At 39.6% G+C, this 144,179-nt stretch overlaps 3 protein-coding genes across 5 annotated transcripts; 2 read left to right on the forward strand and 1 right to left on the reverse strand.

Annotated features, from left to right (window-relative positions):
- Positions 1-32,527: 32,527 nt before the first annotated feature.
- On the reverse strand, positions 32,528-116,569 carry OXCT1 (3-oxoacid CoA-transferase 1). Of its 3 annotated transcripts, none has more exons than XM_066181094.1 (17): positions 116,365-116,569; positions 112,772-112,880; positions 111,358-111,448; positions 99,986-100,121; positions 95,579-95,728; positions 93,777-93,883; positions 87,216-87,276; positions 71,621-71,728; positions 68,933-69,044; positions 68,373-68,467; positions 67,646-67,694; positions 64,423-64,495; positions 63,602-63,677; positions 49,411-49,500; positions 44,578-44,658; positions 42,499-42,600; positions 32,528-36,129 (listed from the first exon to the last, which is right to left on the reverse strand). In XM_066181094.1, the coding sequence occupies exons 1-17, from the start codon at positions 116,434-116,436 to the stop codon at positions 36,088-36,090; spliced, it is 1,554 nt and encodes a 517-aa protein (XP_066037191.1). In that variant the 5' UTR covers positions 116,437-116,569; the 3' UTR covers positions 32,528-36,087. The 3 variants fall into 3 exon arrangements, with proteins under 3 accessions (XP_066037191.1, XP_066037192.1, XP_066037193.1); XM_066181095.1 differs by lacking the exon at positions 32,528-36,129 and adding an exon at positions 36,140-36,306 and having other exon boundaries at positions 116,365-116,567; XM_066181096.1 differs by lacking the exon at positions 32,528-36,129 and adding an exon at positions 41,843-42,131.
- A 12,862-nt stretch (positions 116,570-129,431) lies between these two features.
- On the forward strand, positions 129,432-133,301 carry RIMOC1 (RAB7A interacting MON1-CCZ1 complex subunit 1). Its single transcript, XM_066182346.1, is given in 7 exon segments — positions 129,432-129,646; positions 129,648-129,730; positions 129,980-130,080; positions 130,478-130,624; positions 131,026-131,157; positions 131,360-131,474; positions 132,881-133,301. Coding segments are annotated over 7 exon segments (1,083 nt in total). The 3' UTR covers positions 133,171-133,301.
- Positions 133,302-133,448: 147 nt separating this feature from the next.
- FBXO4 (F-box protein 4) lies at positions 133,449-141,417 on the forward strand. The gene is made up of 7 exons (XM_066182347.1): positions 133,449-133,634; positions 133,770-134,005; positions 135,617-135,837; positions 136,832-136,907; positions 137,402-137,580; positions 138,499-138,674; positions 139,683-141,417. The coding sequence occupies exons 1-7, from the start codon at positions 133,449-133,451 to the stop codon at positions 139,770-139,772; spliced, it is 1,164 nt and encodes a 387-aa protein (XP_066038444.1). The 3' UTR covers positions 139,773-141,417.
- The last annotated feature ends 2,762 nt before the right edge of the window (positions 141,418-144,179 follow it).

The following is a 144,179-nucleotide window of genomic DNA, read 5'->3' on the forward strand; positions in this document are numbered from 1 at the left end:
GGTCTCTTTGTATTTATGAATACAACATTTGTGAGTATTCTGTTCAATTAATGTACTCTATGGTATGACAAGAAAAACACTGATGTTAATGTGCTTGGAGTTGCAAAACCCTTGGCCTGGCAACTTAGACTTAAATGCCATACAACATATGCATTATATTAAAACAACCCAAGATAATTATTTTTCAGGACTACCTACTTTTCAAAGCAATTATTTCAAAAATATATTTAATAGTAAATAGGAATTTAATAGTACATACTAAATCAAATAGATCTCCATTTCTGGACAACAGAAAATGAAAATATGTTGTTCCAGATATGTGTAATTTTCTCCAAGTCCCACACGCAAATCTCTTACTCTGAAATATCAATTTTCTTCTTCACCTCTACCTTTTTATGCTCAAGCCAAAAAACTTATTTATGGGCACCAGGCCCAATGTAAGTTGCATGTTAAAAATTCGCTTCAGATTAAAATAATTGATAATTTTCACCATCTTTATTTTTGATATGTTGGAAACAACAGAAACATTACAATAGAGATATTACATTCCCAGAATACATCTTCTTAAATGGGAATCAGATTGACCCAGAATGAATAAACCCATGATAGATGCAGTGCACACTGTGCTCAGAGACAGCAGTTCTCTTCCAGTTTGAAAGGGGCCTTAGTAACTAATTACACAGTAATAATCAGAACATGCTGATCCCAGTGACTAATGACCAGAAGGGTGTGATTTTGTCTGTGCACACCTTGACCCAGCAAGGCCTGAGTCATTCATCCTCAGGAAACTGCATTATTCTTATTGGCAAATTAAACTACATATGAGAGCAGAGCCTGCAGGTGTATGGATAGCTTAATTTCATTGGCTACAGTGGAAATAGCTTTGTGTACAGCAAAGGGAATGAACGTCATGTGTGTCAAGTGTTATGTATATCAAAATAATTGAGAATAATCCCCAGACATTCTAGTTGCTTGATAATCACAACAGATTTTCTAGTAGTAACACAATTGATTTCATTTCACACCACTGTGTTTATTACAGTCTCTCTTTTTTTTTTTTTTTTTTTTTTTTTTAGCAACAGTGATCTACGTGAAACCCAAAATCTTTGGTTCTTACTGATTTCAAAATAGTAATTGCAGTCATTCACAAAATTTCAAAAACTTTGAATAGGGAAAGAGCAAAAAAGGAATTAGGTGATTTTTTCCCGCTGCCAGCAGGACTTGCTTTCACAGAGAGGAGCATGTCCCATTAATTAACAGCAATTAAAACCATGATCCCGAAGTTCCTGGAGAGCTGTGGAATGGCAAGTCCTTGCAGTTGACAGACTCTTTTGTGAGGGGAACAACCAATAGGAAAGGGCACAGCTTCTTTCCTGCTGATTATGTTTTTCCTTCAACATGATTTTCCACAACATAAAATATAATAGAACTGCTTTGTTAAATCTCAGATAGACTAAGTAATTTCTTGCAACATGGTTTTCCAAGACAAAGTTAGAGGAGCTGAACATACCCCCAGACTTGAAATACAATGCTAGTGCTATTACATCTAAAACTAGAGCTAATGGCTTGTTTTGTGACAAGTAGCTTTAGCATGTGGTTTCTTCAGCTCTGCATTTTTCAGCAGCAGTTATTCCTGGAGGTCTAACCAAGGCGTGGACTGCTACTGGCAGCAGTGGCTTGGTCACATTTGTCAGCACAGTGTGACACACACCATTGTGGTAACCTTCCAGACAAACAGGTGGAACATATGCTCTGAACTTGTGCCATGTTTTAGAAATGATGGTCCTATCGTTTACAAAAGAAACACTGCCAAAGCATTTAATGTGCCTTCTTGAGAAAGACAGGGTGAATCAGGAAAATGAGAAAGGTTCTACTCCCTAACCTAGTATGGAAATATGAGAATGAACAATTCTATGGTGACATTCAGCCTCCAAGGTGCTCTGAGGGGTTTAATTAAGCATTTCTTGAATTCTTTACTAGTCCAACACTTGTAATTAGAAAATAATCTTTGATATTCATGCATTAAGTTTGATTTTATCTGAGTAGACTATAGATTCAAAAGCTAGTAGTATTTTTCCCATCATGATGTTATCCCAGTCCCTAACAATCATTCATTGACATAATTTAATTTCCTGTGAATAAAAGACAAAAACAATATTTCAAGCCATAATTTTACAAATGAGATAGCAAGGTCTAGAAAGATTTTTAAAACGGACAAGAAAAGCCTGGGGACAGCAACTTGATCACAAGATCTGCTTCCTGTTTGCCTGGCCTGTTTCCTTGCCCTACTGCAGGATATGAACATACATAAAAGGAGATTTGGTGGCTTGTTGTTGTTGTTGTTTTGTTTGGTTTGTTTGTTTTTTATGTGTTATAACCACAGAATGGTTTGGGTTGGAAGCAACCTAAGAGATTATGTAGTTCCAACTGCCCTTACCATGGTATTGGTTTTTATACCAGTCCCTGGTCTTAAAGAAGAATGTGCCATACACTTCACAGTAAGGCTCATGCTCAGCCCACTCCTCCCTCTTCTACAGGGATACTCAACTGAAAATTCCCTGTGCATGTCAAGAACCTGTCCCAGAAGTATTATATTGCCTGGAGCACAGAATTTTCTGGATGATGGAGAAGTCCCTCAAGCAGAAAGCTTATGATTATTCTGGCAGTGACTTTGTCAATGAAAATGAGGATTTTTGAACTCTGATATGAAATTAAATTGCTCACCTTGGATGTCATTGTTTTTGAGACACATTAGCTGCATGCTATACAATCATACTTATAATTCATATTAAGACAGAGGAAAAATGAGTTGTTAGAACCTATACTAGACACGACAATTATAAGGATCAATAAAGCTGTTTCTTTCCTCAAATAACAAAGTAAGAAGAAAGTTTCTGGACTACCTGAAAACTTCCTGATCAAAACATGAACACAATTCTATACTTACTTTGCTAGCCTGTTTTGAGGTGCTCAAAATACTGGTGAGACAAAAAGATTAATTTGGATCCTTAAGTGTTTCCTAACGCTGGTACAAAACTACTAATGCTTATTATGTATGTCTTGTCTAGGTAAAAGCTTCATCAACTGCTCTCTGCCCACAGATTTACAATTTACAAGCTCTGGGGTTTCTGCCAAAAGAAAAGGATGGAAAACTATTTGTAATCTCTACAGAAGTATGGCATAAATGTCTTGCTTCACACCCCTGAGGATGCACGGTGGGAGGAAGGGAATAAAGTGGGAAAAATAGAGCCTGGGTGACTCACTAATATACAGACCTACATAAAAAGAAGTGCCTGTCTAACCAGGACCCAGAAAGTTTTCTCTCTGTGCATGGAGATCCTCAAGTCCTCACTTCTGGTCTATTACACACCTTGATATTGCAGGTTCGCAGGTGGCAGGTCAGGCACAGCTTTCCACAGAGGTGTAGGTACTCTTTATCTCCCATGCTATAGACAGAGATTCAGCAGACCACAAAGAGCCTTCTGCATTTCTGTTGGGCGAAGGCAGGTGTAAGTTTTGATAAGGCCATTTCTTGAGTCTGTTGCATCTAAGTAAAAATCACTATGATTTTTACTTAGGCCTTAGAAACACAAAGAGAACCCTGACAGCATAACTGTCAGGCAGGACTAATCACCTGTGTGCCACACAGAGCTGTTAGTGTAGTTAGGATTTGCCTGATACAGTTGTGCCTGAGAGAGAGATTGTTTATATGCCTGTTGCAATGGCAACACAGAAAGACATCAAGAGTTTTCAGCTGTGCTTATTTTGAATCAGAATGAGTTTTCTTCAGAGATGCTGATCTCCAACGTTTTTTTGCCCCCTACTTTTAATATACTTACGACAAAACAATGAAGAATTGTGGGGCCATTGAAGTGTAGTGGATTAACCTGGGCAGATGCCAGGCCCCCACCAAAACTGTTCACTCACTCCCCACTGCAGCTGGACAGGGGACAGAAAATTTAATGGAGAGTTCATGGGTTGAGTTAAGGACTGGGAGAGATCACTCACCAAATATCATCAGAAGCAAAACAGGCTTAACTTAGAGATATGAAGTAAATTTTCTGTGAACAAAATCAGAGCAAGATAAAGAGAAGTTACACCCTTAAAAACACCTTCCCCCACTCCTCCCCACCCTACCAGCTCTATCTCCTATCCCAGCAGTGCAAGGAGACAGGGAATAGGGGTTGTGGTCAGTTCATCACCCGGGGCTTCTCTTGCTGGTGAGGGAGAGGAGTCATTGCCCTGCTGCACCATAGAGTCCCTCCCATGGGAGACAGTTGTTCATGAACTTCTCCAGCATGGCTCCATCCCAGGGGAAAATTGCTGCAGTGTGAGTCTATCCAATGGGCAACAGCACCCCTCAAACTGCTGCAGAGTGGGTCACTATTGTATGGGTGCAGTCCTTCAAGGACAGGCTGCTCCAAGATGGCAGCTGGGCTTGCATCACTTTATGAGCAACTTCCTCTGGAGTCTTGTGGCCACAGAATGGGGACCCCAGGATCCCTGGAGACCACCATGGACACCCCATCAGCATCAAGCCCCTCCAGTGCCCACAGAATGGTGACCCTGGAGACCCCCTGTAGCCCCACCCTGCTACCAAAACCAGGTGAGGCAAAGCCAATACATTCCACCCCTCACCTCTGTGAGTCATGTATTGAAGAATTATCATTAAAATCCACACTCATCACATAAGCTTCACTTAACAAAAACAATCAAACTAAACAAAAGGAAAAAATCCTGACACCAAAACCAAAATAGCATTACAACACAGAACAAAAATGAACATTTTACACAAAATCCACCCCTTGATCCTTCACCACAATGACAACAAAAATTCCCCACTATTATTCTACTCGATAACTCTATTCAGTACTTGTTCTGTCTCTTGCTTCTCCCAGTTAGTACCCTTATCTTAAAATCCTCATGCTCGCCTGCATTCTCTACCAAAAAGACTGTCATGGATTGTTGGTTTTGCACAGCCTGCTTTTGGCTGTGAGAGGATCACAGGGGTGGCTTCTGCAAGAAGTTGCCTGAAGCTTTCACCATGTCCAGCAGAGCCAGTCTCTGGTGGCTCTGAAGATGTATGTGCCACGGGTCAAGGCTGAGCCAATTAGAGCTGGTAGTTATACCTCTGTGATAACATATTTAAGAAGAAATCAAAACAAAGTTTGTGGCACATTTTTAATTCTAGATGCCAGAGAAGAGGAGGAGGTGAGAACATGTGAGGAGAGCAATACAGAAACACCTAGGTCAGTGGAGAAATAGGGGCAGGAGGTGCTCCAGGTGCCGGAGCTGAGATCTTCTGCAGGCGGAAGTGAGACCATAGTGAAGCAGGTGTGCCCCTGCAGCCATTGGAGGCTCTTGGGAATGCAAAGACCCATCTGCAGCCCGTGGGGGAGGTGCCCACGCCGGAGCAGGTGGATGCCTGGAGGAGGCTGTGAGTGAAAGAAAAGCTTGGGTGACAAACTGACCAAAACCCCCACCCCTGTCCCTCTGAGCTGTTGGTGAGATGGAGGGAGGGGTTGGGGAGAAAAGGGTGGTTTTCAAGAGTTTATTTTAATTCTCATTACTCTGCTCTGATTTTGTTAGTAATAAATTCATGTCATACCTTTTAAATCACACCTGTTTTGCCCTTTAAGTGTTTTCTCCCAGTCCTTATCTCATCTCATGAACTCTTCATTCAACTTCCTTTTCTCTGTGCAGTTGTAACAAGGGAGGGTGAGAGAGCAGCTTTGGTGGGTGCCTGGCCTTTGGCCAGTGTCAAACCATGATACCTGGGCAGATGCCAGGCTGCCACCAAAACCACTCTCTCACTCCCCACTTGCAGCTGGACAGGGGACAGAAAATTTAATGGAGGGCTCATGGGTTAAGGACTGGGAGAGATCACTCACCAAATGCAATCACAAAACAGGCTCAACTTAGAGATATGAAGTGAATTTTCTATGAACAAAATCAGAGCAAGATAATGAGAAGCCAAAAAACCCTAAAAAACACCTTGCCCCACTCCTCCTTCCTTCCCAGCTCTATTTCCTACCCCAGCAGTGCGAGGAGACAGAGAATGGGGGTTGTTGTCAGTTCATCACCCGGGGCTTCTCTCCCTGCCGAGGGAGAGAAGTTGTTGCACTGCAAGGTCCCTCCCATGAACTTCTCCAACATGAGTCCCTCCCACAGGCAACAGCACCCCTCAAATTCTGCAGAGTGGGTCACTCTTCCACAGGTGCAGTCCTTCTAGGACAGGCTGCTCCAGCCTGGGAGCAGGGCCCTCTTCCCACAGGTGTCCCACAGGCTCACAGGCTCCTCTCAGGCACCTACGTGCTCTGAACTGGGGCTTATCCAGGGGCTGCGTGTGGATTTTTGCATCCCTGTGTACCTCCCTGTGCTGCAGGGGCACAGCTGCCTCACCAGGGGCTGCACCAGGGACTGCGGGGGAATCTCTGCTCTGGCACCTGGAGCGCCTCCTGCCCCTCCTTCACTGACCTTGTGTCTGCAAGGCTATTCCTCTCACATATTCCACCCCACTCTGCTCTCGCTGAAATTAAAACTGCAACTTTTTGTTTTGATTTCTTCTTAAATACATTCTTACAGAGGCATGACCACCATTTCTAATTGGACCAGCCTTGGCCAGTGGCACATCCATCTTGGGAGCCACCAGAACTGGCTCTGCTGGACATGGTGGAAACTGCTGGCAACTTCTCACAGAAGGCACTTCTCTGCTTCTCTCTTCCCGCCCCAATCAAAACAAGGCTGTGCAAAACCAATACATGAAGAAATGCAGCTGGGTTTGATCTGACATGGTCAGGTTCTGTGATATTTCATCAGTATATCAAATTGTTAATCTTTCTGGTAGTGAATTTTCTTCTGTGTTGTCTGAAAATTCTGAGATTATGTTTTTCCTGCAAAGTACTGTCTCAAGACTTTCAAATAAAAGGTCAACTATCCGATTTGTCCTTTACTAGGTGATAGATCTTCTTCTGAGGTTTAGTCTTCAGCCAAAAATAAGGGCAAATTTCTGATCCCAGCTAGATTGTCTTAGCATAATATATTAATTACATAAGTTAAAAATTGCTATGTATTTTGGGCTGGATAAAACAGTGTAGGGTTTTGCACGACTCTAGAGTTCAGAAGGTGCATAAGGGCTCCCTTTGCCACCTGCTGAAGTACAACCATTGCTAAAGATGAGCCATCTCTCTCACAGACAAGGGTAAAACAAGAATGGTTGGCAGACATCTCCACCTCAGAGAGAAGAGGACAGCAAGTCTGGCAGGTGAGGATGCTGACAGCTGGAACAAAGCACCACCCAATCAAGACTGGGTATTTTTTTGGAAGATAAATCATACATAGATCAATGAGTCAGAGTGAAGCTTTAATAGTATGTGGCATATGGGTTGGACTAAGTAATTAAAGGTATCTTCCAGTGTTTATACTGATTAATCAGCTGATCAGAGGAGTGAATGACAGATCATGCATTCAGTGAGAACCACAGGCAGGAATCAAGGCAGGCAGGGCATATGAACTCTTGACCTTCCACTGTGTAAATCACTGCCCCTTAATTAAATAAACCTGTAACATATTATATAGGAAGGTACACAGGTACCTCTGTGTGGTAGGGCTTTTTTTCCTTAGGAAACTCTCTGTTCCTCTCCATGCTTTTTGTTTGTTTATTTGTTTTACTATGAGACAAAGGATAGGAGCAGTACACTACTTTCTTTTGTAGCTCATGATTTTATATCCTACATCTGAAAATGAAATGTAGCATGAAATTTACTTTTTGTAGTAATGTGAAATTGGATCAAGTAAAAGCAATTTCTGTACTCTTAGTAGAGAGAGCCCCTTAAAAAAGGCCGAAAAGGCCTCCATTCAGTTTAAAAAAAATAACCATCAGATTTGTACCTTGTCTCACAGTGATTTTATTACCATCTGATATACGACTGATATTGAATTACAGATGGATCACCATATCAAGCCACAAAATTATGAGATTTTCCTTTTTCTCTAATGTATTGTTCAAATTTTTTCTCTCTCTGACTCAATAAAAAGCATCAGGCTCTACACAGCTGCAGCTAAAAGATCTTCCACCATAAAACATTGGCTCTGTTTGCAGCAACTAGGGCAATGGTTTTTTATTTTAATAACAGTGTTCAGTGATTCATGTTAATAAAAAGATCCTCAAGAAGTATAGGCCTTCAATGCTCGGAATTTTTTAAAATTAATTATTCTCCCATCTGATTATGATAGTACAGTTCAGAAATCTCTGGGGAAAGTGTCATATTATGACAATTACTGTTATTCACCCTCAGGCTAGCAGAGCAGATCAGTTGCCTGGGAAGTTGCAGTGAAGTAGGGAGGAAGTATCATGGCCTCTTACCCAGTGGCTTCCCCTTGCACTTGATTCTGCTGTGCAAGCTGGGTGACAAAACAGAAGCTGTCACAGCACTGCTCAACTCCCCCCACATCTGCCTGGCACCACCACACAGCAGCATATGCTCTGCCACAGCCCACAAGGTACAAAACAGCCCCGGGGTACAACAAGAGAAGCCCTTGAAAGAACTTCTGATAAGACGCTATTTACTAACCCCATCAAAAAAATACACAACAAACCAGACCTCATCAAATAAAACAGCTCTGAGACTACACTGATCCCTAGAAGTCCTCCAAAATACCCTCCTCACAGTGAATATTAAATAGCACTAATACACACAAGTTGGCAGAATAAGTGAAGTGTAGGTTCAGCCATGCATCCGTAATGCTGGCAGCCTGTGCATGGGGAAAACAAGCCCACTCAGAGAGGAACGCTCCTCTTTGCATTTTGCATTGCCATGCAGAGTACCTAGCAATACTGCTGAGCCCCTGTGGTTTGAGTAAATAAACAGTTCCAGTTTGTAATTAGTATGAAGCAGAATGATAAAAAATATAATGAAAAATGAGACCTTCACCAGGCCATAAATAATTTTTTCTGACACAGCTCTGAAGAGTGATTTGTCCATGTACAAGAACAATGCAGGGCAAACAGCAAACTGTGAGAGCTTTAATACATGAATAAATTAAAATTATCTGGTTGGAAAATACACACACACTCATAATATACACAGAGATTTCACTGACAAAATTTCTGTTCCTCTGAAGTCATAGTGGTGGAATGACCAAACCCAGACAAGTAGTCAGATGCTTGGTTTCACCTGCTCAGGCAGTCTTACCACAGGAAAGGGATTAGCAATCAGTAACAGCTTAAGCAGGTGCAGAATGAGCTCCCAGACAGCAAAGCTGCTGTTAAATTTGAGAAAGTCTGTTTCCATGGTTTCTACAAAAATATTCCAGGTAACATCAAGCCACTTGCTTATCCTGTTTCAGTGATATTCCCCCTCCTTATGGCAATGGTGCAACAGAAGTCCTTGCCCTAGCATTCATGCCTTTTAACTGGAGATTGTCCATTCCATGTCAGGCAGCTACAGGCTGAACTGCCTGCACTCTGCCATTTTGCAGAAGAGATGGGTGGATGATGGTGCCCAGGTCACTTTGGCTGGTCTGGTGTCCATGAGCCCCAGGAACAGCTCAAAGCATCACTGCATCACTGGAGCCCTAAAACTTTCCAGTCACCACTCCAGGATGTAGTCACCTGTTTAAACCCTGTAATTCCCTCCTCACCTGCCATCCTTGGTCATCAGCATTCTGTCTCTGCTGTCAGCTGCAAAGACCCTGTGGAGCCCAAGGGTATACCCAGACCCCCATAGCAGTAGGAAACCTCACCTAGAAGGGTGTGAGCACACAGCACCTTCCTGAATATCCAAGTCACCAGCTATGGGCTCTCCCAGAACACCGCTTTGTAAAGGATAATGAAATACTCCTGAGGGTCGGGAGAAGGTAAGCATAACCATGCTCAGAAGTGTGGTTGGAGCTCACATCCATTGGGTTATGGTCTTACCTCATCCAGGAGCTAACATCAAATAATATTATTAAAAAATAGAAAAAGCCGTTGCTAACATAATCTGAAATAATTTTTTTAATTTTATTTTTTAATTTTTGTTTGTTTGTTAGGTTACAACAAAAGCAATTTGTCTGCAGTGTGAATATGGATTAGAGTAGGCACACATCAAAATGGGTGGCTGGTCCCTCTGGGGGCATGAAACATCCTGGAGCAGCTAGCCTTTGGAAACTATTGGCAAAGAGCCATGGATTTTTTCTCTTGAAATAGAGTATGAATAAATGAAACAACAGAAAGAAGGATTTTTAAGGCTAAGTGGTGTGTGTTTGGCACTACAGCAAAAGGTGCAAACTGCCAATAATAGTGTCAGGCTGGAAGTGGGAGGACAGTGGTCAGCTAAAAGAGTCTCTGGAGCAGTCCCTCAGCCTGGACAATGGGCAAGATGACATGCAGAAGTGGGCTTGGTAGACATGTGAATAGGAAAACAAGAAGTGACAGACAGAGATAGTGGGAGACTATATTTGATAGCTCAGGAAGGCTTGATTTCTATTTGCGCATCTGCAGGCAGACAAAATTCAGTCTGAACTTTGCTTTGTTTTTCATGGTGCTAATTCTGGGTGGCATCAAAGAATGGTGCTTTTATCCCTGTTGTCTCTGCAAGAGGTTCATTCCCATCATCACATGTGACTCAGACTCAGTTTCACAGCCTTTTATTAAGGCCACCAGAACTGTAGCCATTAATAGAACCCAAAACTCAAAATGGTTCAAGTCTAAACAAAGTAAAATGCTTTTCTGCAACTGCATTTTTCCCTCTGATGACATACTACAGAATGATCCATACCTGGCTGAAGCACCATGGAAACCCTTCAGATAGTACACTGATGGGGGTTCTGTAAAAGCCTGTATAAAATCTGTAAAATTCTGATTAGAAATGCGTACACTGAAGGGAGATGTTAATACTATGTATTAGAGCCTCTGCAGGGGCACACTGTGAATTGCTTTATGTAGTGCCTTCTAAAGTTTATGCTTCGGTGTAAATCTAAATGGGGGGAAAGAAAAAACAATCTCTGTTCAGATCATCTGGGAAAATATTGTTTAATGTCATCATTATTATAAAAGAATGAATTACAAGCCCACTGTTTTTTGCACAAAGCAGTCCAACTCTGTAGACTCAAGGGCTTTTTGAAATATTCTTGCAGCCTGCTGGTGTCTCATAACACTGTCCCCACAGCCTGCTTTGGCCCAGCATTTGGCACTATGTGGATTTTGCTCCATTGGTGTCCAATGAGTCGGGGTGTTCAATGGGACCAGCAAAACCTGGGTCTTCATAAGAAGGCAGAAGGCTGTTGCTCAGCCATGGTCTTGCGGGCTTAAAAGCATCAGCAGCAGAGAGTACATGTGTTCATGCATGACTAGTGTGTGAGAGACTAAACATCCATGAACACTGCATGATTTAAAAGAATAAACAAGTAACATTGGGTGCATTCACTGCCTGGATAGTCCAGAGAAGCCTTTGTTTTTCACTTTGAGTGATGGCACTGATCGTCTTCTTCACCACCAGCATGACTGCTGCACATTCTGAGTAGAAAGACAGAATTACACCTTAGAGGTTACTAGCATATATACCTTAGCTCCTGTGTAATGGAAGGCTGCCCTCAAAGGACAAGGCAATTATTCCTCTTGCGGGGAGTGAATGTGCAGGATTTCCGCAAACTGGAAAGAGTGACAAAAATATTCCTAACAATTCAGAATGATTTGATTTTGCTAATGGACAATGACAAAGCTGTCCTGAAAACCTCACCTAACACAGCAGCTCCTGCTGTTTCAAGACATAAGAGTCCCACGCACACATGGAAGTGTGTGCACCCCCACAGAAGATGCTGACATTAAGATCCACATGCTTCTCATTTAGGGAGATGGCAGGTTGTGAAATGGCCAACTTTTAATAATCATTTGTCATAATTTCTATGCAGACTCTCTGTAAAGGATTCCTAAACAATGTGCCAGACTTCCATGGCTGCCATTAGAGATGGTCCTATGGACATCTATGATTTTAGATAATGATTAGCCACAGTTATGAACAATTTATCGACCTTTTGGATTTCTTTATTCAGTTAACCATGATTATTTTACCCATGGTAAAGTGCCTAAAACCAAAAATGTAATGCAAAGTAAATACATTTATTTTCAAACTGTGTTTTTCAAACAAAAATTCCCCTCTGAAAGATAAAAATGTCAGTAGGATGTATTGTTCTGAGAAAAGGACAACTGCTGCCAGAGACACACCACATCTACCTGCCTGCACGTACACAGACATGTCCATTCAGTTCCATGCTTTGGAATTGCCCAGAGACTTATATCCTTGCCGGGCCATTGCTCTGTTTCTGTCTGACCCTGCTGGCATTTCCAAAAGAAATCTCCCTGACAGATGAACTAGTTTGATCTTTCAAGTTCTATTAGCCAAAACTGGTCACTAGAGGAGGAAAGAGCTAGGCAGTGAGGAGATGAAGACCTATTGACTGACCTGAGATTCAGATACTGAATCAATGCTTTCACAATATTTTTCCTCACAGTTAAGTTTTTCTTTTCATCCTCCTACCATGCACATAAAACAAAACAAAACAAAACAAAACCAACAAAAAACCCCACCACCACCACCACCAACAAAAAACAACAACAAAAAAACCAACCAAAACCCCCCCCCCCCCAAAAACAAAAACAAAAACAAATCAGGAAAAAATCAGGGTGCACACTGCTGATGCCACATGGGAAACTTCACAGCTTTCCTGTGTCTGCTTTCCATGCAGAGCAAGCAGACCATACACAGCAGCAGTGTGAGTAGTAGGAAAATGGACATGCTGCCTCATTTAACCTTTCTTCATAGTCCTAGAAGTTGTAGGTGTTGCACCCCTGTTGAGATTTTACTCTCAGTCTGAAATGGGTTATTAATGAAGTTTTCAGAAGACATGTCCAAATAGTTAGTGCAGAAGCAAACAAGAAGAACATAGTTTTTTAAAACACACCATACTCTTAGACAATGCTACATCACATTCTTCCAGAAACCCTTAATTCTCAAAAAATTCAGCATTATTTCAGTGTGTACACCACCCTGACAAAATTACCAATTTTTTTGGTTTTTGCAAAATTGTTTATTCAGTGGCATTTACCTGCCCTTGAAGAATACAACAGAAGATAGCTAAAACTTGATTTTTTGTTCCCAAGGACTGAGCTTTCACAGTTAATGCTACACACACAGCATCCAGCAGGTCCCATGAATTACTGTGGGAGAAGTCTAAAATCCAGAATTCTGTCCCAGGGAAAGACAATGCTGAATGTCAGAAAGACAGTTAATCAAGAAGCTTTTTTGCAAACAAAAACATTCCCACTTGGTGGATGTTATCTTTTGAGCTGTCACAGGCCTGGTTGATAAGAGTTAGCAGTTTGAAGAGAAAGTTTTAAGCAAAAAACTTCACTTAAATAGAACTTTTTGGTTTCATGAAGGAAAGCTGGAAAAAAGTGCACAGCAGATGGATACAGGAGGGTAATTTTAGTGATGATAATTTTGTGAAGATTCAGCCTGGAATAAAAACTTTACAAAGCAGCATCTCCTGCTCTTCAGGGGTTTTGGCAGGGCAATGGACAGTGGTACTCAATTCAGCCAGAAATGCCAAGCCAGGGGGACTGTTATAATGACCAAGTGCCAGGCAGAAAGTGTCAAATTTAGAGGGTCCCCAAGACATCCACCCATCTGCCAAAACATTCTCAGGCCACAAATTCAGCAATTTAAGAGCTTATGATGATAAAGAAAGATTCACCTGTAGGAAGAGAACAGGAGAGAGTGGGACATCAAGGGCTCTCCAGTAACTGCAAATGGATGTGCTATTGCAGTTGTCAGTGTTTCCTCCTGTTGTTTAAACCACCACAGAGATTTAAGCAGAGCAAGACAAGGAAACATGCACTGAGACTCCTTTGAATGCCCCAGCAGCAGCAGTGCATGTTCACTGCCCTGGTTCACCAATCCCTGTTTTGGGTAAAGCCAAAGAGAAGTGTCCTTCCCCAGAGAGCTCAAACACAAGTAACAACAGGACAAAAATTAAGTCAGTAGAGGCACAAACCTCATCCCTTTTCTCTGAGAGTTCATCCATCCCTTCAGCTGTTCTGCCCCTCACATGGCCATGATGCTCCATCCTAAAACAAGCTCAAGCCCTCCACTTCTGTGACCAAATGAGCTCTTCACAACTTGCCTCTTCAGATACCCAGAAACTGTCTTCTATATGAAAGTATAAATTTACCCGTAACCAACACATAGTCATTTGATCCTGAGCTAATAATATGTTTCAGCTCAAAAACCTTTTTTCCTCTCCTCAGCATTTACCAATCAGCATATTTATTAAGAGATATTATATCTCCTCTGACCTTTGTTTGACCTGGCTAAAGGAGCTAAGCTCATCAGAGGAAATGTTGTAATTATTTTAAAATGCAATTACCAGTTCTGCTAACAAGAGAGAATAGAGAGACTACAAAGTCAGGGGACTTCAGTAGTAACAATTAAAATAGGAAGGTGCCTCAGAGGTTTTAGTTGGAGACAATCATTAATTTCCCAGATACGAGTTTACACATGAGACAGAAATGAACAGGTCTTCTACTAAAGATAAGGATAATTCACTTTACACTCCACGATATGAAACCTGTCCAGCATCCATCCAGCCTCCATCTGGAACAGCTCTTTGCACACCTTCTGGTCTTTGCCAGCATGGATCTCAGGAGATGCCCCCAGCCACAACACAGGTAGTGTGTGCATGAGCTGTGGCAGGAGGCAGAATACTGGCTGTGCCAAGGAGCACTGTTCCACAGGTTATTAGTGAATTTATTTTCCACTGACATAGACCATTAGACCCACTTGGCTTTATGTCCAATCAAATCTCTTTTCAATCTTTTTTGAAAGAAAAAGCAACCTATTTCTTTTCTTTATCCAAGCTATGATTTTAAGACACTCATGTTTTCACTTTGACATGTCAGAAGTTGTATGGCAGCTAAAAATTAACTGGGAAATCTGACTCCTCATTTGGGAAGGGGCCTGTCATTAAATCAGAAGCAGTCCATATATCAAACACTCCATTTCTAAGAAAGAACAGCAGAAGAAAAGTTTCTGATTCAACTGACAGTATCCTCCAAGAAATCAGTGGCTGAACAAACTGGACATGAAACTGTGCCTGGGACATGGCACTGCTCAACAACGTCTGGGAAGAGGCACCCTGGAAGGGCACACGGGAGGCATTTGCCTCCTTGTTCAAATTGGAGCCCTGCAGAGGTGATGGGCACATCACCAACACAAACCTAGTCCAGCAAGAAGGATTAATCAGCTGCTGAACGCTCTACCCTCTCTGTCTCATGGTGCTTAAATCACAGTGAGACTTAGAACATCTCCATGTGTCCAAGAAATGTATTATATGTAGAAAGATAATGTGTCTGTGTGAAACCTTGTCGTGGGTTAAGCCCACCTCACAACTCAGCACCACACAGCCACTCACTTACCCTCCACACCCCAGCCCCTCCCTGGTGGAATGGGAAGGAAAATCAAAAGTAAAACTTGTAAGATGAGATAACTGAAAAGGAGCAAAATATAACAACAACAACAACAACAACAACAACAGCAACAATAATAATATGAGATAAAACTCAAGAAGAAAACAAGTGATGCAACACACATTGCTCACCACCTGCTAACCAATGCCAAACCCTGTCCCCAGCACCTGATTGACTCCTTTTCAGGTAATTCCCAGTGTTTATGTGCTGGCCATGTCAGTCTGTGTATGGAATATCCCTTTGGCCAGGTTGGGTCAGCTCTCCTGGCTATGCTCCCTCGGCCTTTTGGGCACCTGATCACTGCAGAACATGAGACACTGGAATCTCCTTGACACAGGGTAAGCACTAATTAGCAACAATCAAAACACCTTTGTGCCTCCAACATGAGTCTCATACTGAATCCAAAACACAGCACTGTACCAACTACAAAGAAGAAATTATCCTAGTCAAAGCCAGGACAAAGTTTCTTCTATAAATGCTAGAGAAACTGCTTCCATTTGCATAGAGGAAGAAAAATATTTTTGCCCTGCAGTCTGATAAAGCTTCTAAAAGCTGTAGGAGGTTATTTCCCTCCCTCATCTATAGTTCAGTTTTCCCAGACTGCTACATTTTTGTCCATGAGCAAAAACATGTTAATGGAATACCACAGCTCTTTGATGGCAAACCACAGTTTACATCCTGCACACGGCTTATGGGCCTTTGGCCCAGTCCTGGTACATCTCAGGGAGGTTACAAGTGAGGACACAGCTTAAAGCTCCTGGCAGAAGCTGGAGGTGAGTAAATGGCTACAGATGACAATTAGGCTGTCTGCAGGAAGTGCTGGGACACTTGAATCACACAAGAGCCTCGGGCACCACCACAGAGCTGCCTCATTGATTATCTGCCCCACTGCCTGCCCAGGCTGCACTCCAGAAAAGGCAGATAGGGCAAGAAAAAAAAAAAAAAAAAAAGGCTTGTGTACTCATGGATACTGCCTGCATTCATCTCTATGGCAAGTGCTTCTCCCATTGCTCAGGATGATTTAAGCCCAGTCTTTCCTAGCTTTCCAGAAAGCATGATTCTTTTGATTTATTGTAGCTGATCTATGAAAGAGATGTATACATGCTGAGGAATAGTGCCTGTTCCAGTGCTGGAGTTTCTGGGCACAGCCTTGGTGCCAGCCCGAGATGGAGCACTTTGCTGCATGCCATGGCATTGTGCAGGGTTTGAGGCAGACTGCAGGGACATGGTGCCCATCCCCATGGCATCAGCTGCCTCCTTCATTGCAACTGCAACAGAGAAATTCAAGCAAATAGAAATTCAAGCAACTCCATTACTTTCCTACCTACTTCAGCCATGTAGTGACAGCTTTAATTAGTGTAGATAATGCCACAAGAATAAAATCCTGACATAACGTAATGTCTCTTGGTGGTATATAAATGTCAAGACATTCATGGAGGAGAAGTGTTGAAGCAAAACAAATGCAGTATTTTCATTTACTGAGTGATAGATAAAGAAGCAAATGTCACCAGATGGCTGAAGGGTGCTGTGCAGGTAAGTGGAGGTGGCTCACTATAGCATGCAGCCCAAGCTGATGTGAACCATTGCTCCTGGGAAGGCAACACCCAGGCAATTTGTACTGGAGTTGCCCAGGAGGACACGCCAGGACGAGGCTTTGGCCATTCATCATGCACTCATTGAATAGTTTGCTTTGGTAGGGGACCTTAAAGATTGTCTAGTTTCAACCCTCTTGCCATCGGCAGGGAACCTTCCACCTGACCAGGCTCCTCAGAGTCCCATCCAGCATGATTTGGACACTTTGAGGATGGAGCACCCACAGCTTCTCTGGGAAACCCGTTCCAGTGACTCACCAACCTCACAGTGAAGGGTGTCTAATATCCTAATGTATTTCTTCCTAATATCTAATCTAAACTTATCTCCTCTGAGTCTAATGCCATTACCTTGAGTCCTGTCCCTACATGTCCTTGTAAAAAGTCCCTCTCCAGCTTTCTTGTAGACAACCTCCATAGACACTGGAAGGTGTTCTACAGTCTCCCCAGAGCCTTTTCTACTCTGAAAACCCCCAACACTTTCAGCCTCTTTGGCCTATATGTTGTGGGATACACCCTTGCAGCTCTTTCCTCACTGGATTAATCCTGCCTCCAGCTGATTTGATATCTGTCTTGCCCATAAATCATGCATAGGCAAAAGAAAACACAGGTCCTTGAGGAAGAGATAGGGAGAGAGAGTCAAAGAGGACCCTTTTCCCAAAGTCCTTCACACAGTGAGGATTTGGGCTCCAAGGCACCTTGATAGTATAAGCAATGAGTAGTAACAGGATATAACCTGGACAGAGGACTTCTGTTAGAAGATGATATGACTTTAAATTAAATTAGCCTTTATGTTCTGTTCAAATCATAATCTAATTTCACTGACATTTTCAGAAGTCTCCAACAATATACACAGCACAATTAATGCATTAAAAATTCAAATGGCAAGTCAGGGATAAGCTAATAAATGAAGAACAGAAATTGTTTTCTAAAAGGGAACAACCTCTTTCTTCCTTTTGCCTCATTTTCATTGTTGGCATTGAATGATATTTTCCATTTCATGATTTTTAAATGCAGACCCAGGTTTCATAAGCATATATAGCTCCAGCCACTGAACACCAGCAGGTCCCCAGGTCATGATCATAGCTCTGTGCAGCCTCCCAGCACCTCATCACAACAGGAGCAGCCCAAGTCTGCCAGACACAACACAAGGACACATGCAAGAGTTTCCCATGCACCACTTACTGTGTGGCTGAGGATGATTCTCATCCCCTTCACCCCTGCTGGAAAAGAACCCAACAGCAGTAGGAAAGGCCAATCAAGACCCTGCAGTTGGAGGAGCTTGTAATTTTATGCATCTCCTGAATCCCTGAGGAAACATCCTGGAGCAGCAAAAACATTTTCTGCCTCTTATTCAACCACAAAAGGATTTACCTGAGAGAGGTGCTACAACAAGGAATTCCCTCATGTGATGATGCCAAGAAAAATTTTGAGATATAGTTTAGAGAAAACAGGCTAGAACTCCACGTTATACGAAGCGATTTCCTGTTGAAAGTAGGGTTTTCATAAGCAGTCAGCTTAGGCAAAAAATCAATGATTAAAAATTTCAGTTGATGGTCATCATCTAAGAAATTACAGAAATGACCATGTAATGTAGACATGTTAAAACAGGCTCTAGAAAAAATCAATTGAACTGTTTTCTCTCTACACATTAATGAACGTCAGCAAAGAATTTTTCCAGGAGTGCCCCACACTGTGGGGAAATTGCAATGCATGAATTTATTTTCCAAGTAGATGATTTAAAAAAATATTAAAGCAAGAGAGAGTCAAATTGTTACATTTCTTTCCTCTGAAGGACTGAAGGTCAGCCTTCCCTACTGTCAATATTTTAGTCTTTAATGCATCTATTTTCTTAAGATTTTTTTCTCTTTTTAAATCAGATAAGCCCTTAGATAGGGTTGCCTGATCTTTGCAGCTAATGCTGCTCCAGGAGGCAGGTCTCCTTTGCCCCTTTCCCATGTTTTTGTAGGTCTCCTGTCATGAGCACCCTCCTGCAGCACCTGCCCATGAACATACCTGTGAGCTGTGGGTGAGAGACAGAAAAGTGATTAATGGAAGCAGCTTCCCTGTAGTCCATGTGCAAAGGCAGACACCCTGCCAGACAGGAATGCAGCTCCAATTTTGTCCACTTCCAAAAACCTGAGTTTATCTGCAGACACGTCTGTCCTCAGTAGAAAAGTTCTTGTAAAGCTGATCACATCCCTTCAAAGGGAAGGGTAGGCCACATTTGGGGGATGTGGGCATCATTCCAGAGCACAGGAGGTTGTGGAAAACCAGTAAAGCAACATCAGAGTGAGAAGAGCCTTGGAAGGAAAGACCAGCCTTCAGGGTGCAGCACGGTCTAGAGGGATTTTGGTGGAGGTTTTCTTTAGTTGTTTTTTTCTTTTAAACCCTCATTTCTATTCTGTCTCACTTTGAGGTTTTTCATCAATCTTTCAGTTTGCTGCTCAGGCCCTGGGGTTCAAAGCCTTTTGGTGTTCTTGGCAACTGTGGCAAGGGAGTGGTGCTGCAGCTGCCCTCTGAACTGGCACTGTCTGGAAACCCATCAAAAATGGGGGAATCTATCCATAGACCATTCCATTTCCATTCAAAGGCAATATGAGAGACCTTAAGAAATAGAAAGAATGAAAAAGGTTCTAAAAGCTCACGATTTGTAGTATTACAGGCTGTGTGACTTGGAAAGGCATCTTTGGAGTTCAGCTTTTCTAAACCCCCTGCTCAAGCAGGTCACCCAGGGCAGGTTGCACAGAGCAGCATCCACTCAAGTTTTGAACCTACTCAGGGTTGGAGACTGCACACCCTCTCTGGACTGCTCAAGGCATGAGGAAGGAGCTGATAGGCATGATATCACCATCATAAATTTATCAGTTTCAGCTTTTCTAACATGTGGCAATGTAGAAAGTAGTTTCTCTCTCTCAGCTAATGCTTAGGACGACAATAAAAGTAGGTTTCCATCAACTTCAGATTTGTCCAGTCAAATATATTTTCCACTAAACTAGTGAATCAGAGATATGTTTAGCTTGGAAAAGACCTTTAAGATCATCAAGTCCAACCATAAGAGGAATGGATGAGAGACTACACAGAACAAGAAAGTGCCGGTTGCGGTGAGCAATCCACAATTCTATTGGTGTGAAGGTACTTTCTGCAGTGTTTGTTGCCTGTGCCAGGCCCCAGAGCAAGAAGGGAAGGCTGCCTTTGCCTATGCAGGCTCTACAGAGCCTGAGGACGTCATCCTGACCAGTTGAGATTCTGGTTGTGGGTTTATTAGCAGACTATGCATACAACACCTTATCTTTTGCTCAAGCTTGCTCTTCCCAAATATTAATGCCTCTGTGAATTATCTTACAATGAGACTTCAATGCCAGCAAATCAAGCACAGAGAACAGCTAACCAGCTGACCTCTGCTTTAGGTTGTGTTTCCACCCCAGGGGCTAGCAGGAACACTCAAGCACTGTTCCATTCCATTCCCATTGCTGACAGTGTGCTGGATGGCTGCAGCCTCATTGTCCTGACCCATTAATCTGTGCCTGCAGTGGAAAAAAGCCTGTCAGCTTCCCCACAGCACCCTGCTGTCCCCGGTGCCACACAGAGCAACCCCATGGGGAAACACTGGCTGAGATTTCAGAGTTTGCTGCAGCAGCACTTCCCAAGCACTGGGAAAGGCATCTAACACTGTTCCCAACAGGTGCCTGCCATTGTGCCCCATCCCCACCAGTCAGCTCAGCCCTTGGGAGAAGCTGCTTGGATGGTGCAGTCTGGGAAGTTTGCAGCCTGGATGTCAGTGCAGAGTCTGGGCATGGCCCTGGCAGTGTGTGCTGTCCAGTGAAGGTAAGCCCCTCAGATGGTGAGTTTAGGTTAGTCTTTGCTTCCTTTTCCTTGGCTTTTTCACCTGCACAGGAAGGGATGCTTGCAGGAAGTACAGCAGGGCTTGACCCATTCATCTTTCTACTCCTCCCCCTGGGCCCATTCCAAGTCAGCCCTATTGCACCCATTCAGTGTCATCACTACCCTCATGTTATACAGCTGGTCTGCTTGAAATCCTCTTTGGTGTTCATTTATTTCACTAATGACGCTGTCTAACTGCTTGGGTGCACCTGTGAGCCTCTTTAGGGGTTACCCTGTTACACCAGGCAACAGCACCATCTCCTTTTTGTTACCATTCCTGGAAGTGCAGGAGTGTGCAACTTCTGATTTGGAGAATAAAGTTGCTGAGGCTTAGATCTAAGTTTGAAGAAGATCTTTTTTCTGCCTGACAGAAGACAGCAGATGCCTTCTGTGAGGGACCCCTGCAAGACCGGGAAATATCAGTTTCCCTGGGGCAGCTTCTGCTGGTTTGACTTGCCAAGCAGCCTCTTCCAGGGACCGGTGGGTAGAGGCTGGTGGGGAGCAATAAAATCTGGGACAGTTTGCCTCTCTCTTCACAGGCCACGGGGGCAGAGGCAGGCCCAGTACCTCCTTTAGACCCCAGCACAGCTCAGCCTCCAGCTGATGCTTTAACTTTTGCTGTGGTTTTACTTGCTCCCCTCATGTTCCAGGGATGTTTTAATTCCTTACCAGGTGTGGTGGAGAGTGAAAGTGGCAGGGAGAGACACACACAGAGACACAGGAGAGAAAGAATTTTTATCTCTTAATTTGAATATACCAGGACAATGCCTGGTACCTGACCCTCAAGTTACTCATGTACCTGTCGTGTTTCCCTCAGGGATGTTTTACAGCATCCCTTTGAAGAAGATTATTTGGATGTATTAAAATAAAGGAAGCATTTGCCCAGTCCCTCCTGCCCTTACACATTCAGCAATTATGGACTGACATCCAGAGCTGGGCTTGAGTTCCTCTAGGATCTAAAACGTAGGGTTTCAGTTTCCACATTTGCAAAGTTTGTTCCACAAGTTTCTTACTGTGCAGCGACTCACCTTGTGGATCTATATGAGCCCATATTTCTGTGAAGAAAAAAAAATTCTTATTGCTGCACATATGTAACACCACAACATTAGCTTGCTTCTCCTAGAGACATTTCTGAGCACATGAAGGGAGTGAAATCACAGATAACCCTTCCAACTACTGGTTTTTATGAACTGAAAACCAAGTAGTAAAAATCACCCATCACCCCAGAGATAAATGAAAATTGAGGATTTAAAGAAGATGGGCTGAGTCTCCCTTAGCAAGTATTCACTGAGAAGCAGCCAGTTACCTTCACCAGGTGCCTGGGATGTTGTACCCTGGGGCCAGGATCACTGCCCAGCTGTGGAGTCAGTGAAAAGAACGGGTGAAATTCAGCAGTGAGAACAAGAAGGAAGTGAAACCAACACTGCAAAGTTAGCCCAGTGTGTCAGGAGATCACTTCAAGGTAGAAAGGGAGCAGCTAAGAAAGCCATGAATATTCCATAAAACTTTGATTTGCTCACATCAGTCATTGTTACAGTGGATGGCACCGTACAAGTCACCAGATGACATTTTTTGTGCTCTGGAGAAATCAGGAGAACTGTGTTTTGCAGACTTTTACATCCCATGGTGCCCATCAGCAGCTGCATCCCTCCCAAACTCCATCCTTCCTCAAGTCTTAAGCTGTACTACTTTCATCTTGTGAAAGTGCACTAAGCTCCGTCAGGCAATCATGGCCCTGCTCATATTACTTCACTGATCCTGTGGTAAAAAGATTTCCCTTCACTCCAAACACCATCCACAAATGAGGTATTGACAGGCATCATTGCCTGCTCAGCTGTGGGCAGGTCTGCTCTCCATCCTGGTGATGGTTTCCAACAAAACAAATCACTGTTTCTGTAAGCAGAGAGGCTGGCTCCTGAGCCTGGTTAATACGTTAAGAGGTGGAAGAACATGAGTTTGGTGAAGAAACAGCATATCTTGTGCACTCCTGTGGTCTCCTCATGCATTTGGGTTGGCATCTCTGAGTTCTATTCCATTAGTGTCAGGTGCTGACAGTGCTCCCAGGAAGGAAAAACTCGAAAAATGAAGTGTGTAAGAAAAAGGCAAAAAATTGCCTGTGGGGTGTCACCTGGTGTCCAGGCAATGACGTGATGTTGACCCCTTTAGGTGTCTAAACACTATCCAAGGTGTTTAAACCTGTTTCAGAGTGTTCAGCCAAGACCTCAAATCTCTGAACACATCACTTTTGGAAACGTTGTACTGGGTGGGATGCACCCTTTAAAGAGAGTCCAGGCAAATCAGGTAGGAGGGCAAGGGGCCAGCAGGGACCCAACCAGTCTGTCTGTCCTACCACCTCAGCACAGTGTCCAGCACAGGCTGTGCATCTGGAAAGCCACTTTGGCCAAAACTAAGCTTCTCTTAAGGCTTCAAAACCTCAGCTACTGAATAATTACTTTCAAAGACCCAAAAGTCTGGTTCAATGTTGTCAATGTGGAAAGAAATTTTCAAAAAGCACTTGTTCCCCTGCCTTGTAGTTGATCAAAACCTTGCCAACACTGGGGATGGAACACTTCAGCATTTTTTGCTCAGTTATCTACATCTTGAAAGCTGATGTCTGGTTAGCCTTTGAAAACAACCTCCCAGAGAACATCTGGAAGCTGCTTATTTTCTTTTGCAAATACATTGAAAATAAATGCTTCTGTTGCACTAAGGAGGAATATTTTTATCTTTTTCTTTTTAAGTGGATTTTTATACTGAACTGGTTTATTTTGCATTTCATTGAAACAAAATATTCTAAATAGTGGATTTGAAATTAATATTTATATATCTTACATATATCTTTTGTAAAGGAAATTTCATGCATTTGGCTTCCTTTTAATTTTGCTTTGAAAACAAATAGCAACAATCTGTGGCTTTCCCAGGAAACAGAGTATTGAATTTCAACCAGATCTGGTTAAAAAATCTCAATTTTTATAGTCTCAAGGATATGAATTGCGGAGTTTTCTCAGTATCTTTACAAACAGTGATATTTTTTCCCCCATTTTTCCTGAAGTTAACAAAGATTAGTGAGCTAGCAGAAGAGGTTAGGGAAGAGTCTAATTTGTTGCTTCTTAATGGTACAGATGTAAAACATTATCTAGATCCCTATTTACAGCTAATAGCAAGATAACATACCCGAGAGACAAATCATAGGCTCTGTAAAGTGCATGATAGCTCTGAAACACAGCACCCCACAGCATTCAGCAAATAACAAAGGCTTGCAAAGGCATTATTAAGTTTATTGTTAGAGAGTAATGATGATGTGAATGGACACAGGACTATAAATAATATAATTTCATGAAAGGCTGCCAAGATAAAAAATTGAAACTAGCACCATTGCAGCACGATGGTTAAAGTAAACAGGAGTGAAGCCCTGCTGAGGGTGATGTAGGAGGGTCCTGGACCAGCTGCTCTGAAAGCTGGTGGGAGGGTGCTCAGCCACTCCAGTGACCCTTACTTAAAGGGAAAAAAAAGGTCTGAAATCCCATTTGTTTGCCTTCAGTTCTTGTTCCCAGGCTTTTGCCAGTGTTGCACTTTCCCTGAGGGGGAACATTTCTTTTGCTGAAGTGTTGGCTGGAGTGGCGAGAGATGCCAGGGTGGAGGGGCCCCAGGCATGCTGGGGCGGGGGAGGGTGGGTTGGGTTGCCAAAATCAGGCAGCACAGATTCAGCAGCAAAGCTTTCAGCTTTGATAAAAGGAAAAAATCGTGATTTTTTTTTGCATTTCCTGCTGAGAGCAGTCTTGTTTGCCAAACTAAAGCACTTTCCTCTCATGTTATCTGGTGGCAGAGCAGGAAACCTGTCCTGCTGATAATTCAGGAACACGTGCCTCTCCCCGTGCTCCATGCAGCACTTCCCTCTGGCCCCTCAGTACTCTACACAGTATGATAAATCCCAAGATATAGTCATTTAATATCGTCATCTTTTTCTAGGGTTGAGGACTTTCATTGTGAGCAACCTGGGAAAGTGCCTTGAACAACTTACATCCCTTCAGCCACAAACATCAGAGAAATGACCCTGTTGTAGGGGCAAGGGTGAAGGTTGCACTGTCCCTTGTGCCTGCTCTCTTGGAGCAGGTTTACCCTCATCAAAAGAATGTTTGCATTGGAATATACCATTATTTGCCAGACTTACCACCCTGGGAGAGTTACTGTACAATTAACTGTGAAAAGGGCTTTTAATAGGGGGAACGTACAGATGGTCAAACCTGCTTTATACTCTGTAACAGCTCACGTGAAGGTTAAGGGAAAGGATGAGTTTCTAATGATGCTGTCAGGTGGCATGAAAAATAACAGCTTTTCTGGTAAGAGGAAAACTACCACTATTGGCCAAAAGTTTCTGTTTAAAGCAAGTTTCATAAGACTTTTCCCAGCCATGGACATACCAAGGAACAAATTCTTGTCCTGTGCTTGGGAGTACAGGAACTGCTCCTTTCTAAAACTTGTGAATTTTAAAATGAGCTGGTTCTTCTAAGTAATCTTGTATTTTCCTTTGTCTTTCATTGTACCAAGATCCTCTGGGGACTATTCCAGAGCCTGATTAAAAGCCAGAGTCCAAACTGAGCACACATAGAGCACCCTTATCCCAGGCCCTAGCCCCCAGCTGGTCCTCGCCTGGAGGCTTTGCTGCCCCAAGGGCAGCAGTTGCCTCAGGCTCACATCAGTACCCTGGCTCTGGCACTACACACATTCCTCATTTTGTAATCAGAGATATTTATTTCCACCCGTCCAAGAATAACCCAGGGGAAGTACTGAGGTCAGATCCTACTACTGAGGTCAGATCTTGCCCTGTCAGCTCTTCATGTGCTTTGTCAGTTCTAACACTGACAAAATACAAATTCATAAACTTTATGCTCTTCAGTGATCTAAAAAGCTCTCACACTCTGAAATCTGAACTTTGACCTACTTGCTGTCTCACTCTTCCCTCATTTTAAGTGGCCACGGGATTTTAATAAGATGCACAGTGGCTTTTCCAGGACAGGCAACAAGACAGTGACTTGGTCAAATAGATTTTAAATTATCCTTAAATGATCCTGTGGCATTTCTAGTCCCATGCCACTTAATACCACTGTAACATGTTTGCCTACCATCTTCTCCCCCTTTATCTTACACTCATACAGATGTGAACATGCCGAGGATCCTGTTAGGAGAAGAGGTATTTAAAAAAACTGTTGTTATAAGAAAAAAAGCCCTTTTTTTTCATACACAGGGAAAAAGGTGTAAAAATTTACTGTGTTTGTACATGACTGGGGGGAAAGAAAAACCGTGGAAGAACAACGTGGGAGAGCCAATCCTGCCTGTGCTTTCTGGAGATGGTTCTTAGCTGCAGGGATTTTCTGTTTACTAGGATTAGCAAATACCTCTGCAATTGTACTGTGAACACTTAAATAGCAGTAAGAGTCCTCTTCTTTGAATAATATCTCAGCCACAGCTTCATGTCATGCTTAAGGACCTCTACTGTTTTGTGATGCTTTAAAAATCAGTAACAGCAACAAAGCAGGCAGAAGGTGCTAGTGGGAGCTGGCTGGCACTCTGCCACCCAGAACCCCACAGCTGAGGCAGCAACCAAACGCTGGGGCTCACACCACCCCAGCAAATCATGCTTTGGGGAGGAATTAAGCTCATATTAGACCACCAACTTAATTCACCTCTAAGAATATAGCAGCTTTCCTTCTCTGCAGTCCTGGCTTTAGTGACAGGAACCAGTTAAGAATTGACCTTTCCTCCTGTCATTTCAGTGCATTTGGGTATTATCCTTCTGCAGATGAGGATGTGCTGAGTGGACCATTCCCAGCTGCACCCCCACCACTCCCCTGGGTAATTGCACAGAGCCTGTGCGCAGGATGCTGACCTCCTCCTGCTGTGACACATGTAACCACATTCCCCAGCAGGGATGGCAGTGCTGATTTATTCACCAAACTCAGTTATCTTTTTTCATTTCCCAACTTACAGATTCTGTATAACTAGTGGGACTCCAGCTGTATTCATTTTTATTACAGAAGGCTTCATCTGCGAATAGTGGTGGTAAAATTAGAGTTTGCTTCTTCTTCTCTGGCCCTAGTAATTATGAAGATGAATGTCTGCTGCTGGGTTTGATTTGACAAAAGTTCTCTTAAACTGCGAAGCACTGTGTGAATATACAAAATTTGGAGTGGTAAGTGGCAAGAAACTCACAGGAAAGCTGTTCTATTCCTACCCTCTTCATTTACTAGACTTTTACAGAACCTGTTACATTAAATCTAGTTTAATATTATATTGTTATTATTAGATTATTTCAGAATATATTACTATTAGAATATTTCTAGGTTTTAGTGCGACTCTTACTAGTATTTGGAAGTCAAGTACTTAAAACATTTACTGTGCACTCAAAGATGAAAGCCCATATTGGGGAGCAGTAATCCTGGGATCCTTAGGCCACACTCTCACTAAATTAATACACGTTTAGTAGCTACTGCGTAACTAGCTAAAATTGCTCTGCGCAACCTCCACTTCCTCACAGTTTCCCCGTGCATCTGCCCCAGCCAAAGCATAATGCTGTGCATATTCTCTTGTACTAAGAACTGGCCTCCTTTTGGTGTGAAATTGTCAGGTACTGCCAAAATTTGTCATGTTAGAAGCGTTTTTCTGTATACAGAAAGCCTTCAGATGTGCCCACCCAAGCCAGGGTTCAGCTCTCAGCATCTTTGGGAAATGATGCAAAATCTCTGCAAAGCAGGCTGAAGGGCCTGCCCTTGTCACACAGCACTGCACAGCCTTGACAAGACTCAGAGATAGGAACTGGCAGCATGGGGAGGCCTGCATTGCACAGCCCTTCCCAGCTTTCCTGGCCCATTTCTGGAAGAGCAGTGTGCCCATACTGGAGATTCCCCATTTGCTGGTGGGTCCTGCTTGGCTGACAAAAAGCCCTCTCAGGTCACAATGCCTGTTGTCTGACTTCCTCTGACCTTCACGTCTAAGCTCCTGGAGGTCCCCAAGCACACACTTAAATCTGACTAAATTTGAAGATAAGTTTAAATAACACATGCACTTGTTGACATCACCTCAAAGAGGATCCCATCCAAATCAAGAGCCAGGAATCATGACCTTAGTGGGTGGGTTTGCTGCCTCAGGACCAGCAGTGCCATGATGTGATGATGCTGCTCCCTGTTCTCTCTACCCCTTTCAGCTTCACTGTGAAAGTATTTGCTGCCCAGTTAAAATCCCCATGGAAAAAAGGTCTCATGCTGTGGCTTTCTCAGATGGATTGTTTTGCAATAGGTCATCAGCTTGTTTGGTAGAGATATACTCAGGAGTGATTTGGATAGTTAATTACCAGCCATGACCTCTCCACTTTTAAAGTGAAGTTATCAGTGATCATTCCCTTTTCTCAGTTTCTCTATGACAGGTTACCTCCAGGCTTTTGTCATTAAAATGTGGCATTTTTTTCAGATTGGATGAGTTTTGCAACTCCACATCTGAAGTGGTTTGAGGCTTTCTCTGTCACTTTGTCCCACTCATTAAACAGTGATTACTTTCCTGCACAACTGAGAAAAATTGGAAACTTTGGAAATTATAAATTGGCTTTTGTGAAGCTGTGGTTTATTTTATATTGATCTGCAGCTCCTTCTTCTTGCTGCAGCAGTTAACATGTCCTAAAAATGCTGAATTGCTCTTAATGAGAACCTGGATATGCTGTTGCAGAATAATTTCACCATCCTTCAGTTTTACAGCTAGCAGATTTATGCAGTTGGCTTTTTTCCCCCCTCCTTTTCCAGGCCAAAGGTTGCCTGAAAAAGACAAGAATCTGAAAATGCTGGTATTAATCAATACAGCAGAAAAGCAGCAGTACCAATGCCTGTAATCCTGAAGTATTAGCACTACAATGAGAAGCATCCCCTGGTGGAACTAAGAGTTCCAGCAGTGGATCTGCCATGCAGGACAGAAAAATGGGTTTGTACCATTTCAGTCCCAGACCTCAGCTCCTGCCTTTTGTTCCAAAGGAGTCCTGAGTCATCCTCAGCCCTGTCCAGCACCACTGCATAAGCACAGCCCACACACAAGCATCTACGATCTGAGAAGAGCCATGTCCAAGCCTGAGGTCTTCCTTCTTGCCCCAGTGGGCACAGCAGTCAGGAAAATTCCCAGGGCTTTATAATTAAAATAAAATCAAAAACAGAGAGGAGAATGTACCATGAATCTGTTTTGGGTTTTTTTTTGTTTTTTTTTTTTTTTTCTGACAGATGTGTGAGTAGCAGTGCATTAGAAACTGGCCAGAATACCAGAGGTGCTGATGCTCAGCAGTGGCTCTCTAACACCATTCCCCAGCACCATCTCTGCCTGTGGTGTACCCTCTGCTATTCTGGTTTCAATTTCCCTGCTGGCATGGCTCAGCAGAATACGGGCACACACACCTCTACTTCCTTGCCTCCCCTTAAGAACATGCCCAGGCAACCAGGAAAACTGATGAAATTTGAGCAGTCTTCCTTGAGCAGAGGGAGTTACTTGTTTCGGATTGGTAGGGTGTCAGAAAGAGGAAATCATGGGTGATGGGTTTTATTGGAGCAAATACAAGATGGAATTAGACAAAAATGAGTGGTAAGCCAGAGTGTCTGAATAAAGTTTGTATTTTTAGGGATATTATTGGACCAGGCAGACTTGCCTGCTATAGCATCACATAGCTTGCCTTGTTTTCGGACAAATCTGAATGAAAATGTTAATTGCTCATACAGTCAAATTTTCCAAACAGGTGAAGGAAACACGATTTTGCAGGATATAGGCATCAGATCCAATTAATAGTCTTTATTCACTCACTGCTTAAACAGATGAGACTGAGTTTATATTAAATTAATGTATACTTTCTTAAGTGGCATGAATGTGTTACTTCCATGGCCTGCCTTTGTTTTTTGGGTGGTAACATATAAGATTGCTTTTCATGGGTTTTTTTTTGTTCAGTTTCTGCAAATTAATTGTCCTCCCACCTGCAGTTTTTGCTCTTCTTGAAACAGGTTTTCCCCGCATTTAGAGAAGTTTTCAGTTTCCTTTTCTACCTGTGCATTACGTACTTTCCAGCTACAGAACCAAAGAGAATATTTAGGAGTTTATCCAAATAGTAAAAGTAATTGGCATGAACATCTACAAACAAATTTGATTCATTTAGACAATCCAATCGTAAAAGGGAACACCCCTCAGTGTAACTGTGCTGAGGTGCCATAGCAGTACATTGCTTGACTTGCCAGTTCTTTAAGAGACTTCAAAGTTTTGTTGCTTGCCCTGAAACACCTTGCAGTGTTTCACACACAGGGCAGCCAGAAAGGAGGGGAACTGAGTTGCTTACACATTTGAAAGCTCATGTTAATGAAAGAAGAGCCATTCCCTGAAGGATAATTCAAGCCTTGTCACTGCTGAGAGAATGACTTGCACACTACATGAACATCTGCCGCTCCTTCTTGACTTCATTCACAGCCTTGTGGCTTTTGTCATCCTTTCTGCAAAAGAAGACATTATTCCCTGGAGCAGCTCTCTCACCCAGATTCCCAGAAAACATGGCTGGTTAGGTGTTTTCCTGGGACAAGAAAGATGTACTTTGAATCCTACAGGACAGGGTTAGGAGCCGAACCTTTGCAAAAACTCTCCCTGCTGAGTTAATACAAGGAAAGAAACATCATCACAACTTTTTCCAAGGAGCTGGGGCTGTGCCACTTCTATGTTGAAAGCAGCACAAAACTACATACATGGTGAGACCCTTTAGCAGCCAGGTAGGTGGACACTGGCTTGTGAACCTCATACAGGCACAGGTTTGAGGTAAGCATGATGATCTGCACTGCACCAAAGGCAGCATTTCTCACCTGTGCAATAGCAGCAGGGCCAATGCCCTAAAGCACTACAGCAGCTGTAGTCTAATCATCTATCAAAAATTTACACAAATTAAACAGTTTTTCTCTGGATTGCATGCTCAGGGGAGAGTTCTAAGAACATGGAAATAAAAATTCTAGGTTTAGACTCTACTGCTCTCGCAAATAAGTAATGTTCTGCTTGCTTCTGCAAGCAATTACATCAATAAAATACAATCAATAGAAAGTATCATGGGAAGCAGATGGAAAACCCAATCACCTTGAAGGCAAGGATTTCTCCCATGCCCTTACTTCTTCTGAATGTGTACATAAACATGTGAACCAGGCACAGCAACTTTTCATAACCCAAACACAATAGCTACTTTTATCTTTGCTGGAGACCCAGAACCTGATGCTATGTAAATACATTCAGAAAAGGAATTCTTTCCCCATCCTGGTGTTCTCTGAAATTCTTCCATTTAATGCTGCCAAACACATTGTGGTACAGGTATGTTAAGATCCCTGCTCTCCAGGAACAGATGGCTATGTGCAGAAGAGGGGTTCCGCTCTCAGAAGACTACTACTGTGTAGCAAAGAAATTACGTCCCGGCCGAGTGCCCTCCCTACTCCTGTGATCCCCAGCTTCCTCACTGGTGGGGTGGGATGAGGAGCAGAAAAAGCCTTAGCTCTGTGCAAGCACTGTTCAGGATAAGGGAGACATCCCTGCGTTATCAACCCTCTGTTCAGCACAAGCGCAAAACACAGCCCCATACCATCTACTGTGAAGAAAACTAACTCTACCCAAACCCAAACCAGTGCAATACGCAAAATGGAAGACATACAAGGTACCACAAAACTACTCAGATATGCCTGTAATCAACTTTCTCCTCTTGTCACAGGAAAACATAGCCTTCCACATTTTTATGAGTGGATTTCAGAGCTGCAAGATTGCTGTATTATCTCTGGGGGTTTGTCACTTACCTTGTAGCCCCCTTCACAGGGATGTTGGATTTTGACCACACATATAAATTACTGAAGAGTTTCATTTCAGAGAAGAACACCAGGGTTTTTTTAAATTACTCCAAGCATTTTTCTTCACATTTATCAATCTTCTTTCTGATGATACTGAAGAGAAAATGATTCTATGACACATTCATACATGGCCTTATGACAGGTATGGAAGGATGACCCCACTACACACAGACATTTTCATCCCTTTGCAATCATCTACTTTATCATTCAGTAGGTGGTTAATGGAATTTGTCTTCATGTGTCACCTAGTACAATTTTCAGAGGGCAGCCACACGCTAACATCAATGATTAACATCTCAAATGTGATCAGTTCTACAGCAGTTTTAATCAAAAGGTAAAAAATCACTTCTCTAAGGACTACATATGCAGTCCACTATTTAACTTGATTGAAAAACAAGTCATTTTGAAAATGAATGTGTTAATTATGTTTGAGATTGACCCAACAGAGACATCAGTGGGAAGAGAGAACACATAGAATCCAGCTGTTAACTGATTTTTGAGCTTTATTATTTCTGTTTATCAAACCCATCCACATTCAGACAAGACGTTGAGGTTTTGCCATGTGCTGAGGTGTGACATGCTGGTGTGAACACAAGCTAAACTTTTACTTCTCCCAAAAGCAGAACAGAACACCACAAAAAATGGTAACAGACAAATTTATAGACAAAATGTGCAATTTTAAACCTTTACTTTATTGATTGTTTTGCAAATACATAGGAAGGACTTTGATGTTTAGTTTGCAGAGTATACAGCATAGCTATATTTTCTATTTTTTTTCTTTTTTTTCAGGGACAAAAAAATCAACAAAATAAAAAGTGAAGCCAAATGTATTAATAAAGTAGAACAATCATCTTCTTCAGGACAAAGAGTATCAACTGTCCTTGTCTTGTGAAGTGCTTTCAAGCAGGGAATGATTTCAGTTCCAATAAACCTTCATCCCTGCAATAACGACTATTGCAACTACTGCTCAGAGTATACCTTACCTGTGAACCACACTTGTGTCCACAGAGAGGGAAATACTTAGGAGTGCTTTAATTTTTATTTTGCTTAACAAAAGAATTTAAAAGGTGGATTCAAAGCTTGTTGCAATTAGCTTGTGCGGACTCATGACATTTTCATAACAATACCAGTATTTTACCACAATCTTTTGTCCTCAAGATAAAAAAAATCATGTGTGACATACATATCTTGTCTCCTGTTGCTACAGCATCATTGCTGTATGTGGAGAGAGCTTGTTCTCCTTTAATCCCCAATTTTCAGCACCATGTACTTTTGCTCTCTTGCATTAAAACTGACACAAATAAGACACAGAATTGAAATGTACAGCACATACAACAGTTTTCCACACTCTTGATCAAGTGTGATCCCCAAGCTGAAGAGAAGCAAATAACCTCTTGCACAGACCTTAGCTTCTTATTCCTCACAACATCCCTGTGAGGTAGGAAAAAAACCATCCCCTTTTCCAGCAACAGGAGACAAGGCAGAGAACACAGCTGTCATTCCACAAGGCAGTAAGTGGAGAACCAGAAAAGCTGGAAATCAGGAGTTCTTGGGTCCTAATTCTTTAATTCAGAAACCAAGATGCTAAACTCCTAAACATTACCAGGTCATTAGTCTTTATATAGCCATGTATTAATTACAACAATGGCTTCTGTGCGTGTACCAGCAAAGCAAAGTTCTATGCAGAAGCAGTGTATACCAGATCCTGCCCTCAGACACTTCTCCAGCACTTCACAGATGTGTAAATGTTTCTGTAATTAACTAATCAGTCCTACAACTAATGTAGCATAGGTAATTGCAAAAGATCAACATTTTCATTTATAGATTTCTCTAAGACTTGCCCATCTACTTAAATGTTTGTGCTCTTTGGTCTTTTTGGTTTTGTGGGGTTTTTTTTCTCTCTGGATAAGTTAACAATAACTGCCTTCCCCTGTATAATAGTTTTTATAATTCTCCTCTAAAACCACCATCCATTTTGGGTACTCCATACAAGAGCTTTGAGTGAACATGAACAAAACACATTCAGGGACTACACCCATCCCCTCAGAGTAGTTCTTCACCCATCCCTGACCCTGAAGGCAAAGACAGGCACCTTTTCTTGCCTACAGAACTACAAGGGTCAGAATGGTCACCGAAGTGTCTTCATGGATTAGGGAAGAGGCCTCTGGGCTGTTCTACTCAAAAGTGAAACTCTTTACAGTGAGCTAAAACAGTCAGGTTTTATTATATACAGATTTTTAATTTTCAAAACCTCTGTGAGCAGAACTCCACAGCAAAAAAAAGGGTCAAACTTAACTTGCATGGAATGAGTGAGTAACACAGGGAATACATCTAAGCAGCCTAAATAGAGAAAACATATGAAAACTAACATGCAGTGTTAAGATCTCCTGTAGTGTAGTTTCAAGTCTTCAATGCAAACTACCTATCAACCAAATCACTTGTATACGTTAATCATGAAATTAGCACTGGTCTTTGTACAACATACTTCTTTCCCACAGACTCAGCATCAGGTCTTGCCTACAGATGCAGGGTGCACAATGGCCTACCACCCACTAGCAGCTACGAGTTCAAGTCACAGTTTAGCATTATGGGAATACTTTTGTACTGGCATAACAGTGCTTAAAAAGGCATTTTGTTTATTTCTTTCTGGAATGAAGGGTAGCCTGTTATGGTATTGACAAGAGATTATCAAAGAACTGTTTAGGGTAAGTGCAACTATGCAATATAATACCTCCAACTGAAGCAGTTTTACTGCTGTAAAACCCATGTGTGGATCAAGACAGATTTTCTAACTGTTCCATGAAAGAGAAGCATTTAGTATTTTAGAATAGAAAAATGCTGTACAAAGGCTAGAACAAGACCTAAATATTGCATGATTTTTCTGTCTGGTTGCCCAAGCAATGTGTTACATTCCTACCACAATACACATTGACTATGGTGAATCCCTTATTCACTTAGTATTAGAATGCCTTTCTATGTCATGTGCTTAACATGCTTATTAGATGTATGATAGGCATTTTATAAACTTTTTCTTGTGCACCTACATTTTACTTGTTTTTCAGTCACTTAATATGCTGCAGTCTTGATGCTACATCTTATGTCAGGAATTATTTTAACTCAAGTGTTTTATATACTTCTATTTATACAAATGACAGAAATTACAGAAACCATTATATTGGAAAGAACACTGTATTTTAGCAATGTAGATTTCCAGTCAATTCTTGTTCTCTTTAATAAAGACACATTGTACTGATTTGGTATGTGAGATCCAAAGCTGTCATACTATCTGTTTGCAAAAGCAAAAAAATATAAAAACGATTTTGCAATTAACGGGGAAGAGAAGGCCTTCATCAAAATGACTCTGAGATAATATCTTTTCATTTTGATTGTCTCAAGTTATGATGAAATTGGGTTCCAAACCCTTTAAATTTAGCTGGTGCCTTGATTGACAAGTGATGCATATTGATTTTACCCTTAACCATCTGTATTCCCTTCAGAAGAATCTTCAAAGTGTCCACAACCTTCTCTTCCCCTGTTTCTCTATGAGACACTGGAAGGACAAACCTGACTCCAGAAACTCAAATATTAATTTGCCATTGTTTGGGAGCTAGGGAGAAGCATTATATCTGGAGAATAAGAGAAGTCCATGTGGGAAATTGTGCAGCTACCAGTAGCCTGCATGAGGACAGATACTTTTTCATCTTCCTCCTTCACACTAGTCCCATTCTAGTTTGTATGACTGAAATATGAAGGGCCACAGTTGGACTTTGGGAGGCAAAGGCCTCTCAACACCAACAGACACACACTGTGGAAACAGCAGATATATTTAGGTCCCAATTATTTCCACTGGTTTAAACAATTTTGTTACAGACTGATGAAAAGATTCAGAAAAAGGAATGTCCATATTCCCAATCTGTTTCTACAGATACATACAGTTGTTATAGACCACTCCAGAAAAGAAAACCCCACATTTTTACAGGAGAATGGACATGATAAGTACTGTAGTTCCAATGCAACAGATATCAGAGGCATTCATAAGTTTTGCATGTTTTTTTCTAATTCTGTGTAAAAAACCCCTCTTATTTGGCAGACAGACTACAAGGCATTTTTTTTTCATTTTTACAATGATCATTAACATTTTACTATAACATTATTCAAAACTTAGAGAATATATTCACCATTCCATTAAAGTTGGTAATTTTATGAAAGCAGAATACAATTAGGCCTACAGTCACAGCCTGAGTTTAACTCCCTGGAAACTACTTAGAGAGGCCTAAAAAAAAAAAAAAAAAAAAAAAAAAAAAAAAAAAGAAAAGGAAAAAAAAAGAAAAAAGTAAAATTGCAAGACAGTCATCAATTTATTCCATTTGGAAACAAGCCTTCTTGTGAAACAAGCCCAGTTTGTAATTCACATTTAAATCTGCCTCATTGGTATTAGTTTCGGTGAAACCTAGCAAAAAGAAGGGAAAAAAACCACAACTGTTGTCATACAGATAAGATCTAGCAGTACAACCCACTATTCACTTCCACCTGTATCAACTATATACCACTGAAGACTAGAGACACTGTACTTACTTAACCTGTCATATTTGCAGTATGTCAGAGATAAAAACTACCACAACTAAATGTTCTGATGCAAGAATACAAGATATGTATGGTGCTAATATCTAGACTCTGAACTGCATTTATTTTGAGATAGATTATTGGTGTAAGAATGCAAGGTTATTAACTTGGGCAGATGAACCTGTACTTGCCCCCTACATAGTCTTCTGTGCAGAAACAGTCAACCAAGTTTTGGAACATGCATGTTTGCAGCGGAAATGCAGTCAAAGTTATGCATCTACAATAAACATTCTGCAACTATTGTGCATGGATACATTTGATGGGATTATTTGTTAGATGATGATATATTACAATACCAAATTTATATTTCTTATTTTTTTAAATGTCTTTCTTCCAGTCACATTCAATTTTATTTGTTTAATGATTATATAGTTAATAATTTTAATTTTGTTTTTCTTAAAAAAACCTTGTATTTTCCCATTCACACTAATTTTTGTGCAAGGACACTTTTATGTATTCTATTGTTTTAATTCATTCACTCACAAAATTCAGTTAGTGATATTATAAGATGTACAGCAGACCAAAAAGAAATAAGCCTAAATAGGAAGGTTGATGAGGAAAGAAGGCATAAATAGGAACAATACAGAGAAGACTTTGTAGAACAGCAGTGGTTAACATTTGCTTGAACTCTCACTCCAGGTCTACACAAAACACCTGAGGAATAGGTCTCCACAGAAGATCCAAGACTCTTTAATTATCTCCTGCTCCCAGCCCAGTGCCCCAGGATGAAGATCAGAAATAACTCATGTGATCTTACTCTTTCAGGATGAAAAACAGTTACGTGGAAAACCTGGCCCCTAGCTGATTAATGTGTCCCATGGAAGCATCACCTATTGCATCCTCCTGCCTCCTTAACCCATCTTTTTCAGTTAACAGTACTCAAGAAGCTAACTCATGAAAGAATAATATGTAAGTGCCTTTTCAAGCATTAATTTCTCTTTCTTTTAGAGATATGGGGCTATATTTTCTGTATCATTTAGATTTCTTTGTGATCTTTTCTCTAGCCACTATGTATCTTAATTTATAACCTTATGAGGATAGCCACTGTGGAAAAGTTAGTTATTGAAGAATGTATCAAATGCTAGTCAAATGTTTTCAGTGGATGGCAACAATTCATTGATATTTTTCAAAGTTGTGAGTGAACTAGAAGTAATAAGTACAATGTATCAGCACCCCTGGATTAGATCCAGAAATACTTAAACATTTGAGTCCAAGTTACTATGTGCCTCACTTTGTTTGGGCCTAATTGTGCCACGGCCAGGGATGGTTCCATTGAAACAAAGCAAAACACTGGAGGTTGAAGATAGAAGCACGAAAATCTGTATTCTGCAAACAACAACAAAGGCAATTACTGGACAGACTTCTATTTTTTCTGATGATGTAGATTTCAGTACCATCAAAAAATCAAGTGTTTCACATTTGATGAGCACATTACATTAAATGTGGTGTCTGCACATCTGATGCTAACAGCTGTCATTTGTGCATACCACTATCCTCTTCAGATAGGTCTCATGACCATGAGTCTGATGCGCCATAAAGTCTGCTCAACATAATGGAGGTGGTGAGAGCACAGCACCAATCAGAACTGGACCCAAATGCAACTTCTGCTCTAACTAAAATGTGATTAAATAAGCATAAAAAATGCCAGTGTAACAAAACGGATGGTGTGTGCTGGGAAAACAAGGAATAATCTTGTAGAAAGCATTTCAGGACCCCCTGAGTCCGCAGCTTTGACTCACTAGAGACAGTCAATCCAGTATCACCCTGTGCTAAGAGCACAGCATTTATAATGCAGACCGTATTCACAGTGCGTAGCTTCAGAGCTGCTACTTTCTTACGGTACCTCCTAAACAACACATTCTTAATGTTATTTCACTTACAGGAAGAACACCTTATCTTGGAAGCTTCAAATACTTTGCTAATGTTGGACAGGTAGGTGTTCTGGGAGGAGTTTGCCCGTGCAGTCTTGTATGTGGCCTCTCAACTGGTAAGAAGACGCCTGGACTCTGGGGCTTGCTGCAGTTCAAGCCTGTTAAATCTCTGTTAATTCCCAACCCCAAAATAACGCTTTTCAGCTACACAAACAGCCCTGTGTTTATTTCATTGATTTTCTATGTAGTGAACATTTCTTCAGATTCTGATTCTGAATAAGGCTGAATTCTGTTAAATTTCATTGAACTTAACAAGTAAGCAATAGCAAGTTACTGCGCAAAAATTTAAAATGAGCTCAAGAAAAAAAAAAGGCGTGCTTGTTAAATTTATAAAAGTTGCTTATCTCTTATTAACACCTATTTTTTCATTGCAGAGAAATGCAATCCACAATTCTAACATCAAATACATATGTATATACCTGATACAAAAATCTCTTAATAGTTTTTGAAGCAGAAGTGATTGATCAGGGAAAAAAAACAAACCGCAACATCCATTTAAAATCAACTTAACCTTGCAACAGCCTCAAAAGAAAATGTTCCTCAAAGGAAAATGTTCTTCCAGAAAATAAAATCTATATCCTCTATCACTTTGAACTCAGTGGTCGTACTTGGACACACAATTCCTTTTTAAACATACACTAGCCTTTACAGCTGCTTTTTCTATACTCCATGCTATCTTTGAAGAATATTTTGAAAAAACAAGTTTTAAGATTAAGGAAAAAGAAAGGCTGTGGTGGGGATTTGTGACATATCCTGATTATTTTTATAATTAAATACATCTGCAAAAGTATGTTCTGTCACGGTCTCATGAATGGTAAATGGCAGTACAAGCCCAAACAGATTGCCTGCCAAGGTGATCTATATGATAGGCTACAGCAAATCTTCTTTAAGCATGCAAGATAAGCCAACATTTTGTCTTCACAGCACAGTAAAGTTGAGGGCAGATTGTTTATTTTTTAAATGATGCCAGTCTGTAATGAAGATTGTTGACTCTAAATCATGTTTCCTTTGATATTTTGTTTTGTAAATGTTCTTTAGGATATGTTTTTCCAAGTAAGTAAGCAGGCTGTGAAATGGAATTGTATAGTCGAATGTGTCTCAAATATGGCTATACAGACGATGAAGTTCTCTCCAAACAGGATTTGTCTGCACAAGGTGAGGCAGTTACATATAAAGATACAGCCATCTCTTAAAATCTCATTTTTAGTGGACTTAGAGAGACATTTGTTTTAGTTCAGATCATACATTGCATCTACTGAAAAAAAAACCTACTAGAAAAAGGGGCCAGCTCCTCATTTTCTCCTGATTAGTTCTGTTTCAAACTAGGAAAATATATGATCCTGCTTTTACTGCAGCAATACAATATCAGTAAAGCTCCTGTCACTGATATAAATAAACAAACCCAAGATGTCTTATTCAGTGAACATAAATAATCACAAGCACAACTGTTACTCGTGCAAGAAAGCCTGAGGCAGAGTTTTGAAATGTGAAAAAAAAAAGGACCAAGGGATGCTGCAGCCTGAATAACTGCCTATCACTGTGCTCAAATTCCTATTTTCTTAAATTCAAAACTAAGTAAAGAACCTGTAGTTGTTTGCTGTATGTGAAATTCAGGCCATCAGGGGTGCAATATTACACAACAGCAATCCAGTCTTCCTGCCAAAGATTTCAAAATATTTGGTAAGGATTTCAATGACAGCAGGAATAGGACACTACAGCCTGGGAACATTCTTTACAGGACCGGGGAGAAAAAAGAAAGAAAAGGCTAGTGCACTTCCCTGCCACAGGTTTAATAAACAAATAATTGAGGTTCATGTCATGCTTTCAGTCTGCAGTGCTGTAGGGACCGTGGGCACTTTTGTAAGGAGCATCAGCAAATCACGCTGACACATGCATGTGCTCTGGCAGAGGGACACGCTTTGCAAACAAGCATTGCTTTGCAAGCATTTATGCAAGACACTGCTTTCAAGATAAGTACATGTAAATGCATAAACCAAGAAGCATCTGCATTTTTCATGCCCACAGCTCGGGATTTCATGCACGACTACAGCAGCCAAACAAAGCAGATTGTGCTGGAGTTTGCTTTCTGGAGAGCTAGGAAATGGTGCCTGTGAAGGGTCCCTTCCTGACCTTAGAGAGACATACCACAGGGAGCCAGACAGTGCATTGTTCCAATACGTCTCATCAACTCCTAACTTCAGGTAATGCTAAAGATTTGAAGTTTGTATGACTCCTTTGTAACATTTCCAGGAAAGCACCAAGGAACAGTGGGTGGTGTTAATCTTTTCTTTAAACCTAATTGTCTTGCCCTATCATACCTACTGCAAAGCTTAATCTCATAGCCCATTATTTTAACCGTATCACTTCTTTCTCTGAATTTTTTGTCTGCTTCTGCCTTAAGCATAGGCAGGTTGCTTTTACTTTGGGAAACACCACTTAATTGAATAGGTATCTCTTGGTTATCTCAACCAAAAAAAAACCCCAGATCCTTTAAAACCAGCAGGTCTGGAACAAGTAAGAAGTGTTTTCAGGGTCCTCTGAAAACAGAAGTCCTTTCCTATACTTCACATCTATTTAAATGCTTACTTAAACATTGCACCTTCAAATTCATCATGAAGTTACTCCCCAAATTAAATGGAAAAGAACAAAACAAAGTGACTGACTGTGATACATGCAAACCTACAAAGTTAATTTTTATGTTTTACTTCTGGATGCTAGCTGATTGACAGGCAGATCAGCCCAAGAAAAAGAAGTCCTGAAATTATCAAAGTTCTAAAATATTGATAATTTTTTTACTAGATCAAAGTAAGAAGCTGAATGAATAATTTCATTTCCGCACAGAACTGCTGCATATGGAAGGCTGTTTCCACTTTAAATTAAAAAAATAATGACTTCCCTAAAATATTACATGGAAAGTTAGTAACCTAGCATAGTTAGGTTCAGCAAAGTGATTCTGTAGCAGCTTCCTGCACTCTGAAGTTGCAGACCACTAGTCTTTAATCCAACATCTTTTTTTTCAGATAAATAAAGGTACTTTCAGCAGTGAAGAGACCTTTATTTTAAATATCTAAGGAGAAAAATGCACAATCATATTTAGTTATCAGAAATGGTCTCTTATGGAAATAGGAAATAAATGAAATTTCACAGGTTCATTGCTCAGAAAGTTTCCTTACTACCTTACTACTTTCCTTACTACCAAGAATATGCTCAAAGCCTGAATAAAAAAATGTTATATAGCACATACTAAATGCTCTGCAGTCTGTCAATTAGCTGCTATAACCATGCCATGAAACTCTGCAAAAAGGAGTATTTTACTTCATTACTAAATATTCCTGAACTATTTTATAGTACAATTTGTACACTGTCATACTTGCTGCTCTTGCCAAAGAAGGGTTGAACTGCCCCAAAAGACTTCACAACAGAAGAAAAGATTTTGAAATGTTGATGTAGAGACAGGCCAAGAAAAAACTTTATTATCAACCATACATGCATTCAGTTACACCCTAGAGTGCAATGGTTTTCCATTAATAAGGCAGTTTTGGGTTTGCATTAAGAGAAACTTAAGAATGAATGTGAATGCCAAAAGGCAGGGGTTTGCTGGATTAATTCAGAGTGTAAGTTCCATTTGTACAAGGCAGTCTTAGAGCAGTTCATTGATTGGCACTACTAACACAGAGGGGACAACTGTAGTCACTCCTGTCAAGAAGACTCACAACTCCACCTAAAGATAGCATGGAAACTTAGCTATAGAGAGTTAGGTGAACTAACTTATACAGTGAAAAAATACATATTTATCCATCTCTCAGAGATGAATCAGCTCCCATATTCAAAGCATGGAAGTTTCCTTTCCACTTGTCTTTTTACTCTTAGTTATTTCTCCACCTCTCGTGGTTCTCCTAGCTTCTGATGCTTCCGATATCATCACACTATATCAGCCCCAAATTATCTTTCATTGTAAATCCCACAAAAATCTATTCAGTCCTCACCTATAAAGATGAAACTTACTTCAACTGAAGCCTTCATGTGATAAGTATTTGTGAAAGTATTTGTTCTGACTCCAAACTGTACTGATTTGTAAAATTACTTACTTCGAAGTCACAGCCAGTGCTTTTCTTGATATCATCTACTGTCAGTCCTTCCCAGATTTCTATGAGGGTCAATCCCTTCTTCTTGTCCACATCAAATACTGCCTATTCAATTCAACAAGCACATAATTATTTTATTATTAAAAGAGAAAATGAGGATGTAAACGCAGTAACATACAAAATGGTGTGCTGAAGTAGATAGCATTCCTTCAGTAACATAAGATGCCACTTTTCATTTTCATGACGGACCAATAACGATTTCTGCAGCATTTATTTGTGCTGAGAAAGAGAATCTAGAATGTGTTAGAATATCTAGAATCTAGTATGTGTTAATTTTGTGGGGGGAAAGTACAACTGTGCATCACTGCAGGAAATGTGGACTCTCTCTGCTGCTCCAATCTGGTGAGAATGGGAGGTTCAAAGGAAAGGGCTGAGATGTTCTTTGCTGCAAGACAACGTCCACCAAGAGACCACAAAAGAAACAGGGGAAGAGAATGTCTTCCTCATTCCTTTATTTCATTTCATGGCCAGTAGAGAGATCATCTTTGGCTGACTATAAGTTTCTCCAACAGCTCTTGCATACCCAATGCAAACGCTAGAATTTTTAGAAGCTAGCAGTGAAAGACAAGATTCCCAGCAGTATTTTTAAAAGAAACCCTGAGAGGAAGGGGCTGAATGAGCAAAGGCTGTTCTATCTGATGTCTTCATAAGATATGCACTCCACCTCTGAGACTTAAAGTGCATCAAATAAAAATACCTGCAAAACAATGTGCCTACCAGAGGGAGATAGATACAGAGGTTGCAAGCTAGTTGCCAGGGAAGCCATAAGGTCTAAAGTAATTTTCCTCTGAAAATAAAAGTTTTGTAGCAGAAGACCAGTGAAACTTGAACTCAAAATGAAAATGAAGTTGCAAGTTCATCACAGAAGTGTCCTGAAGTCTAGTTGTCCTCTGGGCACGTGAAACTGCTTTTTATGGGACTGGAAAAGGACAACTTCTTTAAGCCTTCAAAAGTGGGCATAAAGAACATTCCAGGATGCTACTGAGGAAACAGAATTTGCAACACTATCTAGATTTTGTTGCACATTTGTATAATTTCCTAATAAAGCCACAAGATATGGTAACTGATGAATATTAGAGACATTTCTACTTGTTTATTTTCTATTAGTTCTTGTTCCCTCTCATTTTCTTTGTACCTTACATTTGTATGTTGCCAGTTGGTAGAAGACTAATTAAAAAAACAGAAAACATCCATATTTTAATACATTTTCCTCTTGTGAATAAAAATCCTTTAGATGTAGCAATATCCCACCATGAGAAAGCAAATTCTTCATCAGCACCCTTGATGCATTTTACTTGGCATGACAGGTAGCTCACAGAGAGACTACATTAAGTCCTTAAAAATGTAAACACCAAAACTAAAAGGAGTATGATTACAGCAAAAAACCTTAAGTCACTTATCCTTTCCTGAAAAGATCCACTAATGTACTTTGAGCAGCAGCAGTGTGAGATGCTCATGTGTACTTCCACTGGAGAATAAATTGCTTCACAAATGGAATCAAGTAAGGACAAAAGATCTAAAGCTCTGCTACAGACACAGGATTATCTGAAACAGTATGTAGCATATATAAAAGATGCCAATTGTCCAAACTATGTGTGTTCTGCTGAAAAAAAAAACTGGAACAAAACAAAAGGATAAAAGCAAACAAACAAACAAAAGAACCTACCAGAAGCAAACAATACCCCTTTGCCTCCCAAGCTGTGATTACAGCCATATTTGAAAATCTGTATGTCACAGAAAATTTTCAGAAATACTTCACAGGAAAACAAGGAGATACACATTTTTTATGCCGGTCATATGTGGCACCTTTGTTCTGAAGGCATCTAAGCATACAGTTCAGTATACCAGATTTAAAAGGAAAAAAAAATGAGTCCCAAGTCTTCTGGATCTAAACTCCAAGGCCATCTTTTCCCTTCAGTGGTAACAGATGCTGAATATAATCTTCATTTTTACTAAACTTTGCTATTGTTATTAGGGATAGACGACAAAATTATTAACAAGGAGTCAAGAAAAATACTTTACCTTTTCTGTAATGATGCGGTCAACACATTGTTTTCCAGTAAGTGGCAAACTGCATTTTTCCAAGATTTTATGGACATTGCCCTGTGTTTAACAATATACAAATATCAGTTTTTAAAAAACTCAAACATGTTCATGAAAATCACAGCTGTAGCCATTCAGTGTTATTTAAACATTCAATGTGCTTAGAACACTCTTTGAATTCACTTCTATGCCTGACTAGTAAGAATCTTACTGTACCACTGAGTGGACTCCTGAGTTTAGAAGTCCTGCATACTGCTGCCTAATAATCTGCCCTTCCTGCTACAATGTGAGGACAAGAGATACACGGAACCTCACTGATGACATGTGACGGACAAAAATTAGGGAACAACATTATGGGCAATGTATTTCCCTCTCTTACCCTTTATCACAAATGGTGTGTGCAGGATCAGCCACACATAGAGGAACTTCAGACCCCCAGAGTTCAAGTGCACAGTCATGCTCTCAAAACAGTAAATCCAGTTTATTTACCCATATTGTCTCTGGGAAAGTCCTTGTCTTTTTTTCCTTTCTTTTTCTTAGTTTTTCAAAAATAATAGTTCAAAAATGGCTTTAGATCATACTAAGTAAATGTAGGCCGCAAGAGCTCTGAAGTGATATAAGGCAGATGGCTCATTACTTTTCTGGTCAGTATTTATAAGTGTTTTAGAGAAGTAGCATTAAGTGCACACTTCTCCCATTACCCCATGCTTTTATTTTTTTGTCTAATTTTCAATTTTCAGTTACACATTTCAAAACTCTTGGAGTATAATGTCTCATTCAACCATCTAGAATCAACAGTTTACCTTAAGGCTTAATCGGGGGCCATCTCACAGCCAGTTTGACCCCTGAGTGATAACACAATGAGCAATCCACGTGCTTTTGAGTTTATCTTTCTCTGTGAGGAACTATTTCTTCATTCTAGTTACTTTCAATTGATCTACTTATACCCTGTCCATCTTGAGAATGTCCTTGTGCAATCTGCCTAAGAGCCAAGATTCATCTGTGCTATTTGTAATATCTCAATAACATATTGGATACACTTTTCAGCCCTGTGAAATGAAGTGTCTCTTTGTGGTACCCAACTGAGACTGAAATGCATGGACACACAGAGGTGACAGCTTGAATGGTTCCTGTGACCCTGAGAACTGATACATTTGAGCTTCTTAACACTTGATCTGAAGATTATTTTATTACTAGCTAGCCTTAAAGATGAAATGCATTTCCTGATCTTTTCAAAGATTGGACTTGATCTCAGAGGCCTTTTTCAACCTAAGTGATTCTGTGACTTTTGGAAGACACCCATCAGGGCACTATAAGAAGAGCAATTTAAATGGAACCGCATGATTTTTACCATCTGAATTTATTCAGATTTATTCAGGATTTGTTCAGATAAAGAAAAAGACTGTTGTGTAGATACATAAAGCCTTAGGTGTTCCAGCCTGCTTTAAATAAAAAATTCTGTTGTTGAAGAACAAAAATGTCCTTAGTCTTCCACAACACATTAAAATCAGAACTTTTCACAGTATGAGAAAGGAGTTTTCAATTCAGTTCTCCATATTTCAACCATGCCCAAATCAAGTGCTTAAAACCAGCCTCCATTCTGTTTTTCTGAACAGTGTAGACAACTCATTTCACAACATGGAACAATTACCAGCCCTTACTTTACTATGTTTTCCAAAACACGTCAATGATGGTACGGGGGTAAGAATTTGACTTCTCTCATGTAATATTTAGCAAATTAGACACAAATGCACAGGGATTGTTTAGACATTAAATATCAAGCTTATATTCTATTATTCTTATATTCATGGCTATGAAAGAAGAGGTAATTTAGCAAAAAATACATTAAGAAAAACTAATTAATTTGACATAAGGTCCATTTGCTAAGTGTCTCTCAGTGGCCTAAGCATATAGAAAAAAAAATTGAAATATTTTTCTGCAGATATGCCCTCTTGGTTCCTGATGTGCTGTAATGTACAGATTTTCTGAGGCAGAGACTGTTTCCAGGCAGCTGTATTTGTCATTGATGAACTCAACCTCATAAAATAGTTTAGTCCCTTCTATATAGACTTAATTCCTTGAGATTTTTGCATCATTCTGCTATCATCCACAACTTCATTAGCTGACTGTGGAAAGTGTTTTTTCTTGTTTCAACTAATTTCAGTCAGTTATCCCTACTTTGTTCATGAGGCAGTGGGAATTCTGCATCCAACTTCTCCAGTCCCCCACCATTTTGTGTACTTGTCTGTTACCCTTCCTCGAGAGCAGTTCATAAGCTGAAGATTCCTCTGCAAAGCTGATTTCATGCTGTCTCATCTATCTTCTGTACCTTTTGGTATTCATTACATGTAGAAACTTAAGTAATTAAATATGTAGTTAACCTGGGGCTGAGCATATTTGTTTGTATTTGTAATATACTGCATATCTGAGTTTTAAAAGAGTAAAGTGCCTTGAGTATTTATTTGAGTGGTAAGACAGTTACTAGTTCCAGCATCATAATTTAGTGTAAATTATATTCTGCCTGTGATGCAAGGACTCAGCCTATTTCTATGTTTAAAAACTGCAACATATGTACTGAAAGGAGAAGGGCTGTTAAACTCTTAGAAAACTTACTTTAATGTTTAACAAGCCATCACTATTATTAAAAGAAAACAAACAACCAAACTTGAAAAGGATTAGAATATCCATCACAAGATCATAACTCAGACAAAACTAGCCCAAGAACTATCTCTTGTAGCACTTCTTGAACGTGTCCATTGAAGGCACTACCCATACCCCATCTCTTCCACTGTACTTCCATTCATCAGATCTTGACTGCTGTTGATTTACAGGAAATTTTCACGTCTGATGGTAGACTTCTTATTTATTTGGAGATTACAATTACAGAAACGTCCCTTTACTAAAGAGTCAGCAGACAAGAGGGACTGTCTCAGTACACAGAGACTGTTCTTTCACACAGTAGCACACTGGGCTTCGAGCAGGGTGAAGGACTGCTCCTTTGGTGAGACATTCAGATGCAGTAAGTTTTCAGTAAAATATTTGGTGTAAAGAATTGAAAAGCCATGAATAGAAAATCAACTGTGGAAGATACAGTCACCCTCAATAAACAGTACCTGACTTTCAGAACTGGCTTCATGTTTAGCCCCCCTGGTTATATTTACTTGACTAATAAAAAAAAAAAAAAGCACCTGAAAACTCTAACAGCAGTTTTGATCTCTAAACATTAAATTTCTATATGACATCATCATTACATCTGAGCAAGCAAGAAGCATCAATATGAAATAAAGACCCCAGAAAGTGGCTAGGTAGGAGGAAAAAAATGCAATTGAAAAATAGGAATAAAATAAAAATACTGCATATTGTTAATCTGGCAGTGCCTTCGCCCAAAAGCAGAAGGAATAATTTATGAAAACTTGTAACTGGCTCTCCAGAAGTGCACACCAGGTGCATCATGCACAAAAGTGCCCAAAGTAGGTATATATATGCCAAAATAAATAATTCTATACCTGACCTGTTCATAACAGTGAACCTATCTGTTTTCATTCTTTTCCTGTTTCAGTACTCCATCAGAAAAAACCAAAACAACACAGCAAACAATTTCCAAATATTGTAGCAATAGTACCTTTAGGAGAAAAAACAGTTTGAATAATTATATTGTGTGTGGAATCTAAGCCTCAACCAAATTCCACAGCAAGTAGACAGCATAAATATTTATTCAGATCACATTCATACCTGAAGTGTGTGTCTGAGCAAATGGATAACTCCCTAAGTTACTACAGTTTTTGGGAGGCTGTGGGATAGTGAACCAAGTCATAAAGATGAACTCATTTATACTTTCATTTATTTATTTATGCATATAAACATGAAAACCATCAGATTAAACTGAGCTCTGTTACTCAAAATGTGCCCCTTGAGATCACAGTTTAGTATAAACTGTGAAACTACTATATTTTTCAATATATATTTGTTTTTATTTTCAAGTGAAAATTAATTCTTCAAATCTCATTAAAAAACACACAACTGTTAATACATTAACTCTCATATTTACATATTCACTATAGTTTGCCATGCAAATTCTGACAAGAGATATTACTTTGAACAAAACAAAATTAATTCTTGTTGCAGACATATAATAAATATGGAATAACAGAAACACAAAAATTAAACAAAAAGTAAATTTTTAAACATTCAAGATAGAAATTTTTCCTCCTTCAGAACATTTTTTCTTCTGTAGAAGTTTCAAATGAAAAGCTTCCTAGGATCTTCTAGGGGGAGACTTCTATCTGTAGCGTATACCTGTATCACTGCCCCCACCAAGAAGTCTCTAGATTAACCATTTACACATAATGATGTGAGGCAGCCTGCATCTCATAATGACAAAACCATATATTCTATTAAGCTGTCAGTACCAATTTGACTGGTAACTTCAAAGGTAAATATCCTTCCATCATAACAAGTTTTAACCATGGGAAACCTCATTTTTCAAATTATTCTGAGGCAAAGAGTAGAGCAGCATTTACTACAGCTTTGGCAATGGCCACCCCCATTAAATTTGCAGGAATTAGCTAAAAAATGTGTGCAGCTTTTAAACATGAAGTTAATATTTCATTTTTTTCCCCATGGTGAATGATTCACTGACAAGAGCAAAGGAACCATATTAACCTAGACTCCAGTTGCATCACCATAATAACTAACAGCAAAACTGTCAAATCCTCACAAAGTAGCAGAATGAATATGTCTTTTTTTTCCTGTTTATTTTTGTCTTTTGTGCAGCATGAAACACTGATTTAGGAAGAAGTGGCAGAGCCTTACCTTGGCTGAGTGCTCCATGGTGACAACCACTTTGGTCTGCGCACTGGATACAAGGTCCATGGCACCCCCCATTCCTTTCACCATCTTACCCTAAAATGAATTTTTAAATGGAAATGTGTTGTTATTATTATTGTTATTATTATTATTATTATTAATAATAATAATAATAGTGGCTGCAAGTGACAGCACAAGATAAGTCAACTTTTCCTGCACTGAAAGCCCACCTATTTCATAGCCACAGTATTCAAACACCAACAGAGTGAAGAGCTGTCTCATTCTCTGCTCTATAGGACGCAAATAGGAGAAGAGTGATGAGTAGAATAAGAAGCCACTGCCATGGCTGTTTCCCTGGCATGTAACCAAAATCTGAGTAGTATCATTGGCTAAGTGGAAGCACTGACACTGAAGAGCAATGAATTTAGTTCCAATGGTTTTGTCCCTTAAAAAGCAAAGTGTGTATCCTCCTGTTGATGAAAATGTCACTGCTTTCCCAAAAGAAATTTCTACTTATGAAATGCAGCAACAAAAACATCTGAACATTGTACATCCACCTGACAGTTTAGAAAGTCTCCTGCCACTTCAGAAAGCCATACCTTGTATCACTATATCAGCACAAATCAATCCTTTTTTCTTCTATTCCAGATGTCTGTAGAGGTCATTTCAGAGTATGGGCAAATATATTAATGTGGCTCAGTATTCACTTCTGTTTGTTCCACAAAACAAGCAATGGTTTCAGCCTCTGGACTCATTCTTCTCTTAAAGTGTGTTACAATTGCAAATGCTATCACAGCAGGTGTCTTATGGCTTGGTGTTCAGCTACCTCTATTTTTACTTTCCGTAACGCTATGGCATTCAATCCTGCCTGCTTCCATTACCTTAAACTAGATGCATCTGATCTTGGAAGATAAAGAGGTCTAGACCTGAAACACTACTGACAGGAAATGATCAAAATACAAAGTTCTATGAGTATGAGCAGAGCAATCACTTTTGAACAAGCACTAGACCCAATAACCAAAGATGGCAACAACTGCACGTACCCGTCCAGAGTTGCCAAGCAGGAAAGAAAGGGGAGTGGAAGAGAGGTTACTAGGAAACATGAGATAAGGAGGGCAATGAGGATGGTGAAGGGCCTTGAGGTGAAACCACATGAGGAGTGGCTGAGATGAGGTCAGCCTGGAGAACAGGAGGGGAGACCTCACTGCAGTTACAACTTCCTTGAAAGGGGAAGAGGAGAGGCAGGCACTGATCTCTTCTTTGCAGTGACCACTGACAGGACCTGAGGGAATGGCCTGGAGTTGTGTCAGGGGAGGGTTAGGTGGGATATAAGAAAAGGGTTTTGCACCCAGAGGGTGCTTTTCACCCAGGGCACTGTAACAGGCTCCCCAGGTCAGTGGTCACAGCACCAGCCTGACAGAGCTCAAAAAGCATTTGGACAATGCTCTCAGGCACATAGTGTGACTCTTGGGGATGGTGCTGTGCAGGGCCAAGAGTTGGACTTAGATGATCCTTGTAGGTCCCTTTGAACTCAGAATATTCTGATTCTGTGGTTCTGTCAATTTTACAGATTAAAATAAATTAATTTCTGCCCCAAATGGTGTGCATTTGCTTTAGAGTGGTTATATGGGTAGTAATACAACATTTACTACTACAGATATAAAACCCAACGTTTATTATTAAATGCCTGAAAAACTTCCTAGTACAAGATTTTATCTTGTGCTTCCTTTTATCAGCTATGTGATCCAATACCTCACAAGTATCAGTAATTATGGTCCATGATAAAAAATACATGGAAGAGACTTGTCTCATTAAACTGCCAGGCCAGGTACTTGTTAGTTTCTAGATCATTTTGGTCTCTTATGTAATGAAGGCAGTTGTACTGGTTTGGTATGGCCTGGTTTTTGGTAGCAGGGGGGCCACAGACGTGTCTCCTGTGAGGAGCTGCTGGGAGCTTCCACCACGTCCAGCAGAGTCAAACCCTGATAGCTCTGGAGATGGACATGCTGCTGGCCATAACTGGGCTTCTGAGAGAGGCTGGTAGTGCCTCTGTGATGACAAAGTTAAGAAGAAAACCAAAGCAAAGTCACAAGGTTTTGCTTCTTGTCAAAAAGAAGGAGGTGAGAACATGTGAGGGAAAACAACATGGAGACACCAAGAGCAGTGGAGAAGGAGGGGGAGGAGGTGCTCCAGGTTCCGAGGCTGAAATTCCTCTGCAGGCTGTGGTGACACTATGGTGAAGCAGCTGTGCCCCTGCAGCCCATGGGAATCCACAGGGGATGCAGAGATCCTCTCACAGCCTGTGGGGATCCACAGGGGATGCAGAGATCCACCCAGAGCCTGTGGGGATCCACAGGGGATGCAGAGATCCATGGACAGACCATGGGGATCCACTGGGGGTGCAGAGATCCACCCACAGTCTGTGGGAGAGGTGCCCATGCTGGAGCCGGTGGATGCCTGGAGGAGGCTGTGATCCCATGGGAGACCCTGTGGAGAGTGGGGGCCCTGCTTCCAGATTGGAGCAGCCTGTCCCTGGAGGACTGCAACCCATGGGAAGACAGCCACGTAGAGCAGTTTTGGGAGGGCTGTGTCTCCATGGGAGGGACTCACGTTTGCAGCAGGTGTGGTTTGTCTGCTGCTTGTGAGAGTGGACCCACACTGCAGAAGTTCATGGAGAGCTGTGTCCCATGGGAGGGACCCCACGGCCTCACAGGGGAAGGACTCCTCTCCTGGAGCAGCAGAAGAAAATCTCAGTGATGAACTGACCAAAACCCCCATGCCCTGTATCCCTGCACTGTCAGCGGGAAGGAGGGAGGGGCTGGGGGGATTAGGTGTTTTAAGGGTCTATTTTATTCTCATTACCCTCCACGGATTCTGTTAGTAATAAATTTCACTTTGCAACTAAAGTTGAGCTTGTTTTGCTCTTGAAATATTTATCCCAGTCCTTGACTCACTCTTTAAGCCTTTGTTAATTTTTTTGCCTTCTCCCTCCTCTGCCCAGCTGTAGCAGGGGAGGGTGAGTGAGCAAATCTCGTGTGTGCCTGGTGTTTGGCCAATGTCAAGCAACAACCGAAGAATTCACACACACACACACACACAAAATATTCCTATTTTCCTACTGCTGGCACAGTGAAGAATAAATTGCATCTTCCTGAATCTATAAACAAGTCCTTTGGCACTGTTCAGTCAGACTAATATTTAAAATTTATCACATAAATTATCACTTCTACTAAATATTTCCTTGCAAATACAAATGTGAAAAGGATTTATCTCAGTCCTTACTTCCTGATACAGCCCAGATCATTCTCCATCCTGCCTGGAAAAACAGCTCTAACAGAGACTGCAGTGACCTGCCTGCCAGAGACTGCAGTGACCTGCCTGCCAGAAACTCCATGACAAGATAATGCAGAGTAGCTGTAGATGACATATTATCTCCACAGTAACTCAGAATATGTTTGCATTGAGGATCAGGTTATCAATACATCTATCCTGATAACGCCATTAACTCATTTTCCAGGCCTTTTTGTTCTATTAACTACAAAAGACCTGCAGAAACAAGTAAATTCCTGAGGAACTAAGTGTTGATGAAGGTCATAAACAAAAGTACTGCTGAAGAAACTGTCATGCATAACTAAGAGAAGAGACATCATCCTTTTGTGCATGAAGAAAGAGGAAAATCCAAGCTGAAGAGAAGGACTTAGGGATTTAAAATTGCTTCATCTGCTCCTCCTCTTTAGGAAAACATATTCATCACTATAGGGTGGTACCTTGTAAAGCAAATCAATTCAGCATTAAATGCAACTAGCCAAGTAATTACATGCTTTTATTTTGAGGAATATCTAAAACATAACAGACTTACATTGCTCTCAGTGCACCTACCAAACTACCACAACTTGCATTTTGCCCTACACCATACTGGAAAAGGGGACAGCTGCATGCTAATTTGAATTAAAATATTCCAGATTAAAAGGTGACACCAAAAAGACATTTTGCTCATTTTTGCCCTACCCTGCTCTCTCCATTTATTTAAGATGATTTTTGTTAGTTCTTAATTGGTGCTGCTAGCTTAAGAAACCTTTCAGAAGGAAAGATTTAGTGTGGTGGTAGAGCACCGGTAATTCGAAGCCCTGTTATAAAACCCATTTCATCAGACAGAGCTTGAAGTAAGAATAAAAGATTTTTGAATTAGCCATGGGAGGTCCAGTGTTGGCAGTTATTTATCAAAGAGCTGGGTAGAGAAAAGACACAAGCTGACAATTTCCTTGCAGCTTCTCAGTTACAGCACAAGGAGGGAATTATCCTTTTCCGATTGTGCTTTCATCAGCAGTTTTTTCTGAGTCTGAGTCCAAATAATACTGGAGTGCAAGACACGGAAATTTTGGACTTGATGCTTTGGGTTTTCCTAATTGAGATCATCAGCTCTCCTACTTCTTTGTGCAGGTCAGAAACCTACACACTACTAGTGGAACTTCTCATAATGCCTACTTATTGCAAAACGAATTATTTTGTTATTGTGGTAATGGGACATCTTTAAGAAAATATGAGAGAAGGGTATGTATTTTCTCATCTAATGCATTTATATCTGAATATTATTTGAGTGGTCAAAATACAACATGAAAGGTGCTATAGCAAGCAGGAAACAATTTAAAAGAAAATCCAAGCAGATAAACAGATAAAGAAGAGACAACTGAGAAAAAAGAGAAAAATTCAGGAGCCTTCTAACACTATTAGGGTCTTGAATCCATGCTGGTGCCTTAAAACCTTCCTCCATATTCCCAGAAGGAAGGACTTTTCTCCTGTAACTGAATTTTATAACTATTCCCAACATTGTACAAAAAAATGCACATTAACTATTTTGCTTCAGTTAAAATCATATGATCTTTTGAGACAAACAGGTATTGCATCAACAGTACAGCAGAGCTGATGCTAATGATGAGTTCAAGAAACAATGAAAACTTGTCAATGGTAAATGCATCTTGAATTATTCCACTGAAAACTGAATATCAAAGCACAGGCAAGATGAAAATGTACACCTGCTTGGAAAGGAATCAAGTCACTTCTCTCCTAAAAGCCCTTGTCCATGTTCCCAGGTGCCCTAAAACAGTATTAAACAAATAGCATTCAGTCTATAATTTCTCTTTCTTTCCACTAGATAAAAGAATACACATGCCTCACACTATGCTTAAAGTTAGTGAAACTGCTGTTCCAAAAAGTCTTACAGAAGATAACAAGTGCTTCTACTTTAAACTGCAAGCTTCCCATTCAATCTCAATTTTCAGGCATCCCCCTGAAGACTGTGAACAAGATGCCAGGATGAGAGCAAAGAATTTGAAGATGTCAGCATTATCTCTCATGACCACAGAAACAGAAGAGGTGTCAGGTATGAAAGGAAAAATGGTATGAAAGATGTCCTTATGAAAGGAAATTATTGCATCATGCAATGAACAGACAGTAAAATTCAGAGCAACTGGAACAGTATGAGCTTCACAAAGAAAAGCAGAAGCTAAGGTAATGCAGTGGATACAAGGTAATGCCATCACAACCACCAATGGTGCTAATGCTGCAGTCAAAAGGATAAACTGAAGGCTACTTCAAAGGTCTCTGCTCTGATCCTCTCTGTATAGCAGTACTGCTAACACACACCAGTCACACAGCTCTCCCTCTCTGTATAGACACTACCAGCACACATGGATCAGCAAAAAACAGCACAGCACAGTGAAGGAGGTCATCAGATCCATACATAACAATCTCATCAGTTGTTGTGGGGTAACACCTGGTTGGTTTGGGAAAGTGCATATTAGCTCAAAACTTTGTTTTAGAAAAAAACCCCACTAAAATAATCAGAAGATAATATTTTAAAAATACAGATGCATAAACCTACTCTAACTTCATAAAAATATAGGTGTCTCCTTTGCCCCTTGCTAACAGTCCTGTCCTGTATTAAAAAGACAGGTATATTTTTAGTTGATTCTAAAATGAAAGTCACAACTCTTCCAGATTTCACTTTCCATTTCCACTTTCCAGTGTAAAAGATTGGATGAAGACTGTATCAAAAAGGATGAAAAAAGATCAAGTATTCTGAACTATACTTCCTTTTTCTATTTCACACTGATATTTTGTCCTTACATATGTCTGTCCCACTTACAGAATTATTGTAATTATACTGTCAACTAGGACAGCTAGATTAGATTTTACTCTGAGAAAAAAAAAAAAAACAAACCAGTGGGACGTCATTAACAGGATTTTTCAATCAGAAGAGTGGGTAATACAACAATACAACAAAAAGCTAATATTGGCAGAATACAACAAAACTAAGAACACTCCACATGCACAACATGGTGATTTACATTTACACAAGGGTAAATGTACTTTTTTAAAGATACAAAAAAACCCTGGTTGTGTGGTTTAGCCATACAAGAAATGGCCTGGTTTTGAAGAATGTTAACCAGGTATCTCCTGAGACACACACAAACACATAGAGAAAAGCAAAATTTAAAAGTAAGTCTAATACCTGAAAAAATGAAGTATAAGTTCTTGAATATAGTTCTAGCTATATTTACATTTTTATTTTCCATAATCAGAAAATTAGGGCTGCATGAAACACGTGCAAAGAAAGTTGGGCAAATTTCATTCCTTTATTCTCCCATGAGCCTACCTTGAAATAACCATTGGCAACAGATTTGAATGACAGAGTAAAATTCAAATGAACACACTGAGAAGCTGCATCTCAAAAGCAATGCAAAACAGTCTGTGACATGCCTCACAAATAGATTTGCTTTACAGTGATGAATGTTATTTCAGTGTAATGGGACAATTAAGCTGTCCATTTACCTTTGCATACCATTTCCAAAACACATAGCATAGCATGCAATAATTAAATTTTACTGCCAACATAATACTAGTTTCACTTGAAAGTGATGGTTCCATACTGTAGTAAAGTTCTCACCACTAACTCACAGATCAGAAGTCCTTTGACATATGCTTGTATTTTTGAGACAGGCAGAATTTCTTCAGCTGCTCTCATTATACAGAAAGCAGAGCTGCTACTTCCCACACTTAAAATTTAAGAGTATGAATAAAATACCAATAGGGAGCTCCTACATTCCTTCCATGCAGTCTGAAGAGAAATAAACATGAAGAAAATGGATAGAAAAGGCCCTCAAAAAGGTGGAAGTAGAGCCAACACAACACACTTAGTTTCTCCTCTTTGACTGGAGGACTTCTGCAATAGTGATAATTTTGTGTTCCAAAGGTTCTGCAGGGCTTTCAGGCACATGTTTCTTGGGAGATAAGCAGTAAGCCAATATATTACTGTACAGGTAATTTAAAGATATGTGTCTGGAAAAACGTAATACATCATAATAAACCAATGTCCCATTGAAAAGTATATTTCCCAGAAGGTTCTGGGTAACTGCAAGTCCCATCCTTCTCCTCTGCTGAACTACTGATGTAGTCCTACTCATGTCCTAGACATCAGACAACTTGATATTATTACTGAGAAAAACCCAGTCATTAAGCATATTTAACCTGCATATTTTCTATTTATACAGATTTTAGCCCATTTGTAGTCCTTCACACATTTCATAGTTAATCGGTAAAATACTTTTCTTGCAATGCTGTACAGCTTGAAACAAAACACTGAGTTTAATGCATTCAGTGCCACAGATATACTAGGAGAACTAGGACAGTAACTAGACAATGTGCTTGGATTTAAAATGAAAATATGCCTTCTGCAAAGACATTCCTACCCAAGCAAAGTAACAAACAGGCTGCAGTACAGCTCCTCAGAGAAGACTTACAGTGCTCTCAGGCATTCAGGGATGCATTCAGGGATACATGTCCTTTCCTCCATCATTAAAAATGATAATTTCCAGTAAGAAAAACTCTTGGTGTGGAGCCCTCCATTTTCAGGTTTGGCACTACAAGTAACTAAAGGCAAAAATAAAACCAAAAGACCTTCATGCAGACACAAAGTAGGCTGGTCTCTGCCAATTTATCTTTATGTTGAGAATGTTTTTAGTAATGACGTCAAAGCGTCCAAAATCGTGCAATATATGTTCTTTGAAGCTCTGTAGAAAAACTGCCAATAATGTATAAAATTATATTCCTAATGCCTTAGGTTATACTAACCCCTACAGACTGCAAATTAAAAGATTTATTTTTGAATTTGAATGGGTTTCCACATTTTCTCTTTTCAGATAATCTTCTTTGATAAAGCTTAGACTTTTTTTTTTGTAATTTTTTAAAAATTCTAAATATTTTAATCCCTGAGGTTTAGCTAGCCGAAGCTAGAGTATTGAAATCTCAGGCTGCTGAATCTAAAATGTAAGGAATTTTTTTTCCCAAGAAATGATACAGATTTATGTATCCAAACTCCAACTCCTGCACAAACTACATCATTCTCTTCTTCTCTTAGTGCTAACTGCACTACCTTAGCAATCTAAACATGAATTTTAGACTCCAGTTGAAGAATATACAAAGCTAAAGTTTATTTTCTAAGTTCGTACTGTTTCTAGAGAATAGGGATGCTAAATAGTGTCAGGTCCTGTATCATCTCTGAGGCTGCTGCTTGTTAACTTCTGGACACTAGGCTTTGAGTCTGTTGTCTTAGGAAATGGCCAGCTTCTTTGGTACCTTTGGATGTATCCTGTCTGCCCTTGTGAACTTAGACAAATCCAGTTTATTACTCAGTCCTCTTGATGGTGGGTACTAAGTGCTATACCTACACATCTTCTAAATACCTCCAGGGATGCTGACTCCACCACTTCCCTGGAGAGTCTGGTCCAATGCTTGACAACTTTTTAGGTGAGGCAAGTATTCCTACTGTCCAATCTAAACCTGCCCTGAAAAAAAATTTGAGGCTGTTTCCTCTTGTACTGTCAGTTGTTGGGAGAAGAGGCTGACCCCACCTGGCTACAACCTCCTTTCAGGGAGTTGTAGAGAGTGGTAAGATGTTTCCTGAGCCTCCTTTTCTCTAGGCTAAACACCCCCAACTCCCTCAGCTGCTTCTCACAGGACTTGTCCTGCAGATCCTTCACCAGTTTTGTTGCTTTTTTGTGGACATGCTCCAGCACTGCAAAGTCCTTCCTGGACAGCTTTCCAGCCACTCTGACCCAGTCTGTAGCACTGCCTGGGGTTGTCGTGACCCAAGGGCAGGACACAGCACTTGGTCTTGTTGAACTTCACACCACGGATCTCAGCCCATCAATCCAGCCAGTCCAGATCCCTCTGGACAGAGAGGGAGAGGCAGAGCCTTCCTCCCTTCCAGCAGATCAACACACCCACCCAGCTCAGTGTCACCAGCAAACTGACTGAGGTACACTCAATGCCCTTGTCCAGACCACCAATGAAGATATTAATCAGGGTTGGCCCCCATACCGAGCCCTGAGGAACTCTAGCAGTGACCGGCCCCAGATGCATGTAACTCCATTCAGCACCCCCCCCCCGGACCCAGACACCCACAGTTCTTTACCCAGCCAACTGGCCCCCCATCCAAGCCATGAGCAGCCAGTTTGTCCAGAACAATGTCATGGGAAATGAAGTCAAAAGCTTTACTGAAGTTCAGGTAGACCACACACAGCCTTTCCCCCATTCATTAAGCCAGACACCCTGTCATGGAAGAACACCAGGTTCTCAAGCAGGAGCTGCCTTTCCTAAACCCGTCTGTCTGATCCCCTGGTTGTCCTGCATGATGGCACTCAGGATGATCTATTCCATGATCTTCCCTAACACTGAGGTCAGGCTGACAGACCTGCAATTCCCTGGATGCTCCTGCTGGTCCTTCTGTAGACAGCTGTCACACCTGCCAATCTCCAGTCACCTGGGACCTCCCAGATTAATCAGGACTGCTGGAAAATGATGGAAAATGTCTCAGTGAGCACATTCACCAGTTCCCTCAGTACCCTGGCGTGGCTCCCATCTGGTCCCATAGACTTGTGCGTGTCTAAGTAGCGTGGCAGTTTGGTGACCAGTTCCCCCAAGTGTGGAGGCTTTATTCTGCTCCCTGTCCCTGTTTTCCAGCTCAGAGTGCTCAGTCCCTGGGGGAACAACTGGTCTTACAATAAAAGACTAAGGCAAAGAAGGTATTAGGTACTTCAGCCTTTTCCATGTCTTTTGTCACTATGTTTCTCCCTGCCTCCAATGAAGGATGGAGAACTTCCCTAGCCCTCATTATTGATGTGTTTACAGGAGCACTTTTTACTATCTTCTACAGCAGTAGCCAAATTAAGCTGGCCTTTGGCTCTTCTGACACTCTCCCAACATAACCTCATGACAACCTTGTAGTCCTCTTGAGTATGTTACCTTCTCACAAACAATTTACTACATAGTAATATTTTGGACATATTACATGTATTTTGATATGTAGCTGATGTCATGGACATTTCATCCATTTTGTGCTTTCAGATTCATCAACTTCCAGCTGCAGAGACCCTCCACTATTGCTTCAATACTTCTTCTGCTGATACAGCGTGTCAGCTGTATCAGTAGTCATATTAGGATTGTTTAATGTTATGGGTTGTTCAGATAGGCATATTAAAAAGACAGAGGCCTTGATGTCACAGGGCAACATGGCAGAAGTTCTGGTGTTTTGTCTGGACCCATGCCCAGCCTCTGATACACGTCACAAAAACCATCATAGCTATGTGCCTTCTCTTAGGAAGGATGGAGAAAATAAAGCACTACTCTGTGCAAGCTGCAGCTGTACTACTTTTTAGTAGACTTGGTCCTTGCAAAAGGGCAGCAGAAACTATTTCATAAAAGCTTCTATTCTTAGGGTTTCAAAAAGACACTAGTTGAAAGGAACTGAAAGCAAGTACATACAGGGATATGTGCAGCTAATCACACAACTTTTAAAAACACATGTGTCACAACTAATGCTGCTGCTCTGTACATGCCAGGAAGCTGCCCTGCTGGCAGCAATTTCTGATACTAACTTGAGACACACAGATAGGTTACAAATGTCCTGAACTTATTAAATGAAATGATGAAGTGTGGCTCCATCCAGTAGCAACCAGCAGCCATGGGTTACCTGTTCTGGCCTATCTGCCCCACTCCATGGTCATGACCTCTGTGCTGCTCTTCAACCTCTCTCGGCCAACTTCTCACAACCACATTCTCTTCCCAGGGGACGCACAGAAATTTGCCTCCTTCTCCTTTCCCTCCTCAGAAACCCTCTTGTTAGTTGGAGAAATACCAAAGTAAGGAAGACAAAAGGCCATTAAGTTGTAGTGCTTAATGGAACAAAATTACCAATAAATGTCAGTATTTAGGAAGTAACTTCTGCCTAAGCAAACAGCATGGTTTACTGCATGTGCTTAAAATATTCACACTCTCTTCTTCCTTTACTCACGGGATTTTTCTCTCCATTAAAAATCAGGAGATAAGAGCGAAGAAAGGGCTGTAATTACTGCAATGAGACCTCCTCAGCTCAGTTCCTAGTAATAAGTGCAAGTAAACACACACATGCATACACTAGGGCTCAAGAGTTATCAGGCTCTTATGGGACAGAAAGGACTGCTTCATAATGGTACTTACTCAAAACATACAGAGTTGCTATTACTTGCCTTTGAAATAATTGCAAATATCATCAATACAAGAAACCAAAAGCTACAGTGTATAAGAAATATTTAACCAAAACTAAATGAAAAGTGAAAAATGTTAGAACAAAATACAGCTTGAAGTTTCCTTACACTGTAAGTTTTCAGCAAAGTCAATCTTTGTATCATCCACACACAAATCTTGTGACTAAAAAAGAAACACATCTTGCTCATAATTAAATTCAATTGACGATAATATATCATCTTATTTACAGGAAAAGCAGGAAGATCTGTACATCTATGGGCTAGTTAATCCCATTTTAAAAATCTGTAGTGTAGAATAGTAGTAACACATCAATAAGGTAGATTAAGAATCATCCATCCAACAGATCTCCATAAGAGTAACAAAAGAGAAATTATTGCTTCTTGGAAAGGCTCCTGGTTGGATTTATGAAGCGTCATTAGCATATTTACCCATGAGTAAATACAAACTCACTGCAGATGAAATTTGCAAACAAAGGTTAGTAAGAGTGGAAAATGACGACAGCAAAAAGTAACAAGGATCCATCTGATGTATACTGTAGTAATGTAGTAACAAGGTAATAAGGTAACAAAAAGTCAAACAGCATTGAAAGATGTATTTTATATTTTCCTGTTTTGAAAACTGTGGAGGCCCAGTGGCCTACCACCGAGGTTATTGTGCCTCAGCCATGGAAGGGCTAAGGCAGATGAGGAGAAACAACCCTCTAGATTCGGGTGAGGAAAACCTTCCTCCCATGGGCCTTTGCAGCCACATGTTAATATCTCTAAGGTTTCATTGTTCTGTTGGTTTGTTAAGTCTATGTCACCCTGTTCAGCCCTCATTCACTATATACGCACGCCTCCTAGAATGTTCTTCCTTCCGTTGAACCCCATTGGTTCTGTCTTGCCACAGTACCCCACTCCTATTACCCTGTTGGGTCCCCCAGTTCCTATTTAACCCCCTTGCACCACTTGCCTTTATCCCTATTGGACCTCGACCCTCAGATCCAACCCATTTGTCTTGTTTATAACCCTGTGCCCTCAGACCCCCTCCTCATTCTCATCCCCGATCCTATTCAAAGCTGTTCTCATCCCTGAACCTCTATTCTGTGTCCCTGGACCCCTCTGCTATTCCTGTCTGTGTTCCTGCATAAACAGTTCAAACAAGAACCCAACTCTTTGCTGCTTTGTCAGCACCATTACAGTAGTGCCCTTACAATCCCACAAACCCGGCCTCAGAGACACGAAGTCTTTAGGACTCTTTAGGACTCTGTGATCACCCACACGCAGTAACAGAAAACATACCTGTTATTCATATATTTCATGTTGAACAGAACTGAGAGGCAACTTCATAGGTAAAATAAGCAATACCAGATATAAAAAATAATCTCAATATATATGAATGCAAAACTAAAATCAATATCTTTTAGAGAACATGAAGCACTGAGAGAAGAACATGTAAATCTGCTCCATTTTGAGAAAGATTACAATCAATCTTAGCTTCAATGTTTCACGAAATGCATGTGTAAATGGATCTTTTTACTAGTACAAAATGCTGTATTCATCTTTTGATAGTTCAGATCTTGAAAGGCGCATTTCAACCTAGCCATAAGCCTTCTTCCTCCCCACAATTATTCACACAGACATCTGGACTAGCCCTTCACACAACCCTTTCTCCCACATCTGCTTGTATGGCTCCAATGTCAGACTCCTTCTACCCTCTCAATAAAAGCACCTCATGCTCTGGCCACAGCTTCATGACTTCTGTGCTCAAAGGTCTGCTGTAGGTCTCTCTACTGGGTTCAACTAATGCTTGTCCAAGAGACAAGGACATTCATTTGGGTTTTTGTCCTCCTCTAATCATCTTTCAGTTTCCCAAGGCCTTTAACACTCCTCAAGCAGACAGAAATATATCTCATTACTTTAAACAAGGCTAATAAGAAAATTTGCTCCTAAACATCTCTGATACAAACCATATCTGAAAGTACCATATTGAAAGCTATTGAAAATATCAAACTTGTCAACAGTATGAAAGTTACTAATGTTGCCTAATGTTAGAACATGAAGTTCAAAGAATGGCTTAATGTTATCAGCTGCTTAAATAATGCTGGCATTAGCCTATACTTCTATCATTGAAACCTGAAGGTCTGTTTGGCTAAATATAGTATTATTACTTTTTTCATATTGTATTTGAAAGGGCAATGCTGCAACCTTTTGATAGAAACAGAGAAAAATAATACAGACTTTTTTTATAATTTTATAATTAACTACATGCTGGTTTACACTTTCCTTCAACTTACTGCTCCAGGTACAACCATACAAGAGTCATCATTGTCAAGAAAAAGCATCAGTCCCCAGCAAAAAAAGAGTGACATTTGAATGGCATGGACATAAAAGACAGGAAAAAGGCTTGTATAAATGATGTTTTGCTTTTCACAATGTGCAATCATAATTTAAGAAGGCTGACTTCTGATAACAGATTGCTTGGTGCCAGCAGTTTGCAGGAAAAATACAGATATCCTCTATTTTAATACTTTTAGCTTCACAGCCCCCATTCTACTTCTGCCCTTTTCTCTTTCCCCTGGTCCTCAGCTACATTTTTGTTATTCCAAACACTGACAGTAGTTCAAAAAACTTACAGGAATCATCCAGTTGGCCAGGTCACCATACTTAGACACCTGCATAGCTCCAAGCATTGTCAAATCAACATGGCCTCTGGTAACAGAAAGTGTATAGTTAGCACATCATGTTCAAGTAACAGCCCACAAATCTTAGCAAGCTTTTGTTCATTCTCATTACATCAAGTTAAAAATGATGGCATATGAAAAAGGTAGCAACCAATTGTCATTTTTCCCCTTAGATGTATCACTGATGCAAATGTCTCTTTATGCCTACTGAGCCTCAAAAATGTTCCTACTTTTGTCTAGTTTGGTTAATTGCATGTGCAGTCAATAATCTCTGAACTCATACTTTTTAGTGCACTCCTTAACATATTTACATGCACCCATTATCTTTTCAGAGCCATTAGGATTTAGTGTTTGTTTGCATCCAACCTGCTTTCTGAAAAACAAACAAAAAGCAGGTGCAGACATTGAATTTCCATTAAGGAGGTGGAATGAGGATCACAGTTGCAAGCTGAGCAAAGAAAATATACTGAGTGCAAGTACAGATTAGATACTTGGAAATGACAAAAAAACAGTTGTTAAAACATCATTATAAATGCGTTTATAGATGGCCAGGTGGTGGTAGGCACAAACATCACCATGGTATCTATTAGTTTATGGTTTTTATTTCCAATAGCTAGATCTACCCTCTGTAAACCATCACTGATTAAGTCCATGATAATTTTACAGGTTGTTAAATGCTAACCACATTTGGAAGAAATAGTAATGAGTTCAGTCACTGAGGCAGTTTATTCTTTTCTGGTTTCAAAACGATCAGAATTTGTGTTGTTACATACCCTCTTATCATGGCAAATGATTCATCGCTAGAGAAATAGGAAGAACCTGGCAGAACAGTGACTGTCTCCTTACCTGTAAAAGAAATAAGCTACAGTATGCATTGTTTTTTTGACAAATGAAGTCACAGCTATTTACCAAGAAATAGGAAGTTTTTATCAAATTCCTTTGGATTCAGTACAACTACTGATCTGATTACACTTGCTACATCACATGTAAAACTAATCAATTCTATTGAATTTTGAAGCAGTTTGTTAGAGTTTATAATGGTAGGACAGCCTGCTATTTGACCGCCAGCAGTTCCAGACAAGCCATCACAAACATCAGAGTGTATGAAATACCTATGGACTTTAGCTTTCTGCTCCATTCACAGAAAAAGTGAGAAGTAACTGTCTTTTTAAACAGAGAAAGATAAACAGAGAGGCTGCAAAGAAAAGCAAGCAGATTAGATTGAACAGTTTATAGTGCTAATGACGAAAAATACAAAAAATAAATGACAGGTGTAGCCTATTCTTGCTTTTTTAAAGGGCACAAGAAAATGTGCTTCTGTGTGCTGTACTGTTCTCTGAACAATGCTTGAGCCAAGCAATGGAGCACACCTGGAAATGTCTTATCTTGACTTTGTTCAGGGCCCTTTACTTCCTCTTCTGCCAGTTCTTTGAATCAGTCTAAGCAATAAACATTTACACAGAGTGCCTTTGAAAAGGCAGAAGAAACACAGATGAAGGTGGAATTATATAAAAAAATGTAAACTTGAGAGAAAAAAAAACCAAACCAAAATATTTTAGCAACGTGTGACATAGTGAAGAAACAGAGTAGCAACAAAGGAGAAGGGGAATGATGCATCACCACACAGTTTCCAGAAAACAGAGGAAAAAAGACAATGAGTTTAACTAAGAGAATGCAGAAAGGGAAAGAAAAAATGCATAAAACTTAAAATAGAGATCTAAGATATGTGCTTTAATTATTGAACTCATCTGAGGTATATTTTATGCCATTTGTAGGGAAATTAAATGGAATAGTATAGAATTAATCTCATACAAGTGCACACTTCTTAAGAATTCACCACGCTAACACCCAGACCTGCTGAGACAGCCTGAATTATCTTTCCCTACAGGGCACCCACCCAAGGCACTGAGAGAGAAAACAGAGTTTGCAGGCAGCAACACGGAGAGAGAAGCCTGGGATAAAGTAACAAGATAATGATGAGAAAAAAGACACACAGGCTTAGGACCACAGATTAATGCAAAAAGAGTACCACATTACCCACTTCTTAAAATGCTTTCAGGAGGTCAGTACTTCTATTTCTGCTGTAATACAGTAGTTTACCTTTCAGTTGCAGTCAAGATATACTCCAAGTGAGACATTAAGAAAATGGGACAAACAGAAAAACCTGTATGTATTTCAGAGCAATACAAACACATTTGCAGACAGAAATTTGGCAAAAGCCCAAACTAGGCATATGTTCTAAAAACCTTAAACTGGACTTTAGGGCTGATACTGGATCATTCCAGTTAATGAATGAGAACAAGATTAATTTCTATTCCTCTGCCAATCAGTTTCTGTTTTCTCCACATGGTTTTACAAATTTGACTGGAAAGCAACTAGAATGGTCCCATTCCAACCTAATCAAACCATGTGAATGTTTCAGCAATTACAGCAATAATTATTTTGGTGGTAGGTCTCATGTTTGTCTATCCCATGTCCTGTTTACTGCAGCTTCAGAGAGACATTTGAAGCTGCTTAACACTGAATTAACAATACTACAATAATCTAATTTTCATGTTGCATTCTAACCTGGTATGTTAGCTTCATCCCTTCCAGATTAACTCTTAAAAAATATTTGTCAACTATAAATAACAATTCAAGATTATGTTGATTTCCATGTAAAAGTACAACTTTTCCAGAGAATTTATGAAGTTCTTGGATATTTTTTCACTGTCATTTTGTTAATATGTTCATTCTTCATATATACCCATAATAAAATTTAAGTTCTAATGTGCATGCATATAATTTCTCTCATAGTATTTTTTTCTTATAAATATTTTTTCTTCCAGTGACTCCCCTGACATATTCCTTCATGTAGTTCTCAAAACAATTACATATATACTGGTGAAATGTTGGACTCAATTTCTTAAATCATTTTTAATTTCAAACCAGAAAATGGCCTCAAATAACTCCACATTTAAAATACAGTAACTGTGGCAATTACATAGCAGTGTGATAAGTATCATTTAGCTGAGCCAAACAGCAAATGTTTCAAGTCTGTGAACAACTTGTGGACTGATATTAAATTAAAATAATACGTCAGTGCTTTATCTCTTTGACTTTTCAGAGTTTAATTGTACTTGCTAACAGCTACTGAGAAAGGTACTGTCTGTATAGATACATATGTAGACACCCATACATGTATTTCTATGTATGTATGTGTATATTTGAATAAAAAATATGAAATGTGTATATTTTCCATGTGAAAAAAAAGTCAAAAGTGTCAAGTTGATAACCTATACCATTAATATCAATTACAAAGTTACAAGTCCTACTTCTCTTTATCACAATGCAATATTCAGGTGCATTTTTACATGGAGACAGAGAATGTACAGAGGCACAGCTTTTCCATGAAAAAAAATAGAAATCAGAGAGGTGCACTAAATTTTAAGAAACTTACATTTTTACAATGAATAGCATCTTCTGAGGTGAAATGGCCCAAAACAGCTGGGCAACAACAGTATGTGAGAACTGACATTCCCTGCTAAAAGTAGTAAAAGCAGCTGCCCACAGCAGTGCCCTCGCTGTGCCAGGTCCCAGCTGGGCAGCTCTTTCCTCCTGCCTTGGTTACCACTCCCTCTCTGAATGCAAATGAGTTATACTCCTGGCTAGGAATAAACCAGGCCATTATACATGTTTTAAAACATGCCCCAAGCACATTGAAAACCATTTTCTAGAAAACTCAAGGTGAAAAGCAGCAGAAAAACAAACCCATATTCCCCTACAGGTTGCACAAAACAATCTGAGTTCTGGAAAGGATGATTTGACTATTAAGTGATGGGCCTGGAAGAGAGCCTCGCCCCGTAGAAGAAGACTGTCACTTAAAAGAAGACAAATACATTAATATTTATAATCAAATAAAACATGATTCTAGGTTCAAATACTGAATCAAAAGAAATTTTTTAAATCAACATGGTTATTAATTTTCCATTAATTAAATGCAATTGAAGTATTTACCTGCATTAATCAGATCTGGATCTACTTCATTTTCAAGTGGATAAGGACCCTGACAACAATACAGATGTATGTCAAGCTTTATAATAAAATACCTTTAAAATACAATTAATAATTGCCATATTATTTCTAATGCTTATTACCAAAACCAGATCATGGCAGACACGTATTTTTTAAATCTTTTTTTAATCAGAATTTTATTTTTTATCAGAAAAAAATTCTCGACATCAGAAGCCAGTTTATATCAAGCATAAATGGATAGCCTGATGGACATATTTTTAAAGGGTGGTGGCATTATTAAACAACCATGAAATGAGAGGTTTGTTTGATTTGGGTTTCTTTTTGTTCTTAACCAAAGTGAGAGACAATTTTCAGAAAAAGGTCGTAACTGCAACTTCATAAAGCCACACAACAGTAAAAATAATATTCACTTTAAGCTTTATTTAAAATTATGCTGGCTAAGGTTTACAATGCTCCGTCTTGCAAATTCCTGAGGGTTTTCAGTCCAGAAACATACATACTTAAGGACATCCTCAGCAAAGTAGCACCATAATCATAAAATGAACATTTCCCAAAAAACTTCCCTGCAGCACATTGAGAATTTTATGATGACATAATACAGCACATATATTTTTAGTAATACTATAATCAAGGTGTAGGTGAGCAGAAAATAAAAGCCAGCCACAGCAAAATAAAAACATTATAATAACTGACCAAGATACATTCTTACCAAACCCAGGACTCCATTTTCACTCTGTAAGTGAACAGTTATGTCTGGACTGATGAAATTACTGGCCAATAGTGGGATTCCAATACCCAGATTAGCTGGAAAGAAGTGGTTAAGGCAGAAACACTTATTGCAAACTAGTAAATTTTAAAAAATTACTATTATACTATAAGTAGATTAGAACTGTTCCCTTCACAAGCACATTTGTTTTTACTTAGATACCTCATATTTGTGATTACTTATTTTGCCATTTGGACTGTCTAATTGCATTCTGTCAAATCCTTTACATGACAAAAAAACTGACAGTCCAAATAAAGCTTCTTTTCCAACTTTTTCAAGAAATTCTCCGACACATTCAACTGCTAACCAAGCCACCAGACAAAAAAACTCCATGTATTTTATGTCTTAGCATCCCCTCTATTTCAATTCGGCATTAATAAAATGAGAGAATCACAGGGTCTGGTAAAGACAATGAGGAGTTAATCAACCTGTTCTAAACAAACCAGATAGGTTTCTTATTTTAGTCAGCAATCATTTTAACCTATAGCACAACTGAAGGATACCATACATGCCATCCTCAAACTCTAAAGCAGCCCGTTTGATGATCCTCTCCCTCACATTGTCTCCTTTTTTTTGTTTGGCTGTTGAATCTTCTGGCTTTCGGATTGATAAGCGCTGCAAAATAAGAAGTAATCCTAAGTAAAGATTACAATCCAGATTCTTCCTTCTCAAGACACAAAAGCTTGCTTTGTGATTGCACTGAGATACTTTGTCAAATAAAGTTATTTTTTCATCTTCTACAAAAAAATGACCTTTTATTTTATGCATTCAAGCTAAGGTAAGCCAAGGGAGTTATCAAATGTTGCCAATTACAGCCTTAGAGCAAAATATTATTTTTTGTCTGTATTGCCAAGCCTGATACATAGAGAGGTGATGAAGAAGGCATCAAGCAGTAGTTCAAATACTAGCAAGTCTGAGATACATTACCCCAGAGATACCTAAATAGACTAGTAAAATGTCAGCTAAAAGTACATACTGCTCTCTTTCTGCATTCATTCAATTCCGTGAGCTATTCTAGATTTATAAGGATGAGATAGACAAATGCCATTCATTTAAAAATACCAGGAACTACGAATCAAAATTTTCAAACTTAACTCTATAATCTTGCACATCCCATGAAGTTGTTTCCTGATATTTTCTCATCTTAAGTTCATGTTTTGTAAATCACATGTACGTGAAAATGCCGTGACATTCAAGAAGTTCATAACATACTTCTTTCAAATTATTGTCTACTTAGATTATGTTCTTTGCATATCTCTCCTATGCCTATCAAATTCCTCTGGGCAACATCATGTCCTGCACCCCCATATGTCTTCATATCCTCTCCTACTTCAGGCTACAATTAACACATCAGAAAAAATTATCCTGTTGCTTTTCATCACCACAAAAGAATTTTTGCAGAGTCACTTTCCCCTTAGGCAGTCAGAAACAGTCAGTATCAATCCTCTTGAATTTCCCATCAACTTCCTTTTTATGCCTTGGCTATTTCCCCTAGAATTGCTTCACTTGTGGATGATGGCTAAAGTGAGAAGAATTAGAGAGGGTTTCTACACAGCAAAGAGAAGGCTGGATAGAAATTATAGCCGGTGATAGAGAGACCACTTCTGAGCCTTATTAGGCAGGAACTGCTATTTAAAGCCAATAAGAATTATGATAGACTAGCTTCTCTTTATTTCTTATATTCCTCATCTTTTCTCACTACTTACCATACTCAGTGCTTTTCTGTGTACAGCCAGTTAATTTATAAAATTTAACAGAAGAGTAAATAAATCTGCCTTTTCCTTCCTATACCTAGTGAGAGGTGCCACCTCCAGAATTACAAAATTGCATAATAGAACTTAATCTTCATTACAATTTTGCTTGGCAGTTTATAGTAGCTTTCTCCCTCACCCCTGCCTCACTTTTTTTCTGAAGCATATAGGGAAGGGGGCAGATGACTAGGTAGGTATTCACCAGGTATTCAGGACTAAATAGGTATTCACTTCTGCGGCTGAGATGCAGCAGAAGTAATAGTTTAATAAATTAAAAAAAAGATTTCTGTCATAAAAGGTAAAGAGCTTTTCTGGGAGATAATGCAGTCATTTAGAAAACAGGCCATTAATTGCAATCGAACCCAACACAACCAGAGGAAAAAAAAAAGAAAAGAGGTTTGACACATCTGTTTGCAGTCAATTACTCAACAACATGCAATATGCTTTTGCAGAATGAACAGATGGAATTAAAAAAAAAGGCTTCTTAACCTTAGCATTTGCAAAAGAGAATGCTTGGAGAAAAGGCCTCATATGACTTACTAGGACTTTGTGACTTGATTTTATTAACAGAAGTTTAAATATTACAATTCCTTTCTGCACTTTTTTCTCACAGATTTTTTTTTCCTTCTGTCATATATCTTCCCTTCCACCAGCTTTTCTGATGACATTTTGAACAATTCCCACCTCTAGAGCATGGAGACACAGAAGAAATACAGAATTGTCAACTGCACTTCAAAAGCCTTGTTGGATCACCAAAATGAATATAGGGATGTAGTCTGAGTGCGCCAAAGTCACAGAAACAACAAACAACTACATAATCGTAATTTTCTTGCATGTTTTCAGTGGTGGATTAATATTGCAGCAATTTTAATAGGTATTGACATTTATTCAGACCAGAAAGTCCACCAGTTAAAAAAGTTCCTGATTAAAGAAAAGGGAACAAAGGTTTCCAGGACCTTTGCTATATAACATAATTCAATACATGACACGAAAGGGACTGAGGCTGGCCCTATGTGCCCACATTAAAAGCTGTCCAGTGGAGAAGAAGGTATCCACTTATCAAAGTCAGATCCTTGTTTAGGTGTTCCCCTTGTTACATGTACAGCAGGTGAACTGAGAGAGGGAAGGAGAATTTAGTAGCACTTTCCACTAGATTTTCAACTGCAGTAAAGTCATTCAGGGCTACAGGCAGTTGATCTAAATTGTTCAGGAACTGAACCATAGAGTCTGAGGTGCAAGAAAGAAGGCTCAATCCTCAGGCCCCCACCTAACTACATAAGTACCTACCTAAGCTCCAGTTTTTAGCAAAACTGGATGGGTCTTTCTCACACTATTTTTTCAGTGCTAAGATTTGGTGGCGAATGTTAGACTAAAAACCATGCAAATTTTAAATACACCCCAAGCTGAAATATGTTGTGACTGAGAAGCTCAGCTACTTACTTCAATTCTCTTCTCAAACTTCGCTCCTTGTAACAGACGATCAACGTAGATTTTGGGAACATGAATGTCTTCTGGGGCAAATGCTCCTATGTCAACAATTTCTTCTACCTACAGAGTGAAAAGGAAAATGGAAAATATTTAGAAAAAATTATTCAGTGAGAGGTTTTAACACCAATGAAGTTTTGAAATGAAACATTAAATATTCAGCAGATCATGTCAAGAAAACCAAGGAATGGGACAAAACAGATATAGTCTTTAAACCAGGTTAACTTAGGTGCTTATCTCTCCTCTTCTTTCAAAGTATATTTCTTCATACAAATTGAAGGTAATTTATGTTTTAACTGGCCCATTTTTATGGCCAACTTGAAGAAATATAATGTGTACAGTTACATCAGAGTTGTTTGTAACTACAAAAAAATTCTGCCCAAAGAGAGGAAAGCAATATGCTAGTAACAAAATATCAAAATATAAGGCAAAAGTATTAATTTAGAGGATAAAAACACAGAAGGTGAATCAAGTTTTCCACAGTGTACTCAAAACTAAAATAGAAAACATTTCAACTGTAATAATGGATTGCAAGAAAGAAGATAAGAGAGGAAGATCTAGAAGTCTTTACAGTTAGTGAAACAGAGATGTCTCTCAGCCCAAAATGACACTCATCTATACATAGTAGATTTGAAATGTCATCTATCAGGAGCACCACAGACGACAGGGGTTTCCTTCCTTCCAGGCCTGATTTGGGGGTGATCTATTTAGAGACCCTGCTATAGACAGATACCTGCCCCACAGACCCTCAGCCACGGCTGGTTGCTTTCCCAGCAAGTCTGAGGTACACAGGGCACATCTCACTCTGCCACAAAACAGGCACTAATGTTAGTGTTGTTTGCAGTTGCATCCAATCACAGGGAAAACATATAATGTTAAAGCAACAGTCAAAGATAAGATACAACAATCTACTACACAAGACATACCAATGTACTCAAAGATTAAAAGACAATTTCCAGACTGCTTTATCACCAGGGATTCATTAAACTCTTAGGAATGTCCAAAGCCTAATAACCCCAAAACAAGACCAAGGTATGGTAAGGGTAAATCTCTTTACAGCTGCCACCAGTGAAGCAATAGTAAAGAGTTTAAAACTCAATTTGACATCCTACTGGACAATATGATCAATACTAAAATCTATAGTACATGTGATAGACAATTACTTTCCTACTGTGCCTTGAAATGTGACAATAAACAAAGAAACCAACCAATCCACCCTAAAAGCAGGAGAGGGAGAAGAAAAATAAAAAACCCCCTAAAGATCACAGGATCAGAGATTCAGATGATCCCTAAAAAAATCCCTGGGTTAAAGAGACAGGAAAGATGTGAAATCTGCAAGGCAAACAGCCTACGCAAAAGGCAATAACAGCTACAGCAATACCAGGCTCAGAGCTCATGGAGAGCAGAGCCCCACATCCAGAAAGCCATTACCCACAAGATAAGGAGAGACAATCAATTCAGTGTCTTGAAAATTCTGATTTGGGTATTCATGAAAAAATGCTACAGTTTCAACCATCTCATTTGAAGTTTCTAATTTTATACACTCACTTTAAGATTAATGTGGAGACCAAGCCAAACACAGGGTAAAACTAAAAAATCCTGAAGCGCACAGCTGAAGCACTGCACTCCTCATGCAGTGACTACTGTCAGAACATCCTCAAAAGGGAGGAGAAGCAGGAGACAAGACTTTCCAATGAAGCAATAGGCAAGCAGATGATCTACTTGCTACCAACAGAATTCCCAAATTCACCCTTTCTAATTAAATTTGTCTTCATTTATCAGATGAAAAACTAGGCCTGGGAATACTAATTGCTCCTGATTTGAACTTTCTCACAGAATAAACTACATTTATTTGCTGCAGCAGCTGAGATTATAAAACCAAAATCTTGGCACAATTCAACAAACTCAAACAAAATTATGCTGTCAGAAAACTTTGACACACTGAGCCTCTCCCCCCGTGGAATACACAGAATAAATTATTCATCCAACAATAAATTGTTGGATTTTGTTATCAGTCATGCCATTCTGCTAATTGTTTTGTATTTTGCCTCTTGGGACACAGCAGTCAGCCTGATAGCTTTACCTCTATTATTTCCAAACATTATCCTAAATGAACGTAACACTGCAAACTGTATTTTGTCCTAGGGATTTCAGATAAGCCTAAGGATCTCTGATGACCGGAACACCTTTCCATGTTCTACCATTATGTGGAATAAGCATCAAATGTAACTAAAACTAAATATGTTCAAATAATATCTCCACAGCAGTAAAGAGGAATTTTGAAAAGGGATTAAGAATTTGCATGTGATGTGTGAAAAACTAAATGTCTTCCAGTTCTGCAAGCAAAAGAATCGGCACATTTACAAGGAAAAGGGAGAATTCACACAGGGGAAGTACAAACACTGTCTGAGTGCTCCAGCCCTCTCTCCCAGGGAACTGGATGATGAGGCACCGTACATGGGCTGCCTGCCATCAGCATTGCCAGAGATGAAGCTGTGCCAGCTGAAGTGACACCAGGAAATCTGACGGCTATGGGAATCAGCACCTTAGTGCCTGTGGCCACCACAAGGCATTGCCCAAGTATGCTCCTAGAAAAGAACGACACTGCAAATTTAATAGTCCCTTCACTGAGCGTATTCACTTCTCTTTCAGGTTTCATATTTCTTTATGAGTCGGCTCTGTAACACCTCTGTAGACGAAGCCTCAAGGAGAAAGGCAGGAGTGCATCCATATTAATAATTCAAAGGATATGTGTGAGTTTTTCTCCTGCTCTGCTCTCATTTTACCTATGCTTCTGTTCTTTCATTTCTGTACTCACTCTGCCTCAGGCTTTGTTTTGTAACATACAGAAGAATCTTTGTAAACATCAAAAATCATTATGTGGCATCCCACCCAAGAGACACCAAGTATGGCAAAGCATAGAGAGGGAATTAAGCAGGGCAGACCACCTCCTGTACTCTTTATGATCAGAAAGTCAAAATCCTCTGGTACCTTTTAGATTGCCTTGATCACATGCACTCAGATTTTCATTTCATCAACACGCAAAAGACAGAAAATATTTATATCTTTGTTAAAAGTAGCTATGGGAGGCCATGAGAGCTGACTTCCCTCTTCTGGGAAGGCTCTGATGATTGACTCAAAAATCCTTTCATTGTTTCAAGAGTTTCACAGTACTGGAGGTTTCTTTCCAGGGATAGTATTCTTGCAAATCTTCTCTGATTGCTGACAATGGAAGGAGGTTGAATGAATTCACTCCTTTCTGAACACTGGTTTATCTGTAAGTACACCCAGAACATAAAAGCTGTTCTCCACTATGATTCACAAAAGCCTTCTGCCATTCCTTTTGGTATCAGCACTCACAGAGGCAGTGGTCATTTGCTTCACAATATAACTTCCTTCTGTATTTTACATTTACTTCTTCTTTGTAAAGCAATTCCAACTCCTTTTCCTTACAGAAATTCAGCTATTCTTCTAGTTTTATTTCTGAAGGCTTCCAGAGAGAAAAAGAGAACTTTGATAGTTATGGACTAGTTAGAAAAATGAAAAACTATGGTTCCTTACCAAAATTTGGTAAGAAAATAACAACAAACTATTTATGCCAAAACACTCAAAAATAAAAAGGCCTTTGATTCAAGTATGTTCTTTTTTATATATTTCTGCAGCCTAATTATGTACTTTATGATATGTTAAATGTTTTCAGCTGGTTTAATTTTAAATCTCAGTCTTCATAAAACTAAGCTATAACCAGAAATTACAAAATAATTCCTTATTGCAGAAAAAAAATCAAAAATGTGCACATGAAAGAAAGTAACAGAGCAGGTGAGAATCAGAGCCTAACAAACCTATGCACTTTTAAGTAGCTTACTTTTACACTAACTTTATTAAATCTATCACTATCTTAATTATCTTAGTTCACTTTAGTTCTTAAAACTGAAATAATGATCATTCCTAGTAGAATGTTAGTAAAATAAAACATTACAATTGGTTAAGTGTCCAAAACAACAAGAGGAATGAAGTAAAATTTAGCCACTTAGATGCTCAAGAAAAACTCATCATTACAGATCTTCAATTCACTACTGGAAGAGTTAGAATGTCACATTCATTATAACATTTATAAAATCTTATAATTAAAAAAACCTTCAAATACCTAACGGCTATAAGAATCAATTTTATGTGTCTGAATTCAAGATCACAGAAACTGTGATCAACTATGTATTACAGTTAATGGCAAACAAGAGGGGGAAAAAAGTTAATATTATATGTTTAGACTGAATTTCACAAAAAGCTTTGATATTTTAAAACTATGAAATACACTCCGAAAACAGTTCACTAGAAATTAACAACACACTATACAAACTTTCTTAACTACAGAAAAAAGCCAAGCAGGTTACTGAATTCTGCAAGCAGGGAGATAAAACAGAGGATCTTCTGAGTTCAATTCTTTCCTTTTGTAAGTTCAGACAGACCATGAAACTTCTACTCCTGACAAAATCTGACAGTAATGGAGTGATAGACAGTCAATATCCATCCTGAAAAAGAGACTTTTATAACTTTAAAATCAAGCAACTAGCAAACAGCCTTATAAAGGCACATCTTGGTCAACAATTATCACATTATGGTCACATCAGACTTCAAATAAATGTTTTCATAAGCATACTGTGGGGCAGGAAACAGTAAAAACCTGTAAAGTTCATATTTGTTAGAGAACCCTTCACACAATGAGCATGGTCTGGGTCACACTGCAGGTCCACTTAGCCAAATGGCCCTTCTTCTTAAGGATCTTAAAAGGCAGTGTGGTACTTCTGGCTATAGTCTCCCTGCTGCTAGCAATGTGTCAGTTGCAGGATGTCCTCAGTCAGAGGCTGGACATACATCACCTTCTTTATAGCTTCTGATGAGCCAGGAACTAATTGCTTTCTTAGAACCCAAGAGACTCTATTGACTCATTTCTTAAATTTAACTATTATGAAAAACATTTCTTATTATCTTTTGTAACTTCACCGTGTGCTCCCTTCTCTGTGAAATACAGGAACAGCACACATCAGCTCTATATTTGTCTGGTTCATGCTCCTGAAGATCTTATGTACCTTTATGTGTTTTCTTTCTTTCTAGTAGATTGTTATCCTCTGTCATCACCACAGAGAAAAGCAGTGAGATCTGTTGTCAGTAGGTTGTATCTGATGATTAGGAAAGCAAAACTGACATAAATCTCCTATATTTGTCTCCAGGGTTTTTGTCACGTGGCTACAGATCCTCCTAAATCAGGAGCCCCTGCTAGAATATACACTTTTGTTTTCTCTGTTCTAAATCTCCTGAATTACCACCTTCACTTGTAGATGCCTCAGCCTTAATCTCCTTTCACACTTCTCCGCACCTGCTGCCTGTTTCCTCCAACAGACCCTTCCCATACCATGCATTTGACATCTTCCACCATGATGACAGCAGAGGAGAAAACAGACAGCAGTAAATTACCTGCTCTAGGTACCCACACACAGCAGCTCCAGGATAAATACCACAAAGATAAGAGGATGCATACTTTATTATCTGCAAAGGTTATGTATATGTAAAGCTGTGTGCATGCATGGAAGAATATGAAAAATTTAACCACTAGTCACTGAGGAGGTTCTGCCATACACATAGAACTACACTTCAGAAATTTTTAAGCTATTAAAAATAGCATATTAGCACAGCAAGGATACACAATAGTCTTAAATTTCAAGAACATGTTCAAAGTCTGAAGATACCGACATTTCTCAAAGAAGTTCCCCCATTAAATTGATGGTATTGCTTGTTTGATGACTTGCACTAGTACGTCTATATAATTCTGTATCCACTAAAAAGTGAAAGTGAAGATAGCTGTTTTCATATCTCTTTGAATTAATTCCTTTGGATTTTACTCTATTATTTTATGGCAGAATTACCTGAATTGAAACCATGAGAGATTACTTTAAGATCCAGCAGTCCAGCAGCCCCAGCATTACTAATCAAACCAGGCTCCTACAGCAGGCACACCTAAGGAGTGATTCCTGCTGAAACCCTGTGGTTGCTCTGATATAAGTCATCAGTGCCTGCTGGCTGTGATGAAATGAGGTGATAAAGCACCCAATTTGTATTAAACACCTATGTTCCTAACACAAAATAAAACATAACCATCCATGTGGGACTTATACAAAATCATCTTCTCACATCTGGAGAAGGAAATTTTGAAAAATGTTTTTTTAGATTACATGATGCAATTATTTTTAATCATAGAATTAAATAACGGGAGAAGAGCCAGAAGACAACAAACAAAACTCCCATAATCAGTGAATGCAGTCTTCATTTGCTAAGTTAACAGCAGAAAAATAGCAGTTAATAGCAGAAAAACCTGTTTAATCCATACTCTGCTGAATAAGGGGACTGATCACATCCCAAATGCTTCCACTCCAGAACAGAATAGCTGCTAACAATATTATCTCCACTGGAATATAATTTAACATTTTTGCAAAGAAAACATACCTTGCTTTAAATACATTATTGCTGTATTTTGGTACTTATTTTCAAATTGCTTTAGATTGAAAGCCTTTGAATTTATTAGAAAGTAAAAATAAATAACTGACCCTTTTTATTAAAATTATTTACATTTTACTGGTAATAATTGAACACTCAAAAAACCCCAAACATAATCACAACAAAAGATTTTATTTTCTTACATCAGAGAAATGACAAATGAAAAGAGACTAGAAGAGTTCTCATTTCCTACGCATTCCAAGAAACGTAACTTAAAGGTCAGGAGATAAATTTAAACTTTACTTTCAAAAATGAACTAAGTGGAATTTAAATACTGAAGTGAAAAGCAGAAAAGTAAAATAAAAATTTAAAAAAAATATCAGAGATCTAATTGCCCTATCCAAGAGGTGATTTTTGTACTTTACAGTCTATTTAAGTGCAACAAACCCTCCCTCAGATTCAATGAATATCTCTAACTAAGGATCAGACCAGAACATGCTCAGCAAAAGATACATAGCAAGCTAATGCCAGTAAAACAATGCATTAGCAGCTGGTTTGTAGCAAATTAGGTTGCTGGCTCTCTCTGGTAAGAAAAAGAAACCCTGCAGGTACTTCAATAAAGGTAACTAAAAGGTAATTTCATCCCAAAATGGCATGTTCTATGCATACATCTGTTAGTTCTCATTTCAGATGTTCATTAGAGACAGTGGTAATTTACAGAGTTCTGAAAAATATTTGACACACTACCACTTTGTTTCTCAACAAGGAATTAATACGGTCCATTTCACCTTCAGAATCATAGCAGGTATCCCAACCCCCCAACCCCCCAAAATATTCAAGATAAATAAACCTCTCCACAGTTTTGAGGAATAAGGTAGTCAGGGTACCTTTCAAGGAAAAGTTTGAAAGAAAGAAAACAATTGATGTGACTTAGACACTTTCAACAGACCACAGAAATGTGGGTATAAAGAGATTGTCAGTAACAATTTTTAAGAAGAATTGAAGTTTTCTTGCACTTAATCATTATCTTTCCTAAAATCTGTCTGGAAAAGACAGCAATAGACATATATGGAAATTAAACCCCAGGTGAAAAAAAAAAAAAAAAAAAACAAAAAAAAAAAACAAGAAGAATGAAGTGCTTTGTAAGAGAACCTTATTATTATTTGAATATGGCAGAAACTTTTTAATCAGTCCTTCAAACTATAAAAATGGTATTTTTGGCTTATCATAGCCTAACAAGAAAATTCTGATTTCACCAGAAACGCTGAAACATTGTCTTGATCCAAGTGCTCCTTTTCCCATTGCTTACACAGACAATTGGCTACATGCCTCCCCCATTCTAATAAGGATTATTTCACAGAATCATCTGAGTTGGAAGGGACCCACAAGTAACATGGAATGAAACTCTTAAGTGAATGACCCATATGGGGATTAAATCCACAACTCAGGCATTACCAGCACCATGCTCTGACCAACTGAGGTAATCTGCTCATGTGTTTGCCTTTCTTCACTTCTTTCAACAAGAAGAACACTGAAAAAAAGACATTTGACTTATTCCAAAAGTTAACAAAAAGGAGAAGTATGCTTGTACCTCTTCAATAAAATCCCAGGAACACCTGCTCAAACATGAAGTTGCTTTAAGATTTGTTTAGTTACAGCTTTCTCCAGATGAATCAGAGGTGGCAAACTAAGGATCTTAGTATCTAATTCATGTGAATATAAATGGGAGTGCATTTTTACACACTGGACACTTGAGTGCGAGTTCTTTATAATAGAATTTAATAAAGTTTTGGGAACAAAACAAAACAAAACAAAAACCCGAACAAACAAAAAGGAAGACTAGGAAACTGTTCGGGACACAGAAAAGGAAAACTACTCTGTTGTCCTTGTTCATTCTTTTGCCATTGTCTGCAGCCTGAAAAATCAGCATGATTTCTGTCAAGTCAGTCTTGATATCTTAACCCATTACTTCTCTTTAAATACTCACTTTTTTTACTGAGTAATTCAATCACAGTTGCAGGGGAGGGATGCTATAAGAGCTAAAAGGATGCTGCTAAAATCTGAGCTACTGATTCAATTACTCGTAATATTTCACTTCAGCAACAGTTATGAGGTTGCAGCTTTTCAAATCTCGTATATTCATCACCTGAAAAGAAACTTTTTCTTCATGTCAGTAGGCAATTTTTTAAAAAGATTTTTAGTTTGGAAGTTAAAACAAATTCACGCTTTGAGATACCAGGATATATGCTTGTAAATTCCTTGAATCATGCCTAAAACTCTCCCATCTTTTCAGTGCTATAATAATGCATTATTATAAATGCAATGTCAGGTAAGTCATTGATTTACACATCTTGTACACAAACCAGAGCTGAAAACTTAGAGTATTGTAAATTTAATTTTCGAATTCTCATGACAGAGGACATGAGTCCTATTAGTGAAATATACTTCAAATGTACAGTCTATGAGGATTTCTATAAAATGTTACGAAAAACCCTCTGAATTCAGCTTTAGAAGCAAACAGAGGCTTTCCATCAGTTTCTCCAGCACACTGACTTCCTTGCAATCTGCAGAATCTACTGATCAACCAGGAGCTTGCTTTTTCTTGTTCTTTTTGAACGTCATATTTGCTCTTAACATATGTGACAAGGATAAAAGAAATTTTTTTCCTTGAAGAATATATTCACATCTGCAACGAACTTACAAAGCTAAATGCTGGGAAAACTCATGATACGCATTCAAGAAAGTAATAAAAGAAAAGAGACAGTTAAAAGAAAACCAAATTCAAATCTTCCAGCAGTGCATTATGAGTAGGTAAAACTACCTGAACAGCAGTCAGCAACAGTTTGATCTGCCATGAATTTTAACTACTTAATATTCACTACTTGAGCAATGAAGTGCGAAATCTGAAGCCATTTAATTAGATGTTATATATATAAAAAAAAAGCAAATGTAGAAGAAAAAAAAACAACAAAAAACCCAGGAAATAAAAGAACAACAGTAAAAAAAAAACAAAAAAAACCAAAAAAATCCTATCCAAACAGAAAACATCAACAAACCCCACAGAGCAAAATTAACTATTAAAGAAGTTTATTCCCCTGAAAATCACAGAATAGAACAGAGTCACAGAATAGAATGTGCTGTGTTGGAAAGGACTCATTAGGGTCATCAAGTCCAACTCCTAGCCTGGCAGAGGATACCGTAATAATCATACCATGGATCAGAAGCATGTTAACTACATATGACAAGAACTACCATAGGAACTCCCTTCTAGCACAGTACGACTTATATTCCAGTACTTTTCTAATTATTTTAAGATGGTCTGCATCACAGCCGTAGAAATGTTTTGTTTTTCTATTCTGTTTTGAATAAGCACATGCACACACAGACGCAAGGAATTAAATTCAAAGAAGGGAAATAAAACAAAAAAAAAGTATATTTAAGTATGGGGATGACATTCTTTTTGGCAAACTAAAATTGTTGTGGTAATAGTGTGCAAATGTTTCTAGGAGCTGCTTTAACCAAAACAATACTAGTAGTCCCTGAATTTTAACGCTAATCCTTCTCTGATGTGTTCTTTAACTTTCTATGACTGGCATCATTATTGCCACCAAACTGGTTGTTAACTTTGCTCAATACTGTAGGACAAAAGGCATTAAACACTTCAGCCTTCGTGATAATCTGCACTGATAATTTCAGTCCCCTCATTGAGTGGTGAACTATTTTTGGCCTCCCAGTCCACTATGTATGTATTCTTAGAAAGATTTCCTGCTACTTTCAAGTATTCTTTATTTTGTAATGGGCTGGATATTTCTTAGAAGCTTAAGCTTTTAGGTTTGCTTTGGCTTTGTAATGCTTAGATTCAGACATCTGACCTTGGTTCTCACATTCTAGCATGTTTCTTTTCTGTGTTTGAGATTACAATGCTTGTGATCAAGGTCAAACTCCTACTGCTCTTCCAATACTTCCTCCATGTTGGAAATTTTAATTCTCAAGTTCATTAACACAGTCTTTCCCTAACTTAATTTCTTATTTCCCTTCTATATTTTCTAAGAATCATGAGCTTGTATTTCAAAGTTGCTGTCCCATAAGTGTTCAGTCAAATCTTTCAACTGATATCCTTCTGGGAAAAGTTATTTTAATGTCTATACATTATATTTGCGTTATCTAAATTCAGACTTATAGGCATCCCTGACTCAGGATTTAGCCAAGGCCTAGGCATGTAAATACACTTGTGTAGTCGGAAGCCCCAACTAACTACCTATATGTTTAAGGTACAAAGTTTTCTATACTTACTACACATATACGTATATAAAAATGCATTTTATGAGCATATTATGGCAACTAGAATTCTCCTATCAATTGTGCCAAAAGCAGCTGGTAATACGGCAGGTCTAAGAAGTTCAGCATCCATCCTGTCACAAATGGGATTCTCAAAAAAAGCCTTTCCCCCACTGCAGATCCATGAGACACCCTCACAGCCACTGCCTAAACACACACAGACTCATCATTGAGCAATTAAATAATATCAACAAAAGCTATAGCAAACACAAAAGCTCAGTGGTTACAGTATTTGCACAGAAGGACTCCAATTCTATGTCCTTCATCCTGATCTGTGGTTTCACAGAAACACACATTAATGTAGAGTCTGTGCCTGTCCCAAAGCCATCCTCTAGCAGGGTTCACTTTGGAGTTCCATGGCTGGAGCATCCAGGTGACAAAAAGATTCTCTTAGATGACTGTTTCACTTTAAAGTGGTACTTACAGGCTTTTTATAGTAAACTGTCACTATGCAAAAATCTTAAAGAATTCCTCAGAACTGAGCCATGCACATGAGGAAAGTTTTGCCATTGTTATAGCATTTGGAGGAATAGACATACACACAAAAACTGTTCATTTCCAGTTTCCTCAATAAAACCAAATGTCATGAATTAGCACAGATAACAGGATACAAACAGCTTATTTCAGTCTGATTCTGTCCCTTAGTGCCACACAGTTCATTGTACCTGAGAAAATGGTGCTCACTGATGTGGCTGTGCTGTTACTAGGCAACCAGAGATAAAATGCAGGGCTTAATGATTTTTATTTAATGCATTTTTATGAGAAAGTACACTCTCTTTTTTTCCCCTCCCTTGATATTATTTGAGGTGTAAATGCTATTTACCCAAGGAGATATATTTAGCCATCTTCTGTGATCTGAAAAAGAAAATTATTCAAACTGGATATTCAAGCAGCCAGTCAATAAATATTTCTAAACATATTGACCATTACCACTACCAAACACTTTCATGGTGGCAGTGGCTGAGATCTCAAACCGCTTCACCAGGGAAAAATATTCACTAGGTCTCACAGCAGAGAAAAACAAGAAAACAGGTAAGAGCTCAGGGTCATTTGGGACATGTTACAAATATTCATGTACTCTTCTGTGGCAGAAAGCAAGATCACAAGCCTCTATCACCTTTCCCCATGCTGTTGTGACACGATATCTGGCAAGGTCACACCATGTTTTCTCCTGTGGCCCTGGGTAGCCCCAATTCCCTACAAAAAAGAGGCATCGTGCCCAAAACCCCCAGTGGGGATCTGCTCAGAGGTGTCTCTACAGGGAGATGCACATATTAAGAAGCACCCTCTTATCACAGCCCTTGCTTTAGGGGTCTAGGCACATATCCAAGAAGGCACGTTGCAGCTCCAAGCTGCCTAACAGCTCATTTCCTATCCCAAAATTCAATGGCTCTGTTGAGGGTCTTGAAAGCAGTGACACCTCCTCAATTCAGCTTGACTTTCACCGAACAGTGTCGGAAGTGTTACCACATCTGTAACACCACACAAACTCTCAAGTTTCCTCACATGCTATGCTCTTCCTTTCAATCTTTACAAGGGTTGGTGGCTTGTATGTAACTTCTGACCATTGAGTTTCTTTTGTATCAGCCAGTTTCTCAACTCTCCCATCTTTGCTACAGGAGCAGGAAAGTGTTTATAGATTTGAAAATAGCTGAAAGCCTCAGGCTGAGTGTGTGCTTGAGAGCTCAGGTTCAAACAAAGGTACAGGTCTGACTGCATGCTTAACTTCTGCAAACTACAAGCTGAAGTGAGAAGGAGATGAACTCCCTGCAACATTTTTCTTCTATGTATAACACCAAAATAACATTATTTAGTATTTGTCTCTGTAAAGGTTAACTTCCAAATAACAGGAATCACGCAATTCAGCTGAAATTTTGATTTTGACCTTTAATAATGGGTCACCTTCAAATTAAAGTAGAAATTCCACAGGACTTGGCACAGTTAGATTTCCACAGACAGTTATCTGTTTCTCAGATAACCCATCCTTATTATCTTGATAGCAGGCTCTATTCCCTCTCACGTAGATAAACAAAAGAGACGCATGCAACAGTTAAAAAAAAATGTGCAGATCAGTAAGCACTTGTTGCATTTCATTAGAAGCTTACAATCAATGCATTTGTGATCCCAAAATGAGTACTGAATGGCTACTTCTGACCATTTCCCTATTCAAAATAAACAACGCTGAAAATTTATTCTGACATTTTAAACATCAGTAATTCTTCACTGTGTGTCCCAAACATAGCAGGTAATACAGTCTGACTTCCTCCTTCTTCAGATGCCTCTATGCACAGTCAATCTCGCTTCTCAAAATACAGGAGAATTTTTAAGCAAACAATAGCTATCAGTCTGTGAGTTTGAGAAGTGGGGGTTTTTTTAATCTCTTATCCCTTTTTTTTTTCTCTTATCCTTCACATCCACAAAATTTCTCTAGCTCTGAATAGTTACATTTTCACATTTTTTAAGTGTCTGTCTGTACTTCAGATAAGAGTGTGTAAAACACCACACAGACTAAAACTAGAGAACAGCAGCATTAAGTAAAGAAAAAAAAGTCTTCCACAGTGTATGCATGTCAGATTTCACAGCTCCTCAGGTTAACTTAGCAGGATTTGTTAACTAATTGATCTCTAGTTAACTTCCTATTTCCAGCAAGTTCACAGATACATTGAGATTGGATTTCCAGTAGTTTCTATTTCATTAGTATCTTACTATGCCAAATGCCATTCCATATTTGTATCAATGATCAGAAACGAAGGTAAATCTCAGTAAAGTGGGAAACTATCCTGAAAACCCCAGTTAATTGCTTTATCTTTGAAGGTAAACCTGACCTGTAGCTATTTTGATAAAAAGAAGCAGGGTTGGCTTCAAGTCTCTACTCCTAGAGACTAGAACTGTCTGCTTAAATTTAGTTAAATGTTCAGTCAGTGAAAAACAGAAACAGAGCCAGGAAAAAACACCAGAATTTAGAAATCACTGCTGCCAAGACAGTGTATGAATTACTACCCTAAACAAACTTTTTTATTCTCCCTGTAAATGGGATTGAGAATTTCAATCTTCAGCTTTGAACAACATTAACTAAGGAGCCAGGCAAAACTCAAAATTTTAGTTGTCTCAGTTCCCTATTGATAAACTAAGACAGCTTATAGTGCTCAGTACCAAAGATGTACTAGACACCATATAGGGATACCTTCTTCTGATTCCCTGGGTTTTAACTCTTAAACCCAAATACAACATTCTGAATTCCACTTTGAAAGAATGGCATTTAGATGTTAAGTCAAGGATGGTTCAAAATATTTGTCCTAAATCTGTGGTTTTGCATCTTCATCTAATTAGTCCATAAAAAACAGAATTGTGAAGAAATATTAATTATGCATTTTGCAAAAGATTGACAGTTTTATAAATGGTATTGAAAATACAATAAGACTCAAAGTGGACATAGTACATAGCAGATCTCCTAACAGCTGATAAATGGAATTACTGCAAGAATGATGTTGCATCAGTTGCTCACTGACAAGAAAATTCTACCCTATCACACATGGATAGAAGAGCAGAAAGAGAGAATGAGATGGAATGTAGGTGGCAGGCTTTGATCTACTTAAATTCTTTAAATGCCAGACTGAACAAGGTGTGAAGGACAAGTGTCGAGAAGGAAAAAATCTTTATTTAATTTTTAAAGAGAAAAATACTTGAAACCCTTCTTAAAAACAAAACATGAAAATGTTTTGCTGCATTGTTACTATAAGTCATGTGGCAAATATCATGGTATTTTTGTGATAGTTCTGTAAGGCACAAAGAAATAACTGAAGTTCCCAAATGTATTATCCACAGATGCTTATATAACAAATATATTTTCCAAATAACATCTTACAAACAAACAAACAAAAACCCAAGCAAACCCCCAAACAAAACACACAAAAAACCCTGAAGAAATTAAATAAACCTATTTATCTTCTATAAACCATTTACTAGAAATAGTCTAGAAGGATTTGTCTTGATCTTACTGCCAAACTGTATTTGGCTTATATTAGGCATATAAAAAAACTTACCAGAGAGTGAAGAAAAACCTAATAGAACAGCCTATCTTTTACATATTGTTATTCTTTAGCAATTCTCCAGGCACCAATATTTTTCCATTGTAGGCTGCTTCATGTTTTTAAATATTATCATTTCAGAAAAAGGGCAAAAAGATTGGAAGAAAATTCTAGATCAGCTAGTCCCCTCTCTTTCTCAAGACACAGAAAAATATCTGTATCTCATTATGGACTGATACCTATGTAATTTAGTAAATTTTAGAGACCACAATTGTGGTAGCTCTATAGTTTGCCTAATCTATGCTGTTACATACTTGATTTTATTTTCAAGAAGTTTTGCATAAAGTCTTATGTGAATCTTCTCAAGCACAGCCGAAGCCTCTTTTTCTCTTTCATCCACACATTACTTTATTTAACAAATTTGAAGGCTCTTGCTTTGTTTCCCTTTCAAAAGCTGACGACAGTGAACATGAAGTCCTGGTCAGCATCAGATGTACAGCAACAAAAGAATTAATCACCAAAGCAGAGCATAGTGTCAGGAGAAGGCAATCCAGGGAGAGAGGTTAGACCAATGTCCCTGATTTGAAATCCTGCAATGATCTGAAATCCCCCCAGCCTGTCTCCAGTATATCATGTAAGATAAAGGTGTATGTTGACTATACCAGTATAGGGCTTAGTATGTTTCAATTCCCTACCTCTACTACAGTTGTCTTTGCAGCTTTGCACATAGGTTGGTTAAAGTTTCTTGCAGTTTTCCTGAAAAAAAAAAAAAAGGAAAATTAATAAATATTAAAGGCCGCAATAGTACAATGAAAGACTATTCAGAGGTGAGCTATTAAAGAAATGTCTGTATTTTAAGCATCACAATTTTTTTCCAAATAGCTGGAGAACTAATTTTAAAAAAAAAGTACAAGGGAGAAAAAAGTATTATGGAATTATGTAAGATGCATCTGAAATAAAATCATATTTTGCTACATTAGAAAGCATTTATGACAACTCTTTTGACTTTTAATCACCACACTGTTTAATTGAAATTGGGTATGTTAGTGATATCTTCATTTATTGGATCCAAAAGCAGCAGCAAGCTGGACTTTTTACAATACCTTTACTTCACTGCACAAAGAATGAAATTAATCTCCACAGGGGACCAGCACCAGGCCTAACAATCTCTCAAGTATGCTTTCCTAACTCAGACTAGGACTTGGGATAGCACTTTACTCAGTAATAAATGCAATCCAATTCGCTTAATTAAATATAAACAAATAAATAAATAAATAAACAAGCAAAAAAACCCTATGTCAGTTTTGGCACTTAATATAAGACTCTGGCATTCACCCTAAGCATTTCTGTACCATGAAAAAAGAACTTCTAGAGAATAACAGCAACACTTGACTGTTGGGAACCTATGTATACCTCTATTGGGAACTGCATTAAGATTCTATTAGGCACAGGGGAAACAAGTGACCTGTGTCAGCCACTCTATGTTTTCCAAAAACGCCAAAAAAAATGTGTAGTATATTTAATAATTAAGAAGTACTATGAAGGTTTCAGTGGTGTTCCACTGCTAGCTTCTCAGGATTTTTCTCTGTTAAAAAGCAGAATTCCTGAAAATTTTTCATCAAAATCCATGAAACCAGGTTTCAAAGAAAGACAAAACCACCTTTCCCACATCGTTTTTCCACAGAAACATTTTCTCCCCCCGACCATCCTTATTTCACAGACTCACAGAATCATTTCAGCTGGGAAAAATCCCTTAACACGATGGAGTCCAACAGCTGACCGCAAGGTCAGCTCCTTGCTCTCCCTCCTTGCCGCAGCGCCAGGACCGTGCCCGGTGCCGCAGCCGCTCCGAGCCTCGGGGCGCTCCTGCCCCCGCGTGGCGCCGGGGGCGGCACGGCAGGGACAAAGCCCGACACCAACAGGCAGCTGGGACAGGATCCCCGTGCACGTACCGACACAACCAAAGCTACACCCAAAGACGTGTATCTTGGGGAAACGCCCTTTTATTGGCAATATACAGAAGCCGTGAAGCCTCTAACAAAGGGTCAGCCCTGTGCCGGGCGTCATCAGGCCCAGCACGGCCAGCCGGGCAAGGGAGGGGATTGTCTTGCTCTGCTCTGCACTGGGGCGGCCTCACCTCCAGTGCTGGGGGCAGTTTTGGGTGCCACAACATAAAAAAGTTACTAAACTATTAGAGATTGTCCAAGGAGGGTCACAAGGATGACGAAGGGCCTTAAGAGGAAGCCAAATCAGGAGCGGCTGAGGTCACTTGCTCTGTTCAGCCTGAGGGAGACTTAGGGGAAACCTCACTGCAGTTAAAACTTCCTTAAAAGGGGAGGACGAGGGGCAGGCACTGATCTCTTCTCTGTGGTGACCACTGACAGAACCCGAGGGAATGGCCTGAAGCTGTGTCAGGAAAGGTTTAAGCTGAATACCAGGAAAAGTTTTTTCACCCAGAGGGTGGCTGGGCACTGTAACAGGCTCCCCAGGGCAGCGGTCACGGCACCAGCCTGACAGAGCTCAAAAAGCATTTGGACAATGCTCTCAGGCACATAGTGTGACTCCTGGGGATGATGCTGTGCAGGGCCAGGAGTTAGACTTTGATGATCCTTGTGGGTCCCTTCCAACTCAACAAATTCTATGATTCTATGATTCTATTAATATCTTTTGCCCATGGGTCTTCTTGGTAGCTATACAAACCCAAAAGAAACATATAACAGTAAGAACCAAAAGAAAAAACCCCACAACATAAATTTATACTCTCCTGTGAGAGATGAATACAATATAAGTTAATAGTGATTCAGGAAAAGCTACCCTAAATTAGGCAGAGTAGCAAATAAGAAGAAAAATAAGAGTTATAAAAGCTGAATTAAAATAGCTGAGAAATGGATACAGATAGGGGAAAGGAAGAGGACAAAAGCAACAATTCAATATTGATCCCATGTAACTACTTTTCTAAACCAAAGATTTTCCCAAGATTGTAGTGACTACTCTGCCAGTAAAAAAAAAAAAAAGGATATAAAATTATTTTTACATAAGGAAAAAACTACCAGAAAACATTTCAATGTTAATTTGACATTAAGTAGAGCTAATGGTCTCTAATCTGACATAATTTATAAAAGCTTTTGCCATTTAAACTGTTGAGTTAGTAAAGGTGTTTCAGAAGCAGTGGTCTTTTACAGGATCAAAGGCTTTATTTCTAAAGAACACACCATCCAGAAGTTTTATGGGATCAACGGCCTTATTTCTAAAGAGCATATCATCCAAAAGGAAAAAAAAACAGAAGCACTACACTTACTTTCCAACACAGAATAATGTTAAGGGGTTTGCATCAGGAAATTCAAAAATTTGCTAGACTTTTTTTATTTTGTTTAATTTTGTTACCTTTTTTTATTTTAAGAAAATTTTCTTGAGATCTAGACTCAGGTCCACAAAGTTCCACTGTTCCACTGGATTTCTAAGTTGACTCAAAGGCATGACATCTTTCCTCCCAGAGACGGAAGATAGCAAACTGGTTCATTTAAGACTAAACCAACAAACTACATCCACTACATACCTAATGACACGAAGGTGCGGAAACATCTTAGGTATGAGCTGAATTTATGTTTTGCAGAACCAGTTGAAGCATGAAGAGATGACCTGACATGACTGTTACAGAAGAGGTTCCAACTCAGGTTATCCCTTCAACATTTCTGCTTCTTTGTCAATAGTCTATTTTCATCACCAACAAGCCACATATTTGCTTGTAAAGTCAAAGTACATGGGGCTGGAACAACTAGCAGAATGGTACCAGAGGAAAAGGGTGGGGAGACAAATTGCTCTCCATGATATTTGAAAAGTCATTGCAGTCAGGTGAAGTACTAGGTGACTGGAAAGAGGGAAAGATGGTTCCCATCTTTAAAAATTATTTCAATGGGGGCCCCAGGAACTACTGACCTGTCAGCCTCACCTCTGCCTGGGAAGATCATGGTGCATACTCCTGGAAGCTGTGTGAAGTCACAGGGAGGACAGGGAGGTGATTCAGGATAGCCAGCAAAACTTCACATTAGTTAGGCAGGTCCTGCCTAACCAATATAGTAGTCTTCTGTGATGGAGTGACTACACCAGTGGATGGAAAATGGCTATAGATGTCATTTTTCTGCACTTCTGTAAAGCCTTTGACAAGGCTTTGCAGTCCCACATCATGAGAGATGGATTTGATTGCATAGACTGTTTGGTAGATGACGAATTGGTTCAACAGTCACATCCAAAGGTTAATGGTCAATGGCTCAGAGTTTCAATGGATATCGATGACAAGTGATGTCCCCCAGGGGTCTCTACTGGGACCAGTGTTATTTGATATCTTCATTAATGACACAGACAAAGGAATTGAGTCCACCCTCAGCAAATTACAGATGACACCAAGCTGAGTGGTGCTGTTGACACCTCTGAAGGATGCAATGCCATCCAGAGCAATCTGGACAAGCTCGAGAAGTAGCCCTGGGGAATCTGGTGAGGTATGACAAGGCCAAGTGCTGGTGCTGCACCTGGGTAGGGACAACTCCTGGTGTCAGCACAGGCTGGGCATGAACAGACACAGAGCAGCCCTGCCCAGGAGGACTTGGGGGTGCTGGTGTGTGAGGCTGGACATGCCCTGGCCATGGCATTTACAGCCCAGAGAGCCAAACGTGTCCTGGGCTGCATGCAGAGCCCTGTGGGCAGCAGGGGAGGGAGGGGATTCTGCCCCTCTGCTCTGCTCTGCTCTGCTCTGGTGAGACCCACCTGGAGTACTGCATCCAGCTCTGGGGACCCTGCACAGGAAAGACAAGGACCTGTTGGAGCAAGTCCAGAGGCTACCAGGATGATCAGGGGTCTGGAAAACCTCTCCTACAAGGAAAGGCTAAGAGAATTTGAACTGTTAAGCCTGGAAAAGAGAAGGCTTCAGGGTGACCAAATTACAACCTTCCAGTAGCTGAAGGGAGTATTGAACATAGATGGACTTTGCACAAGGGCACGTGGTGACAAAACAAGGGAGAATGGCTTCAAATTGAAAGGCAGGAAGTTTAGATTTGATATTAGGGAGAATTTCTTTACTGAGGGTGGTGAGGAACTTAAACAGGTTGCCCGGAGAAGTTGTGGATGCCCTATCCCCAGAAGCGTTCAAGGCCAGGATGGATGGAGCTCTAAGCAACGCAACCCAGGGAAGGGTGTTCCTGCCCACAGCCAGAGGCTTGAACAGTATGATATTTGGAAGTTCCCTTCCAAACCAGCCCATTCTGGGATTCTCTGACTATCCACAGAAGCAGTGGCACTCCCTGATGTTGTTTGTCCCTAATGAGCAAAGCTCCAAGGAAGGTTAAGACCTTTGTTAGACAAAAGCTAACCACTGCGAAGTGGTACAGAATAGTCCTATGAGCATGAAGATGCCTGACATGAAAGCCACCACAACATACTGTATGAAACAAAAGATCTAGGGCTCATGAAGTATAACTTCTAAAAAAACAAAACAAACAGTTTTAAAAACAGCTTTCTAAAGATGTTGGTGCCATTCTGAATTCCAAGAAAACAGTATAGCTTGATGTATGAGAATAGGAAAAAAATAATGCCAGCTGGCGGTCCAAGTAAGTGTACCTAAAATATATCCTCTAAATTTATAAAAGCTCTTAGTTTGAGGGTGATTAACAGTTTGGCAGACACTTTCACCATTGCTAGTGGCTTCACAGTGTCACAGGAAACACACTATAAATAGTACCACACTGCTGTGAAAGTGGTAACAGATGGCAAGTTATAAGATGACCCTATGTTTCTCTGTTCTGTGTTATCAGATAATCATGCTTCATCCAGAAACAGCGTAGGTCACTGCTTATCATAAGCAAATTCCTTTGAACTAGCAATATTCTATATGGTGTAGGACACCAGAGGATGATTAGTTTCCATCTTCAATTAGTAACATCTTCACCCCAGATGGAAGTAGTATCTGCTGTATTTTGTGTGAATGTGGGAGACATAATGAAGACTTCTGAAAGGAACAGGAAGAAGGAAAGGCAAAGAGAACAACAGGACATAAAGGAAGAGGGTAAAAGGAGAACACAACCAGTCTGTTTCTGTGGAGAATGAAAGAACTTTTGAGAGATATCTACTATGCATCAGTAGAAAAATACAGGATAAAAGCACAGAGAGTAGAGGCTCAGGATCAAAGACAAGGCAAGGGGGAACAGTGTTTCCTGTATTCAATGTACCAGAGCCTATGGAGAGCAGTTTAGCAGCCATCAAATTCATCTGCACGCACACAAAAATGTTCAGCTCTCAACCAGAAACCATATTGTCTTGCTAGTAGGCAAGTCAGGATGTCAAGAGTTGGGCAAAATAAAAACTTATTTATTAATTTTCAAGTATTTTAATTTAGTATTAATTATGTGGATATATAAATATATATATATATACATGCACACACACATACATACATAAAGAAGAGCATTACTTTACAGGTATTATTTTATACACATATTTTTCAGTTGCTTTTCCAACTCCTTGTTTGTTCTAATACAAAGATAGACTCTCAGTCAGCATGTGCTTGTAATAAACTGCAAGTGATAACTACAACACTTACCTTTTCATCTGATAGCCATAAGACAAACAAATAAAAACCAGGCATTAAACATAAGCAAACCTCTCTCCTGCTTCAGTTCAGGACAAACCAGAACACAAACAGAGCAACTCGAATAAAAGTATAAAAGATCTTCTCAGTAGTGCAACACCAAACTTTTCATTGCAAAGATGTTTAAATTCATATGATGCCTTTCCCTACACCACTGAGGTGAAATCAACGTTAAACACAGTTTGCTTTACACAGAATCAGTTTTCCTATACTGGCTGGCCAGAAGACTGACTCAATTCCCTTCTGTAATACATGAACCTGTACTTCTTGGGTCAGCCTTTAATTGCTCAAGAAAAAGGACCCAAACTGACATGAAAATTGAAAGAAAGAGAGTGTCACTAAATTTCTCAACAGTCATCATAACAACTTCGGTCTGCTGTGTCTCATTTTTAACTATGAGTGCTTTATTTCATAGCTGTGTTTGAATTTTCAAAAGTCATTAGAAAAAGCAATTATATTTCAGTGTTTTATAGCAGTCTAATTTGACAGTAGGGAAGGGCAATTATGAAAGAATGTGAAATCAGTAAAACATTATTTTGCCGTACCACAGGAGACAGGATTCTCCTCATTCATTACCGAAACTGTAAAATAATCTTTCCCACCAGTAAACAAGTCATACCTGAATATTATGTTTCCTGCACGATCAGCCTTCCATGCCTTCACAAGAGCAAAATCTCCTGTAATTGATTTCTCCAGAATAAAGTGACGGCCATCGAACTCCCTCACCTACAGAAAAAAGTACAAAATTGAGATTTAGGTTTCTTCCAACAGATTTCATGTGTAATACTTATTTCAGGGGTTAATTTTGCAGACTATTATATTTCAATTTCTTTTTGTACTCCATAAAATTTTAATAAAAAACTGGATGGTAACAGAGAGGCATGGAAAGGCTATAAACCCTAGTTTTATCGTAGTGTCACAGTGAAACATCATGAGAATCCATATTCCTTCTGCTCCATCTACTGGAATTAGACATGCTTTGTCCTGCTCATCTACCAGCTAACCACAACCCGAAGCGCTAAAGCAGAATGAAAAAGTTCATAAGCCCTGCCTACCATCAGAAAACCCCAAACCAAAATGAAATCAATTCAAGATAGACTACTCAAATTATGTCATTTAACATGCTGAGTTTCATTTGATTTTCCATGCATTTTTGATCAGTATTTGCAATGAGTGATACTGTGCCTGAAGTCGTACTATGGAACAGGGACTGAGCTAGTCTTTTATTCCTATAAAAGGCAGATGAAAGACCACCTATCTTAGCAATGTAGAAGGTAAGAGTATACACAAATATTACTTGATAGCTTTTTAAAATTGCTGAAAGGGGAAGTATGAGAAAAGTGTATCAGACATCAGTTTGCCAGAACCATAAAAGGAGATCTGAGCCTTTATAAAAAGACACTTCTGTGCAAAATGGATGTGGAGAATGGAACTGAACAAATCATGCTAGTCATATTATTAGTACCCCACAGTTATTCGACTGAGGAGAGTAAGAGAAATATTCCCACAAATGTCAAAACAAATGAAGAAAAATGTTATTAAAATTATAAGCTATTTAATGAACAAAACATTCCTCCAAAAGGTAAAACATAATGCAAAAAAAATTAAGGGAATATAAAAGACTAAGACAACATCTAGATACTGCAAACAGTCATGTATAAAATACATGAAAACCATGGGTTAGGATGGAATTACCTTTATCCCAGAAATGTTCTTGAGGTGAAATTTAATGTTGTATGCAGCATAACTGGACACATAATATTAGCCCCACTCATTTCTTCAAGAAAAATTATGGCACTGAGGTATCTCTTCCCTTCCCTAAATCCAATTTCAAAATGAAACCCTTGTTTCTCCCTTGAAAGCCACAGTCTTTTTATTTCTTCACAGTTTTAAAAACTGAGATTAAATTGCATTTCAAATGTAGGGAAATGCATTTCCTGAAATTTGTGTCAACTGACCTCTTCCCAGTTTTACATGAGAATGCCCTATTTCTTCTAAGGCTGAAGCTTATGTACAGCTGCAGGGCTGCTTATTGCATAGTGCAGTATTTAAAGTGCACCTGCCCCACTAACACGAGACTGCTCTCAAACAGCTCTATGCCCTACAGTGGCATGGCACAAAATTTTTTGAATACACAGCAAACATGGGCAAAGAATGATCAAGTGAAGAGTAACTCAGCAAGACAGGCTTTCACTTGGACCAGGTCTTGATGCTAAATCACTCTAGAACTGTAAAAACTTCACGTCACAGAGGACAGCAGTAAGCAGTGGAAGCAAAGATAATGTGTTTGGTACCACAGACATACAGTTAACTGAATACAGTAAGGTTAAACTTTTTCTTAAACTCCTGTTTAACTTGTAAATATGTTAGAAATTCATTTTTCAATACTGAAGGCTTCCTAATGGCAATCAGACCTCTTACCTCTCTTGGCTGGCTGGCAATGGCAATGGTGCCATCTGTGTTGTACTTGATGGGTGCACCCCCTTCCTGCACCAGTGTCCCATAGCCAGTACTGGTGTAAAATGCTGGGATTCCTGCTCCTCCTGCTCTAATACGTTCAGCAAGAGTACCCTATGGGAAAACACATTTAAGAAATCATCACTTGGGAGCAACAAATCCAACTTTGATGAATGGCTTGCATTAACTTTTTTTAACATTCTGTCATTTGTAGCTTTTCCTTCTGTACACAGCAGACAGATGTGATCATCTATTTCTTCCTCATATTTTAGCTTTCCTGTGTGGGACTACTACTGGATATGGCAAGAAATGCTTGACACACAGTGATTAACTGCTCAAGATGAGACTGTCATATAACTACCTGCCGAATACCAGGGCCCAGCACTTGGCTACTTCTCCTTTCCTTCAGTTTCCCAACTCATTATTCTTGAGAATAACACAGAGTTCTTTTTTTATTTCCCACCTGGCTACATATCCTAGAAGGTTTTTTCTTCTCTAACAGTCCTAAGCATTGATATTCATTCTTCAACATTCTAAGAAAAACTTCAGAACCCACTCCTAGTTCAAACAGCCAAGGATGGCAGATGGAGAAAGGAAGAGGGAGTCCAGTGATCTGGGTTGCCTGTGCCAAGAATACCAAAAAGCTAACAGAGCAGGTTTTATACTGTCTTTGACCACCCTGTCTGCACTCCTCTCTATGTCCAGCTATAGTGCAGGATACTAAAAGAAAAAATTCCTCATTTGCCTTAATTATAGACTTACGGACAAAGATATGTGTTTGCTTTTCATTTTGTCACTTCCTGGATTGTTTTTTTTAATGTTCTCCTGGATTCAAAGCAAGACAAGAACATCATGGTCAATCATCCAGTTTAACAGCTTCTAGAACACATATTTGATTTTCCCCAGTTATCCTGCAAGAAGCACAATGGCTTCTGGTTTTCAAAATGGTAGCAAGAAGCAGATGCAAACCATTCAACAATACAGAATCCTGTGTTCTAAGAAGCCTTAGCATTTCAAGATCTCACTGTAACCTCTTCCTTACTGTGCAAAAATAATACAAAATCTCCCATTTTGCCTAAGGTTATACCAAACTATTTTAGGAAAGACTATTTTTCTTGACACAAATATTTCAAATCCCCACATCTCCTAGTAAGTAATTAATTCACCTTACTGTTCCCTGTTATATACTGTAAACCCATTATTTCCATGCTGGATCTACATAGCTTTTCTGTAGTCCACAGAGCCAATTACATGTCTAAGGAGTTCATGGTTCTCTAAGTGAAAGGACTGAACATTAGCTAGGAAGGAAAAAATGCATTGTGAGATTTGTGACATTTGAAACATCAGACACGACAAGTGTCTGGCTATTTTCAGGTCTGCTGACTGGCTATAAAAGGAACTTTTCCACTCATGTCTGTAATTCTAAGAAACATTTACTCACAGCATCCTCATAGGCAAGCTCAGGAAAAGTGGACTGTATGAGAGAGTAGTGAGATGGATTGAGAACTGGCTGCATGGCAGATCTCAGAGGGTTGTAATCAGTGGCACAGGATCTAGTTGGAGGCCTGTCACCAGTGGTGCCCCCCAGGAGTCAATACTGGGCCCAGTATTGTTTAACGTATTCATCAATGGCTTGGAGGAAGGGCAGATGCCTCCTCAGCACATTCACTGATGACACAAAGCTGGGAGGAGTGGCTGATACCCAGAGAACTGTGCAGCCCTTCAGAAACCTTGACAGGCTAGAGAGGTGGGCAGAGAAGAACAATCTGAAATTCATCAAGGTAAAATCCAGGGTCCTGCAGCTGAGGAGGAATAATCCCTGGCATCTGTACAGGCCAGGGACTGACCTGCTGGGAAGCAGATTTGTGGGGAAGGACCTGGGAGTCCTAGCAGGCAACAAGCTGACCATGAACCAGCACAGTGTCATTGAGGCCAAGGCCACCGGTAGCCTGGAGAGCATCAGGAAGAGCATCTTCAACAGGTCATGGGAGCTGACCCTGCCCCTCTACTGAGCCCTGGTGAGGCCAAGTCTGGACTGTTATGTCCAGTTCTGGGCTCCTCAGGACAAGAAAGGCATGGAACTCCTGAAGTGTATCCTGGAGTGAAGGGTAACAAAGATGCTTAAGGGACTGGAGCATCTCTCTTATGAGGAAAGGCTGAGGGAGTGGACCTGTTCAGCCTTGAGCAGCAGTGACTGAGAGGAGACCTTATCAATGCCTGTAAGTATCTGAAGAAGGCGTGCCAAGACAAGGCAGCCAGGCTCTGTCCAGGGGTCCTGAGCAACAGGACAACAGGCAATGGGCAGAAACTGATGCACAGAAGTTTCACCTGAATGTAACAAAGAACTCCGTTACTGTGACATTGACCACACACTGGAACTGGTTGCCCAGAGAGGTCGTGGAGTCTCCCCCACTGAAGACAATCAAGCACCATCTGGACACAATCCTGTGCCATGTGCTCTGGGATGACCCTCCTTGAGCAAAGAGGTTGGACCAGATGACCCACTGTGGGTCTTTCCAACCTAACCTATACTGTGATTCTGTGACTCACAAGAGAGGGAACTCAAGATACTATTCTTAATAAAAACTTAACACAGTTTTTTTTTTTCCCCAGAAACTTCTATAAATATCTGTTTAATGCTCAAATTTTATATGTCACTTCTGAAAATGCCACACACTAACATGCTGTAGGCTTTAAAGTTAGAGCACCAACTTCAGAGAAGTTGATCTCAATAAAACATAACTGATATGGATGATTTTAGGATCCCATTACATTCATGCTATTTGGGTAGCTTGGCAGTGCTAAAATAATTAAAAATACAGTGACAGAAAGTCAAGTTTTAAATTTGCTCATAACAGTATGCACAGAGTAATTTCGTTAAGTTAATGAACAAGCCCAAAAAGGTTTTGTCTCACAATGAACGAAATCTCCGAATTTGATTCCTGCCCACTAGATGGCAGGCATTGCACATGCAACGTCCCCAAAACCCACCACCAAGATGGGAATGGAGCCGCTCCTTGACTTCCTTCTCTTTATATCGGGCCACAGTATACTTTAACTACTACTTTTCTGCTTTATGCCACTGAGCATAGTTTAAACCTTTTTCTACAATCTTAAAAAAAAAAGATCTTCCGATTAATACAATCTATTATTAATTAATTCCATTAAAGGAATTCACACAAATAACAGTCAATTCTTAACAGATGCATGACCCTAAGATGTTGTATTGGCTTTGCAAGGTTTTGGTAGCTAGAGGGGTGATGTCTGTAAGAATATGCCAGAAGCTCCTCAGTGTCCACAGAACCAGTGCCAGCTGGTTCCAAGGCTGAGCACATCAGCAACAGTGGTAGTGCCTCTGGGACAGTGTAATGAAGAAGGACAACCTCCTGCACAGATGTAAGTGCATCCAGAGCAGAGAGGAGTGAGAACATGTGAGAGGAACAGCTCTGCAGACACCAAGCTCAGTGAAGGAGGAGGGGGAGAAGATGCTCCAGGTGCCAGAGCCAAGATTCCCCTGCAGACTGTGGCATGAACACGGTGAGGCAGATGTATCCTTGCAAACCATGGTGGGCCACGTGGGAGCACAAATGCATCTGAAGCCCCTGGAGGACCCCAAGCCCAAGCAGGTAAAAGAAGGCTGTGACCCCATGGGAAGCCTGTGCTGGAGCAGGCTCCTGGCAGGATCTACGGCCCCATGGAAAGAGGAGCCCACACTGGAGCAGGTTTGCTGGCAGGACTTATGACCCCACAAGGGATCCATGTTGGAGCAGCCTGCTCCTGAAGGACTGCACCTTGTGGAAGGGACCTGTGCTGAAGCAGTCTGCTCCTCATGGACTGACCCTGTGTAAGGACCCCACACTGGACAGCAGAAGAGTACAAAGGGTCCTCCTGAGCAGAAGGGAGCTACACAACATATGATGAACTGTCCACAACCCCCTATTCCCTCCTCCCCCATGTGCCACTAGGAGGGAGGAGGTAAACTGTGAATAAAGTTACAGCCAGGAAGAATGGAGGGTTGGGGTAAAGTGTGTATGAGGGAAGGGGGTGTTAAAATTTGGTTTTATTTCTCTTAGCCTACTCTGATTTGATTGGTATGAACTAAATTAAGTTCCCCAAGCTGAGTCTATGGTGCCCATGATCATAACTGGTGAGTGATCTCTCCCTTTACTTATCTCAACCCATGAGTCTTTTGTTGTATTTTCTCTCCCCTGTCCAGCTGAGGGGAGTTGAGAGTGAGGCTTTGGTGGGCACCTGGAGTCCAGTCAGGGTCAGCCCACCACAGATGGCAAGTGCCTTTTGCACACAAGCAAAACCTTTGGATTGCAAAACAATTTTATAAGAGCACCTAAGCATCTTAGAGACACTCCTTACCTGTGGTGTAAGTTCAACTTCAAGCTCACCAGATAAATACTGGCGTTCAAATTCAGCGTTCTCTCCAACATACGATGACACCATGCGTTTTATCTGCTTTGTCTGAAGCAGAAGACCAAGTCCAAAATTGTCAACACTGTGTAGAAAATGCCAGACAGTACAGTTTTGTTGTAAATAAAGCACTTGATAAGCTGTAATGACTTAATAAGAAGAAATAAAGTTATCTCCCCTACACATAGGGATTTAAAGACAAAAATCAAATTTCAGCTGTTACAGGGTAAAGCATCACAGCTACAATTAAAATTTAAGATTTCAGTGTTCAGATCTCATCTCTTCCAAGGCACAAAATACATCCAAAACTTCCATTTAAAGTCATTTCACATGTTAACAGTTAAAAATATCAGTTTGACAAGTTGTTTTATTTTACATATCTGCTCCTTCAAAAAGCCTTACTAAATTAATAAAAAGTCAGGCATGGCTATATGAATAAAGTCATATTTTGGTTCACACTCCTGCTCACTGGGAAAAAGACAAGTGATAGCTTAGCAGCCCAAGGAGAAAGGTACACTGATATTTATAATACTAGTTTCTATATGCAGTAAGAGAATGTATTTAAATTTTCTTATTGTCGTAAATAATTTAATCTCTCACTAAATAAATGCCTACTACAACAAAGGATTTTAGGACTACAAACAAGATTTTCTTGTCTATTTGAGCTGAAACCAAATGCCAGAGATGTTATACAATCTTTTTCTTGTCCCAGTGCTTCTAGAATTCTAATATTCTTCATGATATTTGTCATGCTATATTGTGTACTACTGGATTAGGAACAGTTTTCAGGAGTTTCTGCAACCAAGGTTGCTCTGTAAAAAACGCTACTTCAAGGAAATATGAGGTTAATATAGAAATATGGAAATAAACATAGACAATATTATAAAGACATGTTTCTTTCACTTTTACAGCCCATTATGCAAGATGTCAGCAGACTGGTATATGTGTGTGAAGCTCCTCCACATTTATGTTGATCTCTGCATTGTATAAGCAGAGAAGTCAGACCTTCCAGTCCCTCTGCACAAAAGATGCCATGATCCAGAATTACTTCACAAAAAATTATGTGTATCTGCCATGAGTTGGCTCAATTCAATATGACTTAATTATCCACGCAATGGCTTGACATTTCAGGATAAGAAATATAAAAAAATGTTAAAATAATCCTTTAAGGTATCAATTATTCAGTACTTTGTAATTAACGTACACACGCCTACAATATATGAATCCTGTTGAAAACACCCTTCCTGAAGAAAAGCTCCAAAAAAAGACCAGATTAAAAAGTTTCACTATTATGCAGCATTAATTTTCAAATATAAAAGTGGTAATGCTTGCCAGCCATAGCACAGGCTGCAGTGATGCAGGGGAAGGGAGAGGGCTGAGTGAGCAGGACCAGCATCAGCTCTTCATCTCCAACCACAATACTCTGAGAGCAGCATGGACAGACATGCAGTCCCAATGCCTTCGCAACTGCATGCATCATGAGCACTATTTTAAGGTCAGGACTATTTTAAGGAGATGGCCCACTTCAGTGCATATGCAAGCATTTTGGAAACTGGGGAAGAGGAAGTGAAACAGGCTTCTCTGATCTGGTTCTCTCAATTTATTCTATGTTCTCTAGATACAAAAGAATGTGATTTATTATAAAAGCTTGCTCCACTCTCCAACTCTGACCAATTAAAAAAAAGTTAAACTAACAGTGATGCAACTTCCAAAGTGTTCTGGTGCCAAAGTCTTGGGACTAACGTGTGTTGCCTGGAAACAACCCGTCTTTCTAACTCCCCACAAGAAAAAAAACCCCTCCAGTTTGAAACTAAAAAAGCTGAGAATAGAGAGGAGTCTTGTGGGCAAAAGAGTTTACAAAAGGAATAAAAAAAAAAAACCAAAAAAACAGAATTTCCTGTATAGATTAATTCAAAGAAGGGCAATTCCTCTCCCATGAAAATCATCAAACCCTGACCTCTCATTATAAAAGGTAGTAAACGAATGTAAAAGACCAGCCAACATCTGATGGCAATTAAACAGATTGGTCTAACTATGGCACTATGCAGCGCTTCTAGTGCAAGAACAACAGGAAGCTTTCTGACCTGTATGCAAGCCAGAATTTGCAATTTCTATGTACCATTCAGGCGGTTAACACTGTTCTTATCATTACAAAACTTGGAAGTTAGCAGATAGAAAAGAACATTTCTGCATGAAGGTAACTAAATAAGGGGTGCGTTGATGTAAGAAAGGATGGCAACACAGAGTCAGGAGCAGATTTGTAATGGTTAAAGAAATTTCTCCTTCATTTCACTAAGATCAATAATCCTTCCTCCTACATTCTCAGAAGCAGCTACTGAAGCATATTGTCCTTAACAGGATTTTGCATACTATCCTGCAGGATTCCATGTGGATACACTTGATTTCCTGATCTACTACTGTGAGGTATCTTCTATCAAATGAAACTTAGTAGTTATGAAGAAATTAAGAAGAAATTTGCACAAAGGTTATTCTGTCACACTCATGCCAGGTTGTTCCTCACTTCTTAAGTCACTCTTTCTTTCTCTTCTCCTCAAATGTGGCCCATTTGTTCAAAAATAAAATTGCTGTGAGCATCTGTTACTGAGCACACAGGTCATATACATTATTTCCCCAGCACAATGAGAACAGGAATTTCGCCTTTCTAAAGTCACGCACCAGGAGGCTCAACCTGCCTGGAAACACAAAGTTACTTCGACTCCCACATGCATTTAATCTTCAGAGTAGCATCATAAAATCCTGTTGCCATTTCTGATATACAGTTTTTTCAGATGTACATTTCCTTAAACAAAGTACACTGCCATCCATCTCCTTTGAGGATGCAATCTGTATTCAGGTTTCCAGCTAAAATAACCCTTCTACTTTCACATGCATCAGTTTTCATCTCCCTCCAAAAACCCATTCTTATAATTTCAGCCTATTTTATGTTTTCTATGTTTTTCTCTTACATGTCAGTGTCCCAAGAAACATGCATTTCACACAGAAAACTCTGCTCACTCCTATTTTCTCTACCCTTTTATTTTCATGTGACATCCCTATCCCCGATTACAAATTTCAAAATCCCTCTGGTTTATGGAGATTTCTTTCAATGTAACAGTTCTATGGCAATTTTAAGTTATTAGTTCTCCCCTTCTGTAATTATTTTTGCTTTCTTGATTGTGTTGTTTTAAGCACAAGAGCTTTTTGAACTTTTCAGCTTTATTTGTTTACCCTCAAAACGTTACCCATAAAATATCTGCCTTGCAGGCAACACTCCACCTATCAAACAACACCTATCAAAAAGAACCTTTACTGAGTGCATGAGAACACATCCCACACACCTTTTTCAAAAGCTAGACTCAGTCCTTTAAAAATTAAAACAAAGGTAAATGCAATAAGAATGTGTTGCCCTGGATAGGAAGGAAGAAGGCGTGGCAGAAGTTGACATATTTTTTATGTGTGCAGTCAGAAAAGGAAAAGTACCCATTAGTGCTAGACAGTGAATGCATTCTTTTACCCTCAGAAATGTTTGGATTTCTAGAAGTTTCCTCATTCTGTATTAAGATGAAAAGTTAAACAACAGAATACATGAAATACATATAGGAAAAGAGATCTAACTAGGCATTCATCAAGGACATTGGACCCAAGTTCCCCAAGCCATTGATGCAGATAAGAAAAATTAAGGACCTCTGATTGTCTAGCAACACATTCATTCCTCTTGTTTTGCCTCTCTCAGACCTTCACAAACTTAGCCAAAAGTTATGTCTGCCTTTTCTAATTTAAAAAATTTGTCAAATATGACTCCCAGACAGATCTAGCCCACACATCACCAGTACACTGGAAGTAGTCAAAGGCAACATGTCAGCATTTCACTGCAGATAAACAATAATCTGCTGGTCTCAGCCCTTCTTCTTTGGTGGCACATTCTACAGCATCATAGGGAAGAAGAGATTACCTAAGTTTCCAAACTGATAAAAGCCTCACACACTGCTCTACACAGCCTGATGAAACAGAAAATAGAAATTTGCATTCTTATGTAGAAAAAAAAGGCTACTTGGAATGTCACACACTCTGACACAAAACATACAATGCCTTATTGTTGGGGAGGGGCAGGGTTTGAGTAAAAGGGGACATCACGAGACAATTACAATTGTCCTCTCTCTCTGCCTTTGTAAAGATATGTTTCAAAAAAATGTGGGTGTGGTCAGAACAGACTGACCCTTACTGGATGGAAAGCAGCATCAATTAGAATGAGGGTCTCCTTCCAGATTTCTTAAAGGGATAGCAATCGCTTCCTCTACTAATTGTTTGAAGATTCTCCACAAACTGATATTCCTGGGAGATTACACATGACCAGAAATCATTAGTTATGAAATATTAACATGAATATCTTGAGTTTTGGAGAATTAAAACATGTTGGCCAAGGAGCTAACATAATACACCACCTGATCTTTCTCCTCTCATAATCTGGGGACTGGAAAGATAGGAGGGTAAAACTACATCACCTCTGAAGACTACAGATTGAGAAGGAAAAGCAATCAATAAGAATCCTGGCAGAAACTAAAATTTCTTCAACTAGCCGTTGCTGCAAAAAAAATGCACATAAATGGTTGGTTCTACTCCTGGAAAACATTTCATGTAAAGACACCAGTCAGCTTCTGGAGATAGACAAGCAGTCTTTTTAGGCATTCATCAGCTCCAAGTGCTACATAACAAAGCATGAAACTTGGTAACAGATGGACCTGTTCCAGAGCTAGAAATTTTCTTGGCAATAGGCTAGGAGTGGGGAAAGGAAACTATTTCCTCTGAATTCCTCTATGCTCTCCATGTAGATAGAGGCTGATTTTATTTGCAACATCAGCTTTCCAGTCTTCAAAATTATTTGCTCCCAGTTACATGCAATTATGCCTTCTGATAGATCCACAATTCCCAAGGAAGACCAGATATGCTTCCCAACTAAAAGGAATACATCAACACTACCTGTGTGGCATTTCTCAGTAGCAGAGATTTAAGCTTTCAGGCTTAAAGGGGTGCCTGACTGTAACATGAAACTTTACCAACATGAAAGTTACATGGATAGAGGTACTGCCCGAATTCTCAGGGACGCACATTCTTAGGTCCACAAAAAAAAAGTATAATCCTGGTAGCACCAGACAGACCCTTAACAGCCTTTGTGCAGAAAATTAATAAATGCCAACTAGATCATATTTGCTGGAAGACACTGAACAAAAGTGCAGGCACACCCAGGGCAAAATCAATGTAGACCATCAGTCATATAACAGTTCTTTATAACTCATATTCCCCAGTCTTACAGCTGGCTCATAATAAGTCTATGTCCTACAAGAATTTCCCCATGTGTTACACTGTAAGGTTACTAAAGAGCCAGCTCAGATGATATTGTGATTCTCCTTCTCTGTCTCTCACTTCCAGAAGAGTACCAAGAATGTGAGAACAAAATAAGGAATAGGTGTTAACTAACAGAGAGAAAAACAGATTGAGCACACAGAAAGGTTAAGTATTCATACGTATAATGCTTATTTGCCTTTTGTTTCTTGTCTTTAGCCAAATGTCTTGACACTGTCTTCAGGTGCCTTCTTTTCCTACAACATTTTCCCATATGTCTGATTGCAAATTGCTTAATGGAAACAAAAGAGAGAGGATGAAGGTCTCTGAAGAAAGAGAAAAGAAGCTCTCTGAAGACTGAAAAAAGAGGAGTAGGAGAAGTTTGGGTGCTGCCACATGCTATGGCAGTCCTGTTCGGAAGACAATGGCAGGGAGGCAGGGAGGCAGGGAGGCAGGGAGGCAGGGAGGCAGGAAGGCAGGAAGGCAGGAAGGCAGGAAGGCAGGAAGGCAGGGAGGGAGGGAGGAAGGGAGGAAGGGAGGAAGGGAGGAAGGGAGGAAGGGAGGAAGGGAGGAAGGGAGGAAGGGAGGAAGGGAGGAGGCCCAAGGTTGCGCAAAATCACAAAGCACTGTGTGCAAACTGGCGTACATGAGCCCTACTCTCCCTCTACTCCTTCTCCGCAGTGTCTGCACTTGTCCTTCTGCTACTGAAGTATTCTCACGGGAACTCTGTCCTCTCTGTTCTCATAAGTTCATCACCAGTCTCACAGCAAAATGGCAGTATAGTTCCTCCACCATCCTCCTCCAAAAATGATGCACTTCTCTAGTCACAATGATCGGTGCATGCATGTCACAATGATGGCTGCAGTTTCTGAAGATAAGAAATACTGTACATTGCATGGTTACATCTGCAGCAAAGTCTCCTCTCTCCATGTTCCTTTCTGGTATGGAACGGCGCAGCGTGTTTTTATGATAACAAGTAAAACATCTCCGTTCAGAACTTTTAAAATGTACCATGTTTTTCCTTCACAGAGAAGTTATATGGTATAGAAGTAATCTGATAAATATGTTAATTTCATCACGAATGCATCACACTTCAAAAGTCACCCAGCCAAAAGGTAGGTTTAACTTTCATTGCCGCTTTTCTATAACAAATTCCTCAACCATACTGAGTTCTGCACCTATTTTTTTCTCCTTTGTCATCACAACCATAAAGTTATCTCCACAGCTGATTTCTCAATAGTTCCATGTAGTACAAAGTTAGTACAATTTGCCCTTCCAAAATCCTAAATAACCTCCATGCTAAAATTAGCTAGATGACCTAGGCAGATTTTCAGGGATTTGCAATTCACAGTGTCATCAATTTAACAGCTGTAATAAAGCATCTGATTAGATTCTTTATAAAGAATGCAGACAAATTTAAAAAAATCAAATTCAAATAATGAAATTCTATGAAAATATATAGTCTCCTGATTTTGGCAACTTGTTATGTGCAGGATTTTACATAACTCCACTCTTCTCTCTCTACCAAGAGAGCTAAGAGTCACTGGTGACCTTGTTTTTCATTTCTGAAAGTATATTTAATTTGGGATATTTGAAGAATTTCTTTTCAATATACAAAAATGACACACATGTTGTAAGACACTCTGAGAGTCACCTTGATCCCACCTCTATGTACATACAAGCCTCCATGCCAGTTCCTCAGACATTTTCAGTTACATTTTAACTTTGTGAATCAAAACATTATCAAATTTGTTCCACTAAAATCACCTAATACCTAATACTATATGGAAAAACTTCACAACCTTCTGTGAATTTAAAATGTAATTTCCATAAGATGGGTTTTTTTATATACACATTTACATTTGAATATGTTTTTGATAAGTGTAAGTAATATAAAGACAGACAGATAGATAGATATTTTAATAACAATAACAGTGGAATTAAGCATGTGAGTTGCACACAAAAAAACTCAGGGAATGCATGGCAAAGGTGGCAGACAAATCCTGGTTTTAACAGAAACATACCATTGAAAGAAATGACTGAAAAATTAGATAAACTTTAACTTACAGAACATTTCTTGAACCTGTCTTAAATCCAAATTACTTTATTGCTAAGAATATAAAGATATATTCTGTGCTTTAGAATATGGGGTGCAGTAAATTTACCACTGCATCTGATCCCATAGAGTACTGCCTTTTGGGGGCTTAGGAACTACAAATAGCCCAACGCATCAGGAAAACAAGAGTATTACGCTTAGCAGAGCTAAGCAATGGCACTCAGGCATTATGCTCAAAAGTCCAAATGCTTCCCTCAAAGTAATCTTTCCTTCCTAATGTATAACATTGTAACATTAAAAGAACAGAGACCAAAGGTTCAAGAAGCTGGTAATGCCTTATAAGAACACAGTCTGAACCAGTGGTAATCTGACAGAGGCTGTCAATCTCCTTTCAGATGATCACCAAGGTGATGAGCAATTAAGATCTTAACTGTGACTTCTCTATTTTTAGTGCAAGTGAAAACCTTTTGTTGAACACTACTGCATTCAAAATGGATGCATTTTTAAATCTCAAAAGTAGACAACCCCCAAATTCAATAAAACAATCAGATCACACACAAATAATGGGCTTCATTTTCACTCTGCAAAATTCAGCCTATTCAGGTGATAGATACAATGAAAATGTTTATTTCAGTATGTGACTATAGACAAAACTATTTATCCATTTTATTAAGCATAAATAATTAAAAACAATAATTTCATGCACATTTTTTAAACTTTCATTTTAAGTATTTGGCTATGTTGATAGTTTTTGCTGCAACACAGATCCTGAAACAACAGGTAGCCAGCATTAGGAAAGTCTTGACACAGGCTGAGCCAAAGCATCCAAGTCCCAAGTTGAAATTAGTATGCAACAGGATACCATGAAGTTACATGGGGATGAGTAAACAGCCAAAAAGGTATGGTATACTAATCATAGCTTTGTTGGGAATTTACTGAATCTATGTTTAAAACAAGATTTTAAAAATTTATTGATTGATTCATTCATTTTCATTTATTATTTTTATATACTTTTATTAATTTTAATACTGGCAAATGTGGAACAAACCAAATTAAAACAAGAATAAAGAAAATCTGCATGAAAATGGATGTTGGTAACCTACTGAGACAGAATACTCTCAATTTAAAGAGCTTACAAAAACAGTGTAAATTAAGTATTTACAGTATAAACAGTATAAGCAAAATAAATTATAAGAAAAGGTGTGAAAGATTGTATTTTAGAAGCATACCTATCTATCGCAGTTATCTTGCACTATTGCCCTGGCTCACAAGCTTCAGCTTCCTCTGCAGCAAGTTGTGTAAATACCAGAGGTACTGGATATTTGAACTGCTTCACTTTCAAACACTTTGCCTTGTTTGGCTTGGCAAAAGAGTAACTGCTCTTAAAGGTGCTGTTTCACTGGCTAGCACACGGCAAAAGCACAAGCATAATGTCCAGCAGCAGACAGTAAGGTGAGCAGTGTGACAAAGAGCACCCCATGCACAACTGTACGACCTGTCATTGAAAAGCCTAAACAGGCCAAAAACAGGATTTCACCTGCCAGCAATTACAGGATTTGAACAAGTTTTTGCAGTAGGAATCTCCTGCCAATTACACTGCAGCACTAAGCAGTAAGTAGGATGTGAACTTGTGAACATCCTACTCCTTTAAAGTTGTTTCCAGAAACTGCCAAGCATTTCTAGGCTCTGCTGAAGCTTGTTTCCAGCTATGAAAAGTTGGCAAGAACGCTTTACGACTTTCTAATTACTGCCTTCCCTTAGATATAAGCGAATTGCTGTCTCCATTGCTGCTATTTTTGTTATAAACAGACAGCTCTGTAACATTCAGTGGTTCTCATATATTGAAAGGCATGTGACTTAATCCATGTAGCTGCACTGCTCTCCAGAATAGGCTGTCTGTCTGTGCACTTGGCTCCTTCCCTGCTCCAATTAAAAGCTGCTACTAACCCCCACAGGACGAGAAAATCTGACCACAACCAATTACCTCCGATTTTCTGGAAAAGCTGGAGAAAAGAAAGCAGCTGCAGTCAAGAAACTGAAACGCATCCAGGTATCAACTGCTGCACAAAGTCACCACAGAAAAGTACACTAAACCTTATGGCAATTTGAAGTGGCAAATTACTCATCTCACAAAGTGCCTGACACCTCAACATTACAGGAACAATTCACCCTTTGAGTACAACTGCTGTAGGGTGAATGATTGCTGTGCTACTTCAGTTGTAAAGGCATTCATTAGTGTTGCAATATTTGATAATACCACTGTACTTTTGGATATGGTATTAGAAAATGCTAAGAAGATGCATGGTATTATAAGAGCATGCTTTTTGACAGGCTGATTAGAAGATAAGAAACGGTATCAATTGCTGTGATGAGAATTCTGACTTTATTTCTGATGATAGATGTGTTTTAACCTGGTTCCCAAACACTACTAAACTGTAGCAGGCTAAGTTCCACACAGTTGTAATACAGTAAATAAAAAAGATAGATGAAACAGTTACTTTACTATTAATTAAATTTCAAAATAAATTACACTGTTCAACAGGAGAGTAAAATTTGTATTTTTACAAATGAGACTTTTAGAAAAAACTCTAGATGCCCTTGAGCATCTTCAATTTGTTACACAGCTCTGAGAGGAACTCTCGAGGCTTTCATGAATGTTCATACAAAACTAGTTTCAAGAAAACAGGAATTAAATTTTGCTTTCCTGCCAGCAGCCAAGAGTTTTATAGAAATCACTTCTGCCTCAAAATCCAAAGAACTTGCAGGAAAGTTAGCATTATTTCAACAAAAATTAATTCTAACCTATAATATCAGCAACTCTATTCAGAATACAATACAAAATGTCTTCTTTTTCATCCTATTCCACAGTGCTCCTCTTTTCACTTTTTCTCATATTCAGACTTTCACCTGCCCTTCAGGAACATCTGTACAATCTATCTGCAAATATATGTGTGTCATTCAAAAATAGTATTATGAGGAAAGTTCATGATCTCTACTCTATTGCATGATCTTTCCACTCAAGATTATTTCTTTCTTTCTCCTTTTTATCATCCAGCAGAAATTCTTTCCTACAAGATTTCCTACAAAAACCTAAGGAGCTTAAGTTTGATTGTGTATGTACCAAATACCAATACAAATCATCTAATCCAATGAATGCGCAAATAATATTTTGCACATTAATATTTTTATTTAATTTCATTTATATTTTTATCAATGCACTTCAACAGAAGTGGTTGCAGTTATTACTGTATGTGGAGATAATTAGGTATTGCAGAGTTTGCTACAATAAAAAGCTTGTGTAAAAATTAGTTTGAATGAGAAGATGGGAAATTATACATGAAAGAAGTATCCTCAATTTCAACATCACATGAATTTCTTAAGGGGCAAAAATTTTAAAAAATAAAACAAAAATCTGAAGATCCATTAAAAAGACTCTCCATTCTCTAATCTTAGATACTCTCCACTGTTTTTGTGTTGCTTGGAGGTTTTTTAAAAGTAACAGAAATACAGTAAGAGGGTCAGAAAGCACCAAACTGAGTTTAAAAAATATATCCCTATTTGGAACTTCACAAAAACACACACATACACACAAAATCACTGATACTACATTTAAAGCCTCTAAGTTAGACTTTCCAGTTACAGTCTACCAGTTAAATATACAGCAATTTAAATATAAACATTTATAGTAATATAATTGCAACTCTCTACAGCACGACAACTGGACCCTGACAAAGTCGAGTATATATATAGTACTGAACTTCCTGGAGTCCTTCCAAAAATAACACTTTCAAACCAAGCTGTCTGGTTAATATGAAAATATTATATATTTGGTGAAAATAAAGGTTTTTTTCATATATATCAGCGTTTTCACATAATTGGAATCTTTAGTCTGTACTTATTATACCACAGACATATGAATACCTACCCTGCATTGTTACTGACTGCTGTTATTCCCTTTACTCCAGTCTTCAGTAAACCCCCAATGAGGTTTTCAGGAATTCCACACAATCCAAAACCTACACAAAATAAAAGAAAACTGATCATGTAACAAGTGTTTGAAAGAACATTAAATGTTCAGAAGTATGGGAATTAAAAATCTTTTCTGAGTAGAACAAGCTCCTTAGTCAACTAAATAAATCAAAGTTTCTGGAAAGAGTTGCCCCCTAGTACTAGAATCTCCCCCTCACCAGACTTCCCAGTCTGGATGAAAGCTCTTTACTCATCAGAGTGGGCCTTTAGGGAAGCGTTCCAGGGCCATGGCTCTCATCATGTGCGTCCTCAACCCTGTACTCATTATTCCTCCTTCTCTTTCTACCCACTTAACCTTCCTATCTTTGCTGCACATCTCATAGCTTAGCCTGTAATTAGGTGATAAAACTCAGGGAGTCTGAACACCCTTGGGAGGATATCTGCCTGGAATCACAGTAATCTAGATCTCCACCAAGGCACAAGAGCCTCACACTCCCACCTATTATGCAAGATCCCAGTGCACCTAAAATAAAATATCATGTTACACTACAAGCACTACCTTTTCATAGAACCACAGAATTAGGTTCTAAAAGACCCCATAGATCATCAAGGCCATGCTACCGTAGGCTCAAATATTCTTTTCTTCACAAAACATTAGCAACAACAAAAACAAACAAACAAAATTCCTGCAGAAGGAATTTTGCCTCATTACATATCTCCACAGAAGCGTTTCACAATGTTACATTCGTTACTTCTGGAATATTAAAACAACCTAAGCAACAGATAAATCACTTTTTTAAAAAAATGCAGAATAAACAGCAAGAAACTGTGGAAAGCATCTACAATATCCAAAAGCTCATCTCACAGTGAAAGTTAGTATGATGCAACTTCTTGACTTTTCTGGAAACGCCACACATAAGCATTAGGTGTAACATAGATAAGTATTATCTTCACTTCCTAACACAGAAACAGGTTAGGCAATTTGTTCAAGGTCACAGAGACCCAGACACAAAGCAGACAAAGGATATTGAGAATGCCAACATAAAATAATCAAACCAAACTGCATTTATTCACCTGGTGAAATAACAATGCCATCTCGAAAATTTCCAAGTTCATTTTCTGGATTCAAACAAATAGAGTCAAATTTTTGCTAGTGGGGAAAAAAAAACTATTTTTCTGAGGTTTTTTGAGCTTCCCCATGACACAATCTGGATTTTCTCACTGAAAGAGTATGCCTCTCATGAGTTGTTTAAATTCATGCAATTCCATGGATTCTCAAATTAGTTAATAGTAAAAGAAACTAGGTAAATGAGTAAAAAGTATCTTGTTAACATAACACGATTGCATCCATAAAGAATTTAAATATTTACCACCAACAAGTATGGTTGCCCCATTGGGTATATCTTTTACAGCTTCAACAGGATCAGTGTAAAATTTGGTGTTGCGATGACAGCTGGTAGAAAAATAGCATCCACAAACCTGCAACAACAATAAAAGAAACAAGTGAATGAATAAAAGGCATTATACAGTAGCTTTGTAATGAGGACTATGCCTCTGGCTAGATAGGGGGGAAAATAGATATAAAAATATATTGCCATTGTAAATACTAGGGGGGAAGGGAGAGCAGGGGGGAGGAGGGAGGGAAAAACAGTGCAGGTCTCCAAAACAAGAGAATTCCATCCTGAATTACTGACAAATTGTGCCTTTCTGAGAACAGATTTACAAATGTAATTCGTCAGCACAAGTTGGAGCCATCCACAGACTTCTTAAACCTATGTATTGCTATATGAGCTTCAAAGACATCCAAACATTAAACAGAAACAGCAACTGCTTAAAGAAAGACAACACCACCACAAAATTTGAGTGGAAGCCACAGAACAATAGGAAGGACAGCATTGTAATGGCAGTATGGTAAGCAGGGACACCATTCCACAGAGCAAACCCTCCCCCAGTTTCCTCAGGCAGTCTTAGAGCTTTCTAACAGCCTTAGAGATCCTCATGTTGTTGAAGAACAGCCCAGAAAAAAAAGGAGACTCCAAGAAATGCATGAAATATGGAGGGCAAGAGGGAAATCAATACAAATCCTACCCCAAACCTGGACCTCAGTGTAAAGCCTTTACACAGTAGTCATCCTAAGTTATGTATGTACTGTAATGTACTTAGATCACAGTTACATTTTTTCTCTTTAAGTATTTACCACTAATATCATGCATTAATACTACTCAAGTATTTGTTCAGGCACCAGAAGAAAAATTGACACCTAAGTCACTATGCTGAATTCAGAAAATCTGGAAGCTAAAGTACTACTTACTAGTGTTTCAAGTTCTAGTTCGATAGCAGGAATGAATTTTTTTTTTATTGTGAAAGAAGGAGAAAAATTAATAAATAAACAATACACATTTTGAAGACAATAGTCCAGTACTTCCCTGAAGAGTTACCTCAAGAGTAACAGTTACAACCAGGACAACAAATTTTGGTTCAGTTTCAATATTCCACAAGCTGTTCTCTTTCTATAATTAAAACTGCAAGAATTTATACTGAATATTAAGAAAACCTTTCTGAATGGAAGCTTACCTCCTTCCCAGTGGAGACACTGATGTTTCTCTGCTTTGATGGGCTCAGTAAAAAATCAGTATGTGGGTCATAAGAAACAATGTCATGTGAGAAAAACCGCAACAGCCTTCTGCATGCCAAATAATACCATGAATGTTTCTCCATTGATCCATGGTACTTGAAAAGTCATGGAGTCAGGGGCAGTCCCTTGAAACTTCCCTGAGGAAAACACTGTGCCCATCTTTAAAAAGGGTAAAAAAGGAGGACCCCGGGAACTACTGACCTGTCAACCTCACCTCTGTGTCATGGCATGGCACAGCTCCTCCTGGAAGCTGTGCTAAGGCACATGGAGGACAATGAGATGATTCAGGACAGTCAGCACAACTTCACCAAGGCTGCCTGATCATCAATCAAGCCCTACCTGATCATACTAATGACCTTCTGTAATGGAGTGACCACATCAGTGGATAAGGGAAGGGCTACGGATTCATCTACACTTCTGTAAAGCCCCTGGCACAGTCCCCCACAACATCTTTGTCTCTAATTTGGAGAGAGATGGATTTGATTGCATGGGTTTGGTGCATGAGGAATTGGCTGGATGGCCACATCCAGAGAGAAGTGGCCAATGGCTCAGGGTCCTGATGGATATTGATGATGCATCGTGTTTCTCAGGGGTTGGTACTGGGATTGTTTAATGTTTAATGTTTAAATGTTTAATATCTGCATCAATGACAAAGAGAGATCAACTACACGCTCATCCAGTTTGTAAGTGACACCAAGAAGTTGCCCCACAGGAATCTGATAAAGTTCCTTTGATAAGGCCAAATGCTGGTGCTTCACATGCATCCGGGAAATCCCAGGCCTGAGTACCAACTGGGAGAGGAACTCATGGACTAACTGGTGCTGCTGGTGGGGGAGAGGCTGGACATGCCCCAGCCATGGCACTCACAGCCCAGAGCGCCAAACGTGTCCTGGGCTGCATCCAGAGCCCTGTGGGCAGCAGGGGAGGGAGGGGATTCTGCCCCTCTGCTCTGCTCTGGTGAGACCCACCTGCAGCTCTGCATCCAGCTCTGGAGTCCCAGCACAGGAAGGACAGGGACCTCTTGGAGCAGGTCCAGAGAAGTATTAAGTGCTGGCAGCCTTAGGAATCACAGCACAACAGGGCTGCAAGAAGGCTTGAGGGTCAGGGCTGGAGGGAGGCCAAGCCTCTGCTGTGTACTCGTATCCATGCATAGGAAAGTATTTCAGAGGCCACGTGATACCTTTTCTTTAATCTTCCTGACTGTGTGCAACAGCAGTGAACAGAGAAGCATGTGTTACACAAGTGTGCATTTGCAGGTTGGATGTCTCCAATAAGTGTATCTTCTCTTCTCCTCTACTCTCCTAAATATGTTCCTCTCCTAGTCCTTTTCCTACTCACCCCATTGTTTGAGAGCAATGGGCTTTCAGGGACCTGAGGCACCAGGTATCACCTATGCTTCTCTGCACACTGTGGTAGCAAGCTAAGACCTCAGGAACTGGCAGCAATTCTGGCAGGTTTAAGAAAACAGCATGGGGACAGATGAGCTCCTTCCTAGAATAATTAACAGAATTTAAGTATCTGGAGAAGCAAAATTATGACTTAGTAAAACAAAACCTGAAAGCGCTAAGATTCGTCCATAAGGATATCAGGAGTAATAAACACAGGCAAGAGAAGGTGAGCTTTTTCAACTAAAATAAATTAAGAAAAGCCACAGAGACACTTCTGGCTGAAGAGACAAAAAATAGTAACTTTGCTATGGTTACGTGTGGGCTGGAAACCATTTAATCTGTGAGGTTCGGCAGAAGCTTCCCATAGGAAACGGGCTGCATGGCTGCACAGCACACGTTTATGGATAGCAGTAGATGGCGGGCCTGCCAGCGAGCTGTGCACACCTGCTGCCCACCTCCGGGACAGGAGGCGGTGAGAGCAACGTGGGAATACACAGTAACACACGGCAACTGTGCTGCCTTTTGAAATGATGGGGATCTAAATAAATAATAGTAAAAAATTAAATTCAATATAAAAACAAGACCAAAAAACCTCAAAGCCAACCCTTCGTGTCAGCCTCTCAAGGTCACCGCATCCCCATCCGCCGCCGGGCCCAGGCCTGCGGCGGGGCCGCGCTGTGCCCTCTCTCCTCCTCCCCGCCGCCCCCTGGCCCGCCGCGGGACAGACCCCTCCGCAACAAAGCCATCGTCTGCCCGCGGGGCGGGAAGAGCCTCCTCCGGGGCCGCAGGGCGGCCGGCCACCCCGGGGCTCGGCTACCCCCCGCCACACACGCCCATCCCAGCGCGGGTGGCTGCGATCGGGGTCCCCATCAAGGTCGCCCGGCGGGCAGGGCGAGGCGGAGGGGCTGGGACCCGCCTTCCCGCCGCCCCCCGCCCTTACCTCAGCCCTGCGCGCGGCGGGGAGGAGGATGCGGCGGCCGAGGGACGGCTGGAGGAATTTGAACGCCGCCATCTTCGCGCTGCGCCGCCGTCGGGGAGCGGAGAGGGTTCGGGGGCCGGGCCGGGCTGGGGCAGCAGCTGCGGAAGCCCAAGGCGGAACGCGGGGAGCAGGAGCGGCGGGACAGCGGAACCCGCGGCGGAGGGAGGGCGAGGGGCTCGGCCCTGACGCGCGCTGACGTCGGTGCGCACGAGGCGGGGCCGCCGACTGAGGGGGGCCCGAGGGGCGAGCGCCGCCGGTCTCCCCGCGGCCGCCGCCTCCGTCCGGCACCCTGGAGAGCTGTCCAGCCGCCCCGCGGCTGCCGGGCACAGCCAGGACGGGCGCTGTCCCACGGGAGGGAGCGGCCCCCACTCCTGTAGCTTCCACTGGTACCTCCACTCCATCGTCGGCGGGTTTGTTCATAAAAACCATCAGAGCCCGCGCAAAACACAGGTGGGCAAACTGCGTCAACCACCGGCACGCCAGTGTTGCAATGTAACAATCACTTCAGAAAACAAGACCTTTTCCTACTTTTCTTTTTTCCTGTTTTCCTTTCCACGATTTCCACAGATGTACAACTCAGATGTGCCATGTCAGCTGTTTCCCCCGTAAAGTTAAGGTTGCTTAAATTTCTCTGTTGTCACTTTGTGACCGAGGACTAGCAGCACAAGAATTAAGCATAGGGCAGAGGCCAAGTGGTTAAGTTTCCAGTGCATTGACCTCACCGTGACCCAGACTCCAAAAAGCACATGGTCTCCACTGAGAGCCGGGATGCTATGTTTGGGTGGGAAAATGTTACTAGAATAGATGTATACTTGTTGGAGTGGCAGCCACTTGATGTGAACTGCTGTCCTTTATGCTGCTGCTAAAAGGAAAATTTAAAGTATGCCTCTGCTATTATTTACACTTCCTAAAAATACCCCAAAATGATTAGTGCATGCCCTAACGATGCCCAGTGCAACAGAAGTATTCACGGAAAAAAAATGTGAGAAACTATGTAGAGGCTGGAAAAGAGAATTTCTCCTCAAGCACATGACAGGAGGTCTCACTTCTGGCAGGTCATGCTGACCCTTGTCTTGCTCCCAGGCAGTTTCCAACGCAGCTGCCAGCCTCACTGTAATTTGCCATTGTGGTAACCGACACACGGAAGGGTAAGTTATAAAGAAAACTAGGTCTTCAGAGTGTGCTGCTGGTCTACGAAGTGTTTCTGGAGAACCCACCCATTTTATAAAGAACACTGGTCCTGCCTTGCTGGTGGCACTCCGTGGCCTGTGGCATGCCACTCTCTTATATAAGCATTTTGAAAAGTTCTGGTTCCTGTACTTACAGTTCACATAAAAGGCACACATTGCAGATACCAGTAAAATGTGGTGGGAACTAAGCAGCCAGTGTCAATCAAGTCTCTAAAATTATCAAGAATTTTTCAATATATTATTTCGTTTAGTGAAGTAAATCACATGACAGCAGTAAATGTGAGTCAAAACACCCTCCAAATTTAACACTGTTTACAAATGAGGAGAGTTTTGAGCCCTTGGTGCCTGAAACAGTCAGCAGGTAGACATTCAGGAGCTACCTCAGGTTAATCATTATATATACTGTATAACACCAGCTTGCTTATAATACTACCAAACATAAGATGTTAAAATCAGCACACCAATACAGTGAACTCATATTGACCAAAGAAGCCATCAAAGAGTTAGCAGGTAATTTGGAGGTTTTATTTACCTGCACAGGGGGAAGAACTGGAATTCTGAGGTAAAGAATTTTGTTTCTCAATGATTTTTTTTTCTTAAGTTCATTTATACTTGACCTAGCCTTTAGCTAATTAAAATTTAGCAATTCACTTTTTTTCAGACTCACTGGAACTGGGCAGGAAAATTCAGTTAATGAGGCATGAAAACCATGTATGGATCCATAGAGAAGGGAAAACTCATTTAACTATGCATCAACTAGAACACATAGACAATACCTGAATTTATCTTCAACAAGTTAATAGGTCCCAGTTCTGAAACAAGAGTTTGGTGTTTCGGTACTTTTGATTATTACTCAAAATACTAAAGTATTATTTATATTATTCATTTAAGAGCACTTGCAACTAATCTTTGAAAAGTGCAATGAACCTGATTCTCTGGATGTGGGATGGCAAGTCAAAGAAAATTGAAACACTATTTCATGGCATCCTCACATTCCTGTAAGAATGGAGTGCCACAGGGAAAACAAACAAAGAGAGGATACAAAACTTGTCATACTGACCTAAAAGCATTAAATAATTACAAGTATGATGAGAATATGAAAATTACTTATGAGCTCTCTGCAGTACATTCAACAATTTTAAGATCAACTCATAGCACTTACAGGATATATAACTAGGGGAAGACAAAAGGGCTACTAGCTGCATGACTAATGATCACACTAGGAAGCCACGGGAACTTAAATATGCAACTTACTAACAAGATTTTGGTGAAAGGAAGGTCATTACAAAGAAAAATTAATATTTACAAGTTTAATTAAAACTGTATATGTTAAAAGTCAGCAGGGATTAAACAAATGAAAGTTCAAACATAATTAAATATAAATACCAAAGACAAAATTAAATTGGAAAACAAACAAACAAACAAACAAACAATAACAAAACCTCCCAAACACTAAAAGCCATTTTCTAGATGGTTAATCAAATGAGAGAAGCACAGAGACAAGATTTTTGGAGGACATAACATGTGAACTTATTGAGAAATATCTTTGCTAACTGTTATAGTCCTAAGCTTAAGGTAAAGAGTGATACCAAATTATGAAAGGATAGTGAAGCTACATAATAAGGAAGAACCAACACCCGTTTGGCAAGAGTAGTTTTTTATCCCTGAAGAACTTCTTGAGCAAATAATATTAAGTCCTCAAATATTTTTGTTACAGTGAATATTGCAGTAGAATACTGGAGCTCATCTAATTAAGAACTTTTTTTTAAAATGTAAAAAAATTTAAAATAAAATTTTAAATAATAATCCAAACCAACCAAACAAAACATCCCACTTACTGGATGAGGAGTTCATACAATAAAATGCTATCCTAAAGGGGGTTTTTTTTGTTGTTTTCATACTAGTCCAGTTTTCCTTATACCAGACTCATTCTTTAGGTAGAACACCCTACTTTCATATATATTATATGAAGCTTCTATATCTTGTAAGACTATCATATCATTATTACATGCTAATATAAACAACTGTGCAATTTCTTAGAAGCCACTAAATATTTTATACTCAGCAAAATTTGAGAATTAAAGTTAACACATCAAATTATTAACCTTGGCAGCACTTGAGAAGTAGCCACTGAAATATCAGCAGTTAAATCAACAGTTAAGTAGTTACTGCAATTTGATTGTCTTAAAAAAAAATGACAGAACTTCAGATTTTCTCCCCACTGCAAATGCTGCATCTCAATTCAGAACCACAGTACTTACAAGGTCTAATTACTCAGCACTTAAAATTAATGTGTCATTTTTCTTTAAATAGAACCACAGAGTCTGTTACTCAGCACGATCCTTGGCACTTCTATTCATGATTATATATTGCTCATTTAGTAACTGGTGTTAATATTGTCTAAATAAGTTACGTGCAATAACCTTTGACAGTGACAGTCAGGATGTCTAACAGTTCTGGAGAAAGGATAAGTGACTTATCATTCCTTTACAGCAGGACTAAGAAAACCCCTAAATATCTATTCAGCAGATATTTGCAGACATCATCTGCACAAGTTCTGTATGTTTGTGTATTGATACTTACGGAGGATGGTATAAATGCCTATTCAGAAAATGCTACTACCCTCCAACTCCTCACGTTTGCCAGGAATTTTCTGCTGCAAAAATGCAACAGAACTGGAAAATCTTCCCCCCACACCCTCTAGTCAAACTGAAAGAATGGGAGTTTTTATACTCCATACCAATGTTGCTGGAAAGGTAAACATAGCAAAAGTGGCCACAGAAAGAAGAAACTGTAAACAGGAATCCTGAGCAGCTGTCACATGGCAAGTCAGTTCATGTTTGGTTACAGCACTACTGTAACAGGCTTGTCTGGATTTTGCAATGCAATGTTACATTATTAAGCTGCAGATTGTTTTTTCAAATAAAACTCTAAAGCAACAGAATGTACCATAAGAACAGAACCGAGGCAGACTGTAAAACTGCTAGTGTACCAATTTTATTCCTTCCATTTGAAACACAACATATAAAAAGAATACAGAGCCTTAATAAGATTATGCAGGTATTCTTTTGTAGAGGTTGTACACAGTAAACAGATCACATGCACACACCCTATCCCACGCCTCACTAGTGCTATACAATAAGTCCACAGGGCCAATCTGCCAGAGCTGTAAATTAAGAAAGGCAACACCTGCCTGGTCAGCAGGTTTCGCCTCCAACTGTGGCTTCCTCTTTGAAACTTGGACTTTGCCATCTATTTCATGAGTGTAGAGCTTAATTGGAAAGCACCATTTCGTGTCTAAAAGAATCTATTATGCAAACTCATGCATGTAATCTAAGCCTTTGTAATTACTTTATCATCTACTGACAAGGGAGACAATTCCATGCATGCACCAAAAGAACCAAGTGCCAATCCATCTTCAAACTGGTTTGGATGCTAATTGTTTTGCCTAATTCTTCTAGTCCATCCAACTGCAGAAGGAGCAGCTGTCTGGGGTTCAGAACAGCTTTCCCCTTACAGTTGGCAGCTTATCAATGGCTTGGTTAGTATTCTTAACAGTCCAAAACTTACTTGTCTGGAAGCAGACAGTCCTTTACAGTGACATTTCTTTTCTCAATCACAAGCAAATTAACAGAATTAGTAAGGAGTATAACAACTTGTACACAAGACACATGGCAAAACATGAAACTTTTGCTGTTAATTTTTTTGGAAAGTGATTTAAAATGGACTCCTACAATTCACTCCTCCATCTTTTTAAAAGGCCTCTTAGTATCCATTAGTCTTAGAATACCATGCTTTCCTTCAGCAATCCCCTGGTTTTGGTAAAATAAATCTGTCTGATTTTAAAACTTGTTCTACAAATACACACTCAGAAGGAGCTCTGAAGCCTGCTAAGCCTAAGCAGCAGATTCCCTGCATTTACAAGCACACAGTTGCTTGTTGCAAAGCTCTTGGGTTTCTTGCTCTCAGTTTCAGCATATCCCATCAGAGATATTGATAGTTTGTTTCAGGGGCCAGTTTGATGAAGATATCCATGCTCTGGTTTTTGAGTTTTGCGGGTTAAGTAAACACAATCATTTCACATTGACATCACTTCCGTGAAATGTCCTGGTTAAAAGCTGAACTGTACTGAGCGCACTGGTGACACCCGGTGGCATCCTGCTGAACTCTCTAACACAAATGGCTTCGAGGTCTTTGACATATGTCTTCGCAGCACCAATGCCTGTCCTCACTTAAGACTACCAGGCACCAATGAAGCGCTATGACAAACAAGTTTGTCATAGAGAACATTAAGTAGCAATGGTAACCAGTAACACTGGATTGAAACTAATTGCTATGGGAATGGCAAAAAGGTCTCAAGACTCCCACATAATTTTAGAATGTGTAATTCACATGACTAGATCATTTACCCAAGTGATAAACATGATAGTTTTTGCTTGTAGCACATCTATATCATTAATAAGTGCAAGCAATCACTTGAAGAATTACCCTTAGCTTGCAAATTATGCACAACAGGAATCAGAAAATTTGTCAACAATCTTGAATTTTTTGCTTACCTCACAGGGTAAAACCTTGATTTTCATTATCATAGTTTGCCACTTCAACAGCTGCACACTGTAACAGAGGCATTACCTGTGGCAAGATTAAGTCATCAAACTTAGTATGTTTATTTTCTTATGACTTCAAAAGACGGAGTATTTAGTTGAACGCAGGCTCAAGAGGATACTCTTGGCAGTCACACTCACAGGTAGCAGATTTCCAGTAAGCCAACCAGAACACCAGAGACAGTTCACATCCTCCTCTACACTTAATGTACAACAAACACAGACTTCTTGTTCCAGCAAGCGCAGTGCATCCATTTGCATAGCTGAACATCCAACTGTAGTACTGGAAAAGGGGTCAGGAGACTTTTAACACCTATGAGACTTCCAGCCACACTAATGTGAATGCTGCAATCATGTAAGCACAGCTTTAAAGTCAGTGTCATACATGACAGCAGCTGATTAAACTAATTTTCTTCCAAGAGTAATGCTTGCCAGAAAAGCAGCATGACACCTGTTTTGTATACACCTCAGGTAGACATTTACTCTTATCCATTGCATGATCCTTTCAGAAATGTTGATTGATTGGTTTGGGCTTTTTTCCCTCATGACAAACCCCAGAAGAACAAGAGAAGTTTTAGTGCTGAGTGCTACGTAGATTAATACAACACCCGAATTAGGGGATTTAATTTTGCTATGATCCAAAGGAATTAACTATAAAACCTCTTACAGAATCAAAAAAACTTCAGTAAAAGCCAAATAAAGATTCTTTCTGGGGATGCTACACATAAGAGTTTCAGAAGGAAGCTACAGTCTCATTTTACAGACATTCAGATCACCTTGATGATTCAGCTGCACACTGGGTCTGTGCAAGAAATGGGCAGCATTCAGTCAAACAAGAGCTGGTGTTGTGAACCAAACCATCACATGACTCTAGAATTAATACAATTACAGATGCAGTAACTGACACGAGTCTGTTTGACCAAAGAACATCACTTGTGTGTTTGCTGTAAGTCGACTGTGAAATAATTCCATAAATTACAGTGAAGTGATCTGTAACATTTGGAAACTATGATGAAGACTGATGTAAGCAAGTTCTCCCAGACCAACACTGACAGAAGGCAATAAATAAGATGTGGCAGGCGCAGCATTCCTCTGGATGAAGGCATACCATGTACACATCATTCTTTCTTCATTAATCATGTAATAGAAAAACCCATGTTTCCTTGCCTGTTGAAAGTGTACCATTTCATTACTAATAGAAGATTGTACAGAATATTTATGATTCCTTTTTAAAAAGAAATTACTTCCCTCAAACAGCAAGAAGTTCCTATATGTCAGTCTTTGATGCTCCCCTCTTCCAGGGAGGTCACTCTACAAGACAGTAGTTCCAACATCGAAGTTCAATGCATACCACTCTAACAACCAGATATCAAACTGCTAAATTACCTTCTATGTTCAGAACCTATTTCAAATCCAGTACCACACCGTTCCAGTAGCAGGCTGTAAGAAAGCAGCTGCTTCATATTTTGCCAGGGCACCACCTGAACTTTAAACAAAATAGAAAGCAGGTAGAACAAAGAACAGCCATATAAGATCAGGCAAATAGAAATATGACACACCTGCAAGTTCTACTAACCATTGGCATTCACACGCCTCTCCAAAATATATTTCACATCTATTTACACAAAGGTAAAATTCCATTCCAGATCACCCTTATTCTCTGATTTAACATTTGGCATTGACAATATGAGTATCAAATGCTCTCACCTGGAAATATTTCAGACTAAATACACAGCCTACTTTTAAGAGGGATGACTGAATTTGATACTGACCTTTATAATGTCATGAATAATGACATTATAAATAATTCCATGACATTATTCCATATGACTCTAGATTGTGGAAATCATTTCATAGTCCTTAATCCCACAAACATATAGGAAATCTTTGGTAATGATTTTCCACTTCCTTAGCATTATTCTGGGTGAATTCCATTTTTACTCCCCTTCCCTGGAAATTGCAAAGCCATGACATGAAAGGCAGAAAGTATATCTCCTTTTTTGAACTTGAATAGTGTCTGAAAGGTGACTATTGACCATCAGATATTATTACAGATATTAATCAGCTACAACAAACACATGAAGCTCACATACAATAAATAAAGACCTCTGATTCATATTTTCTGGGCATAAATGCAGATATTTACTTTGCTTATATTCAAGAGCATAAATATCTACTTCAAATAACACAGTGATGAAAGACAGGCAGAGAACCAAATATTCTGCAACACATTTTAATACATTTAGTTTTAGTCAAGAATTTTTAAAACTAACTCTTCTTGTACTCCTCAGCTTTCATGCTTGAAAAATAAGGTGAAATACTTATTATTGAAATAATAGTAATTCAGTATCATTCTAAGATGCTGTATCAAATACAGTCTTATAACTTCTGCCAGTTTCTACTTGAAAGCTTGGACTTGAAGCATGTTAGACTGCTTTATTTGCTATAAATTCAAACTAGACAAACACATCGGTATTGACATCTATGATACCCTCCTTGATAGTTTTAAACACAAATTTTGACCACAGACTCTAAAACTGTTAGGAATCTGCTAGATAAGGGATAAATCTAACAATTTTTGAATCTTGTCAGATCAGGTCTGATCTCATCTTTCTATCTCTCTAATTCCAACTTCCTTTTTTTTTACATTAGGAGTCAATTCAGAACCGAAACAATCAGTAAGAAATCCAGTGATCATCAGACTTCATAACCTCTGGTCAGAGGACTAATATGCTGGAAGCAAATTAGCTTTTTTTCTAGAGATCAAAATGGCCAGCAGTCAGAAGGCTGAGGGGTGACCTCACAGGAATCTGTACCCTCCTAACCAGGCACAGGGAGGCAGAGGAGGAAAAGGCAGAGGAGGGAAAGGTGCTAATCTCCCCTCTCTGGTGGCCTGCAACGGGACGTGAGGAAATGGAATGAAGCTGCATCAGGGGGAGTTCAGGTTGGACGTTAGGGATTTGGATATGCTGATTCTTTTAGGTCCCTTCCAGGCTGAGGTATTTTGTGATTCTGTGAACAAATACAGACTTCACTTGTTCTCTTGAACCCACCAAAATTCCTCTCTTGGCTACTTTACCCAAGAATTTGTATGAGGTTATTATAAATATTACCTATTTTAAGTGTCACAGTTTAAGAAAATCTGCATAATTCAAAAGGTCTTGAAGCTGCTAATAATAACAAAAAAAATCAACCACTGCTGTGCAAATCTGCATTTCTTAGACAATACTGTATTTTTGATTAAAGATAAAGACATTTCCCTAGTTTAAATAATATTAAATACACAAAGGAACAACTCTCTTGTGTTTAATCACTCTTTCTTTAACTTTCAATATAAATAATATATGTCCCAGAGCTACTAAAGCCAAGTAACTATGTATATTCAAGATACTACTTAGGCTAGTATGTTCCAAGTTTTCAGGTATTTGGAGATATCGGGCTAGCCCAGTTTCACAATTACATATTTCAGGGCAGTTAGCAAGTGCTGATGGAATATCACAGGACAAAAATAAACCCCAAGTGTATCATTACAACCAGCCTGTTCTCTAGCAGCACACACATTTACATACACATGCCAGCAGAACAAGAAGAGTATGTGGTTTGGAGGAAAGAAGCAACAGAATCCAATGTAGCAATCTACAGAATCTACTTTACATTTGCACCATGTATACATACATGCACATATACACAGAGATTTATATACATTTATATATATCATTGTATACAATGATATATGTATCATATGTATACATTTATATACAAACTCAAAATATAGGAGAACTATAGTGGCAATGCCCCTGAGGACAGAATCATATTACCTTTCCCTCTTGCATCAAATGTACTGTTGACACATAACAACACTCTACCTGTTATTCTTCCATCAATTTAGGAACAGAGCATGTCTCTAAACAGCAAACACCTTACGCCATCCATATTGTTAACAGTAGCCTAAAAAACAGGTGGTGCTGGGCACTGAAAGAGCACAAATCCCACCTGAATTCCCTCAGCAGAGATAATTTTATCATAACTGTTCCCTAGAACATGAAGTGAAACATTTTTTTGCTTCAACGTAATGTATGGTGTCACTCAGAAAGAGTTTCTTTTTAAACATGGAAATATTCAGAAAAAAACTTGATGCACCTTCATGTGAAGCTCTAGAAATTTAAATGCTGTGTTTCCCAATCTCTGAGAAGAACAGTGAGAGGTGGCAAACCCCGAACCAGTCCACTCCCCTTGAAATATCTGACAGGGATTTTATTCAAACAGGTTCTAAGCAAAAGCAAAAAATAAGGCAATTGAGGTCACCTTCCCTCAAATAATCATACACCTTGTCTTTCACCATTCTTCAGACCAAAGCCCTTTGCAAGGCATGAGGAAAAGACTAGCACAGCATCTCCATGAACTACAAAGCAGAGCTTGGGGGTTTAGTGCTCAAGGGAATACAGCTTGGGGAAGAGATGGGCATGAGGCCATTCAGAACCCAATCCAGGCAGGAGGGAGGCAGAGGCTGCCTGGATTGAGGGCTTGCCAACTGCAGCGAGGAGGCAGCACCCCAGACGGTTCAGCCCAGACCCTCTTACAGGCTCTGCAGTCCCTCAGTTACTTGCCCAGAAGTCCTGTCATCTCTGTTCCTCACAAACCAGCTCCCAGTGGGAGTATGTAGGGTATGAGAGAAACAAATGCCAGGAAAAATTCCTCTAGAGAGGTCTTCTACCCCCTCACACATTTCATGATAAAATCAAGTTGGGAGAAATTAAAAAAAAAAAAAAAAAAAAAAAAAAAAAAGACAACAACAAAAAAACCAAAAACAACAAAACGAGAGAAGCATGTGTCACACTACCTTTTTTAATCTTTGCAGCAGCTTTTATTTCACCAGCTTGGTATTAACAGCAACACACCTCTTACATCTCAGCAACTGGTAAAGTCAACACCAACTCCATTGGATATTTGCAGAAGGAGTGGATAACAATTTCTGGGAAAACAACAGTCACTGCATATACATTTAGTTTTTAAAATGGATACAACTAAAGTAAGTTGCAACAGTGCCTGAAGCACAGGAAGAAAAAATACCACTTCCTTTATCAGATGAGTCAACATACAACCATGGTGCTTTGTTCTGGTTTAGGTTGTTTGGGACTCTTTAATTTTATATTTTTTTACAGGAGACATCTTGAAGACTGGATGACATCTCCTTCACTATTAAGGGCTGACACACCTGCCCACTTGACTATGTATGAAAAAAAGCAACACTTAATCATAGCTGAGGATTGAAGAGGAGAAGTAAGGACCAAGAAAGCAAAGAATCTGAAGGAGGGGATGTCTCAGTGTCACAAGCCTTTTTCAGTCCCAAAACTGACAACATGGAAAGTGTTGTATTTCATTTCAGTCATGAAGCACCATCTCCTCCACTCACAGGTTAGCTACCAGAATACTTCTGGTGTTCTTAACACGGCTGTTCCTTTGATGAAAAGTTGTATCTGAATCTCAACTATGCAAGAACGAACAACAATCCATTATCCAATCAAAACATTGATTTCTTCTATAAATCAAACCATTTAAAAAAGAAAACACATTTTTTTCTTTTTAGGTTCTACCTTCTTTGTTGTATTTAATCTGTTTGGCAACTCTTTCATAAGACATAAGACAGACAACAACAAAAATAACTCTGCCTGTAAGCTTTTCACTTCTAAAGTACTCCAGTAAATGACACTTTTTTGTGGGGGGGGAAGTGGGGAGGGGGAGGCTTGGTGAGTTTCTGGTTGGTTGGTTGGTTGGTTGATTTTTTTAGGTACTTTGGTGGAACACAGGTAATGACAGAATGAACAGCATATGATCTCAATATGGGAAAATGTCTTTAGTCAATTATTCTTTCAAAATATTCAAGCTGACAAAATTCTGAATATTGTGTGAGTTTGTTTTACATTATTACAATGGGCAGTGAGGTATTAGCTTTTTCCAGGCAGGTAAAGATATGGAGAAGGCTAGGGAAACAATATAGTGAAATGTAGCACTTCTACAACTAGACCACACAAAATATTTGATGATTGACTGTCAGATAGAAGCTAGATTTTGTTAAAAATAAAAGGAAAATTTACAGTTTTCCCCTTATATATGGAAGCCCTTTATCATTTATGAAGTTCATGAAGGGTATTATTTAAAGCCGAACAAAATGTTGGAGCAAGTGCTTCATTACTCTAATCAAGGGTATGTAGTTTCAGGATGCTTTAATGTATTTTCACAGCTGTACTTATGCATGTTAAGTAATAAAATACTAAAATGTAGTTTAATAAAAACCCCTTTATTGAAAAGTAAGTGTGAGTTTGATCCTTGCTGCCTTTGTTTCAGTTTGTTTTTTGGGCAACATCTATTTTGCAGTGAAGGTGGAAAGCATTAATTGATGGGGGAAAGCCCCAATCAAATTTTTGCAGCAGAAAAGGACCTGAGGGTGCTGGTGACAGCAGCTGAGCTTAATCCAGACTGTGCCCAGGTGGCCAAGAAGGCCAATGGCATCCTGGCCTGGATCAGCAATGGTGGGCCAGCAGGAGCAGGGCAGGGATTGTCCCCCTGTGCTGGGCACTGGTGAGGCCACACCTCAAATCCCACTCTGGGCCCTGCAATTCAGGAAAAGACACTGGGGTGCTGGAGTGTCCAGAGAAGGAGAACAGAGCTGGTGAAAGGGTCTGGAACACAAGTCCTGTGAGGAGCAGCTGAGGGAGCTGGGGGTGTTTATCCTGGGGAAAAGGAGGCGCAGGGGAGACCTTATCACTCTCCGCAACTGCCTGAAAGGAGGCCCTGGCCAGGTGGCCGTCGGCCCCTTCTCGGGGCAATCAGTGACAGGAATAGAAGAAATAGTCTCAAACTGTGCCATGGGAGGTTTAGGTTGGACATAATACTGTTTCACGAAGTATTTCACAAAAATACTTCACGAAACATTGTTTCAAGTTGCTTCAGGGAAAGGGTGATTATATCTTGCAATGGGCCGGCTGCCCGGCGAGGTGGCGGAGTCACCGTCCCTGGGGATGTTAAAGACTGGTCATGGCACTCAGTACCATGGTGTGAGCATCGACATGCTGATACTCATACACTAGATGATGCTCATGGTGATGTTCACAGACTAGAACCAGAGGTATTTTACAACTTGTAAATTGATTTCGTAAATTCTGTAAACACAGGGTCACGCTAGGGACTCTCCCTGGGGAGGGACGGGGCACTGCAGAAGCCGCACACGTCTGTTATGAAAGAGCTTTCACACCCACAAAAGCACAGAATTGCAGACCCAGCCGTCAACGGGCGCAGGGCAGTGTCCGGGCGGGGTCGGGTGCCCCGGACGGGGTCGGGCGGCAGCGGCAGCACCTGCGGCAGGGCCCAGCCCCGCTTCCCGCTCCGCCGGAGCCGCGGCCGGAGCCGCACCCGCCCCCCGGCCCCGCGCTTCCGCGTCTGCGCGGAGGGAGCGCGGGCCGGGCATGGCGGTGGCGGCGCTGCGGCCGCGGGTGGCGGCGCTGGGCCGGCGGCTCGGGGCGCGCGGCGCCCGCGGTGAGCGGCGGGCGGGGGCGGGGGCGGCACGGGCGGCCCGCAGGGCGTCAGAGCCTGGCCGCCGATGGCCTTAATTTAATTTGGAAGGGTGTGATCTGACGGGAGGACTGGCCTGCTCAAGTGCTGTATTATTCAGCCGCTCTTGTAGATGCCCCAAGGACGGATGAGAAAGGGAAAGGGAAAAGGAGTGTGAGTGAGGCTCCTGCTGGTGCCCATCGGTGCTGAGGGAGCGTTCTGTTCTTCCCTCAGATACCTTCTTAGCGAAAGGCTCTGCTAATCTGGACAAGCTGAAGTACCTCTGCAACGAAGGGAAAGAACATCCTTCCACGCTTTTTCAGCTCTATACTCAGGTACTTTGTTATGAACATCAAACTCCCTTTCAAGAAAATGTGTGTAGGGTGTGGGAGATGGTTTGCTCTAAAAAAGGATGGTGGGGCAGAAAGGCGTCTCTATTACTTGGGGGTGTGTGGTGAGCGTCTGTGAAGCACAGAACTGATTTTGACTGGGATAACTTGGAAGCGTTTGTGCTGTTACTTTAGGGACAGGAGGGGGTTTGGCTTTACATTCACCATCACCAATCCTTCAATACTTCTAACTTGCACGTTTTGTAAACTAAATGTTAAAAAATACCTTCAAATTGTAATGTTTTATAAACTAACGAGTTTTCTGTATTACAACAAACGAAGCAAATAATTTGATTATTTTGACGGTAGCATTTCTACTTTGTATATATTCTTGTCTTCACAGGCTGTCCTAGATATTACATATTTTGAGGAAAACCAGCTTGTGGATGAAGATTTTCCAGAAGAATCTTCCTTTCAAAAACTTAAAGAACTTATTTGTGTTCTTTCAGAACCAGAAGACCTAGTGAGGGAATGCAGCATAAAAGAAGAAGTGAGTAGCCAGAGGGTGAATTATTTCATTATTTAAAACCAAAAGATCTGAAATGTGACAGTAGTATTTGTATTTTTGATGGGCAGAATTTTGAAAATCAAAGTATTTTGAAACATTTTCAAGTCTTTTTGGTATTTAAATAGTGATTCCTGAAAATATTGTTTCAAATGCCTTTTTGTGTGCTCAGAATTTTTCTTGCTAACACTTCATGATTCCACAGGCAGTTAGCAATTCTATTTGACCTACAGTGTTAAGTTAGACAAGACTTGTCTCTCTGAATGTTGTTGTTAAGCACAGCCCCTGAAGGAAGAGATTTACAGTTTTTGCGTCAGTGACAGTGCATATGAGTAGTTCAGATGGTTTATTTTTGTGTTAGACCAGTTTGCCGGATTTTATTTCAGCCCATCAACATCCTTGGTGCGGAATTGTTAGAATGTCTTTACTGGAGAAAAGGAGCCCTGCTTTACATGTATTGCCACACAGCAAAAGAAAGGAGTGAATGGCTACAAGAAAACATTGCCACATTTAAAAAGGTAAAGAAAATGGAAATGTTCTATGAGCTTGTGAATACAGCTTTAAAGTTGGACTTGTCACTTTTAAAATATGGCTGGGTTTTTTGTTTTAGTTTGGTTTTTTTCTTTAACTAGGATTTTGGGGACTTCATAGTAGGAAGTATTTCTGCCTATCATTAATTTAACAAGAACTTACTTTTTCCTCATTTTTAACTGTACTCAGTGTCTTAATGATGGAGTTCATTACTTGATGAAGATGCTTAGCTTTAGATGCCCTCTTCAGCTAGATGAAGATGTTTCACTTCAAGATAAAGACACAGCTAGATTACTCAGTGAAGGTAAAAAAAACCTAAAAAACAACTCCAAAAAACTTTGTAACCCACTCCTCTTAATAACTTCTTCACTTTATGAAATGCTTTTCTGCGTGTTTTTTACTGTTTGACTTAATTTATGTTCAAGACTTGACACTTTTGAGAACAAGAAGATAATAAATGAAGCAAATAAGCAAGCAACAGTGCCTCCCCTTTCTTTTTCGACTTGTGAATTTTAGGAGGTATCAGTGCTCAGTTTCCTGGTGTTTTATGAGTGCACTGGAGGGAGGTGAACTGAGGCAATGAGTGTTTGATGCACAGTAGTGTTTTACGCTGGCAGTGTTTATACACAATATTTTACAACCATCCAGGTCACAACTGACAGATGTTTGAGGCACAAATACAACTGCAGAGGGTGCCAGAGGGCCACGTATTGGCTTCATTTTTAGCTCTAGGACAGCACAGGTACAAAAAACACAATTACAGATTTCATGCAGGTAAAACTGTTTGCAGAATTGGTTAGATTTGGCAAATGTTCTCTGTCACTACTTTATGTAGCTTTAAGTAAGTTTGATTCCTAATGAGTGTTTACAGGAGGATCTTAGGCTGCATCAGTGTGATGCAGGTAGGGTGATACAGCAAGAGGGGATTTGTAAAGTAAAACAGCTGGTGCTGAGAACATGATGTCCATGTTAAGCACACTCAAAAACAGCTCTACTCTGACTGTGGCAGGATGCAAAACCTTCTTGTTACATTTCATCTGAAAGTGGCATTGCTGCTATATAGCTCCATAATACAAAGTCAAGTTGTGGATTTATTGAGCAGGATTTTTCTTTCTGTGGAAAGAAAAGGCACACATATGCCTTTGAATTCAAATAACAAAAGCTGCTGCTGGTTAACCTGAGTTAAAATGACCTCAAACAGTATCTTTTAGGCTTAAACTGTGGGAGGCACAGAAATACTCTAAAGTAAAAATGTACAGGTATGCCTGTTCTAAAGTGGCTGTAAAGAAATACTGAAATCCTATGAGATAATTAGGCAAACAATATTATGGAAATAATATTTATATGGCAGTCTTAAAAAAATTAACATTATGGAGGGCCACACTGGACAGAGAAAGGAGCATGGTCTTGATCCAGGTTTCTTCTGGGCATTATATATTTATATATTTATATGTTTATATATTTATATACTTATATATAAATATAGAAATATAGATATATATTTCTATAAAAACATATTCTATATTTATATATAAATATATTTCTATATTTATATAAATATATATTCATATATTATTATAATTATATATTCATATAATTATGTACTTACACTGTTTTTTTGGAACTTTTTTTCCCCAGTGTTACTGAAAAAAACCTGTGTACTTGCTTATAGCAAAACAATAAAGTACTTGATCTAAATTATTTTTGCAGGTATATTTAGTGACACTCACTTACTGGCAATGATGTACAGCGGAGAAATGTGCTACTGGGGACTGAAACACTGTGGAGAAGAGAAGCAGGGAAACCTTGAGTCAATAGATCCTGTGTCTAACAGTGACCTGGGCAGCAGTTCACAGAGCAAATCGCTGGATTTCCAAGAAACAGGGAGAAACATGTTAACAAAGTACGTTGCCGTGTGTGAAGGACCGTTAAAAGGTCAAGGGTGGAACACAACAACTGCAAAACAAATGCTGCATTACTTTGTGGAATCCCGCAACTAAGTTCCGCTGGATTGTCTGTGCTAGAAGAAAACTTGTGGCATAAGAAAACACTCTTCCGCGACTGACTTACTTTCTTTTCCTTTTTCCAACCGAAATGTATACTTCTGTTGCATTAAAAAGGCGCATTCCAAGGACCCCTGGACTGCGGTCCAGAGTGCAGTGCGGTGTCGGGGTGAGGGTGCGGCAGCCAGCCGCGGGCGGTTCCCCGGCGCTGGCGGAGGGCGGTTCCCTGGCGGGGCGCGCTGCTGGAGCGTGCGCGGCGCGGCGGGAGCGGTGCCATGGCGGCGGCGGCGGCCGCGGAGGAGCAGTGCGGCGCCGGCCTAGAGGCCGCGGTGCGGAGCGGGCTGCGCGTCCTCCGGGAGCGCTGGATGCGGGGCACCCGCGAGAGCGGCAGCACCGCGCCCAGCCCGCTCCCGGCGGTCCCGGACGGTGCGGAGGGAGTGAGTGCCCTGCAGACGCTGCCGGTGAGCGGGGCCCGGTCGCGCAGGGCGGGGCGGGGATGGTGGAGAGGGGGGAATGGCAAAGCGCTGCATCCCACCCCATCCTTCTTCACTGCTGGATTCGTGTGTCGTTAAAACGCTGCTCTCCATGGTTTTCAGATCGACGTGCAACTGAGCATCATGTCCTTCCTCTCGCCCCAAGACCTGTGTCGCTTAGGAAGCACGAATTGTTACTGGAGGGCAGCTGTGCAAGATCCGTTGTTGTGGAGGTATTTTCTCCTGCGGGATCTTCCCTCGTGGACATCTGTTGATTGGAAATCACTTCCAGATGAGGAAATTTTTAATAAAGCCTTTTCAGAGGTCAGCGACAATGCACTGTATGATTACATGGCAGCGTAAGTATCTCCATATTCTCTTACATGACTTCAAGCGTGCTTACAGCAGTAATATTCAGTCCACAGGCATGTTTCATATTTACAGAAATAAAGCTCTGCTGTAAGCTGCTGTTTAAATTTTGATGTGTCTCAAATCCTTTGTTTATTTTGGAAATACAATTTACCATTGTTCCATGGTCTGGTCAGCTCTTTCTCTTTGGAACTCAACAGGAATGTAAAACACTGTTAAAAAGTCAGCTCTAATGCTGTAAAAAATTAAAGCTTTTTGTAAACTGTGTCTACTGTGGCACAGAAATACTGCATACTGTTGATCTTGATAAAGAAATGTTCTTTGCTCTCAGTGCCATGCCAAGTATTTTCATAACAGTACAAAGAAGTCTTCAAACTACAGGAAGTGAAATGATTTGTTTTCCCATCTTATTTGAAATACCTAATAATAAAAAAGTGCACAAAATGTGCGCGAAAGAAGAAGTATTTTTTTAGCTCTGATTGTCAAGGGCTGTAAGACAAAGACTAGTTTCAGCTAGTATAGTTGAAAAGCATAGCAACACAATAAATATGTTTGGATGACTCTTAAAACAAGTAGATTATTTTGTGATTATTTATTTTCTAAACTTCATTCAGTTCTCTTAATTTGCAGTAGTGGTCTGTGGATTTGTGTGGGATTTTTGATTTATTTGCAGTTACGTTTTCCAAAGGTGGTCCTTAACACATTGTGGTAAGTGCACTAACTTCTGCAGTCTCTATGCCCTTCATCCCCTCTTAAGGGATGGGGACAGTACACCCAGAATTTGATGTGCAAATTATGTATTAATTTTGAAATTGGATTTAAATCTGTTTAGGTGTTAATCACCTATTTGAAACCACCTGTCACAGATTTCCATTGTGTGTGCATGCGCTTAGCACTTTTGCCGATCTCAACTGAAACATTTCAGTGTGGGTATAAAGGAGCCCACATTTGATGTTTCCTTGAAGAGGTTTGTCCAGCAGCAGCCTACCATGACTCCAGAAACAGACTGAAGTTGCTTCTCTAGGATGTCTGTCTGACTGTTATTCTTCTCCTCAATTACCAGTCTTTCCATGTCTTCTAGCATTCGTGCCAAACAAATATATAAGTTTGCAGACAACACTTGTCTCCTTCTACAGCTTGCATACTCTGTACCTACAGGGAGAATGGTTCTTTTAAGGTGGCTAGTTGTTATAAACATAAAAGCAGTCTAATGAATGTTTAAAATGCACTCACAAGGCTCACTTTTTAAATTTAATTTTTAATGTGACTCTTCTGCTTTGGTGTTATTTTACCTATATTGTGTATTCTGTGATGATGGGGTATATGTGATTTTTATTTTATTTTTAAATAAACTGAAAGATCTGTAAATAAAAGTATGCTAAGGTCCAAAAAGTCAGTATTTGGACTTCAAAAGAACTGATGCTTCTGCCTGCTTTGTACTGGTGCTTGAAACGATCAGTTTGGAACTTTATAATTTCTGACCTATGCTTTGAGTTGTAACAGTAGCAGAGCATAAAACGTGTGGGACCTAGATTAATTTGTTTGATTAATACCTCTTCTGTATTCTGTGTTTAATTTCTAGTTGCATCTATTTTACACAGATATAAAAGGAGCTGTCCTCAGGGTAGAAGAAGTTTGAAATCGAGCCGTCCCCGGTATGGGGCTGTGACTTCCTTTTTGCAATCACTGGTCACTCAGGCAGAACCTCGCTTTGCTATGTTTGGGCCAGGTTTGGAAGAGCTGGACAACTCCTTAGTACAAAAGATGATGACATGCCCAGAAATTCTGCTGGTAGCTGGCCTACCTCATAGACAAATTCATGGTAATGATAGTTTTGGCTTTTGGCCTTCTTATTTTGAAAACAGATGTAACAAAAAATTTCAAGGAAGAAATGAGGAAAAGGAATAATTTTTTGGTATCCTTAGAATTCAGTAGAATCATGGTAAAAACAAACCGTTTTCTCTGTGATCTGTTCAGAAGGATAAATGCAGTGAACATTTGGGACAAACCAGTAGCTTCAGTGAATTTAGGATTTACAATTTGGACATTGTCAGAAGAATCATTTTGCTCCTTGTACTTCCATTTTCATCCAAAATTCCATGTTATTGTTGCAGCTGTAATTGATAAATGCAGACAGGCCTTTCTTTCAGTACTGCTTGCAGTAAGTGGCTAAAAACACATGTGATTTTACACAGGAACTCAAGGCTGATCATTATATGATTCGGTATTCTGATTCCAAATGATGTAATTTTACTTAGAGTAGTTATTGGTGCAGGTGAAGGAATTTTTTTTTTAAAGTCTAAAAGAGTAGCTTTGACAGTCTAGTTTTACTTCAGTCCAAGCTAGAGACAAAAATGTGTTACTTTTTGACCAATGGTTATTTTAGCACAGCAGAACTCGAATAATTAAATTGTATTTATAGGAAGCGTGACAATTATTTTTAGTGGGTTTTTATTTCTCTCATATGTCCTTCTCAATGCAGCTTGTCATAAGCATACTGGAGCCTTTTCTATGCCAGTTTCAGCTAATAAACACAAGTCTGGCTCCTTTCTTATTTAGATTTCTAGGTTCAAGTCTAATAATCAGAAATACAGAAATGGTTTTAATATCATTGACTTGATTTTCATGAAATTAAAAGTCTGGTTAATTGAAGCATGTATAAACTTTAATTGTAAAATAGTAAATTTGGTACCTCTAACAGCAATATCTAGGCTTGAATATATTAATTTTGTGGCACCACTGGAATTTTTGGAACTGCCACTTAATTGTATTCAGTAGCTGTAATCTCACAGATTGATTTTTTTTTTTCCCTGTAGGAATTGGATCAGGAGTCAGTTTTCAGTTTAACAACAATCAAAACTTCAATATTGTGACACTGTATTCCACTACAAGGTAAGATCTGTTCTCTGCCAAATAAAAAGTACAGTTTCTCATTTATTTCAGACTTTTCTTCATATTCTTTCATGTGCACTTTCTCATGCACAGATATCGCTTATAAATTGAAGTTTCGATGCATGCCTTTGCTTTTCCTTAATTTTTTCAACCACTAAGTTTTCACATGGAAGTAATAAAGCTTTTCCAAACAGTATACGTGCCAAAGGTGCATGACAGGTACATTACAGGTGTTTCTATCCCTCTTGGTACCTTGTTTGAGACCTTTTGTAACACTCTATAAACTCATCCCAGAGTGTATTTTCATAAGCATCTTGCACATTGCTAGCCATCTCTCTATGTGCAGGTAGAAAGAAAGGAGGGCAGGAGGGGGCAGGGAGAAATGAAACTTTTTCTGGCTCAGCCCATTTTCCTGTCCCTTTCCTGTGCCATGTAGACTATAAAGATTCAGTTTTGGCATTCTCAGTTAACCTGACTATTGAAATATCTTTCAGTGTGGAAAGGAGGAGAGCAAGGGAGGAGCAAGCTGTTGCTGTGAATAAGATGTTTTACCAAGAGAGCAGCACAGTAGGGAATCAGCAAGCCATGCACTACAGTGTAATAGCTCAAGTGAAAAAGGTGTGTGAAGTGGTTGATGGATTCATTTATGTTGCTAATGCAGAAGCTCAGAGAGGTAAGGAGTTTCCTTTCATTTATATTTTGTGAATAACTGGAGTGTTAGATTACAAAGAATATGCAATAAATCAAAATCCATGTTTTGATCCTTTCAAAATCTGCTATATCCTCTTGGTTTATCCTGTTGAAGAGGTCTCCTGTCCTAGACATTGTCTCTCATCACCCTGTTAGGTGTTACGGTCCCTTGTTTTGTTTATGGCACATGCTGGTATGGTTGCTATCTAAATTACATGTGGGAAATTATCTGGATTAAAACACAAAACAAAAAACAAACAAGAACCTTGGGTATGTATAGGAGAAACTTGAAAATACATTGTTTGTCCTGTAGTAGCCTGGAAACAACCTTCACCAGTAAAACAGTAAAAATGCAATTAGTCTAAATCAGTTTAGTCCCGTAAGATGAAAATCCAAATAACAAGGTAATTATCTTTACATTCATCAGCTTTGAATGGAGGAGAAGGCTAGTTCAGAAAAGAGACAGGCAAAAAACTTTGAAGGGATAAACTAAAAGAAAAGTGTATTTAGTAGGAAAGAGTTGTTGACTGTGCAGTTTATGAGTATTTCTGAATGGCTTGTTGTAATTTTGATCTCTGTGAGGTACTCAGAAAACCCTCTGATGTTAAGACTGAAATAGGGTGCCTGTAGAATTTGTGGAGATCTTTAAATAATATCTAAATTTCACCAATATCTGTATAACATAAAGGCTGATAATTAAGTCTTGTGATAAGCAGAACAAGATCATTTGGGCCTTCCAGCCCTCTGTCTCATTGCCTCTGAAATTAAAAACAAACAAACAAACAAAACCAAAACCCAAAAAACCGCACACACACAAAAACCAAAAACACAAATAAACAACAAAAAACACCCCTTGTATTTGCATATACTTAAGACTCAAATATTAAAAATTGTTTCTTAGAGCATGATCGTCAGGAGGAGCTGGCTCATATTCTGGCAATGATCGATCCAGCCCTTGGGCCTCCGAACAGACCTCTGCTGGTTTTGTCCTGTGTGTCCCACGTTGGTGTGAAAAGAATTCCATGTGTTTACGTAGCACATCAGTTGCAACTAAATCTGCTGCATCGGCCCTGGATGGTACTTGCTCTTAAACCTTTATTTTCTGTTTCTCTGTGGTTTAAATTTAATTTAGGTCCTCAGGTTCCTTAACTATATCTACCTAAGCAAGTGTGTAGCTTTCAACACTAGTTCATGAGCTTTCCATTGAAGTGAAGGATTTAGTTTCTTTGGTCCTCTTAAGATGAATCATTAGCCTGTCTGCGGACAAGGAGCTAAGTGGTTTTCCCAAAAGCATACAAGAGACTTCAGATGGAGCTGGTATGTGAGGAAAGACAAATGTTGGTCTTGAAGGGAATAAGGAAGCTTCAGTTCACTTAAATATTGATTTCCTGAGTCACAACCTTGGACACAAGATAGTTTTTGGGACATTTTTAAAAGTGTACTGTCACTCACTTGATGTGATGTCTTCAGTTTTGACAGATCAGTCTTTTACTCAGGATGTGAGGTCCTGAATGTGTTTTTGTATGCTTGTCAAGCACAGTATCTATGAGCATGGTTCAGCCACACAGAATTAATTTTTGTTGATGTTGTGTAGCTGAGGAATAACTTAATCAGGAAAAAAAACCCCTGATTTGTTTTCATAAGGAAAATGTTTATAGACTTTTTACAAACCCACCATTTAAAATAGCCACTGGATGGGATATTACAAAATCTGAGTGTTAATAATACCCATAGAACTCTAAAGCTAGCAGCATCTTTGCTTTAAGAGTTACAAGAAGAATTTTCAAGTGGATTGCTTTCTGTAAAGTAAGCGTAATGTTCTGGAACAGCTGATGGAACAATTGAAAAAAAATTCACTCTGATACCAAGAGTGAGAGTTTTCCTAACATGAGTGGTTTCTTTGTTTTCTTACTCTTACTAAACCTTTTTTGTCTAAGGGAGCTTTACACTTGTGATAAAAATTCAGATTTGATATGAGTGTTTCTGACTTTACTGATAGACACAGAGCGATATTAAAATACTGTTAGATCCCGTTAGCTGTTATATCTAATACATTAACTCTTCTTTTAAACTTTATTTTCACAGATGCAGGACACTGTAGCTGCAACTTTAGATGGATTGCTAAATGGAATTGAGTGGCTCTTGGAAGAGGCAAATTGTAAAAGTGCTCAGTAATAGAATTAGGCATTGTTGCCTAGTATAAACGCTTTGGTGTTTTCCATTTCAGCTGAAGTATGAATCTTGTCCTTCCTGCCAGAGTACTGTCAGAAGGGAAAACTAAAAGGCAAACCTGCATATATTTCACTGCACATACTTAAGTCCTCAACATTTTTCCAACTATTGTCCTGAATTAGAAGTACAAGTAGGATTGCCTGGATTCCAGCTGTGATGACAAAGTGATTTGGAGGGACAATCTGAGTGTTTTGTTTTGTTGTTTTTTTCTCCTTTCATCCAGAAGCCTTTAGAGTACAATTTTTTCCAATATATCTGATGGTCTAATATCTTCTGTAAGTATATATGTAACACTATGTTAGTTTATCAGCACAGCCCTATAACACATTTAGTAAATATATTCAGTGGAGATCTTTACAGTGACACTTTCTGACCAAAGAAAACATACTGTAGGTTGTACAGTAGGAGGTTGACAGAAAGACACTGTCTCCTGATTTCAGAAAAGTGAGTTCCTCTGTATTTTTCTAGAAAAAAATCTCTAGACAAAAATTAGTGGGGGGATTTTCAGCCCATTTCTTAGAAGCAAATACGCACTGCTGTATATGAATTGTTGTTTCTTTCTTGTGATCATACTTACTAACCAACCACGACTGACTTCAGCATATTTTGCTTTCAGTTGCACTGAAGCCATTAGCTTGAACTGAATATGCCTCTGATGCATGAACAAATGTAAAGGATCATTCAGGACTTTGTTTTACACATAGGCTATCAAGTTTTCCAAACAGCTGTGGCCATTTACAGATGCGAATTACACCTGTCTTAAAATTTTCTACACAATTGTAAATAGTTTTATGAAAAGCAAAGCAACATTTTAAAGCTGGAATTGCGTTTCCCATATTGATGTCTTTGGGGACAGGCGTAGTCTTCCACCTTTCCATGTTTTTATTATTGGGTGAATGTTCAGAAACTTCACTTGGATTTCTTGCCTGGGCATTTATTTGCTTTATTCCAGGCTTTTTTTTTTTTTTTTTTTTTTTTCCCTTCATTTCTCCTATCTTCATGGAAATTCAGGTGTCTTGCAGTTTTTTCTTGGTACCTACATAAATGACTGCGTGGCCCACGTACAGCTGTAACTGCCCTCAATCTGGGATACTTGAGTGATGATCAACACAGCTATGTCAAAAATATTGCATTTGAGAAGATGTTTGGGATTTTTTTAAATGAAGTAGAAAGTATCTTTTTTTTTTCATCTTTATGTGCAATTAATTATCTTTCTAAATACTTTTTATGTGTCCTAATCATGGTCACATGGGAATTTCAAGGGAATATCCAAAGGAATAGGTACAAGTAATGTTCTGTGGTATATATATATATATATAGATATAAATATTTTTTTAAATCGTATATGTGTGTTTTGCCCTTTAAAATAGAGCGGACACAATGGATTTATGAGTGTTTGGGGTAAAATTCCATGCTTTGTGACTGAGTGTAGGTGATTTTCCTCCTAATACAATTAATTTTATAGTAGTCTATATGTAGGGGATTGAATGCAGCAATCTAATTGTGTTAGCTACTACAAATACGGGGGGTTATGGAGGATCCTCTTTATACTTTTTTCATAAGGAATAAATAATTTTTTAAAGAATGATATTTTGAGTCTTCCTATGTTTGTTAAGCCACCTACACAAGTGCATGTTTGCTCACACCCTGCAATCACAACTGTCATAACAAATTACCATTGTTATTAATAGTCATTAATGAACAAGGTTATTGTATGTTTAATTAAGATAACTCACTGTCATTTCAAAAGGTTAGGATAACGTAGAGTATGTGATTTTTCTTAAAGAATGTCAGTTAGATTAACTTAAAGCTAGGATACCTCTCAGGATTACAGGTTTTAAGGGTGCAGTCTAGAAAACAGTGGGAATGAGAAGTCTGTGCAGTCATAGAGCTCCATGAGTAAATGCTGTGATGGATCAGCACAGGCAAGGAAGATGACCATGTACACTGTCCAAAGGAGCAGCTGAGCTGCACAGAGATGTGCTGTGGAAGATGCAACCAATGTGCTGAGCATACATACAGCATATAGTTGCAGAGAAGCACTGCCTTTTAGATTTGACAGTTCCTTCTATTTAAATTCCTGAGTCTGCTGAGTTTAGAAGCATAGAAATTATTTAAGCTTAGGACTGTCATTGTTAGAAATCCAAAGGTAGTTGGGTTTGGAATATTAGAACGTGACTTAAGTTTATCTTTAAACTTTTTAATGCAAAAAGAAAACCACTTTTTTAAAAATACTGAATTGGTTTTGTATTTATTAGAGTTGATGCAACTGTGATGGGTTTGTGAAAAATCAAACCAGGATCTGGATCCCAGGAATCTTGCTTTCCATGGGATGAAGGATTCTAACAGCAATAGAAAAAATTTGCTTCTGTGCTCACTGAGGGAAGATGTCTATCTAAACAGTGGTCACAAAATAAAAGGCTAAAATTACAATACATGTGATTTATAAGAAAACTCAGTTACTGAGGCTTCACATGAGCAGCTTTCCAAAAAATAAAGTGGCTAAGGGGATGCTAATTTTCAAGTCTTGCAAACTTTGAGTAACAAAAATACCCACTCCCAGCTCCAGAGCAGTGCCTGGGGGCACTTGTCAGGCTCTCAGAACAGAGGCAGCACACTGTCACTGGTGAGATGTCTTGCAAGTTATGAGGAGGATGATGTGGAGCAGCCCTGGATCTAAGCAGGAGTGTCAGGACTCTTCTAGCTGGAATTTCAGAGGGAAGCTCTGGCTCTCTGTGTCCTGCAGGATGGCACTGCTGATCTGCATCAGCACTGATGCTGTCCAGACAGCATCCCTACACCCGTTGCTAAAATTGCTCCAAGTAATCAATTGCACTCCCTGCTCAGAGGAGCAGGAAGCAGGTGCAGTTATAGAAAAACCTATGGGAAAATCGAAGTGCTTTTCAAAGGCTTGTAGACAGGCAATATGCTGCCTCTTAATCTGGTGGGTATTGTCAATACCATTTTGTATGATCGCATGAATATCATAGCTAAAAAGAGGAGATGGAGTTGCTGTCAGGAAGACATCAGGAAATAACTGCTGGCATTATTGCAAAGTGATAGTTGTCTATGATTTAGTGTTTTTCATGCCACTCCAGCATTAGTGGTTCTGGATAAATTACTTTCCTCAAATACACAAGTAAAATAATATCCTTTATTTCAGTTAGAGAAGGTGATATTATAGCTAGAACCTGTGCCTTAAACTTCAGAGGATGTTTGAATAAAGGCTGCCCTGAGTTGTCTTAGAAGGATCAAACTGCAATCAGGAATGCAGGTAGCAGGCATAGAGCAGAGACATAGCAAACAACAAAACATGATGGGTCTGGATAAGGGGAACATTTAAGAACCAGTGAGATTAAATATCTCCTGCACCTGCGCCAGCATTACCGTGTCTGTGCTGAGCAGCTGTTCACAGGTACCAGTCAGGGCATTACTGGCCAAGGTTCCTCGGCAGCCAGTCTCTTAGGGTTCCTTCCTCCAGCCTCTTAAATGTCTTAGGGACCCTTTGCTGGATTCTCTCTGATTTGTATTTCACATAGCATAGGCTTAAAACTGGACACCACTGCTCCAGATTCAGACCTGCAAGTCCTGGGCAGGGGGGAATTGAGCGCCTGTCCTCAATGTAACCTTTATCACTGTGTGGACGTACTACTGAATCCAGGTTCCCTGGTCTTCTGGGACCTTGGGTCTTCTTTGCAGAGCTGCTTCCAAACCAGTCACCTGTCTTGGACACGTGCACAGAGTGCTCCCTTATTGGAGGCAGGACTTTGCATCAGGAGGTTTCTGAATCACCTGTTGACCCACTGAATGGGCTAACAGTATTCTCACTTGCAGTATTTCTGGCTGTCCTTGCACAAGGAACCTACTGTCTCTGGGATCACCAGCCTACATGTGACAGCAGGCAGAATCAGTCACCTACTGTGAGAAAAAAGGCATTTAGTCTTTTCCTGAGGCCTGAAATCAATCAAGCCATTTGCTCCATCAAAACAAAGTTAAACAATACTAGTCTTAGAGTCTCAAAATTAATTTCTCTGTAGTATGCAAACTATGGGTAGACGAGAGCTGTAAGTATGAAACTTTGATATAGTTCCAGAAATAGATTTCACCCAGCTCTGTGAAGTATTTCACTGTGAAGTAATCCTGATGACAGCCCAGAAAGACCTACTGTATTCATGATTTTTCTGGTAACTATAAATAACACTTTTCTCACATAAGAATAAAGGAAATTATGTTGTTACATAGTAACTGAGGACTGAGGGCTGTACTTCTTAATCCCTAGTGCTCTGTTGATAAAGGAGTATCATTTTGGTGTGGCATCTCTAATGTCTTCCCCACAGACTTTAATTATGA

Source organism: Chamaea fasciata, unplaced genomic scaffold (assembly GCF_029207755.1).
Source record: "Chamaea fasciata isolate MVZ Bird 193981 ecotype frontalis unplaced genomic scaffold, bChaFas1.0.hap1 SCAF_4, whole genome shotgun sequence".
NCBI lineage: Eukaryota > Metazoa > Chordata > Aves > Passeriformes > Sylviidae > Chamaea > Chamaea fasciata.

What these genes read in the sequence shown, in the direction of transcription:
- OXCT1 (XM_066181094.1), bottom strand. Translation starts at nt 116,436, where the DNA reads ATGGCGGCGTTCAAATTCCTCCAGCCGTCCCTCGGCCGCCGCATCCTC. An exon ending in TTGCCAGCCAGCCAAGAGAG is followed by an intron (nt 93,884 to 95,578) that starts GTAAGAGGTCTG and finishes TTTTTTCTGTAG; the next exon opens with GTGAGGGAGTTCGATGGCCG. An exon ending in GCAGGAAACATAATATTCAG is followed by an intron (nt 87,277 to 93,776) that starts GTATGACTTGTT and finishes TTTTTTTTTCAG; the next exon opens with GAAAACTGCAAGAAACTTTA.
- FBXO4 (XM_066182347.1), top strand. Translation starts at nt 133,449, where the DNA reads ATGGCGGCGGCGGCGGCCGCGGAGGAGCAGTGCGGCGCCGGCCTAGAG. An exon ending in ACCTCATAGACAAATTCATG is followed by an intron (nt 135,838 to 136,831) that starts GTAATGATAGTT and finishes TTTTCCCTGTAG; the next exon opens with GAATTGGATCAGGAGTCAGT. An exon ending in ACACTGTATTCCACTACAAG is followed by an intron (nt 136,908 to 137,401) that starts GTAAGATCTGTT and finishes AATATCTTTCAG; the next exon opens with TGTGGAAAGGAGGAGAGCAA.